The sequence below is a fragment of the Parasteatoda tepidariorum genome, chromosome 7, assembly GCF_982258835.1.
Source record: "Parasteatoda tepidariorum strain Cologne lab strain chromosome 7, Ptep-v5.0, whole genome shotgun sequence".
Taxonomy (NCBI): domain Eukaryota; kingdom Metazoa; phylum Arthropoda; class Arachnida; order Araneae; family Theridiidae; genus Parasteatoda; species Parasteatoda tepidariorum.
Window position 1 is genome coordinate 63,384,308 of NC_141761.1, and position 144,179 is coordinate 63,528,486.

Sequence of the window (144,179 nt, forward strand, 5' to 3'; positions counted from 1 at the left end):
AAAAATGTGTCACAATTATTGATTAGTAAATGTATAGTTTAAATTTTATTTTATGTATCTCAATTCTTCTAAAATGAAATAAAAAGTTTAAAAACTGCATTCTTTGAATAGAATGAAAAGGAGCTGAAAAACTAAATAATTAAGATTAACAAGATACGTTTGACATTACTTTTTTTTGTTGTATGTTTGTGATAATTTATTTTTCTTGGAACAGATTAACTAAAAAATGATTAATGCTTATCAGTGTTAAGTACTAGTATAGTGCTAAGAAAATTGCAATAAGTCCTGTATGAAAATTTTAAAAAAATGGAAATTCTATTAGGGTAAACCAACCAGTGAAGGAACACTACCCAGTGAAGGAACACTTCTTATATATTGATAAAAAATAAGAATTTGAAAGTTTTTCTTTAGATTGATTGGTAACAATAGCTTACTGTCAAACAATAGGAAGTCATCTAGAAATGTTTTGGATTACCTGGTCAAATAGACTTCTCTGGAATAATTTTTGAATTTGTTATTATCTCTGCAACACCTTGTTTCTTTGAAAAAATTATAAGGTGAGTGTTTGCATGCGTATGTTTGAAGTGGAATTAATTGCATGTAATAGTTTTATTTTTCTTACTGTGAAAAAGAGAATTCAAAATATAGTTATTGAAGTTACGTTTTATTTTTTTTCAAGCACCATAGCATAATAAAGTACTGAGATAAGGGGGTGTTTATTCACTGGATCACCAAACGATAAAAAACTAGTGAAGGAACACGTGTTCCTTTACTGGTTTTTTTCTAAGTTAATGAAAATAAAAGATAAACTTTAATTTTCTTGTACCTTTAGTGATGTTCCGCATCAAAAGTATGTTAAAAATACGAAAAACAACTTTTAACCAGTGAGCGAACAGACATGTTCCTTTACTGGTCATATATTTCCCAGTGAATGAACAGTATGTATTAATATGTTGACACTTTAATTTTCAATTCATGATTGCAAAAAAGAAAGTTAACATTTTTCAAGTATTTATATGTTATAATTTCAAGAATAGGCTTGTTTTTAAATATTTGTATGGCTTATAAATTCATAAAGAGCATTAAAAATAACCAAAATTAGGTGTTCCTTTACTGGGTGTTTACTCACTGGTAAAAGCTGTTCCTTCACTGGGTCTTCTTACTACTTGTTATTTGAACCTCCAAAACTTTAAAACAATATTATGTAAGCTCTCTGCAATTTTTTTACATAATTTGCAATTAGTAGCAAATATGTTGACACTGTCATTTAACTAAAATTACAAATTTTGAAATTAATACGATTTTTTAAAAGGCAAGCGAAGCTTAAGTGTTCCTTCACTGGTTAGTTTATCCTAATACATTTTTGAAATCGGAATGGTCTATCTTTTATGAAAAATATTTTGGGAAATTTTCATTAATAATGACTGATTATTTAGTAATTTAAAAAAATACATTGGGACCAGTTTTTTTAAATCATTTTTTAAAAATCTATTCACAAAATAAGTTACTAGAAATAAAAGCGCATTCGATCTGAAGGAAGAGTTGTAAGACTTTTGTTGTTACAATATCCTTTAAGTATCCTTCAAATGTGGGAGCAACGAAAATTATAATATATTTTTCTAAATACACTGGTGGACAAAATTAAGAGATGGTAAGTATTTTCGCACATTCATTCGCACATGTAAGATACCCGCACACCACTCCATGAGTTTGACAATGGTTACGTGAGTGCCCAGAGGTACAGGAAAGAGGTCCTAGAGCCCTATGTGCGTCTTTTCAGGGGCGCTGTTGGCCCTGAGTTCATTTTTATGGACGACAATGCGCGACCACATAGGGCTCTCATGCTTGATGAGCATCTGGAAAGCGAGGATATTCAACGAATGGATTGGCCAGCCAAATCCCCTGATCTGAATCCTATTGAACATGATTGGGATGCTCTTGGGAGAGCTATTGCAATGCGCCAACCTCCCCCCAGAACCATTCTGGAGTTAAAAATTGCTCTGGTGGAAGAATGGGAGGGTATTCCACAAGTCCTCCTTAACTCCCTTATTAACAGCATGCATACTCGTTGTGCATGCTGTCTGTCTGTCAGGGGTGACCATACACCATACTAGAGGCAGCACACACTGTAAAAGCCTCACTTTTATTGTCATCTTTTATTCTTAAGTTCAGACTACATTGGATTTATTGGCAATAGGTCTTGCCAGTGAATGGCACTTTCATTTTTTTTGCATACTTTATTATCATGGAATAAGCTATATCCATACCAAATTATATTTATTTATATTCAGTATTTTTTGAGATATATGGGAAAATGTCTTCCATCTTTTAATTTTGTCCACCTGTGTATGCAGATATCGGATAAATGCTTTCCGTATCATCAATCGAAACTGTTTTATGTACTACATCATTCAATTTCTATTATTTAGGAAAATACACTGTTAAAAAGTCCGGATCAAATTACCGTATGAAGTATCGACATTTTGGGGGCATCACCCGTAGAATCCAACTTACAGTAAATTCCATTTTCCTCAATGAAATCCATTTTTACTGTAAAATATCACACCATAAATCTTGCAATATTATTTATTAAATTAGAGTAATTCAGTGGTTTTATGGTAATTATGACTGTAAAAAATTATGGCATAGCAGATTTTTTGTTCCATAACATGTTCAGGTAAAAATAGATTTTGCGATACAAAGTACTGGCACCCTCAGTTTGTTAACGTGAGTTTTATATGTTTAAAATGCGTCGGCTATAAAGGCAATTATATCGAAATCAAAGAAACTATTGCAAACTTTTTAATAATTTATGTAAATGCATGGAATTTCAAAGAAATAGTATCGATTTATAGATTTTGAAAGTGTTTTCTTCGGAAAATATATAATGGATATTTTTATTCGGAAGATTAGATATAATTTATTTATTGTATTGGAATCTTAAATATAAATTCAGCAGTTTCATGATATAAAAAATACTTGGAAATATGGTTTGACACAGGCTGTAGGAATATTTAATATTTTAGTTTAATCAATTTCAGTAAAATTTACTACATGTCTTGCTATGATATTGATTAAACATATTTTTGCGAAGTGGTAGCAAAAAAAAAGTTGATTTGGGCTAAGAATGAATGAAAATCGTAAAAGAAGTGCGAAGAGTAGAATATTTTTATAGTGAATAGATTTTGCAGAAATTTTTTTTCTGTGTTAAGAAAAAAAATGGATTTAAAGCATTAGTGATGGCTGGGGAACAGCCGGAAACAGTAAGAGTCTCAGTTTCCTCATAAAAATAAAACTTTTACAATTTTTATTTTGATATATTTTTCTCCAGTAACAAAATGATGTCTGTTATCAGCGCCGATTCTTTTGTCCAAGAAAATATCAAGAATAATTGATTATTTCTTTGTAGTTTACCTCCCATTGAAAAGCGGCTATGAATCAATTATGTATTGGAAAAAATAAATAATATGCTTTGATAGGAGAGTCGGCATTTAAAAGTAAATATCGGTAATTGCTTTCATCTTTTAATGAGATACCATGTAAGGTTGCACATATAAAATGAAGTGTGGAGATCGAATACTAACATCTCTTAAGTCGTGTGCCTTCTCGTTCGTAATAGGAGCTTTAAACTTATCAAAATGAAATCCATCTTTGCATTTTGTTTGTTGTTTTTAAGCATAATGGTAAGTTTTTATAAAAGAAAATTTTTATAATATGCTCATCATTAAAAATGCTGCTTTGATTTTGAACATTGATAACTTTTTTCCTTGGATGGAGTCTTTAGTTTTAAAAATAGCTTAGTTCAGGGGTCCCCAACCCTATGCCCGCGGGCACTATGGCGCCCGTCGATCGGTTTAGGTGCGCCCGCTGTTTGTGTCCAACTATAAAATATTTCAGTTTTCCATTTTCCCATAAAAAGTTATGCAAATTTTTTTGATTTTTCAATATTGGTAATAAACACAACCAAAGTAGAAATCGACAGGAAAACACCCTCCATCCCCCAAAATATAATCACGAAGCAAAATATCGCTGTATTTTCCACTCTCGCCAAGTATTCGCCACACTAATTTCCCACACCCGAAATAAAATAAATCGGTCCATTTTTAAGGTTGCCGTACTACGAAGGCGTTTTTTCGAAACTCGTCGATTCATGGTTTCTATGTTCACATTTTTTGTATACAGCGTTAGTTCTTTATTATTTGTAAATACTTCCTTTGTTTACACTAAAATGAGTGGATCAAGCAAAAGACAACGTACCTGTATTTTTAATTCCAAATGGGAGGAATCATATTGCTTCGTCAATTCAAAAGATAAATGTGTGTTGCTTGCTGTGTGGAAATAGAGTTGCGGAGCCGAAAAAACATAATGTTGAACGTTATTTCGAAACAGTTCATTCTACTTTTAATGCGAGCTATCCACTTGTAACTCCCCGTGTAGTGAATGGTGACTGATGCACGTTAAATCTGTCGTGTCGCAAAGTCCTCGATGTTCCCATAACAAATCAATACCTCTGGGGCTACTGATCCAAGAGTTTCCTTGTCTTCTGGATTGGTTCAAAATTACAAGGCTACGGAGTTGAACATTAGTAGTCGTAAACCCAAAATTTGTTCGGCTGTTCAACGACGGATATAAAATAAAAAGTACTAAGATGAAATCTGAAAATGTCACGATTGCTTCTTTAAAAATTTCTCATATGCTCGTAAAGTAGAAAAAGTCCATCCAAGATGAAGAGTTGTTAAAAGAAACATTCCTTACCGGGGCTGATTGCTTATTTGAGGGATTTTCCAACAAACGTGAGATCATGTCAGCAATACAAGACTTACAGTTATCAGATAATACTGTTACAAGAGGAATAGGAGCCATTTCAAAAGATATGCAAACGCAGTTGAAGAGTGATTTGGAATATGTGAGTGGTTCTCACTACAATTTGGGGAGTCTACAGATAAAGTCAATAATAATAAGGTCAATATAAGCAGACGCAGTACTGTATGCAGTTATGGTGAAAATGGTATTTATTGGTTTTACAGTAAAAGAAGAGCTACTAAAATTATTGCCTTTGAAAGGACGGACAATAGGTGAGGATATTTATACCATATGCAAGTTTGATAAATATGCCTCTCCAGAAACTGTCTGGAATAACCACTGATGGGGCACCAGCAATGGTGGAAATCGTGAATGGTTTTATTGCTCTCTGTATAAAAGATGGGTTATTTCCAGATTTTATGTCGTATTACTGTATAATCCATCAGGAAGTTTTGTGTTGTAAAGTACTACCATTTGGACACGTAATGAAAATTGTTACTAAAATAGTTAACTTAATTCGAGCAGCTCCTTTGCAACATCGACTTTTCAAGGCCCTGTTGCAAAATCCTGATGATGCTGGCTCAGTAAAGTCAAAGTACTTGATATATTTATACATTTAATTGAAGAAATAAAAAGTTATCTTACAGCCAAAAATCAAATATTTTTGGAACTAAGAGATCCTCTTTGGCTAGAAGATTTGTCTTTCGTAACAGACATAATGGAAAAACTGAAAATTCAAACTTGGAGCTGCAGGGAAAGGAATAGCAAGAATGATAGGTGCTATAAACTCGTTCAAAAGCTAAGCTAGTCTTGGGGATATCACATTTGAAAATGAAGTCTCTTGTGCATTTTCCAAATATGAAAAAAAGTTATAGGCGACAGTAAAATTGACTTATCAACATAAAAATTTTTTATGCATTATATGTAGTGTGTATTATTACCTATGTTTACCAACTATAAATTTTTTTTGAAAAAATAAATGGTGCCCGCCATTTGACCGATATTCCGGTATTTGCTCTTAGGTACAAAAAGGTTGGGGACCCCTGGCTTAGTTTATGTAATTAAAATGCATTATTTTCCAGTTTTTTTGGTGAAATTTTGGTGCGCAGTTAACTCTTTAATGCATTGGGGCACCGATGTCACTCTTATATATTTCCTTTCTGATGCTTTAATTACGAGTAAAGCTATATTTTGGTATTTTTTAATTATAAAAAAAAGCTAATAGTTTCTAAAATGCTTTTTTTAGATTATCGGAATTATATTTGCACTAAAATATTAAATTCATAAGACGTAGTTTTAAAGTTTTTTCATTCATATTCAAAAATTCATCAATAATTGATCTTGTAAATTAAGGAAATTTAAATGATGAATAACCATTTCTCTTCAATCTAAATAACTGTAAGTAAGTGAAAATTTGAAAAAGTTATTGATTGGAAGTGAGGCATGTTTGGAAGATCTTACCTATAAAGTGGGAAAAGACACCGGTGTTTTATAACCATAAATTATTAAATTTCTAATTATAGTATTTTTCACTTATTTTGATCTAAATTAATACAAAATAGTGAAAAAAGTAAGAAAAGTATGTTTAATAAAAATTCTGCGTCAAATGGTAATAGTTTTGAATAATTTTCATAGCATTATTTATTAAACCATCATCTAATAAAATATTTAATGCTAAAATTTTGGGCATGTGGTAATCGGGTATCATTATTCCATAGAGTATTATACAATGTAAAGCAGAAAAATCCAAATTTATTCGCTAATGGGAAGGAAAAAGCAAATGGAAGTAACCGAGTAGAGAGTATCATACATTCATAGAATATTAATTAATTATGTAATGTAATCTATGAAAAATTTCATAAAAATTTCATTAAAATACTGGGAATCTAAATTTATGATAAAAGAGAATGTAAAAAAAGTGGAATAAAAGCATACCTTAGTAATTAACATTATTTTATTTCATATCAATAAAAATATTTAATGCTTAAATTTCGGGTAAATGGAGATTGAGTACCATTATTTTATAGAACTAGTGGGCTGCGCCCCCTGACTGCTAGCGCTCGCCAACCCCCGAAAATTGCTACGTAATCTTATATGGTTTGCTTCGCAAACCAAACTCGCTTCTCTCGCTATTAACTTAGGTACATTGCAAATGCACAAAATTCTAAGAATTCAAAACAATCATTCAAATCCATATAACAACTTAAAAAAAAAAAATTACATCTTTTTAGTAAATATTAGGTTATTAAAATAAATTTGAATTTAAATAAAGACTCATTGACTGAGACTCATTTTTCAATGAATAACTAATAACAATAATAAAACAAATAAATTCGTGATATAAACCAAAAATCGTCAAATAATTTCGTAATATATAAATTCGTGAAAAAAAGCGCTTTCGACAAAATACTAAAATAGAGATCTATCGACAAAGACTACTCACTTCTGCCTAGCTTAATAGTAAGAAATTTTCGCAGCTGAATTGTTATATCAGTTTCCGTTTTTGAAAGCGCTATATGTTGAGCCACCTCAGCTAGATTTGGTATGTGGCATTTTTAGCGGCAATCATTGGTCGATTTTCTAGCGTTGCCATTCGGGGAGTTGTAATGAGGCTTTTTTTTGCCACCTTGTAAGAGAAATATGTATATAGATATCACAAGCAGAAAATCTGAATTTATGACGAAAAGCGAAAAAAAAAATGAAAATGAAAGTGTCTCTTTTATAAATTATATTTTTTATTAAATATTCATTCAATAAAATTACGTAGCTGCAATAATTGAAAAGGTGAAATTTTACTGAGTTTTGGGTATCATACATTCAAAAGTAAGTTTTTTTTAAAAATTGAATGAATTGTTTGTATTTCCTTTTGAATGTCTTAAATAATCATGTTGATTTAATTTTTAGGTCTATGCAAGTGCGTATCCTAAGTGGGGTGGAAGCAGTTGTTCGACTGACGACGATTGTGGTGAAGCTGAATGTTGTCTCAAGCAATTTGGAGGTGGTTTTGGACATTGCCTAAAAAGACCACAAGAAGGTAAAATGTTTTATATGTGTTGCTTCTAAAAAAACATCTATGTATTATATGAATGGCATGATTTAAAATAGTGATTATTTTTATTGATGAATTTATCATGATTTATAATTCTTAATAGTAATTCTAAATTTTTTTTAGTGAATGAGATAAATTTTGTAATTATTCCAAACTTCCTAAAAATAATGTTAAAACGACGTGAATAAGCACAGATAATTTCACATAATTAAATTTTTTTTTAAAAAATAAATTCATTTCTGCGCAGTCTTTTAAACTTCTCTTTACTTGCTTATAGCAAATAAACTCACCGGACAAACAAATTGTCACCCCTAGAGAAGCCGCCTACTTTATTACAAAGTAAATCGTTCATTGGAAGTGTTTTGGATATTTGGGATCTGCTCAGTGAGTTTTAACATTCTGTGTGATTAGGTGTTGTCTGCTTGTCACCACATTCAGAAAGATCTTGATGTTAGTACCTCTATTTTTCAAGAAAAGAACAGCATAGTTCAACTGACAGAAAGAGTGTGTCAACTCTCAAATATCCTAATACATCCTTATTGGTCAATAAAATCTTTTACCTCTGACCCCATAGCCATATTTTTGTATGTTTGAGAGATCAATGTATTATCTTTTGGATATATCTAAACGAATGCTGTCAGTTATCAAGGCCAAAGAGGACGTTACTCAATATTAAAGGATCTTTTTTTTAGAATTTCCATGGATGTGATTCATTGTTTGTCCGATGAGAGTAATTTTAAAAATAAGAGCACTGATTTTTAAAAAGTATGGAAATGAAACTCGTTTTAAACGTCTTTCATTTAAGTAAAACAATATTTGTTGATATTATTCAGGTGGCTAATTTTTTTAGGGACCAATTCTTAAGAAATTTCATTTCATTTATTTTATTTATTCATGTATGTATTATGAGCCAGATAAATTTTTTATGAGAAAAAAAGTAATCAAAATATTTGAAAATTAATAATTTTGAATAAACGCATTTTAAAAACAGCTATGTAGTTCCTAATATATTTAAATAATATGATAATTATATAACATAATAAGTATGTAAACTGTTTTTTTCTTAATTATTTGCATACCGTTCGTATAATTCATAATTAGTTATTAAATTACTCATTTGTAAAGACTAAAATAATGAAAAAAACTTTGCAGAACCCACGTTTAAAAAATATCACCGTAAAAATATAAATAAATTGTTTAATCATCGAGTGCATATGCTTCTAAACTTACTGTTTAGAGTTTCGGAGAGTTTAAGTAATTAGGGCTAATTTGTGATATTGCTCAAAAATGATATTTCAAAAATGAAATTATTTATTTAAAAGCAATGCCTTTCTTATCACTATATATACATAGTAAAAATGGACTATGACTATAATTAGTTTTTGCACTTTTAAAGTGCTATTTTAGAACTTGAATGAGATGTGTGTTTAAAATACATCAGTGTGTTGTTGTGAAAGCTAAATACATGGTAGGCTATTTAGGCTATTAGGCTATACATCTTAGGCTATTTAGGCTACTTTTTTGGTAAATTTGATTATTAATTTTCATGTCATATGTTCCTTATTTAGTAAAATTTTGGACCATATATTTTAAGTTCGTCTGTGTTTCAAACGTAAATTTATGAACTTGGATAACTTTTTCTGCTTAAATTTGATCGTTAATTTTAATGTCCTCAGTTCCTTATTTAAATGAAATTTGGACCATAAGTCTGTATGTGTTTTAAACATAAGTTCATGAATTTGGAACTTAGTTTTCATGTAATAAGTTCATTATGTTAGTGAAATTTCGGATGACATAGTTAAAATCTATGTGCCTGTGTGTTATTTTTAATGATTTTTAAAATAGTAATAATGTATGCTACATTGTATTTTATTTTAAATGCTACTTGGCAAATCTTTCTGTACAAAATTACTCACTCAATTAAAAATAAATTACGTGATAGAAAAGATAAACTGCATTTATCTTTTGGACAACTTTTTTATTATATATAATGAAAATTTCCTTTTGACACAGTGAATACTTTAAAATATAAAAGTTACAATACTTAACTAAAATGAAGTTTCGAAGACGGCGTTTTAAAAACAGGATTTGCAAAAATCCTTCTTACCATGATGTGCTATGGGAAATAATTCATTTTCAATAACTACTTTTTATGCATGTGGTGTTAACATTAAAAAAACAGCATTAAATTTTGGCTTTGTTTGAAATTTAAATTTAAAAAAATACAAATGAAATTCAAAAAATTACAAGTGCCGTAATTCATTACTTTATTACGTATGCACGCTTACAAATTCAAATTTATTGACGCAATAGTTAACACTACACAATATTTTAAAACTTCGAAAATCAATAAAAGTTTTTCGCACCAAGATTGAGTTGTCCGATTGAAACGAAACTTGGGGGATAGAAGACAATGTACAGAATAGTAAATGATTAAAATTTCAGAAAAATTGAATAATTTATTGCAGAGTTACAGTAAAAAGTACAATAAGGTATTGAACCGCCTCTAGCCTGGATAGAAGCTGCCATATGGCGTGGCATAGACCGATAAAGCTCCCGGATGGTCACTTGCCCCCGGATGGTATTTCCTGCCAAATTCGATCGAATTGTCGAACGAGGTCATCAACATTCCGTGCCAGATGCAACCGCCTTCCCATCATATCCCAGACATGCTCACTGGGAGAGAGATCTGGTGATCTGGCAGGCCAAGGAAGAGTTTGATAAGCTTGCAGTCGGTTCATAGCAACGCGTGCCGTATGTGGTCTGGCATTGTCCTGCTGAAAAGCCAGCCCAGGGCGCTGCAAAAAGAATGGTAGCAAAACAGGTTTTAGGATGTCGTCGACGTACCGCTGTGCAGTAAGTGTACCTCTAATGACGACCATAGGGTTCCGGCTGACAAAGGAAATGACACCCCAGACCATAATGCCTTGTTGAGGACCGGTGTGGCGTGCAATAGTGATGGCAGGATCCCCCCTCCTCAGTCCTGTGCTTCTCCAAACACGTCTTCGATGATCGTCAGGACACAGTTGGAAACGGGATTCGTGGCTAAAGACTGTACGACCCCAGTCGGCATCATTCCAGCCATATCTGTTCAAAACATTCATGCATACGAAATTTCAAAGCAATCGGATGATTTCTTCTTGGTGCGTCGATTTCTTTGTTATAGAGTGTATTTCTAAAGGGTTGTCAAAGAAATGTTTTCATAAGCACTTTTTTATAACATTTTAATCGCGATGTTACAGAAACATGATTATTATCACTTGTCGAATTTTGTTACATTTCTTCTGAATTGTTACGAGTTTGCAATATTACTGTGCTGTACTGGTAAAAGTACTGCCTAAACAGTGCTTACACTCAGTGGCTTACAGTGTATGCTTTTGATTGCAGTTTCTCCTTTTCATTTTAATCAATATTTTATTTATTTTCAATTTTAAAGCACACTTAATTGAAAAAAAAAAACATTTTAATTTTGTGAATTTCCCTTTTAGGAGAAATGTGTATTCCACAGAAATTTGATCAAATGTTTCAGCAAGTTTCATGTCCTTGTGCTGATGGTTTAGTATGCATGAAGGGAGGCAAAGATAAATCTGCTGGGGTAAGCAAATATTTCAAAAATAAGCATAGTGCACAAAAGAAGCGTTACACGCAGTTTAAATAATTATTTACTATGCTGCTAATCGAAGATACACCCGTGGAATAAAATAAGCATTTTTAGCGATTAATTTCCTACTTTTAAATATGTTGTTAACTCGTAACAAATGGCCGGGATAGCCTGGTTTGCAGGGTGCTGGACCCCCGTTCGTGAGAACGGGAGTTTGAATCCAGCCGGCCGAAGACTCCCCGTTAAATGGTGACTCATGCACGTTGTATCTGTCGGGTCACAAAGTCTTCCTTGTTTCCAAATCAAATTATACTTCTGTGGATACTGAATTGGAGATTGATCGTTCTCTGGTTCAGGTCACAATTACGATCTGTGGATGAATGAATGGATATATGAATGGGTTCACCCTATAAACGAGTGTGACGTATGGGTGAGGCAGAAGTCGAAATCCTGGCCATATATGGCGTCACTGGAAAACCAAAAAAATCGCACCCCTTATTTCAATGCCCTATGGTAGCGATAACAACTCGTAACAAATATTCATAACTGTTAGGTCAAGTTTTGTCTATCTGCAGCTAGTTCCCTCTATTCTGAATTATGAAATTGGTGTTGAAAAAAGCCACAGCTTTCTTGAGACTATTTTTTCTTTTAAAAATTTTAACAATGCTGCATTGTTTGGAGTCATAAAAATATGAAATAAACGAGAATTTACTGTTTTTTCTAATTGTTTTCAAACTTAAAAGTCTCACTGAATTATCAACTTAAAAAAAAAATGAAATAAATAATAAACATTTTATTTTATTTCATAACCGTCTTTGAACAACTGGCTCAATTTTTCTGTTTACGGCTACTAATGTTAAACTTCGTTGCCTTGTAATTTTGAACCTAATTCAGAAAACAATAGAACTCCTGGTTTAAGTATTGGGAGAAATTCGTCTTACCGGAGGACTTTTTATGGAACTAACCCGCATTTGCGTTACATGGAGAGGAAAACCACGAAATCCCTTCTCGGAAACTCCAACCCGTGATCCGTCTACCACTGAGAAAATTTTTCGTCTGCACTCTGATCTGTTCGAGCCGGGTGAGGAATTCGTATCAACCAGCCATGGCTGGAATTCGAACTCGGTTAATTGGAATGCAAGTGGTCTATCCACTATGCCACCAGGGCTCATTAATATTAGACATTGAAATTATTTATTTACTTTAAGTTACAGCCAGTTCTTTTTATCAAATTTTTATACATAGTTTAAAATAAAAACTCTGATTTGAGCATAAATCACCTAAATTGTGATTTAAAAAAAAAACAACTTATTTTCCTTTGTGAAAGATCTTATCGGTTTGTTGAACCCACATCAGATATTATTATTAGTAAGAACCAGCTGTTATTCAAAATAATGAAAATGGCACTAAATCTCAGTTTAAGCAAAAAATTCTAATTTGATGTTAATCTTAAAGATAAATTTGTTGCAACTGACATAAATATTATAATAAGAAATTGTTGACTTCAATATTTTCTCCTTTGGATTTAAGAGAGAGTTAATCTCTGAAATTAAGTGTCTGAACTAAGTAAGCACGCAATTATTTAGAAATGTCTTTATTTTAAAACTTATTCATACGGATTAAAGAAAGTAATTATTTTTTTTAATCGTAACAAACTACATATATTAAAAAGGTAGAAGCCAAACGTTGGAACAATGTGGGAGCAATATTAATTTAAAAATAAAATCTTTCATTTGAAATAATAAGCCATTTTAGTTTCTGTGATTTAAAAAGTTGTTATTTAAATTTGCATAGCTTAACATTGCGGACATTTTTGTAGGCCTTAAAATTTCGATTTTTATTTCGTTTTTCGATTTTCATCAAATTAAATGATGAATAATTATTTAAAATTGTTGTTGCATGAAACTAGTTCGAATTATAAAGTTTTATAAAGGTATGAAAAATTTCTTTTTATTTGAGTGAAGGCTACTGATCTAGTAAGTTTAGTAAAACACGTATACACATTCACCATAAAATTGCATTAAAGAACTCAAAATTTCGAACATTATTCTGTCAAACTATGTCTCCTACATTTCTCAGATTGATTGCACCAATCCTTCTTATGTTTGAGATTAAGGATCCAAATCGGTAGGAAAAATCATGTTACCTAATCAAAACCTAATGATAATAATAATTTCCAAGAAAATTAGTTTGAACTGGTTTTAAAATGAAACTCTCCATCGTTGAAATTAAATTTAAATGTTAAAGAAACTCAAAAGTGTTTTGAATTTTGCTCAGAATGCCGTTAAGTTTATGAAAAAAGTAGAAATTCTGGGGAAATTATTTCAGGATTGATTGTAACACAATATATTCCATTCGATGGTGTATTGAATTCAAAATTTTTTCAGATATAATGAAAGTTCAAAGCGGAAAAATACAACACAATACGATTGATGTTAAATACCTATATGTTATTAAATATTTTTTCTTCTGTCACGAAAAATAGTATAAAAATGGAATCAGAACTTTTTGAGGTACTTGTGACGGAAATCAGCTTCCTCTCTACGTCCAACAGTCTAATTTTATTACTCTTTCGTACTGGCATATATTGAAGACAACTAATATATGACAATCAACTAAATGAAATTTTTGTTCGATATTGTGTTAGAAAAGCGATAATTTGTTTGATTTGCTCTCTTTTGTTTTGTCGCGAATTTTAATACTTGCCATTAATATTTATGCATTTTGTTCGAAAAAATGAAAAGAAATAATTAAAATTTACGTGATTGAAATATATTTTAAAGATGCATGGGAAAACTAACAAATTGAATTTCGCGCACTGTGTACCTTATAATGCATTACTCATTGTTATTAATTTTCTGAATTTAACTGCTTTGTTTGCATTTTATTTGGCAAAGACTCTAACACTCATTGCTTAGTAAAATATGTAGGCATGAGTATTGTACAATTAGCCAATTTTTGCTTTTCATTTTTTAAGCAAAAGGTAATTATTTAAAAAGTTTAAAAATTTTGAAGGAATATATTATGCTCTTGTAAATTAATTTAAACGTTTTTCTTAACAAATTCCGTCCTGTACTTTGGATTTTTTTTTCTTGAAAAATGAAGAAAAATTAGTCCGAGAAACTACATGGCGCTGTACTTTAGATCTTTCATGTTCCTACTTGGATATCACTCATTTCGCATTCTTTTCTTTTAAACTTGTTAGTTCCTTGAAATTGGATATTCATGCAATTTAAAATTAGTTTTTAAGTATCATGCATGCATTAGCTAAAAATAAATCAGACTAATTATAAAAGTAATACCAAATCTTGCATTAGATTTTTTTTTTAAAAAAATTTGTAGCTTTCCTAAGAACATCAAATTTTCATATGTTGTGTTTGGTAAAGTCAAGACAGAAAAACATTTGTGCCAATCGGACCTACTGTAGATACTTTTTATCGGTTCACGATGCAATATCAACACTGGTCCAAAATACAACAAGAATACACTATTTTGATATTTTTAAGCCTAACAAAAATAGGCTACTTTTTCTTTAAAAGATTTTGGGCTTTTTATCTTGAAGACTTTTTATTACTTAGCTCCGTTGTCAAACATAATTTATAAATGGTTTAATTTTAAAATCAAACAGATTGCAAGAAATTACTTAGACACTAGAAAATAAAATAAAATCTTCTAGCACATGCTTAAAAACCCATTCTCTCTCTTTAATGCATTACTCCATTGAATTCGGCTTGATGTGTCGTTAGGGAATTTAAACGTCTTAATTTTAGGTAATATATTACTTCTTCGACGCATCGTGCACCCTAAAGCAGAACAACTACCACTACCCGCAAACGAATTTTTTATCATCAAAAATAATTACTTATATTAAAAAATTAGTCGAAAGGTGATGGGAAAAAAAAAACAATGCAAACGAATATTTTGCCGGTTAAAACAGCCTTTGCTGTTACTGCCCCTTTACCTTTGAGAATACGAAACGCGGTTGAGAATGAAGTCAATAAAATTTTGAGATGATGCTAAAATTAATTACAAATAATATCATGATCATACTAACACTCAATTTGCCAACAAAGAAGAAAAACTTCTTGTAAAATTACAGTACTGTATGGTAACGACAATTGTGTTAAATATATATGTGCATAAGTCATTAATAATAATAAGGTATCATGATAAAATTTCCGAATTTTACCACACTTACAAATTTTATCTTAAAATAAAAAAAAAACACATTTTATAGTTAATTTTAACAAAAAACTTAGTTAAAAATTACCATGCTTTTTTGGTGCTCCCATTAACAAACTCTTTTTTTTCCCAGTAAAGAGACAGATATTAAGTATGGAATTTTTTCTGTGCTATAATACATCTAATTATTATTTGTGTTTTTAAAATTTTCTCTGATAAATGTTTTCGGAGTGAAAATTTTTGTAAAATTCAATAAGAAAGTGAGATATGATCTAAGCAATGTATCTTAAACGTGATTGTTCAAGCTGTATTAGTTATCGTGCATTTGTACAAATTTTTTCAATTCGTTAAATTTTATTTCTGCCCAAATTTAATGTAAATAAAAAAATTTTATAACCCGCCAATCAGCCCAATAAATTTATTATACTTTTCAACAACAAAAGCTACACATATCTGCACACACTTACCTATTTATATACATATATGTATTCAGCTTGACACTTTATGTATCATTTTTTATTAGTACTAACAATCACGAATGTCAGTTTAAAAAAAACACTTATTTTTTTTTTATTCGTAGTAATGCTCAGAGTGTGATTCCTTATTTATTTACTTAAAAATAATATAAATTTTCTTATCATGCATACTTGTGTTTTCCCTTTGATAAACAAACATTCTAACACTAATGAGTTCATTCATGTATTATTATACCTATTATATTCGATATTATTTTTTTTCAGATGAAGTATTCTTCACCTCCAAGATGTCAACCGGCTCCAGAATCTTCAGAAGAAAAGTGAATGCAATCATTAGTTAAACTATTTCTCTAGTTATTTGTTAAAATTAGTTAGCATGTTAATAAAATTCAACACTCAATAGTTATGGGTCTTTAATTTTTTTTATCCCAAATCTTGGTAGAAATGGTATTCTTAAGCAGATTAAACAAATGAAATTAACATCATATGAAATATGAACATCTACCTTAAAATAAATTTTTAATACTAAAGGCAACAATTTAGAACTGCTCCAAATTAAATATGCAAATTGGAAAAATGCCATTAAAAAGCAGGAAACAATATCAAGCCTAAAGAATTTTCAATCAGAAATCATTTTATTATTCTTTCAAATTAGTAGCAACACATGTTTTACTTTCCTAAATACTTTATTGAAATCGAAAATTGCACTATACAGAAAAAAAGACATTTTTTTTTAACAGAAGTAAGTTGGTATATTTTGCTTTGAAAATTTAACAGTCACGTCCTTTCCTTTTAAAAAAATTTTTCATCTTCTCTCCAACTTATTCTTATGCCCCATCTCATGACACTTAAGAAAAAAAAATGTCCTAGCCAGTTAAGCGGGCAGAGTGAGGTGCAATATCTCTCTAATAAGAAATAACGTTGGTGTTACGAAACTGATGTCGCTTTCAGCACTCCTGATATCAAATTCTACATTTAATCAGCCATTATGACGCGATAAAAACACTTTTGTAGTCATCACAATATATTTTTACTTCCGAACTGTATTATCAAAATTAGAAATACTCTCTAAATATATTTAAAGGTTTTGAAAAAAAAATATCAGTGATAACGCAAAAATAATTTTCTTTGAAACATTTATAATTTATTTGTGGCTGCGGGATCTAAACAGGCACTGATTTCACGAATCTCGAGCTTTTCTTCAGAAAAAATAAATATTATTTTTTTTAAAAATTTTATTGTGGAATGATACAGGCAGAATATGATCTTAATTTTAAACCCAAGCAAAATCTTTCCAAAATCACGTACAATAAAAAATAAAAATAAACAGCATGATTAGACGAAATCGTTGATAATACTTACTTAAAATCAACGCGTTAAAATAACTCAACTTGCGTGAAATTTCACTCATTTGTCTGGAAAAAAAGAAGCCTTTTCATCTTGAGTTAAATTCAGCGAAGAAGAAAAGTTAACCGAAATAACTCAAGTTTGACTGCATAATTATAGCTCGAACTTGAATGAATTTCAATTAGTTTTGATTGACTATCTATATCACTCGATTGAATCATTTTAACTTGAACTTGAGTGATTTTCAATAATTTTTTCCCAACCAGCACTGAGAGAGGAAATATATATATATATATATATATATATATATATATATATATACAACCTTGATTCCGTTTCAATAAATCCAATCTGGTTTAAAAGAATTCAGAATATATTCCGTATAAAAGTATCACAAAGAAAATGAAAATTAATTCAACAATAAAGGTTTAGAGCAAATTTAAACATAAATGCACTCTTATTGTAATTTCAATATATCGTTTGGTTAAGTACAGGGGTTGGAGGAAATAATGGAATCGCTTCCATGCTAATAAATGTTTTTTAATCTTTTTTAAAATCACTTAGAGAATCATAAGTGTATGTGAGCTATAAGCTAGAAATTTTATCGTTTTGCTTTAAAAAGCAAAAGATGTGAATTTTAGGTTGCTATGACAATATGATGGAACAATTTGCCTAAATAAAAGTGTTACGTTCTCGTTTCTATTTCACGTTTAAATATTTACTTGCGATTATGTCCTTCAGTTTTCTAAATAATGAAGAACTGAAATGTCATTTAATTAATAGTGGTATTTTTAAGGAAGACGGTTTAGGTAAGTAAATTTATTTTGTTGTTTTTATTTTCAAAATACTAATATTTAGAATAGGTTATATATACTTTTCATTTAAATTAGCTTTTTTTCAGCCTTTTAAATAAAGTACTAGTCACTACGATTATTTTTCAAGAGGAATTTATTAAAGTTGAAAGTGTTAAATGTGAATGCTTATGGAACATTAAAAAAAGTCTGATTTCGTGCTAGACTCTGTCAAAATATGCGGTAATATATTAAGTTTGTAAAGATTTTAAGATCTCATATTAAAATTTCAACTTTTTATTTTTATGAAATGGATTTATATCCGTGTTTCAATGGCTTTGGATACATTAACGTATTTTTACACAAGATAAAATTTTTGTCATTTATTTGAAAGCTAGCTTCTTGTTAAAAATCACACGATTTTGTGATAAAATGACTGTTGAAGATAATGAACTACAGCTCAAAGACTGCTAGATCATCAAAAAACGGGGGTACAAAATCTGAGAGAGCATTCAAAGAAGATTTTACCAAACTCTAGTTTGCTGCTCATCAACAGCGAATTGCTTAATAAAATGTTTCGATTATTATAGGTAAGAACTGTACATTTACTATAATTAATAATAGTTATTTAACGGGGATTTATTGCAAAAACATGATGATTTCTAATGTGTGTAGCTAGTATTCGGAAAAGATGTATTTCAGATAATTTTACCTTAAAAGTTAAACTGAGTAATTATTCTTTGCAAATATGAAACTTCAAAGATTAATCAGATGAATAAAATTTTTCTAAAGATTTATGGATAGTTCTTATTCCTTCTTATTCTTTGTTTTTAAATGTGTAACTTCTCAGTATCCAGTGTATATACATTAGTGTTCAGACACGTTACATAACAATAAACAAAGTTAAACCCATATATATCATTTATACAGGTTAGCAGTATTATATTACATGAAAAAATTTGTATGCGAGGATTAAAAATTTACTTTTTTAGATACAAATAATTTTAAAATAAAATGACATAATTTGGAAAGAAAATACGATTTTTTCATGCAATTAAATAAAATATTTTTACATTTTCTAAACAATTATTCTAATTTTATACGAAGAACTGCTACAAGTTTATTTACTTGCTGGTTTTAACATAAGACTTTCTGTGATAGTCCCCTTTACTTACAGTCCCCTTTTTATTATAATAAAGCACAAATGAACATGAAGATTAATGCGCATGTAGATGTTAAAAATTCGATGAAACTTTTTTTCATGTTGTCAAGAAAAAGATCTGAAAACTAAAATATCAAGCGAGTAACCGTACATAGACATGAACGCTGAAACGTACAATGATGCTTATAGTGAAGGAAGTCTTGAGTTAGAGTGCCAATAATGCTAAGATGGAATAGGCAGGTGCTGTAGGAGGGTGTAGGGTATTGACAAGTTGAAGAATTGATGTTGAAAACAGGAGATGATGAAAACAATAGTTTAGCCGGATCATATTTAATAAAAAGGCTTTTATTTTATGTATAGTATTTGTAGAGCTCGAGATACAAAACTAAATATTATCCATAAATTTCAGTTGAATCAGTTTTGCATAGTAATATTAAAATAGGTCAGGCCATGGGAGACAATCCCCACGACCTGCCTAATCAAAAGCCAAATTAAAAAGAACCTGTAGATTGTTCCCAACGGACACAGGAGAAGCATTGGAAGGAGATCCAAAATTGGCGATTTATTAAAATATAGCATAGCCAAAACAAAGCCAACCAGCATATCAATATTGGGTTTAAAATAATACCTTGGCGATCACGAGTCGCCAACAAATTTATGTGAATTATTACAACCATGCAACCGAAACATTTAGCCGTTGGAAAATTAGAATAAAAAGTTATAAATAGATTTTTGTTTTCGATTAAAAGGCGACAGTGAATATATAAGTCTGCATTAGTAATGAAATAAAAAGAAAGTATCCGTTACATTAATCCAGAAGAGAAGAAATAAATATTTTATGTTTGTTTTAAAAAGATTAAGTTTTTGATTTATTTTTAATGTAATTCTATTAATAAAAAAATCAGCTTAAGTAATGAAAGATATTTTAAAAGATAGAACATAAATATGTGTATGCCAATTCTGGCATCACATATATCCCCGCTGAACACAGAAAAAAAATATGTATATATATAGATATTTTTTTTTTTAAATTAATGGATCTCCCCCATGTTACAAAAAAATTTTATGCATTAAAACATAATATATCCATGGAACTTATAATATACACTTACGTAAAGTTAAATATCAAAGCAAAATTACTATTCAAAAAATTTTTGACATACAGTTAGACTTCAAAAAATATATTTTCAATATTCATGTTATCAAATCTTATGTTGATGTAAAATTAGCTGAGCATTGTCCTCACCTGGACAGGATATTCTAATTTCTCTCAAATTTGAGAAAACTATATCAGTAACAAATAACATAATTTGCTAAATCATTTCATTTTACCATATATTTTCCTTATTATCTATACCTTTTCACATTGATATACATATACAATCCAAAATATTTAAACATATAAGTGCAATTTATCATATCATATTCTATATTTCTTATTATAACTTAATAAAATGTTTATTAGTATCAAATATTCAAATAATTATAAGTGTCAATACAATTCTTTAGTTTATTATTAAAAACATACTGAGCAGAGCATATCATTCAAAAAAATATGAGCTTTTATTTTAGCTCTAAACAAACAGTTGATCAGACTGTTATTTTATTTACCTAGGTTTAGTCATCCCTTTTTCATAAGGGGCAAAATTATCATCTCTTATATTTCAAGAGGTAAAATCATCTCTTTTATTTCAGAGGCAAAATTATCTAAAAATGCAGCATATATATATATATTTATTTAATATTTTTTTTTTTAACCTTTGAACTAACTAATATGACCTAGAAAGCATGTGATCAGGATTCCAACCTGAATTTTTGTGACACAATGTATTAACAATTATACTATCACAGCTATCTAGTATTAAATTCAAGGTAAAATAATTTTATAGTTTTTTTTTTTAACCCTATCAACTTCTGAATTAATGTTATAGCATGCCTATGATCAGGATTCTAACCTGAATTTTTGCATACTTGATGCATTGTATTATCATTTATACTATCATGGCTGTATATTATATTCAAGAAGATAAAAGTTATTGTTTTTTTTTTTTTTACTGCATCTAAAAAAATTCACTTCATTTTAATGAAGGAAAATATTATTGTCATATTATATATATATGCTCAATTATTCTTATTTTGAATTTCATGAATTTATTTATTTAGCTCAGTTGGACACTTATTTAAAAAAATTAAAATACCTAGAAAATATTCGACAATTGCATTGTTCAAATCAATAAAATATTTTTTTTTATATATATATATAAAATTGCTGAATTTACTTATGTTTTGATAAAACAAAATATTCGTGAGTAACTATTTGAATTAACCCTGTTGAATATGCACTTGTAATGAATAAAATGGCTTACTTATGTAAGAGAAAAACTATTTGTGATAAATATAATAGCTATTGCAAAATTAAAAAAAATATTAGATGAATTATTTATTACTATGTTCATTTTATTATAAAAATATCTCTATGTCACTTAATGAGTTTTAATTACCTGGGCCCTAGTAAAGAAAATCACCATAAATCATTCTGCACAGATGCCTCCATGCAAAACAACAGCAACAATGAGACAGTTAATGAAATTTTTAATTAAAGAAAAAAATATAGATTCTGAAATCTTTAATTCTCAAATTTGCAAACACTCATACCAACTTAACTTCTAAAGGATTGGAATATCAGACTAATATGGTTTCATAAGATAACAAAAGTGTGTAATTGTGTGTTTATTATTTTACTTCTTAAAATAAATCTGGGTGAAATTATGTTACACTACTATAAGTACTGATTAAGAATCACTTTGGGATAGCTTAATCCTTATAATACATTTTTATAACATGTTATTCCCTATTGTGCTTTTGTGAAGATGTCAATATTCCTTATTTAAGTATTGTTATCTTATTTGAAACATTTCAAAAACATAGTTAATTATTGATATTTATGAGTACTTCAAAGTAACTTAATTAGCTTGAAGCTAATTTAAATTGCAAAATTTAAGTGTGCATAAGGGTTTATAAAATATATCATTATTATTATCAGTATTATTTAAGATACATTTCTGGTTTAGTTTAATAACATTTGTAAAGAAACAACAATAATTTTAAATATGCACTTGAAATTTATATAAATAGTATCAATTTATGGCAAACAGTATAAAATCAATTTCTTTTTATTGTAATATTGCAATTCCTGATAATGATCAACCCAAAATATTAACGGTAACATAAATAATGTTAAAATGACCAATTAAATCATATAAAATTGAAATTCTTTTTATGAACCAATATATGATATGAATATTTTAAGTTCTGTTATTCTTAATTAGATATCAAAATGTGATTGCAGAAATTAATCTTTGAAAATAAATTTATACATAAGTAGAATGTCAAACACCTCACGCTCTGTAAATACAAGATACCAAAAGAAACTTCACATGCAAATTACACCTAACCAACACTATAATCATTTCTTGTTTTGCTTTGAAGAAATTGTCTGTTATAAGAATACAAGAGTTGAAGAAATTTTAACGATAAATTAAATATGAAGGTGAAGGTGAATATGAATCAAAATTAAACGATAAATTAAATATGAAGGTGAATAGAGTAATCTTTGATTAAAATTTATGTAAAAATACGTGTAATTTGAGATTAAGAAACTACTTTGCAGGCACAAAGAATTTTTATTAAAGTAAATTAACATTCATTAGAAATTTCGAGTTTTCAAAAAGTTTGATTAATTATTTTTTACATTTTGCAAACAATTACATTAACTATATATTAAGAACTGTTAGAAGTTTATCAACATGCTCCTTTTTACATAAGTCCTTCGGTGGTAGCAACCTCTGTATTATTATTTCTCCACTACAAAGCTGTAAAAGGAAAAGAACAGTTGAATTTAAACCAATTTTTATGAAAATCTATAGTAGAATTTTAAAAAGTAAATGGGAGGCTATTCTAGCTATTATAATAAAATTTATAAAAAAATATCAGATCATTTATTCTTTACTGTAGAACAAGAGGATTGTGGAACTATTTATGGCCCAAACTTTTATTAGAATTTTACTATATTTCATATTTTGTTTAAACATATTTATTCTGGAGAACAGGTCTTTAAGACAGATCAAACGTGCAAACTTGAAAAATAATATGCATAAAAGTTTGCAATTACATAGTATTTAAATTAGTTATAATTATTTGCTTTCTTTTTTACTTACAATAAACAGCCTATCATTATACTAGAAGTAAAATAATAAGCGTATTGTGGAAGAAAGCGTAAAGAGATATGTTTTTTTTTTAAAAGAAAGACCTGAGATTTTTCACGGAAAATCGTATTTTTGTGGGCTACATTCCCCATTTTCAGATAGCTCAGTGGATGAAGGCGCTAAGTTATGGAGAGGAAGAAGGTTTCTTGTGCATTTGGTAGCACCTTTAGAATTTACCCTCGACTTTCTTTTGGTAACATATAAGTCACCGAAATTTGATTGCTTAAGATCGAACAGTTTAAATAAATGTTAGAGATTCGTAGATTTATTTCCTCTCACATTATGAATTTTTTAATGAAAAAATCAAAAGAGGAAATCGTGAAATGTTTTTTAGACAGTGCAATAGAATGATTTTGATTTGTGCGTGATATAAATTTCAAAATTTGAAGTTTATTTCTCCCATCAAAAACAAGATTTCATATATTGGACTTAAACGACGCTTATCAGAAATAAGAACAGGAGCTAGCTTTGATTCTTAAAGGCAGCAGAGGCTCATTTTTACGGCGACCACGAAAAACCGCAAATCATGTAAAAAAAACAACAAAAAAAAAAAAACAGCCAAAATAGCCAAACTAACAGTAACCATACGTACTTTCACTTTCGGTTCTAGTTAGGTTTTGATTTTAAACCGCGTGATACAATAATTTTTTTTCTCCAATTTAAACATTGAAATGAAAATGTTGATGATTTTTAATTTACCCGAGGAGTGAAGAAGATTCCTTTTAGTTTTTCCGGAAAAAGAGGTACTACCTCGCTATCGAGTATGCATAAATGGACACGAAATGAAACTCTATGTAAAGGAAAGTTTGTGGAGGTGGAATGTGAAAAGTTGTCAACAAAAAATTGTCAGTTGAAAATTTTTTAATTTCGATTTAATTATCTGTTAATCGAAATATCTAGATATGTATGAATTGATCTCAACGGTATTTGAAATCATATAGTTCGTTCATATTTTTAATTAAATTGTGGATAACTGAAAATATAAAAACTTAAAAAACAAGGAAATAGCAAGAAATAGTCTCACCTGGAAGTTTTGCATTCTGATTACAAACGTCAGTATTTTGACTTTTTGTTCATTTAGAACCTAATGCAGATACATAGCTACTGACTACGGGATGTTCAACTTGGCAGAACAAGTCCAATGTGTCCAGACATGATTGAACGCTCTGTGCTCTTACACCAGCAAAAGTTGCGTCGTTATTCATTTGTCGGTGTGCGATCATATCACCGATGACACCCCACTGAATAGCAATTCCTGAAGAAATTTTTTTTTTTTAAACTATGCAATATATTCCTTGACTAATATCACGCAGGAAACCATAAAAAACTATTATTTATTTCTAATATTGCATGCTTCGTATTCATTGGTTAGTATATGAATGATTAATTAAATTTCTATTCGGAATTTTTTTTTTCTTACTGTCTTAAATCAGCATGTTTTACGAGCTATTTTTCGAACATTTCAATTTTTTGAATTATATTTTTACATTTTCATTCCTTTAATAATTACAACTCCTATTCAAAATATTAGAATAATGATAAATAAAGCACATAGTGGTTTGAGATATGCATTTATTTTGGTAAAAATGAATACCTGAGAATTTTGAAGTGTGTTATCACATTCTACATGTTTTGTAGATGAACATAACATAAATAAATTATTATGATATTGCAAAAGTTTTTACAATGAATTTTTTCTAAAAATTCAAAAAATTAGAATAATTTTCACAGTGGTTCAAAAAATTAGAATAACCTGAACAAAAATAGCATAATTCATTTAAATGAAACCTGCATGAATAGTTAATACTTAGTGGCATCTCCCTTGGCTTTAATAACGTCACGCAAACGATTTTGCATACGATGCACTACTTTTTGCAGTCATCTTTGCTGATAGTTGCCCAAACGGATTTCACGCTTTCTATGAGTTCATTTTTGTCCTTTGGAGCTAAATCCTGAAGGCGTTTCTTCATTAAACCCCATATATTCTCGATGGGGTTCAAATCGGGTAAATTGGCCGGCCAAGGAAGTAATTTGACTTTATTGTTAGTAAGCCAAGTAGTGGTGGCGTTTGACCTGTGGTAAGATGCAGAGTCTTGTTGGAAGATAAAGTCATCCTCAAATAGATCTTCCGATGACGGAATCATAAAATGTTTAAGTACCTCTTTGTATACTTCAGAATTTACCCTTCCTTTCAAAATGCACAGCTTTCCTAAGCCCTCAGCACCCATACACCCCCAAATCATTACAGAAGTGCTAAACTTCACTGAGCGTTACAAGCAATCTGTGGTAAAAGCTTCTTGCTTGCAACGCCAAACACGGACTCTCTGATGACCGTGGGAAACGCAAAACATCGATTCATCGCTAAAAAGTACGTTTTTCCAGTCCTGAATACCCCATTGCAATCTGTCTTTGCTCCACCTCACTCTGGCTCGTTTTTGCTTGCGTGTAAGTAGCAGCTTTTTCTTGGGCACACGTGATTGAAAATCAAGTTCATGGAGTCGTCGTAGTGTGGTAGATGTTGAGGCATCCACTCCTTGTTCTCTCCACTTTCTACTTATGAATCTCAAGCTCTTGAAGCGATTTTTAGTGACGACACGTATCAGCATTCTGTCTTGTCTCAGTGTGGTTATTCGTTTACGATCACTATTTGAGCGATTATTTTTAAAACTTTGATTTGTAGAATAATCTTTTAAAATTTTACTTACAGTTCCTTGAGAGCAATTCACTTTTTTGGCAATCATTTGTTGACTAATTCCCTCATTGCGTAGAGTCACAATCGCTGTCTTGGTAGTGTCCGGTATGTCTTTCGTTCGACCCATTTTAATTCCCAACTAACTAAATCTGATTTTCAAACGAGCCTTTATACGCGTACTAGCTCTACAGTGGCGCAACTTATGCAAATTTTATGATTAACGTTGACCAATCACACAATTTTACAGATATTCTAATATTTTGAATCGCGTCTGGAAATATTTTAATATTTTGAAAAATTTCAATATTTTTTTATAAAATCTCTAATACTTCTTTAGGAGCGTGTGAACAATAATATCATACGTCATCTAATTGTGGACAGTTAATAATTTTTCCGTTCGCCACCGTTGTTTATTTTTAAAGATATCACGCATTTTATAAGGTAATACACTGCTGGACAATTGCTAAGGACGGATAACACTATCATCCATAGCAACCACAAAATGAAAGGAAGCAAAAGGTAGAAAATTAGAATAAGTGCGGGATATAGTAAGAAGAGGTATGCGTAAGCAAAAATTTTTTCCCACGTCTTTTCATCACGTGATAGCGCTGATAAGAGTTTTAAAGGTTTTGACCCGTGTGGAGAGTTGTTGTTTCAAGTCAAAGTTCTACAGGAAAGATTTAGTTGACGAACTTGAAATTTTCGGCATGTCTTCCCGATATCACTTGATGATTTTAAGCGTGGTCGAATTATTGGAAAGATCGAAGAAGGGCGAAAAATAACAGATGGTGCCAGGCAGTTCGACATCACTCACGGCGTTGTTTCACGGCTGTGGAAATAATTTAAAACTACTGGAATGTGTAGTAGGCAGCACGGGGGAGGTCGTGTTAGAAGTACGACCCCTTGCAGAAGACAGATACATCGTCCTATCAGCAAAAAGGAACAGGCGCACCACAGCTCAGCTGGTGGCAAATCAGTTTCTTGCTGCCACAGGAAAGCAGATCTCCCGAAAAACTGTTGCCACACGTTTGAGGGGAGGAGGACTATACGCCCCCAGACCTATTATGTGCGTCCCATTGACCAGACAGCACCGTACTGCCTGTTTGCAATGGTGTCGTGAGCATCACAATTGGACTGAACAGGACTGGTCATGCGTACTATTCTCAGATGAGAGTAGGTTCAGTCTGTCATCGGATTGTAGACGCCCACTGATCTGGCGCGAGAGTGGTACTGGTTATCGTCCAGAAAATATCCAGGAAAGGGACCGATATCCGACATGCCGTGTCATGGTGTGGGCAGGCATCATGATCAATGGCCGCACGCGCCTACATGTGGTTGCGAATGGGACTATGACGGGCCAACGATACATTGATGAAATTCTACTTGCTCATGTTCCTCTTTTCCGTGAAGCTGTCGGTGATAAATTTGTTTTTATGGACGACAACGCAACATGTCATCGAACACTCGCTGTTCAGGATTGTCTAGACAGCGAGGGTATTCAACGTCTCGTATGGCCATCACGTTCTCCAGATCTAAACCCCATTGAATATGTTTGGGATGCTTTGGGGAGACAACTTGTTGGTCGAAACTATCCTCCGACAAACAAAAACACCCTCATCCGTGCACTGACAGAGAAATGGGATAAATTGCCTCAACAGCTGTTGGATAATGTTGTGCAAAGTATGATACGACGTGTAGAATGTTGCATCACACTCCACGGTGGACATATCCCGTACTGACATCTTTCTTCAAGTTGCCTGCTGACATTTAGATGCATTGTTCCATTTTTCTGTACGCAGCATCAAGTGAACATTTTTTTTCTTTCAGATGTTTCATAGCTTTTGTACTTTCCAGAACAATGAATATTCCTTATTCTAATGTCTGAACAGTGTGGCAACTATATTTTATCCTACTAGGCCTCATGTCTCGCTTAATGTTATGCTACATTGCAATTTATGATCCGTCCTTAGCAATTGTCCAGCAGTGTACAATGCCTTTTTTGGTTATTCTAATATTTTGAATTGGAGTTGTAATGGATGTTCGTCAGAAAATAATAGCATTTCAGGTATTTTAACCAGTTTTAAATCTTCATTTCATTTACTGGGGAAATCTGAACAACTGCAGGTTCAAGTGCATCAGATTTAAGTTCTGAATAATAATTTTATTTGTCAATTCTGCACAAAAAGTGTTATATACTAATTTATTACTTTTAATTTTAAAAAGTCACCAAATTCAGCTTTAAAAAGCGTCCTTTCATAAAACCATTAAAATTGTTGTTAATAGGTTGTTGTTCCTTTGTTAAAGGTAAATTTTGCTGACAGTGAAAGAAATGCATGTCGCGCGTTTAAATTGTTTAATAGTGTTCAATTTTTTATTGCATGTGAGTAAATTGCGGCAATTTGTTGTTTCTGCTTCATACTGTGATAAGAGTTTCTCCTGTGAGAGACCCTCTTAGTTATGGAAAAAGCTTGTTCTTACCACACTTATGTTGCTGTTGTTGCCTTTCTCCTATCTGGTCTGACGGAGTCAGATCTGATTTACGAATTCGTTGACATTTAAAAAAAAACATTAACAATTAGAGGAGATGCATGAAATCTCCCCCCACCCATATTAGTTCCAAACAGTCCAAAATGTGTTCAGGTGAAGTCTGATGTTCGTGGCACTTGAGGCAAAGTAGGGATGTTCTTATCCCTCACAAAATCGTAAACTCTTTAAGTGGTCACTGGCGAAGAGCTAGATGGTGTTATAGATTTTCATGTTATAGGAAAGGATCAAAGCTTGGCCCGGTCTACTGCAACAGTACCAGTGGTGAGTAGGAGGTATCGACCAATCCTTTTTAATTTGGGATTGTTTTGAGGAGGGGAAGTGCGGAGATTTTGTTAGTCCTAAGACTGGAGCACCAATAGGTAAAAGACTTGTAGCTCCTTCATCTGTAGACATTTAGCTGGGTACACTGGAACGGCTTCACGCCTTGGGTGGCTCTACCAGGAGAATACTCTCCCGACGTATCTCCACCCAGGGGCACCCCCATCGCCATAATGAGGACACCTACAGGACTTAGAGGGCGACCATGCGCCACTTATAGGTTTTGTTATGGGAATTAAGGAAGAGAAAACTTACCATGAAGTCCAGATCTTCTCCTTTCTTCACATATCCTTTCCATTACTGAATTAGCATAACCATAGTTTGCTTGACCAGCATTACCTTTACCACTACAGACTGAGGAAAAACAAACGAAGAAATCCAAATTAGGACACATTTTTCTGGTCAGTCCATCCAATATTTTTGTTGCTGCTGCCTTAGGAGCACACACATCTCTGAAAGTCTCGGGGCTCTGAGACTTCATAAAGGAATACCTCAACACCTATAATTATAAACTATGAAATTAGGAAAGCATAGGTAAAAGGACTTTGACGCTTGATTTCAAATACATGTCACTCTTTCCTTGTATTACTAATCAGATGAATACTCGTTCTTGGTACTGACAAAATAAAAACTAAGTAATTAATGAATCTGTATTAATCAGTTCTTCTATGTCATGCACAAAACTGAAAGTTATATACTGATAAAATTAAATTTTTTATAAGGCAATTTATTTATTTATTATTATTTGGCGCACTTCCTGGTGACTTTACGTTATTAGATTGAGCGAAGTACGCATTTCGAAGTATATACCTCTGAAAATAATGATTACCCATATTCAGCATCTTTAGGTAAGATGTCAAATGATACTTTGATAAGCTCGCGGCTAATTCATGATTAGCAAAATTTACAAAAAAAAAGTAATTTTGTTCCGCTACGCATCTCATAAAGAACCTATTACCAGAGTACTTGTATGAAAACATGTAATAGTATATTTGGAAATCTATTAAGACAGCACAGTACTAGGAGAACTAATTACCAAAATTAAGTATCCATGACGTTAATAACTAATAGTAGTATGATGATTTTTTTGCATTTCCCTAAATGAATAAGTACTTTTTCTTCGGCCTATTGTGTCAGAAAAAAGTTCAAACACAGGCATCATTCTATATTTATGTTTTTTCTATGTTCCTGTAATTTCGTTAATGGGTGAAAAAATGAAATTTTAGCTCCTGATGCTAAACATTTTTCAAATATTTCAATTAGACGTTTTGATATTTGACACTTAAATTTTGATGCAACTGGATATAGTTATTTTGATGAGGAACACGTGATTTGCCTAATCTAATAACGTAGAACAACCGGTAAGGTAACATTAAAAGTTAGAAAAAAAAGTCTGTAATTATACTGGAATCTGAAATTTAAGCCTAATTCGTAAGTGTGAAATATGTGAAATTTCGCTTTAATTTTGGACACTGTATTTCTACTTTTCTTTCGTCGTTAATAAGTATTTTCGCCCGTCCCCTATGCTTATTTTAGATTTCTATCAACTAGTCCCTTATGAAAAAATCGAGGTATAAATGAGGTATAAACAAGGTATATTTTAAAGGTATAAAGGAGGTTGTTATTTAAAGACGTCGTTGAGGTTGAAAAGGGTGCAAATGAATACCTCAAAACCAACCTCAAATATACCTTAATATATACCTCCAGAGGTATATATGTTTCAACTTGAGGTGTTTAATTTTACATCTTGGGAGAGGTAGATATTTACTACTTTAAAGTGTTTCATTTTCAACCTTAGGTTATTACTTATCAGCTTGAAGTATATTTATTTACACTTGTGGAAGTATTTATTCAACAACCTAAAGTGTGTCATTTTACACTTCAGGTTATTATAAATCAACCTCAGGTGTATTTTGTTCCACTTCAGGTAATTATTTTTCAACCTCAGGTATCTAATTTTATGCTTGTAGAGATATATATTTTTCAACGTATGGTGTGTCATTTTACACTTCAGGTTATTTCAAATCAACCTCAGGTGTATTTTGTTCGACCTTAGGTTATTACTTATCAGCTTGAAATATATATTTTTACACTTGTGGAAGTATTTATTCAACAACCTAAGGTGTGTCATTTTACACTTCAGGCTATTATAAATCAACCTCAGGTGTATGTTGTTCGACCTCAGGTAATTATTTTTCAACCTCAGGTATCTAATTTTATGCTTGTAGAGGTATATATTTTTCAACCTGAGGCATGTCATTTTACTCTTCAGGTTATTTCAAATCTACCTCAGGTGTAATTTTTGATAGTTGGAAAGGTGATTTTTTACTAACGTAAGGTGTATTATTTTTCACCTCAAATATAAGTTTTTATGCTTGTAAAGGAAATTTTTTTAATCAAACTAAAATATGCCATTTTTCCCTTCAAGTTATATTTTTTTATGCTAATGCTGGTAATTAAATATAATTAAAATGTTTCTCCTTAGACTGCTAATTTTTAACCTAAAATATATATCTTTTCACTTGTAGAGGTATTTATCACTCTGATGGAGTTTTTAATGTTACACATTAGGTGGTAATTACTTATTAACTTTTTACGGTCTGTCTTAATTTTCACTGCTAATCCTGATGCTAAGAAACTATTTTCTAAACACATAGGCGGAATACGGATGAATCTTTCTTTCGAAAGAATTTTCGACTGATTTCCATGTATTGTGTGAAGAAAAGTAAAATGCAATGCAAAGAATATATCTTCCTTTAATTTTGAAATACAACCCATTGGAATATATTCTTCCTCACACAATTCAAAATAGGAATTTTCACTTAACGCCTTTAATTTATAGTTTGTGAACCTTGTGCTAATTTGCAATTAAATAGTTCATAAAATTTATTAATCTTGAATTAACATGTAGAGTTGAATAATGTTAAGTATGCTGACTCATAAACCTTAAAAGAACATTTCAAATGTTTCTGTAATTTTAATAATTTCAATTAAACTATCGTGAAAAGAGGATACATTTGTTTCAGAAAAATGTGGGAACTCATTTATATAGAACAGATGTTAAAGGCGCTAATTTTTTGTAAAAGCGAAATAACAGCAAATTTAAATAATTTAGCCAGCTTACAAATAAAAACTTTTATTAACAAAAAAAAATTAATTTTTCGTTCAAGAAATCAAAATTCTTGACAATTACTCTGCTTCTTCTGCAAGTTTGCTGTGCTTACGTTATTTGGAGCATTGGAACCTATAAATAAAAAATTTGAATTAGCGAGAGTCATATTTACATTGATAATGACAAATTTTAAAAGATTAGAATAATATTTTAAAGCTTATTTCGTTGCATAAATCACCTTTTATTATTATTTCTATTCAATTTTGAATAAATAAATGGTTTCTTTAGTAACAGCAGATGAATAATAATAATAATAATGACCTGCAAAACTCTCCTCCCAGTATATTTCAATTCTTTATTTTGACTGTTTAAACATATCACTTAAAAAAGCTAATTTTTCTATAAGATGCATATAAAAACTGCTGTAGAAATAGCACGCTTATTGAAATTCTTAATTTTCCAATAATTCAACCGACCATTTTTAATTATGGATTGTTATGCTGATATTTAAATTTTTTTCTCAGCAAATTTTGAATAAATTCAATTACACTGGCCTGCTTGTTTAAATTTTTAGTCCAATTTCACAAAAGAAATTGTACTAAAACCAATTCTCAATGCTGCTGATTCCGAAAATAATTGTCTATAATATTGTAAGGTTTTTAAAAACAAAAGGTCATTTTCAACCTTTTATTTAATGTGATCAAGAATCAATCATCTTTTAATAAAAGAATGTAGAACATCAATGTTTTGTGTTTTTCATGCCCCATCGAAATAAAAGCAACATTAAGTTTATATGTTTACTTGCCTGAGGGAATAATTTAAAATAATGCTATAAAATAATGTTTTCAAAAATCAAAGATCATACAAACTTTATCAGTAATTTTTTAGGTGAAAAGATTTCATTGAATCAAAGGAGAATAATTTACTTGTCTTTTTTCTTTTTGGTGTATATTTAGAGTTACTCCCAGGGGAAGGCTCTCCAGTTACTAGTCTCCACTTCCTCCTAGCTGCAGAGCACGTATTATTGACAGCCTTATTCAAACCTTGAAATTCTGGATGCCATTTACGGAGCAGCTCTGTAAAAGTTGCATGTTCAAGTTGAGTAAAATCAAGTTATATAAAAGTTGCATAGCAAGTTTCATTTGGAAATTTTCAGATGAGATTTTTTTTTAAGAAATTGAAGGAAATTGAAATATATATTTATATAACTTTGATAAGTTACTAATGTTGACAACAAAAATCCAGAGTCAATAATACTTTTAAACTTTTTTAACTACAATATAAGCAGATTAAGTATAGGTTCACCAAAATGATTTTAATATTTAATTGAAATAATAAAATTATTTTTTTGGAATAGCTGTCTCAGTAAATTTGTTTTATACAATATTCTTTGTGGATTAAAGATAAAAACTATTTTATTAGAGCACACTATTTATACGAAAAGTTTTCATGTTCTTTTAGTCTCTTTACGAGTCTTATTAAAAATAAATTGAAAATCATTCCAAAATATTAAACTGCATCATGTTGATCTAGAATAATATTCAAGATTTTGCCTTAGCGGACTAAAAACTAAAATAAAACTAAACACAGTGGCGCGACAGCCCATAGAGGGCCAAAGTCTACTGTGCCCATTTCAGTTTTCTTGACCTTGGTCTCTGGGATGCAGGAGCAGATGTTCCGGTTAGGTGGTCAGCCGAACGCGGAACCCCCAGTGTTTAGTTCCCAAGCATGCTTGGTACTCATTTATCGACCCACTGAAGGGATGAAAGGCTGAGTCAACCTTGCCCGGCCCAAGGATCGAACCCAGGACCTGTGGCACGGAAGAGCGGGGCGTTGCCTTAGTGGACTAAACGGACAAAAAGTTTGAATTTTGCATGAGAATTTTTTAAGTGGATGCCAGTTTTCCTTTACCTATAGTTGCCTTTTTGCTAACTAACTTCAGATATTATTTAATAGGTGATACACATACAAATACTTTTAAGATACTCAACTAAACCAAGCTTATGTATAGAAGGGCAAGTAAACTTAAACTAGGCTGCATTAATTTCTTCGTAAAAATTTTAGTAACTTGTACTTGTCAGAATTCAATATGCTGTTGCTGGAATTATTATGGTGTTATTGAAGAAATGATTTCTGGTGAAAATATGCGTTCTCTTAATCTTAATTTTAATGTTGAACTAAGCCATATTACACAAGTAACTAATTCTGGCAACTTTAACTTAATTCCTGTGACAAATATATCTTCTGTTTGTATTTCCATCCAGTACGATGACACTGGAAAAATTTATTTTGCTAATGTGGTGAACAATCTAGAATTAGAATAACTTTTTTCTCTCTAGAGGCAATGTATATGTAAGTTCAGTAATCCCCGCTTATATATAATGTAATCGCTGCTAATATCAATCACTTATTATTACCGAAATTATTCGGTTCTGATTTTTTTTCATTGATATTATAGTTTTCTGTGATCCTTACATAATTTAATGTTATTAGAATTTAATTTTCAAAATTCTTTATTTATTAGCGTTATATTTTTATTTACTCTGCACATTTAAAAATAAAAAAAATTCTTTTCTTTCTCTGCGATAATGTTAGAATTTCCAATTTCTCATCATTTCTGGAGTTTAAAAACAAAATATTTTTCAGATTATGAAAATTTATGAAGTTTGCTTTATTAATTTGTGAGGGGGGTTAAAAAATTAGTTCACTAAAATTAGCTTGAATCTTATCTCATATTACATATATTTTTATTAAAAAAAATTTTCCGATTTTATTAGGAATTCTCATATATTTTTTAATGAAATTTGTTGATTTGATATGGTAAACTTGTTTCCTACCTTAGAATCACCTGTTAATAGTAAACATTAATTTAAAAAAATGAATATTTACTTCGAAAAACAGGATTGTTTTTTTTCTTCATGTTTGTAAATATATATTTTTATGAAAATGCAACTTTTGAAGAAATATTAAAATTTTTGTGTGATGCATTTACCCTGATTGCAATTTTTATTGTATATGTTTATTTTATTAGTTAAATATGTATGTTAGATTTTTGTTGAAGGCAACAAATATGCATTTCGTTCCTTACAATAGTATTGTTTATTTGTTTTATTACCTGCAATATATAGAAACTGTTAACTTTCAATTTTCAGTGATTTATTTATAAGAGAAATTATGAACCTTTTACTCAATCAGCTTGCATACTGCTACGTTAAAACATATACATTTAAGCAAAACAAAAAGAATAGTTATATTTGAATAAATTACAAACAATAAAATATACTGTGCGTAACCTGCTGTAACGATTCACCAGTAACGTTACCCTAAACAGCGACGAGAAATATTTAGATTGATCTGTCTTATTGCTAAGCCTACAACAATAGCCTCAAAGAATATCCTCCGACTTAAATAATGTAAGATCAGGACGCGTCTTTAAAACAAAAATAATGAAATTTAAGTTTGAAAGTTGAGGCATATTTGATTAAAAGTGACAAAGCTAAATTAATAAATGCCAAGCACACTTACCGAATTTTAAAGAAACTTTCGATTGTAAACACACACGCCATTTGCCGGCTAGCACGGAACTCTGGGAAGTGAGCTAGTTGATATGAAGTGTACTTTAAACAACCTTAAAACAACCTTAGGTATAAATAAAATGACTTCATACATCTCAATAAAGACCTCACTCTCTTTAGTTAAAAAAAATTATATTTTTTATACCTCGTAAATACCTCTTTTGTTACAAGTGTAAAAAAAACAACCTGGTGAACCTTAAAAACTGCCTCATGATTCTGGTTGATATGAAGTGAATTTTAAACAATCTCAAAATAAGCTTAGGTGTAAATAAAAGGACTTCATATACCTCAATAAATATCTCACTCTCGTTAGTTGAAATAAGGTCAATTTTTTTATACCTCAAAAATACCTCTTTTATTACAAGTATCAGAAAATCAACTTGATATACCTTAAAAATCACCTTATCAGTCTGGTTGATTTGAAGTGAATTTAAAACAACCTCAAAATAAGCTTAGGTATAAATAAAATGACTTCATATACCTCAATAAATATCTCACTCTTTTTAGTTGAAATAAGGTAAAAAATTTTACAACTCAAAAATACCTCTTTTGTTACAAATGTAAGAAAATAAACCTGGTATACCTTAAAAATCACCTTATAAGTCTGGATGATTTGAAGTGAATTTTAAACAACCTCAAGACAAGCTGAAGTATATATAAATCAACCTCGTACACCTTAATTACAACCTTTACGAGGTATAATTTTTATTTCTGTTTTCTCTGCAACCTTAAATATACCTCAAATATACCTCAAAACAACCTTAATACCTCAAAAATACCTCAAATCAACCTTAAATATACCTTAAATTTTCATAAGGGAAGGTCTATTAGCTCCGTTGGTTAGAGCGTTTTACTAACAACACAAAGATCATAAGTTTAATCCCTCCACCCAATAAACATCGATCATGGTCTTTAAGCTCTTTGCTATTGTATCAAGCTATTGTATTCACATTGGCGCTATTTTACCGATTACTTATAATTAGCATCAATAAATATATGGATAAGTAGATTTATATAAACCTTCTCTATTATACGAAATACAAATACATTTGACCTTACATCGATGTTTATTGTCCGTACCAAATTTAAGAAGATATTGGGGAAAAATAAAGCGTAATTTATTTAAACAACTTAATGAACCCTAAATCGAAAAAGTTTGAAATAAAAGAGTTTAAAAAAGACAACTTTTTTACAAAAAATTTAAAAATAAAATATCGGGTATATTATAAGAATTGAATTGATATTGAGTTAATTTTAAAGTTTTTATGTTAAGTTTATCTTAAAATGAATTAGTGGAATTTCTTAAAATTTAATAAAACAGATTAAAAGCAGCTGTTTTATATTGTTATTATTAGTTTATTTTTAGATATGTTTACTCTTGATGCCGATAAGAATCAGCTTGCTCATTCAATGACAAGTTGCTTGTTGTTGTTGTAGCTCATTTACGTCACACTAGAGCTGCACAATGGGCTATTGGCGACGGTCTGGGAAACATCCCTAAGGATGATCCGAAGACATGCCTTCACAATTTTGATCTTCTGTAGAGGGGATGCACCCTCCCCTTCGGTAGCCCGACGAACTGCACGCGAGGTCGAGCACTTTACGGTGAAACAGTTTAACGAGGACCAATACCGCACACACTCGGTCCCTACGCAGATAATGACAATTTGCAGTTCCACTGTTGTACTAACACCTAGTTTCGCAGCAAATTGTGTTCTTCTCCCATCCTTGTAGCGCGCAATTTAACTTACATGGGTGAGAAAAAATTTGTTTTCTGTAATTAGTACAAGATATCTGACGAACAATGCGAAGAGCAAATTAACTTATCAAGGCCGAAAATTTCGACAGGGGTTCTGGTTAAACAATTGTGATAATTTCTTTCTATCTCGAGGTTGAAAAACTGAAATGCAATGAAAAACAGAAGGAATGTGTATTTACAGGATATAAGAGAGAGTGGGTGGTGGGGTGAAACCAGGTACCTGGATTCTGGCGAAATTAGTTCTAAAGGACAGACTTTACATTACATTCAGCTGGGTCAGATGAAAGAGCTGTGATATTGTAGTTGAATTCATGGCGTTTGTGGAGTTAAGTTTGTTTTACTTTGTGAACTCTCTAATGTTCCTTTGTTTTCAAACTATCCTTATATATTGTTCAGTACAATTATAAAAAATCTTGTTGGGCAAGCTTATTATACGTTGGCTAAGGATTCATACCCTTACAAATAATAAGGATTCAATCCAGTAGTAGTATGGTTCTGTTTAGTTTCGATAACCTCTATGATTGAGGAAGATCGGGTACGGCAAGTTGGGGTTTGACCGGGTTCTATTCTCGACATATAAAGCCGAATTAGGATATTAAAAAAAAGGGAACATAAAAAAATGTGCGAGGAAGGAGAAGAATATTGCTTTGCAGTGACTAAAAAAACAACCCTCAAAACAAAATGACCAAAAAAAAAGAAGTGTATGAAGAACCAACATAACAAAGCAATTTTGACAAAGCAAAATTCTTGATGTACGTTTCTTCCAATAAGAGCGATAAAAATACGTTAGATGTTGACTGTTTATATTGTAATGATGTATTTTCCAACCAAAAAAAAAGAAGAAAGATGGATTTATAAGAAAGAAAAGTGTTTTTCTCTAGGCCTACAAAAGCTGCAGTGGAGTAGAGGAAGAAGCTAACTACTTGTCACATGTGAATTTCGTGCCTAATATTCTTAAATTGATATGTTAAATAAAAATGTCTGATAACATTCCCTTAAATTCTATCATTTCTAAATTTTCTATAGAGTTTAAGTTTGCTTATCATCTGATTCATCGTCATCCATCTATTATTATCCGATCTTACTTTTCTAGTGGGGTAAGATTGGATGATTTGCCTTTTTCTAGAAAAAAATCATTTATAAAGAAAAAAGAGAGTATTTATGACTTTCAGGATTGATATGTTACCCAAAATTAAACAATGAATCACTTGTTTAAAAGTGACGGATTTTGAGTTGAACAGTTTAGCTCCAACCGGCGAACAGTTCAGTTTGCGTTGAACAGTTTAGCTCTATCGAATCTTGAGTTCTTGGTTTTTTTTTTCATTTTCCTCTACATTTTTATGTTGTATATTGCAAAAATCCAAGTGCTAAGCATGCTTAAAATTTAATTGAAAATTACGTCATTTTTGCATTCTCCCATTTTTTTTATAAAACACAATTTTTTCTGACAGATCATTAGAAAAGTTGGTTTTTGATGAGAGCATGCGTTTCGTGATCAACATTTTGATATTGCCATAATCTTTAAAGTAGATGTTCCATTATTCACTAAAATGTCACTTAGAATATTTTTCCTAAGTTTATCAGTTATCGTCGGCTTTACCTTTTTTTTAACATATAATTTAGATGGGCTCTTTAAGTCTAAAAGATTTCATCTCAGAATGTTAAAATCCTACTATTAATATAAAATTTTATTCAGAATATGAATGTTAACTTAATAATCCCTAGAAATTGAAGAGGAAAGATATACTTGATGATTTAAAAACTCTATTTGCATCAGAAATAAGGAGATGGTAATAAAAGTCAATCTGTTCCGAGAGCTCAAAAGTAGGTGGTCATTCTCAAGACTATCCAGATGGAAATGAGGAAATAAAATTGATTCAAAACAGTAAACGTAAAGTGGCCAATCGAAAAAAGGGAAAATAAGGGTAAAAAACAATACTAGGCACATAAATTCGAAAATGAAAGTTAAAACAAAACTAGAAAAACTAAACCTCGAGTTTCTATTTTTGTATTTTATATTTCCATTCTTATATTTCCTACTACTTATTTTTGAGCTCGTGAATTATGTTGAATTTATTACCATCGCTATAATTTTGAAGTAAATTTTGAAGTAAATGTTAAAAAGTTTTTAAATCATGAAGTATAAAAACTTTTATATGGTATATTTTACAAGAATAAAATCTTACTACAAAGTTTAATACATTCACGTGCATTTGTGGAATTTGTTTTGTAAAAGAAAAAAAAATTTCAAAACAATACGACACCATCTACCTTGGAATTTTTGCTTCTGTTCATAAATGTGAATTAAAAGTAAATTCGCATTGCTTCACGTATGTTCAGATGAAATATGAGGTCATTTTAACCATTGGTTCTTTTTTTTACAGCTACTCAAAAAATCAACTCTAATTATAATCACAAAGTAACTTGTCGTATGAACAAAATTAAATTTACTCACTACTGCGGAATTGAATATCCCACCTACTGAGCCTAGTTCAGAAGCTTCTTTTAGGAGCTGTTCTGCTTCATTCGGTTTTGAAACGTCAAGTGTCAACACTTTAACTATATTTCCTTTACTGTTCCATTTCTTAAGCCAAAGTCTTTGACGGGGAGTTGTGACTCCTTTTCTAGAAGTTATGATGATGTTCTTTCCTCCTTTCATTAATATCCATTTAGTAACTTCTATTCCGAAGCTTCCGAGACCCCCTATTATGATGTAGGACTTCTTGGCATAGAAATAGGTGTGTGGAATAGCTTTCATCATTAAACATTTTGGAGGCGTATCTCTCGGCAACTCTTCGTCTCTTATCTAGAATGATATATCCAATCGTTATGTTCGATGTTTTTTTTATTCGTGTTCAGCAAGTGATATTGTGTTTAAAAACCAATTTTTATTAAAAATTTAATAAGATATAATATCTATTCATTTTTTTTTCAAACACAGAACTTTATTTCGATAATCTAGCTCGCTAGCACTTAACTACTGTATTTTATAATTAAAGATTGCGCTAAGTGACGTAAGATTTTGAATTATTGATTTCTAAGCCTAATTCTTCTGAAAGTTTTCTTTAGTTTTAACTATAATCGACACTACCATTATATCAACTAAAATTGAAGTTAAGAAAAACTAATGAGTGTTTTAAGCAATGAAGTGTCTTTAAGAACCTGCTGGAAGTGCACTTTTAGGAAAGTTTATGTAGGACATGGGTATGACTCAGTATTGCAGCGAAATTATTTTTTCGAAAAGACTACCAAAGTCCATCTCCTTCAAACTTAAGTATCTATAAAAGAAAGTGTTTGTGTGTGTCAGTGTAGCTGTGTGTCAGTCTCATATAACTCCAAAACAATTTGTGGGTCCTGAAATTTGACAGCTGTTGAAAGGCCGATTTTCAGCCCCAATCCTAAAAATCTTTAAAAAAAATCTCAAATGATTTCTTTTTACCGGTTTTGTATTAGCCATTGTCAAATTAAACTGTCGACCATTCTGTTCTTTTTTTAATATTTAAAAGATCATATCGGTTATGTTAGTTAGCTTACGGTTTTATTTAATAAAAAGGATTTTATTGTACGTTCTTTAATATTTAATTATTTTTTATTCGTAAATCAGGCAAGATCTCCTATGAACGTGATAGCATATGTGGGCTACGACATTGAATTATTATTCCTAAAGTTATCAGAAACCACGTGTTTATTCTGCTTGTACTTACGTTTTGAAGAAGTGTTTCTATAAACTAAATAATTTAAAATCAAATCAGTAGCAAATGAAATAAATAAATAAGCTGTGTACTAAAAACAAACTTAGGGGGAAGGAAATAATAATACTTCAGTGGAACAGTTTAAAATCAACAAGCTGTATTGGTGTCAATGATATAAAACTAATTTTGGTAATGGGTACTACTGGTGATTTAGTAGTTTTTTCTGCCTCAACAGATCTCGCTGATTATAATACAAGTATCTATGTACCAATTATAAGTAAGGTCGGAAATTAATGAGTACCAGAGAAAATTTGCATGGTTGTGGTAAATTATGATTATCATAAGGTAAATTTGGGTAGCAGTGTTATGCCAGGTAATCTTTATTTGGATGTAATGAATTTCCAAAAATGGTTTTTCTTAATTTAGTAAAATAAAGCCACCGGAAAAGGCAGCATATAGTAATAAATTAAAAAAAAAAATTATTTCAGTTTTATTGATTGTGCCAGTATACCGCTTTTAGCTTTGTGTGTGATTTCACAATGTTGGATCAAATGTATTAACCGAATTTTGCCTTTTGTACCCCTTTCGAATAATGGATATTGAGATGGTTTAAAAAAGCTCGTATAAAAATATTTCTAATGAATACGCCGTTAAAACAATCTAATGTAGCTTTGCAATTCCGTAAAGTCTCTTAGAGCAAATTGTTATATTAACTTTACGAATTGAGTTTACTGTTAAATTTATCAGGCATGTGATGTTCCTGAACTGATGTAATGTTGATTTGTATCATTAGGTTGCAGGAGGAGAGCTTTTTAGTGGTGATGATGACTGGTTGTTTGGGTTTCATAGAGGTTGGGCTTAATTGCTTAGTCTTCCCGATTCTACTTGAACATAGTTTTTGTTCTTAAGATAGTTTATAGTGGTAGAAAAATTAAATAATGCAGGTCTATAAGGTTTGTTGTGGTTTAACTAGAATTTAGTCTACGAAGTTGATAGTTGGAATTAGTATGCAAAATCATTGTGATATATAGTTTGACGACTAATGTGATTGGTTGGTTTTATCTTGTTTATTTCTTCTGTATCTCTTGCCATTTTATAAATATCTGTAACTAACTCTTTGTTTTTCCTGATGCAAAGCATATTTCCTAGCGTAATCAAAGAAGAGATAGAGGCAAATAGAGTCGCTTGACATATGAGCAGTGGCAAGATTTAGACCATCTAATCTTGATTATCAGATTCACAATTGACGCCGTTTATGTAATCTGATAAGCAATTATCAGATCCAACAGAGATAATTAGAGCCAACATTAAACCGATTTTATTAAAATTAATAATCAATTAGCAACAATTTTGGGGCCAATGTTAAGGAATATGATACTAGTAACATGGGGTTTCATTCAGTGGCCACAGGATGGTTAATGACTCGGGGATGAGTTAGAGTCTAGGCTAGCGTTTTCGCATGTATATATATATATATATATATATATATATATATATATATATATATATATATATATATATATATATATATATATATATATATATATATATATATATATATATATATATATATATATATATATATATATATATATATATATATATATATATATATATATATATATATATATGGTAAACCAACCAGTGAAGGAACATTTCATATATCTTGATTAAAAATAAGAATTTGAAAGTTTTTTTTAGACTGATTGGTAAACAATAGCCTACAGCCAAACAATAGGAAGTCATCTAGCAACGTTTTGTATTACCTGGTCAAATATACTTCACTGGAAAAAATTTTGAATTTGTAATTATCTCTGCAACACCCTGTTTCTTTGAAAAATTTTTAAGGTGAGTGTTTGTATTTATGTGTTTGAAGTGGAATTAATTGCATGTAAAAGTCTTATTTTTCTCACTGTGAAAAAGAGAATTCAAATTATAGTTATTGAAGCTACGTTTTATTTTCTTTTAAGCTTCATAACATAATAAAGTACTGAGATAAGGCGGTGTTTATTCACTGGATCACCATACGATGAAAAACCAGTAAAGGAACAAATGCTCATTTACTGGTTTTTTTTCTAAGTTAATAAAAATAAAAGATAAACTTTAATTTTTTTGTACCTTTAGTGATGTTCCGCATCAAAAGTATGTTAAAAATACGAAAAACAACTTCTAACCAGTGAGGGAACAGTCATGTTCCTTTACTGGGCATAGATTTCCCAGTGAATGAACAGTATGTGTTAATATGTTGACACTTTAATTTTCAATTCATGATTACAAAAAAAAGTTAACATTTTCCAAGTATTTATATGTTATAATTTTAAGAATAGGCTTGTTTTTAAATATTTGTATGGCTTATAAATTCATAAAGAGCATTGAAAAATAATCATTTACTGGGTGTTCATTCACTGGTAAGAGCTGTTCCTTCACTTGGTCTTCTTACTACTTGTTATTTGAATCTCCAAAACTTTAAAACAATATTATGTAAGCTCTCTACAATTTTTTTACATAATTTGCAATTAGTAACAAACATGTTGACATTGTCATTTAACTAAAATTACGAATTTTGAAATTAATATGATTTTTCAAACGGCAAGCGAAGCTTAAGTGTTTCTTCACTGGTTAGTTTACCCTATATATATATATATATATATATATATATATATATATATATATATATATATATATATATATATATATATATATATATATATATATATATATATATATATATATATATATATACAACATGTTTGATATGTATTATTAAAACGTACAAAGTAAAAAGAATATAAAATAATATTAGCTGACCTTTATGAGAACTTTCCCAATCTGTACACCTCGGGACATATATCTAAAAGCAGTTTCGATTTCATCGGTTTTAAACACAGTTTTATCAAGTGGTTTGACTAAACCACTTCTAATGCCTTCTTTCACGAGATCCATGGTTTTAGAAAGCTGTGCAGCGTCTTCGATCAATTGATCAAGCATTACTGAGTCAAAACTAATGTTGTTTAAGAATATCTTCAAACCTAAGATAGAAAATAAGACCAATAACTGAAAAAATAGGTGTGCTATTCAGTTACATAAAAAATAATTTTATAAATTATGTGACAATTTATGTAAAAATTTGATAATGTTAACTAAATAACCTAAAAATAAATAATAAAACTGAATAAAATATTTTAATTATCCTGTAAAAGTTTGAAAGCAATTATGCGTTATTATTAACTGTCCAGAAAATACTTTCGGATAAATAATTGAAGAGCTATCGTATTTTCGCCCATTTGTTTTTTAAATTACGAATTTTTTCATCCTTTAATAAAACATAAAATGGGGAAAAATTTAAAACATTTAATTATTTAGTCTAAGCATTTTTCAAACTTAATCAAACTTCTTTTTTTGAAGAGGCAAGGAGTATAGTAAGTGTAAACCTTCTATTAAAATTAAAATACAATTAAGATTTAAATGTTATTTTTAATTACATAGTAAATTAACTAATTTATTTTTCTATTTAGCATATGTATGTTGCTTGTCACACATTTTCTCTTTCTACCTTTTTTTATTTTACCCATTACTTAATTAAGCACTTTTACTTTCTTTTTTTATAATTAATATCTGTTTTAAACCTTTAATTTAATTCCAAAGCTAATATTCTTCCGTTAATATCTCCTCGTTTTATGCTTTAAATCCTTCCAGAAATTTTGTGATATAAACAAATGGAAATATCAGTTAGTTGAATTTTCAGTTAGTTCTTTTCTGAAAATTTCCTAAGTTTGTCTATAAATAGAGGTATAATTAGTTGAGAAAATATAAGATTATGATGTGAGGCTAGATTATGATGTGAGATTAAATTACGATCGATATCGATGCAATGACAAATACTAATACTTAAAGATTTAAGCACAACATTTTGATGAAAAATAACGGATTTTTAAAGTAATTCAGAAGTGGTTTTCAATTTTCTTCATAAATTTCTAAAACTGAAAGGTGATTTATTTTGTGCTGATTCCAATTATATAATTAGAAGATTAAATAAAAATGCCTTTGAATTCATTGCCGATTGATTTCTAAATTTTTGTCTTTTTGAATGAGCATTCTTCAGCATCCCTTCTGCTTACAGTTTGCAAACTTTTGTTCTTCATTACATACATTGAAATCAGTAACGGTTTTGCTTGCTGTAAAAAAATTGAAATTGTTCTTAAAACTTCTTTAAATACCATTTGTCATAATATGTGTCATAATCATACCGGGGCTTAGCCATAAACATGCATATTTAGCGTTAAGCCCTCCTCCTAAGCATTAAGTGCTAGTATCTGAAAATGCAATGATTAAATGAAAAATCATTAAGAGTGTACCTTTTATTATTTTATGTGGTATACAAACACTTGCACATTGCCCAGATGTTTAGTTGAGTAATTGAAAAGATTAGCCTTTAAGCGGTATTAAATTAAGAGCTTTGTCTCGGATCAAGCTTGATGTAATTCGAATATTTCTTTTCAATCATATTTAAAGCACTTTCATGTTAAGAAATATTTGCGATTTTAGTATAGAGAGTGGTCCTTTAAAAAAGGTGCGCAAGATTATCGTTTACGTTAAATGTATTCGAATCAAAGTTGACAAATGACAAACAAGAAAATAATTTTTTCTTTTTTTGTGTGAACTTAAAAATAATAGATTACTTTTCTATTTCCGTTGAAAACGGCTGCGAATTTTTTAATATCGAATTATTAATCCAATAAATTAACTTCCAAGTATTAGTAATTCCTCGATGCCTAACTGGTTAAAATAACAGCATTGTCATTGTCAAGTAGTGGGGTTTGAGCCTCAGTGGTGGCTTGAAGTCAACTTAGCTTCAGATCGATACGTACCAGCTTGTCTGTGAGTGGCTTAATATAATACTGACCATATTGCCACAATAACTACACATTCGTGAAATTTCGGAGCAATAACCTCCACGTCTTCCCTGGCCTACAACGGGCTGCTGCGGGAATGTATTATTCAATGAAACTGATAAGAGATGCGTTGAAACTCACGAGTGGTTTCTTCTAGAACATTTATTTACATATGTTTGACATGTCGAAGTGGAAAAATTTTAATATAAATACTTTTTCATTATATCCTTATGTAAAAAGACGTGTTTACCTAAGTTTCTATTTTGAGACAAATCATATTGCCCGATATCCAGAAAATGCCCATGTTTAGACAGGCAGCGAAGACTTGCCTGAAATGTACCGTCAGCTACAGAATTCAGAACAAGTTCCACTCCTATAAAAATTATTTAAAGTGAAATCAAGAATTAATCATAATTTTTAAACTGTGCATTCAATTTTTATTCTCAATATCATTAACATGAACACTTGTAGTTTAATTGTAATTTGTCTAAGCTGGAAAAATTTCATCAAAAGTATATAAAATTAGTTTGGAAATTATCACTTAAATTTTTAATTTTCTATATGCATGAGTTTAGAATATTTTGTAGCTGCTGCAATGAAATTACTGGATTTTAACGTTGAAAGTATATATATGAACAAAACATATACGTACCTTTTCCCTTTGTTCTGTTCTTTATCATCATTTCAAAATCGTTTTCTCTGGAGTTTAAAATATTTTCCTCTTTCAGTTGGGGGAAGAGTTTGCGTAAATATTTCCGATTCAGTTCAGTACCTAAAAATAATTAAGCGATTTTTTTAGAATTTTTTTTTAAATGGCAGCGAATTCTTATTTGTAAACTGAAAGAAAAGCAACGAATTATTTGCTCTCTCGATAAATTAAAATACTCAGATTTAAAAAATTCATCAAATATGATTAAAAAAGTTATAAAAACTAACTCGATAAATTTTTTTTTTCTCTAACGGCTGGAACTGAACTTTCGTTTTCACCTGGGAAGATGCCGGAAGTGCTGCTCATTTAACGTTACCCAGTGGGCACCTGTGAACCTAAGTCAAGGAGGCGAGCAACATTACCCACGCCAACCTGTCAGAAGTACCCCTTTAATAAGGTGGGTCGCATTCACATATCACACACAACAGAGAACAACACATAGAATGAAGCATCCATGCCCAGAGCGGGATCCGAACCCGCAGCCATTGGCTTCGCAGTCAGGCGCGCTAACCGTTCGTCCACCTGGCCGGCCACTACAAAATTATACACACATATAAATTTTATTCATATGACCAAGTTTTATAAGTTTTTGCAATTTTTTTTTCAATCTTAGAAAATAAGCCAGAAAAATCAAGCAAGAAAAATGATTCTCCTGGCAATTTTATTTAATTTTATAATTTGATTTAATACTCTCTACTCAGAAAAATAAATTGTGTACAAACTGGAACACAGATTTTTCAAAATCTATTTTTAGTTATTTTATTGCTTGAAAAAACGACACAAAAACAGAAACTGTTACATTTTAAGACTTTTATTTAGGGTGCTTCGTGATGATTATTTTTTATGTATATATTTTAAACAAAGAATAAAAAAAGATACGCATTAGAGGTCACAAGTTTAGATTGAAATGAGAAAAAGCTAAAAAGTTATCAAAATTTGATGAATCACTATTGAGAAAAAATATACTGAAATCCTCAGAAGCAGTTTGATTACCAAATGAATCGCAAAAGCATTTCAAATAGTATTTTTTTATCTCGTGACAGTTTTCCTATTATGTCAGATTTTAAAGAGTTCATTGTAGTATTACAGGGTTGGTTACTCACCCATTACAATAAAACTGTTGGTACCTTTTAAAAGATTTGTATGGGAAAATATTTTTGCACAGAAATCAAAGTTATGATATGCACGTTTGAGAAGTAAATATACTCGTTTGAAGAGTTAAAATAAAAGCACATTTTAATTGCTATTTTTATAAAATTGAATAACTTGAAAGTAAAGTGTATGGTACAATTTTTAACTGTGGACAAGAATTTAAAATTTTCGCAAAAAAATTAATGTTTTGCCATGAATATTTGTGAAATAAATTTAAGAGTTTATTGTATCATTATAGTTCTGTTTCGTTTTTCAGCAGAATAAACTTATATTGTTAAAGTCATTTTTAGAAAAATATTAAACTTAATCACAAAGAGTATAATCCTCCTTTTAAAGACAGATCTAGTTTTGGTTATCCTTGTTCAATGTTCTTCAGGCCACTTTTTCATTTTGCACATCGCCAAATTTAAGAACATTTTTCTTCATAATACGATAATTTTTTTTCCTAACTTAAGCCTGCAGTTGCACTCCGCATTTTCTCGTAAGAGAATTTTCTAAAAAGGGATCAGAATAAAGCGTATTCAGGCGCAATCTTAATTTTCCAGTCAGAGATCCTAAAGCATGCTTATTAATTTAGGTAGACAATATTTTAAATCACAAAATGTGACGCAAAAACATAGTTTATTTGAATAAATGCACCTTTTTTTCATTGAAAATAGTTTATCGACCTTCAAAATATGGGAAATAGATGCAATCTGGAGCATATGGTCCTAATAGTTTAGAACGAAAAGCGGTCAAAAATTTACGTCCTTCAATGTCACTATCACGTACACAGGTTCAAATTTAATGGTTCAGTGGGATAACCCCTAAACTTGCTTATTAATTACAGCAAGCCGTGGTTTCTCAGGGGACAGAGCGCTCACCTTCCAATGAGGTGAACCGGGTTCGAATCCCAGCTATGGATAGTCGATACGAATTCCGAACCTGGCTCTCACAAACAACAGTGCTGACTTAAAATATCCTCATTGGTAGACGGATCATGGGCTGGAGTCCCCTTACCTTCACGCTTACGGTGAGATGTTCTCGTGGTTTTTCTCTCCATATAACGGAAATGCGAGTTAGTTTTATGAAAAAGTTTTCCACGAAGTCATTTTTCTCCAAATATTTAATCAAGGAGTTCCATTGTCTTCTGGAGTGGTTTCAAAATTACAAGGCTACTGAGTTAAATATTGGTAGTCGTAAACCCAAAATTGAGTCGGCTTGTTCTGCGATGGTTATAAAATATAAAATTAATTAGAGCAGAAAAGATTTTATGTTGCGAAATCTGATTCAAAAACGCACAATTCTTCTGAATAAAAATATCTTTTTTAGCGGAATAGGGTTCTTAACCTTCAAATTATAGGGAATAGATGTAATCGGGAAAATATGCTCTTAATAGTTTAATAATTATTGCGGTTGAAAATTCGGGTCATTATGTTAATTACTCCTTTTCCGTTTTTCGTCATATCAACAAAGCAATTTAAGCGAAGGAGAATTTTTTAAACATTTTTGCACACAATTAGAACATTTCTCTTGATTTTTTCAGGAGATTTCCTTCAGAGATAATTTCTTGAGAAATGGAACTTCTTTAAAGTATTAATTATTACTTTTTTAATGACAAAACATAGTTTTGATATTGGTTTTTTTTAATGACAAAACACAAAACATTTTTAATGACCGAACTGTGTTTTTTCAATGCACAGCCGCATTCGTTAAAATAATTTTTTTGACATTAAGCATATAATTTCTTTAATAAATAAAAGTTTAATTAGCATTCATGAAAAAAATTTAATAATAAATAAATTACAATTATATCTAAAATCACAATTGCATTAGTTGAACAGCATCCAAGAAATTAAAATTTGAAGAGAAAACTTGTTTTCAGATCTATTAGATACTTCATGATATATATATATATATACGCACACACACACACACACACACACATTATATATATATATATATATATATAATTATATATATATATATATATATATATATATATATATATATATATATATATATATATATATATATATATATATATATATATATATATATATGTCACGGCGAAAGACCGAAATCGGTGGTTGTTGACTTTCACCGGTGAATGTCAACAAACACCAAATACGTCGTTGAAAGATCGAATATTTCATTACACTCTTGTACATTCGGACCCTCACCGGTGTAGGTCAACAATCACTGATATGCTTTGGTGAATGTCCGAAATATTTATTACATTCGATTTGATATGAATTTATTCGTGGATATAATTACATTTATTCGATATTTTAACCCTACAGTGATGCTTTTTTAAGGTTAAGTGCCACTGTCCGGTATACATTTGCCCGATATACCCTACACTGATGTTTTTTTAAGGTCAGGTGCCATTACTCAGTATATATTTGCCCGATACTCCAAACACTGATGTTTCTTCTAATCTATTGTCAGTAAGTATTAAAATTTAAAATTTAGAATAAATATAAATATATCAAATAAATATAAATATATCAAATAAATATAATAATACTAACGAATAAATTAATATGAAATTGGATAGAACAAATGTTTCGAACTTTCACCAAAGCGACTATGTGATTGTTGACATTCGCCGGTGAGAGTCAGAAATAAGGGTATTTAGCAAATATTTCGGACATACACCTAGCGACTACGTGAATGATGACATTCACCGGTGAATGTCGACATTCTCCAGATATCGGTGTTTTCACCGTAACACATATATATATGTGTGTATATATATATATATATATATATATATATATATATATATATATATATATATATATATATATATATATATATATATATATATATATATATATAATGCAGCAGACACTACTTTGCATCTGACGGTGTAGCGGCGTATCTGCTTTGATTCGTTTGAATATCCGTTGTTGGTTTTTTGTACCAGGAAGCTCGTAATTTAAGCGCATGTAAAACAGCACCAATATGTTCCTTCACTCATGAAATATGTAGTTAAACAAGAAGTTCAGTTTTCCTGTGCTAAAAAATTATTATTTTACTAACCGACGGACACAAATATTTCGCATTCGTAATGGATTGCTATTCTGATTGCAGCCAATCCAACTCCTCCAGTTGCAGAATGTATGAGAATGCTTTGTCCTTTACTGAGACCTCCACGAATTATAAGTGCATAAAAGGCCGTTGCATAAGCAACAGGTACAGTTGCAGCTTGTTCTAGACTCCATTCATCAGGTACATCTATGACAAATGCGGGATTTACGATAGTGGCTGTTGCAATTCCGCAACCTTTTGTAATTCCGGCTATTCGACGTCCGCTCTCATCTCGACCCGAAAATTCAAACCCAAGATATGAATCTGAAAGATTTTTCTTTATTACTTACAACAAAATGCTCAAAGTTATAAAAGCACAAATAATATAAGTTAAACAAAGTTACAGTAATAGTAATAAAGATTCATAATATGTATCTAAACAAAGAACGAATCATACGTACAGAAGAAAATTACAAAAATAAAGAACAACAACTAAAGAGAGACAACAACGGCCAAGTTACAACAATGACCAATAATCTGCACCCCTAAAATGAAAGGATGTGTCCGTTTTCATCATCTGCTAAATTCATTCAACACTGCTCCTCAGACACTGATATAAATTTCTGAGAATCATTTTATATTTAAAAATAAATCAATTTAGATAATGATTTCTTTATTATCTCATGCTTTCCTAATATTTTGTAATACAACAACTGGGTTTTGACGCTTCCCATCACCTGTTTCTGGTCTCCTTTCTTTGTTTATTTAAACTTGCCTAGCTCAAACTTTTTTCAACAATACTGTTGATCAACACCTGGGTACGAAAAAGCTCAACATTCTTATATGTTTTACCGAGTATTGACAAATATAGTTAGTTTTCTCTCTTTTTCTGTACATCATCTGTGGGTTCCGTTTTTCTGCCCCATCTGTGATCTTGTTACTTTAGGTCATTTTATTTGAACATTTACGTGCTCGGTCGGGCACGTCGAGCAATATAATTTTCAAGACCTAGTCCACACCCTTTTTTCCTTGTAACTTCTGTCATTTTGTTGTTCTCTGTGTTTTTCTCTTTCATTCTGTATTTGGAAATTAACGTAGAATTGAAAATAGTATGTTTTTGCTGCATTATTTTTTCGTCTTGAACGTTGTTTATTTTATTAGAGCAAGATCAATTAATGTTCATTCTACTTTATTCTGTGTTTTATACATTTTTAAAGTTAGTTGGTTGGTTGTCGTGCTACGGACATGGAAAATAAATCATTAACAAATCAATAAGATACTATAAGGGACAGAAGGTCCTATATACTGTTTCATCTATACCAAGACAAATGTCCGAATAAAGATCTTCTTGTAAACTGTCACGAATCTTTTGCAAGATGGCCAAAATGGCAGGGCAGAAGAAAAGATGATCAGGTGACAGTTCTGAGTCAATATAAATTTTAATCTCAATTATGTGTGAATCCAAAAACATAAACACGGCATTATCTGGAAACTAAAAGGATATACATTTTATTTTTGCTTTATATCTAAGTTTATCTTCAACTTAAGGCAATATGGCACAAAACTATTACTTTTTAAGTGCTGTTTGCTTAATTTTAGAAATAGTGTTACTAAGTCATTGACGTAAATGTAATGTATGCGATATGTATATTTTTTATTTTAATATTTAGTAAACACTAACGCCATTATTAATGAAATGTTATTGCAAAAAACAAAGTAAAACTCATAGATGAAGAGTTTGAAGTTAGAAGATGGCACTTTACTGTCCCTATGTTAAGAATGTATGGAGATAGAATTCATAGCGTCGCGGTAAACTGGGCACCAATGGGAAAATGACGGATAAAGCGCCTAAAACTTACTTGGCACAAAATGATGAAAAAAGAGAAAGTGAGGTTGGATGAACCAGTGGAAAGGAAGAAAGAGTGGTTGCGACTAACTGGAGAGATTAGAGAGCAAGACTGAGGGTCTTATGTGCCACTGGGCAGGGCGAGAGGTGATGATAAATTATCAAATAATATTTTGAATGAGACGTTTTTTTTAACTGAAGTCATATTTTGGAATATATAGCTATTAATTTTTGATTAATTATTGCGCTTTAGCTATAAAATAGACTTAAAAAAACTACTCAATCAGTACATTTCAAATTTTATTAATAGCCGATCACTGGTTTAGTGGTTACTGTACGAGAATACGGGACCAGTGGTAATGGGTTCGAATCTCAACGTAGGCATGAATGTATCTTTCTGTTTGTGTGTGTTTTATGTTCTTTCTTCTGTGTGATTGTGTGGATGTAACCCGCTCTATAAACGGGTTTTTGGTTGTATGACGCGAGCGGCGCTGCTCCACCGCCGTGACTTAGCCACAGGTGGCCATGGGGTAACGATAAGAGGGTGGCAATACTGGCATTTCTGAGGTTAATGGGAAATAGACCCAAGTATAAAAAATATTAATTCTTATACAACGTGTATAACTTATACATAATATAGCAATACTTATGCATAATTAGCAATAAAATATCATAAGCCGCAACTTAATGTAGTTCTTTTTTTATTTATCATAATTTGTTTGATTGCTACTACATATCTTATATCTTATTGTTATACAATGCAACGGCACTATCAAGTAACTACATATTTATTTATTGATTGATTTTTTTCCTTAACTAATTCAGAAATTTTGGATAACTATTGCAGAGGAATCACAACTTACCTGTTTTGGATGCTCTTATTGAAAGTTTTCCTGTTGCAGCCATAACGTCTTTGAAGTTTATTGCAGAATAATAAATATGAGCTAGAATATTATCCCTTAAATCTTCGTATTTTACTTGTGATTCTATCCACGCGAATGAGGAGAGGTCACCAGGGTTTCTGCATCTTACGAAACTGTGCTCAACATTTTTTAGTTCCATCCCTGCAAAATAAAACTATCAGAAATAATACTAACATTTTAAAATAAGTATTATATCTCTATTACTACGGTCTTAAGGATGTTAACGGTGGTAAATTTTCCTCTGCTTGGGTAGTTAAAGAGTTGAGCATTTGAAAAAGTAAGAACTAATTTAAATTTTTTAAAAAAAATTTCTTTTGAAATTAGAGAGCAATTACGAATCAATAGAGAAAATCTGTTACAATTAGAATGAAATATAATTTAGAGGAAGCGGCTTTTTTCAGGCGCAAAATTTCTAAGAACTTCAAACTAGCTGGCGTGGGGGCCTCATTTCCTAAAGCAGATGTTGTTATTACTAGTTCAGATCGGATTTACTGTGATCTGGATTCTTGGGAAAGGATTATCAGGATTGTTGGGAAGATTATTGGGATTGTTGCCTACTCTGAAGTTGAGAGGTAAGCCATTAAAGAGTCGAATGTAAGTCTGTTACGTAGCACTGGCGGTCTCTAATTCATTCAACTCCATTTCCGTAGGTGCTCTTGGCAGGGCAATTGTAGCTCCTCACTTTTCTCAGAAGCCTCTAAGGGTAGAAAACTGCCTTGAAAAGTGGAAGTATTGTCCTTATACCTTAGATTGACTGTCTCAAAACATTGGTTAACCTTCTAAATAGTATGGAAGTTTGTTTTAGTATCTGCGTTGTAGTTTGCGAGCACCATTTCCTATATTTAACTCACTTCAAAAGCCATTTTCCTACACAAGTTTTGAAATATTTTGTTGTGATGTTCATTTACTTACGATCTTGAACTCGAGCTAGTACTTTTTTGTTATCATCTTTTTTGTTATACTTTGATATATATTCATCTCAATTGGTTTATTATTTATTAACTTATCTGCAAAAATTAATTTTTTCCTCGATTTTTTAATATGAGTGTAATTGCAATAAAATATTCATCTGAAAGCTTTTCGCTCGTAATCTCTTTTAAATACATACCTTTTTATAATCTATAACTAAATCCAAAGAAAGACTGTAATGTTTATTGCATTTAAAATACTAAATTTGAGTAAACCAAATCTAAAACAAAATGTTTTTATATTGTATTAAGAAATGTATAACTAAATTATACTAATAGAATACTTACGTTCAAGAATCTCTAAATGTCTAATTGAGCCCCATGATTCATCTCTCCAAACGTTCATCACCAAGTTTTTGGCTAATATATCTTTGTAGAAAGAATTATTAAGGTCAAAAGACGGAGGCCTTGTTTTATTTTTCTTGGATGAAACAAACACACACCTGATAGACCAAATAATGAAGATTACAAAATTTATATTATTAAAAATTATAAAAATTGAGATCTACCTTCATGTAGTGTGCCTCATGAAACTTATTTTTCGACAAAAATATCTATAAACATAGGTTTAAAATTGGTGTATCCTGTAATGTCCCCCTTTCAAAGAACTCGTCATTATGGATGGTCACCATGTTTCCCATTGCTTAACACTTCGTTGGACTGCATTTGTTGGGAACCGAATGAGACAAATATTATTATTATTATTTTCGTTTAAATAAAACTTATTTCAATTTCCTTATTTTATTTCTCAATACAAAAACAGTTTATTCACTGTAAGAAGACGATAGACCTTCGATGGAGGAAATTCATTGTGTTGAAGAATTTTGAAGGGTCTCAAAGCTTTTCCATCGCTTACTAAAAACTTCATTAAGTGCGTTTCTACGAAATCCTTACTTTAACTTGTGGTTTATTAATACTATGATTTGATCTTCTATCATCTTCTGCAGGTAGACTAACTATGCAGCAACTAACAAGGGAAACTAGGGAAGTGTGACTCGCCAATTTTGAAATAAACTAGTGGGATGTATGCCTTATGAGGAATAATTTTAGGGGGCAACATTCGTTTCGGCCCATAGAAAATCCTGTGAGAGATAAAAAACAATTCAATATGTAGAAAAATCGGTACTTTATTACTTCAATGCAGACTATTAGTTATTGTAATTGTCTCATACTCCAATTAATTTTGTGGAACTTTCACGTACTATATAATACATATTTATTCTCAAAATTGATTTCGAAAATTTTATATGTCTGTAGTTTTTCTGAAAAACGTGTTAGGCTAATTTAAAAAAAAAAAAAAATTTACACCAAATTTTTTTAATATTTTTTCCAAAAAACTTTCCAAATTAATTGGAGTATTTAATTGCAAATCAATTAATTATTAATAATTAATTAACAATTAATTAATAATTAATTTTCTGATTAATTTATTAATTAGCAAAATAATTAATTATCCAATTAATTACAAATTAATTGGATTATGAGACAATTACAATAACTAATAGTCTGCATTGAAGTAATAAAATACCGATTTTCCTATATATTGAATTATTTTATATCTCTCGCAGGACCTTCTATGGGCCAAAACGAATGTTAATTAATTTATTAATTAGTAAATTAATCAATTACCTAATTAATTACAAATTAATTAGATCATGGGACAATTACAATAACTAATAGTCTGCATTGAAGTAATAAAATACCGATTTTTATAGATATTGAATTATTTTTTATTTCTCACAGGACCTTCTATGGGCCGAAACGAATGTTGCCCCCTAAAATTATTCCTCATAAGGCATACATCCCACCAGTTTAGTTCAAAATTGGCGAGTCACACTTCCCTAGTTTCCCTTGTAAGTTTTCGATTAAATTGGAAGTAATCTCCAGTTACTAATTTTCCAATAAAACAAGATTACAGGGCATCAAGATAAACTGATGTGAATGATATGGAAATGGTTGTGGATTGGTTTTGATGACCTGGAATTTTGTTTTATTCATATGAATACTGATTCCCTTGTTAACGACATTAGTTCCTCACCATATCTTGATAGCGCGTGGATATGCATTTTACCCTGATTCATCCCACTCGGCCACTGAGGCTTTTCTTGTTCTGTCTTTTGTTTTTCTCTCATTCGGTTACTACGTTGTTGCAAGTTTTGTTTCTCAGTTTAATTTTTTTTTTTATTGGCAGCCTTATGTTTTACATTTCAAATAACTTTTGTTTCTTCTCATTCACTCTAGTAAGTCTTGAAAATGGCCACTTACTTCTGAGCGTTTGAAACATGTCAACTACTATTTACCACTATTTTCCATTATTATCATGAAGTTTTTAATGAGGTTTTAAAGTTACAAGTAGTTGTCTGTTTGTAATACAGAGTTACAGGTTTTTTGAACATCTTAGGATATACTGCTTGAACAATTTTTCTCGAGTTGAATCGAGTTTTTTGGGAACATTGAAATTAGCTACTTTTAAAATTACTTACTCTTTCATATTTTTCCAGCCATCAAAATAAAATGCTAACACTTTGATTTGCATTGTAATGACGTTTACATATTTTTGGTTGTTGTTGCAGTTTTTTGCTCTCTTTGATCAATTTTCGGGCATTTTTGAAATAATGATATTTTTTTTAAAAATTTAAGTCTTTTTCTTTTTATTTCAAACAGTGTTTGAATTTTTCAAAAGTGCTGGCTCATTTTTTCAGCTTTTACTCATTTTAATTGATGTTCTAAGATTTTTGAATTTCACATACTGATACTGAACGTTGAAGGACTATAGATACAGTAAATCACTCTGTATTTGGCTGTCATTTCACAAATAGTTTAAATATTTTGCATTTGAAAATCATTTGTTTCAAATGATATACAATAAAATGATGTATTTCGATTTTATTTCATCTCGAATGAGCTTTGATAATATTTTAAAGCAAATTACATGTCAATCTTTCTTAGTATACACGTTTTAGGAAAGAAATTATATTAGAGAGGTCAAAATGTTTCTTTGATTGCAATAAATATATTTTTAAAATCACTTTTTAATGTTTTTAACGGGATTATTTTTCACCTATCTGATGATTAATTAGGACTCATGTTGTTGTTGCTTGTCCCCTTTGGCTTAGATAAACTAAACCAAGTCCAGGAAACCTTGTCACACGATTAAATCAAAAACTACACCCCCCTCACAGAGGTACCAATACCCTGCCCAGAGATACCCTGCATAACCATACCCTGAACAGAGGCACCAATACAATATCAGATATGAGAGGGAGAAGCGATGGTAGAACAGCGGCAAACAGCATAAGTCTTTTCATTTATTACTTATATGAAGATTATTTATTACTTTAGGATGTTTTTAAGTGGATTATTAATACTTATACTTTCTTTTGAGAATCTTCTAGGTCATCAAATTCCGGGTTCTGGTATCATGAATGTACTAATTATGTAATTCTCTTTACAGAAATAATTATGTGATAGTAAATTATCAAATTACAAATAATTGATTTTATTTTTCATACATCATTTAAGGTTATAATGGAAAAATAGCAGGATAGCTTTTCGAGTTTACCAAACCTTTCTAGCTGAAAACTAAATGAAGCTAATTTGAGACTGATTACTATGAAATTATTAGTTTCCAAACCTGATTGAATGGAAATTTCAATTTAGCTTCAAATTGAGGGTGCAATAAATTTTTCATGATATCATGATTCTGTGTGCTAATATCGTAGTTCAACGATAAATCAAGATTTATAAAAGTATTTTAATCAATTTCATTTGCAATCGATTAAGCCCAACTTTGCTATTTACGCTGGATTTTTAGTAGTATTCCAGTACCAAAGAATTCTTCCCCTTCAGTGCTTAGTAAAAATCTATTCCAGAACAAAATAAAAAGTACAATATAAAAAGTAGTTATTTATCAATTCTTATAAGCAGATACGAGGAAATATTATTGAAAATTTTAATAATTTAAAAAATGGTACTGGGAAACACAAACCTTATTTTTTCACCTCCTGGTTCTTGTTTCAAGCAATTAACCATTCCGAGCATTCCGCTGCTGGCATCATCCTCTGATATAAGCCAAATGTATTCGTTGTCACTCTGTCTTAAACTTTTTTTAATCTCATCGACCCAGGAAAAAGAATGGTTTGCGGTTATTTTTAAAACCGAATTCTTGTCGGTCGACATAGCAAAGCGGAGTAGGTACAGTGCTGATCCATAAGCATTACGTGCACAGCTAACGATCATTAATTTGTAGTGTTTTAAAATCTGTTCGAGTTTGGAACGCGATTGAATGTGAATGTTTCGTCCACACTGCTTCGATAAGAATTCTTCTAATGATGTTAGTTGTTCTTTGTGATGAAGTAATACAAAGCCACCTCTTGCAAGTATAGAACATGCTGTTCCAATAAGCTTTTTCAATGCGGTGAAAGAGCCACTGTAAAACGAAGACACCACAACATCTTTCTTCTCAAAACCTAATTTAGATATTGATGATGAGGGAAGTAAAGTAATATCAGCCTGTGAGAAGATATCGTTATCTATTGAGTTCTCATCTTCTAATAGAAGTGAGTAGCTTTTAAATCGTAAATGAGGATGCTTCTTTGAAAAAGCTCCAATATGTTGTAGAATTGGAGAGCATTGTGAACCGATTTCAGTTACATTCAGTTTCTGAAATGTATTTTCTGCAATTATGTCCAACATAATCTTTAAAGCATATCCTGTTGTTATAGCAAAATTCACAGGATCCTTTCCGAATTCTTCAAAAGAAAAACCTAGTTCATTTTGCATATTTTTTTGCGATAACCCATTTTGCGATATATGTTTTAGACACGTAAATAGACTTGGGTTTCCGTTCAATACTTCGTCGCATTTGACGATACTTTCTTGTTGTTTTAACTTGAACTTTAACTTGTCTGTTTTCATTTTCAACTTCTCTCCTATTACCAATAGAAGGTTGTTACAATTTTTCATATATCGTTGTAATGATTCGTTGCATTCTTTTTCGAATGTGTGTTGGAACATGTAAGGAACAAAAGTATGAGTTTCCCGCACTGGCATAACTTCTTTTATTCGACGAGTTGTACGATCAGCAGATACGTGTTCAATTTCAATACCAATTGAGCGGCAAATGTTCGTGTTTTTATTTATTTTCATAGGTATCTCTGTAAAAAAGCACAAAAAATAGAGTTATTATACGATGTAAGTCACTGGAAAATATTTTTGATTTATACAAGTAGATTAAAAAGGAATAGATTTTATGAAGAGCATAAAGCATACTGAAGTGAGCTGTTATGTTAGATTACATTAAAATATACAAAGTATTCTGTAATGACAGTTATTGACATTTATTTTCAGAGTTTTTCCTTTAATGTTATAAATTTCTCATTAAGGGAGTGATTTAGGTAAAAGAAACGTATGAAAACTCTTACACAGCAATGATTTAATATCGAATCGATCATAACAATGCTAAGATTAGCACTAATAAAAAAACAACTACAAAATTATTTGTGATGCCATTATAAGCATTACATATTTTCTAGCTTTTAAAATTTCTTTAATATCATAAATTTAATTTTTTTAAATCATTCTTAATCTTGTTATAATTAAATTAAATCAATTTCATAATTTTTTTTATCACATTTAATAAAAGGCGAGTATAAATACCTTTATTCGTTTTTTAACAATCAATGTAACGGCCAGTTTTGATAATTCAATACAACTGTATGACTCATTAATTCAGTGTCACGCCTGACTGAACTCAAAATCTATTTTTTAACCTTACTCTTCTTTCAACAGATTTATTTCTATAAACACAAAAATGCTTCGATTATAGGGTTATATTAAGTTCTAAACGTCCTTTTGGGGATTAAGCTGTGACCAGATTGTTTAAAATTTTATATTAATATAGTGAGGTTGGCCTTATTTTTGGCCATATTATGTATCAATAACTCGCCAAATTTTGGATCTCTTACCATGCTTTAAATGTCTATCAGTCTTGGAATCTCGATGAACCGCCAGTACTAATATTAATAGTTACAAAACATGATATATTAAATGGAAGTGAAAAGAAACTATTTTGGTCTCTTTAAAGGAAATGCTGATTGATATTTAATTTTGTTAATATAAGTATAGCCACATTTGTTAACTTAAAAATGTTCCAAAATAAAGCAAGAGAATTCCCTTAGTTTGATATATCTCTGCAGTATCCCTTATTCAAAATAACATTAATGCACAAAAGAAATTTCCGTTATCACTGATTCTTCCAAAATAAGATTTATTATTGAACTTGTTTCTTTCTTTAATAAGTCTTAATTCGATTTCACGTTTTTGTATTAAATTACTCCTTCTGATTCCCATTGTTAACATTTTTTGTTTTATTAAACTACTAAATTATGGTGGCATTAATAATGGTCATGGTGGGTCATTATACATAATTTTAATTTTTTAATACCATGCAGATTTTTTGATGAATTTAAAATAGCTAGCAAAATGAACAATGTGAAATGTTTTATTAAAAATGTAAAACTTATCTTTGGATGCAATTTGAAATAATATCCATTACATATAATTTTAAAACATACGATGTGATAAATCTTTCAATATTTATGCGTCTTACACAGAATTATAAAAGCTTAAATTTCAGTGGTGTATGTCTCTGTTGTATGAAATAATTTTGAAATAAAATATTGTTGAATACAATGGCGAGAATTTTTAACATAAATGTGGAAAGTTACTTATACACCCTAATCATGAATTAAAACGTGAACTTAAAAGTCACAAAGATGCACAAAAGCGAAATAAAAGTGCTGCCCCTAATAAAAGTTTATGAGAGTTTATTTGGTTTATAGAATTAATATGAAAGCATTTAAATTTCATAGACAAAGGATTGTATTTTTTACTATGTTTTGAAATGCGTTTGAAAGACGAGAAATCAATTTTTAAAATCGTTTAATTCCTCACCGAGAAAGAAAAACAATTGGAATATTTCAAGCTATATGATAACTCCAGGTGATGTCAAGAAACACAGTGTGTCCCAGGATTATTGGGACAAGCTTTAGGGAAGGTTGGGGGTATCACAAGGATTCAGAATTGCATAGCAAGTCATGATTGGAAACGTCATGGAAACGTAGTATTGCAGGTATCAGAAATAAACAGTCGCAAGATTGAGACCATCTGAAATATTTATAGTTCAAAGATATTACATGCGCTGCGGTAGATGGAATGTAAAAATGTCACAAAAGATGATCAATGTTTCCACCTTTGCTAGCATTGTACCTTTGGGCCATGGATTGGTGAACTCGAACGAATAGAAACGCAACAACACAAATGATCATGATGCTTAAATCAGGAGAGCGTGGTGGCCAGGGAACCCATACACCATGCCAAACACAAACTAGCGGTGAACGAAGACAATTCCGACCAAGGGTTGCTGTGCAAATCTGAATCCTAGTGATGTCCCTTACCTCACCTTGAAAATTGTCGCAATAATCATGGGACACCATGTATAGCCGACAACATAAAATCATTTTTATAATCTTCAGTTATTTTTATAACAAAATATTTGATTAAGATAATAAATCTAACTATATATACTATACATACTAACTATATATATGCCGGATAACGTAAAAAAAGAAACCTAAATTGAAAATGTTTCAAAATGTTTGCGTAAAATAAATTTTAATTACATTTGTAAAAATAAATAAATTAGTAAAACATTCATGAAATTGATTGAAAATCAATGTTTTAAGCATAAAAAACTGTATGACAATTTGAAGAATCATTTTCATGAAAGACTCATTGAAAATATTAAAATCAGTTTCATTTTCAAGCATAACTAATTTTGATCAATACAATCAAACCTCAATAATGGTTTTTAGAAATTTCTTTTATATTTTTCTCAGTGAATATTGATTTTTATACCCCATAATAGCTTTAATTACAAATGTATAATAAGTTTTACTTTCGATTTCTTTTGTAAGTTAAGTCATTTAATTCCATATATGCACGCAATCATACTTTTTCCACTCCCACCCGGTTCTTAACTGTGAAACTTAATTATTATTTTATATTCCTCTAGAAGTTTTTATGTGTCCTGATTTCTTTTTATAATTAAACATATGCCTGCCTTGCAGATTGTTACATATTAATGCTTTTGTCATTTGACTCAGTTAACCGTAAATGTTTTTTACAACAAAGATTCTAAAAATATTTGCAGAATGTTAAAAATTTGACTATCGAAATAAGAGAAGCCTCATAAAATAGAACACGAAGATGACTACCTTTAGTGCTTGAAAAAAGATTAAAATCTCAAAATAAGCATGTAGGCTTTGAATCTAGAGAAGTTGAAAGTAGAGGTCAGTTGAGGTTTGTCCTATCTAAATTAGGAGTTTGTACGCTAAAAAATGAGGATCTTCAGAATTCAATCACCTTACACTTCGAAATTCACCAGGTGCAATTCACCAGGCAGTGAATTTCATGACCACCGCATTCGAGAAGAAACAAGCACGCAAAAAGTATTTTCGTTACCTGGTATATATGGTACCGATAGGTTAACCATGTAACACATTGGCAGCAAACAGGTTGTCGCTAAATATTAGTTAAAAATTTGCAGTCACTATATATTTTGTGAAACACATACAGAGAAACATAAATTTAGGAGAAGTTCTGAATATAATTAATATTAAATAAGAATTCCTTTAACTTCCGTTTGAATGAGCTTTTGTCTGGAGATTTTCGCAAATCGGTGGGAATTCTACCAGATACTAATAATCATATATAAATCTCTTACGTGGCTCCCAACTTTTGGCTGTATTTCTTTTCCGCTGGTGGCAACAGTTTTCATTTTTAAAGAAGTACTTTGTACAACTAAATAAGATTCTTTTCACAACACTTAAATATTTACTTTATTTTCTTCATATTATACAGAGAACAGTCGGCAAAGAATTCTGCTAGGTTAAAAAACATTTCGCTAAAAAAAGAACGAATTCTAAAAGAAATAAAAATAAACAACTTAAAAAATATAAATGCTGTTGCCAGCCATAGAAATTTTTGAAAGTTAACTTAGCAATGTAATTCAAAATGACATAGAAGCGCAACTAGATCAAAATTATGATACCTGAGCGCTTGACGTAACAAATCCTTCAATTTTATAAGTGTTGTATCACCAAATGCCCAGATTAACAATTGTGTTTTTAAAAAAATTCTATAAAAAGTTTTAAATAAAAAAACTTTTATCCAGCTACTTCTACAACTGCTTCTTGAGGAACTTGGCTCATTGATTAAAAATATTGTTTTAATTTTACAGTGCTAACTTTACTTCTACTTACATTATTGCTATGACCCTCTTTCATTACATTTTACAACTTCATGCAAAATTTGAGGACTTTAAGTTCATTGTGGTTGAATACTGAAATTTAGAAATGTGTACGTAAAAAAAATAATATTTAGAGGTTAAGAGTTGCCTCAGAAAAATTTGAATTGTTGACACTCAATTTAATAATGGGAACAATCGTTTTTGTGAAGAATTGAATTGTATTGCTGACATCAAAACTAAAATATTGTGCTTCAACTTAACAATACTACCTTAATTTTTACTTCTGAATACTGACATTTAGAACAAAATTAAGGTCTAGAATTGCCTCGGAGAAATTTGAATTGTTAACAATGACTTAAACAAAAAGTTTTATTTTAACTGACAAATACTATATTATAATTTTAACTTTTTCTATGACTATACTCATTTTCTTAACTCTTTTCTTTGTTTTTTATAAATTTTATACTTTTGTGATGAAATAAAAAACTTATAGTTGTTCTGCTTCTGAACACTGATGAATACACAAAATGATGGGCTTCATCAACAATCTAAAATATATACATTTATTTTACAAATTCCATATTATTAGGGTGGCGCCCTTCAGAGAATTAAAAATACAAAATTATCTTCATCGAAGCCGATGCTTTACATCCGGCGTTCAGTGGCAGACTACTATTTCATATTGTTTTACAACACATGGCTTTAGCCCTCTGGTGGAAAGGACTTTAAAACAAAACTTACAACAGTTACTTTTCTCAACAACTGAAATTTAGAATAGTGTGATTAAGCAAAATATGTGAACTGTTTGCAATTTCAAATTAATATTGAAATGTACAGGTTTTGAATTTTCTACAGTGAAAAGTTTTCGGAACTTCAGTATTCAAAAAAGTATACAAAAGCTAGACGTTAAGAACGTATCCAATGAGCGAGCAAAGCGAGCATTGCATTGCGAGGCAATCCGAAATGAACTGCGAAACCAGTTCCGGTGGTTGGCGAGCGCCAGCGAGCAGGGGGCGAAGCCCTCCTAGTACTTAGTATTTTACAAATACTTAATGCTAATAATACTCAGTATTTACCAAATACTTAGTAATTTATGCAATGCGTGCGAACATCAGAGGTCGAAGGATCTTACAGAGAATTGTTGTAGCTTTAGCAGACATCAAAAACACACCTGGCATATATTTAATAACTTCCGGGAATCGTTTTTATGTTTGCAAATTAGGCTATAACGTTTTGATGCTCCATTTCCAACAACCTTTGTAATATATAATCAAATCAATCTTTTCATAGTTAGTTCGCTTGTAGAATCTCTTGTTGTCGTTTTTCAGCTTGACATTAGCACATGCATATTTTTCGTGATTTTTGCTGTATGTGACCCCATGATCTAAGGTTAGTTTTTTAACAATATTGCCGCCTTCTATCTCCCCTCTAAAATTGAATTTTAAAATTCCATGTATGATGGTAACAAGAACATCGAAATATCCTGTTACGTAAGATATACACAATGCGTAAATACGAATTTATATTCACTACGGTTTGAAAACATTAATTTATTTCAGATCAAAACCAGAAAACTAATTGCAAGTTCTGTAAGAAAAATAATAGTTTACCTTTGTTATTTTCATCAGAAGTTAGTCTTTTCTTAATAGCTTTAGGATCTATTTTTATTGATAATATTTCAGTTGGTAAGACAAACTCATCATAAATTGCCATTACGTAAGTCTGTAGACAGTTTTCCAGAAAAGGAATCCATCGTTCTTTCCATCGCACCGTGTACTGAGTGCCTAGATGAAGAAAAAAGAAATTCCAATGAAATTAATTATTGAGGTAATAACATGAAGAAAAATAGCTTTTAATTATAACTTTTTATAATTTTGTTTATAAATTTTTCTTAATTACTATTTTAGATGTATGATTTATTTATTAAAATTTGTTAATTATATTTTAGCTATTTTTTTGTATAAATTGCAAGCAAACGTTTAAGTTTTAGCAATAACGCGTTTAGAAAAGGTAAACATTAATATATTAATTCTCTAATTGAAAAAAAGAACTTAAAAAAATAATAATAAATAAAAAAACGGGAAGATTTGCTATAAAATGTATTTTATCGAAAATAAACTTAAAGATATAATTTTGTCTATAATTATAAGAAGATTCATACGAGAAGATAAAATTTATAAAGATATTATGCGCCTAGATAAAGCATCCATTGATTATCTATTTAATAAATTATATTGTTTTCCTAATTAGCCAAAAACATGGTATGTCATGGCAAAAATTAATCTAAAAATAATTTTTTAATTAATTAATAAAAAAATTATCGAGAAGATATCATTTTTTGAAACATAATGCGTCTAGATTAAATATTTATCGATTAATTATTTGGAAGAATTTACTGAGTTCCTTATTGAGCAAAAAAGGGATTCAGAAATTAATTAATTTTTGAATCTCTTTAATGTTAATTTCTAAATATCTTTAATGCTAATTTCTGAGTTTTATAAATTATGAATTCTTAATCCCCTGAGCGTTAAAATCGTAAATCAAAAGATTATCCCATATAAAAATAATTTTTAAAAATTATTTATCATTTTTAATTGTTTTATTCAAAATTATTGGAAAGTTGTTTTTTTTTATTTGTAAACTACATAAATTTTTAAAACATTTTAAACTACATAATTTTAAATGATAAAATACAAAATTTGAAAGAAATCTGTCAAATGGATATTTTTAGAAATGAAGCATTAAAAATACGGATTTTTTTCAAACTTTATAATTCAAAATTATTTGACCGATTCCAGTTTAAATTTTAGATTTTTTCTCTTAAAATTAAGTAGTTTAACATCTATTAACTAAAATCCATACATCTTACATTTTAAAACTTTTTATACTCATATTAAATCAAATTAGAAAAAATAGCAAGTAAATAAAAAAAACTAAATTTTGCATCGTCTTTATTTTTGAATTGACAAATTTAATGATTGTGTGGTTGAATTTTTGGAGTCGCCTTTATAGTTCCCGAACTATGGCGAAATACCAAAAAGTAAAATGAACTTAAAAATTAATAACTTTAAATATAAAATATCTAATCACTCTCCTGACGAAGGAATTAAGATCATGTTTTCTTGATTGTGGTTGCCCACCCTCTCAATATTTCAATGATCAAGAATCCACCGAATCCGTAATCGGAAGCATGTAAAGTTTAATAGAACTAATTTATTAATTAAGTGGTTGCTTCCCTAACTTAATTAATAAATATTAATAATTACTTAGCAAATGTCATAAGTTTGGACAAACCTTTGAACCCATTACGAATGAACTCAGTTAGTTTGTGAAAGTCCGAACTTCTGAACAAAAGTTATTCAGGGTGATATCTTTATTTCACCATTACATGCGTCTGTTGCTTCATAGAAAATGGATATAGTTCTGTCGTAACTGCTTTGTGTTCCATGTGAAAAATGCCAACATGGAAGTACTTTAAATACATCATTTCATTATGCAAGGAGTGAAATTTTTAAATGAAATAAGCCTCAAATATTAAAATCGCTGTATTGAGTGATTCGTTTTAAAACTTTAAAAGGCTTTTAATTCATCCGTATGCACGCAATTTTCTTTCCATTTGTCTCAGAGCCAATTTATAATTAAAAATCTCCCTTAAGTGCGTATCGTCAGGTAATATGAAAATAAGAAATTGAACATTTTAATACAGGTTTTCCATTATATAAGCAGTCTAATTAAGCGTTCTCAAAATGAATTAATTTTAATACAGAATAAAAACAAATTTGGGCTTAGAAAAATACCAGTAATATCTTCCTTTCATTCATTTAAAAAATCTGCCCTTACCTACATTTAAACTCGGAAAAAGAGATAAAATCTCTGTAAATCCAGTGCATTGCAACAGATTCCGCACGTATGATTTCAATAAATGGTACAAAAAGCAGTTTTGTTAAGAATGTTGATGCTCATATATGCACAACAACCTTCCTTTTCTATTATCTTGTCTGAGTAGAAATAGTAGATTTAATCTCCATTCTTTTTTTCGTCTACTAGGATTCATTTTATTTCAAGGTTCAGAAGAAGTAAAATTTCAATATAAAACTAAAGCACGATTTTATGCTTAATATCTGACATTTTTTTTAAAAAAAAAAAGAAAAGTCCCTAAGTTTGTTATTCCAGTTCAGCCTGGCAAATATTAACCAACAGAAGTTTATTTGTACATGTATTTTTTAAAATATCTGTACCGTCAAGACTCATTTTCTCTAGACCTTGAAATTCAGGTCCATATTCATATCCTCTTATTCTCAAGTCGTTGTAAACATCTTTTCCATCAACAGTTGACTCTTTGTCAACATCATATACTGGCTCTGGCTCGCTGTATGTACGATTCTCCCATTCATTTATTCGTCCACTTGCTACTAAAGAACTTCCTTCAAAAATCTCAAAATTTCTGCTGTCCTTGAGGAGATGAAATCTTAATTCCAGAACATCTGAAAATAAAGCAGATTGTTATTTTTTGGGGGGTGGGGGGTGGGGGTTACAGATCTGCTTGTAAAAGTATTCTGCACTGTGTAGAAAAAGAAGTGCATTAATTGGATAAACGTTTTAAAAGGGAATAAAAATGTATTGAAGTCCATCTTTCACCTCAGAAAATTTTTGATTATTGTTTTAGAATTCTGGGCATTGCTTAACATGCGTAAGAAGGCTTTAAAATTCCCTGAGTTAGAACGCAGACTTTCGAATTAAAATATTACTGCTCAGAACACTGACTATCAAAAGTGATTGATGATTAGAAAATTCAATTAAAGATAGCAGAATGCAATAGATATGTACAAGTTTGCTGCGTTTTGCTTCACGGAACATAGATTTATTCATGTTTTAAAATTCGTCAACTGAGAGCGAATTTAACTGAGAGAAATTTTGATACGAGGTTCTCAAATATTTCAGCAACAGGATGGTTCATTCAGAGGTTGAAATCGCCTGAGCAAACATTTCAGTTCAAATGATCAAACATGGAGAATAAAATATAGTTTCATTTTAGAAAGCAGTGCAAGTGTTTTTAAGTTAGCTACTTGTGAACAATTCGAAAATAAAATAAATTGATCACAAAGCAGAACAAAATAAACTGTTCATTTAATTGATTTTCTAAATCGTCAGACAATTTTGGAACAGCTGGTATGCAGAGATAAGTGGTGAGATTTTGAGAGTGGAAGGACAAGTTATGATGCAACTGCAGCTAGTGCAAGCAACTTGTTAGAGCAAAAATAGTGATTGTTGTTCTCAAGCATTAGCTTGCATTGACTATTTTCAAGCATTAACATGGAATTAAAACACATTTTGCCTATTTCTGCCATTTTGATTAGTAGATGTCTGTTCAGTTATAGCTTGCATAAAAATTTCACATAAATTCTATGATATTATGTGTATTCAAATCCATTCGATTTCAGTGAGCACGCCAACCAAGCCAATGGGTGTCTGATTGAAAGCCTACAGTTTTTGGGCAAACTACTTTTTAAAAAAATAATTATAGATGGAAAGTCATGTGCAAAGTGTTTCAATAAGCATTGTAATTTTTTATTGCCCGGAAATAATTATAGAGCTGCTACATATAATTCCCACACTGAACTCAAGGACACCTTTTTATCTACGAGCTTTTTATTTAAATGTGATGAGAAAGTCTTGAAATGATTTTTAGAGCTATTTTCTTATTATTGATGATGCCTGCGTGCTTGTAGAACTAAAACTCCGTTCTGAAACAGGTTTTGATATTATACATTACATCTTTTTCACGATACAAGTTTTCAACTAAGTTCTCTATCTATCTTTTTGAGCAAATGTGCGTTGTGCTAAACAATAAAATCAATAACGAAATGTTCAATCAACGCGTCATTTGTAATGTTCAATTGGGTGCCAGAACATAATGTCTAGTTATTAAATGGTGCTGCTATATTAATTAGAGTTAGACATTACATCCCAGCCTGCGTAAAAATCGTATTATCGGCTTTGCTGTAGTTTAAATTAGAAAGCACTGATTCTATTTTTGTTTTTGCTCATTTATTTACTTTTGATAATAGTAATTCTTTATTTATGTAACAAAAATTAACAAGAAAATTTGGAAATTTAAATTTTTAAAATTTACTGAATTTCGATGCTAACAACGAATATTAAACTGTAACAAAATGCTCACCATTTCTTCAGCAAGTTTTAAATAGTTTTTTGAAAATCAATTCAGTATTTTCTAGAAATGGTAAATCAAAATTATCTATTTTATAAAGAGTTTAAATATATATATATATATATATATAACTTATCTAACCTTTTTAACAGATCCGCTTTTCCGCTTTTTAATTATTAAATAATCGGAGACTATAATTTTATAGTTTAATAGAAAGCAACTTTTGCGAGAAAAAAAAAATCTTACCCATATTTAAGACTATAGCTCGGTTGATCTTGAAGTTTTCAATGATAATTGGCAAATCTTCACATTTTTTATTTTGGTTTTTAGCTAACATTTCCCAAGCAAATACAATGTATCCCGAGGCTGGGAAGAGTGTTTTTTCATCAATAGAATAATCTAAAAGGTAACTGGCTTCTCTATTTAGATTGTATTTCTGAGTGCTTTCACCCGTCTGTGGCTCCCATTTACGAACTTTGAACGAAAGAGAATGATTCCACTTGATTAAATCAGATATACACGGCGTGTTTCTAGGAACAGGAAACTGCATAGGAGGATAGAGTTTTTCCACTTTCGGATTTAATCCTTGCTGATATAATCTGGAATTAGAAAGTAGTAAGTCATATGTCTTCATTTTTAATTGTTTATGCACTAACTAAATAACCATTTTCCGATCAGGGTGAAAAAAAGTGATTAATCAATTAATCGGTATTAACCATCACTATTAAAGCCGACAAAAAATTGAAAGACAGACACATATACAATTAATAAAGCTCAAATTTACCATTTTTTTTTATTCATTATTTGTTCCCATTCCCGGCGGCTTTACATTATTAGACTAAACGAAACACGTTTTCAGTTGTGCATTTTATCAAAACAAAGATTATCTGTATTCAAAATCATCCGGCATGATGCTATTGCTCGAGGTTCAATTTATGATAGTCAAAATTTCTCATAATCAACAAATTTTCTCCGATAATAGTACCTGCAATATGTATCCTAGAATTTACATTAGTTTATTTAGTAGTTATTAAATCGGCACCGATACCAGTAATATCTATTATCAGAATTAATTAATCATCATTGGCGCAAATAATACCCTTTCCCTAAGTGATGAAGTTACTTTAATTCATTAATTTTACTTTTTTGTAATTTTGTTTCAAAATTCGATTACTGTTGTTTGTTTTAAAATTATTAGTTTTGTAAGAACACGTTTTGAAAGCACAACTATAAACAACATAAACAAGTTTCAGATAACTTTAGAAATACTAATTCGATAAATGGAAGAAACTCCTCTTTTTTTCTTTTTGAAAGAGAGCTGTATATTAGCAAACATCACTGATATGGTTCCAGTGTATGAGACCTTTAAATATTTGAAAAAGCAGAACTATCTTCTGTTATGATCGATGCTAAAAACCAATGAGAAAATTTCGTTACTCAAACATCTCTCCAGAATGGTCTAAAATCTTTTGGAAAAAATTTTAAGATCCGGGGACTCTACGAGCATTTAGGTTTTGTCTCGCTAACGAGTCGCAAGATTCCCTTCTCAAAAAACACTTTGTGTTGCTTCTTCAAAATGTCTGTTACGTCATCGTCCGTCACAAATCTATTTCTCTTGATCAAGTTTTTCAATTGATCAAAAATGTCGAGGTCGATATGGCGACATGTCAGAGCTATATGATGAATGATGCAGATTTTCCTTCCTGAGCGTATTGCCAGTTTTTCTTAACCGTATGAGTGGCAAAAAATTTCTTCGAAGTAATTTCAAAGGGTTCTGGCATGGTCTTGGATAGTCTTTGCAACTTTCACATTCTTCTTTGGCACCGTTTGCTCTAGTGCTTTACAAAGGTCAATGAAATTTACTCTTCTACATACACGGCAAGACGGCGGCGACTAATTTCATGTTGGAAAATATCTTCAGCTGTCAAATACTAAACCTCACCATACTGTTCGTCTTTTAGAGCGTCCATTATGTCATGTAACCGTTTTTGACAGAATCTATGAGATCATGAATGAACTTTTATTCTCAAACCTACGTGTCGTTTTCATAAATGAGAGGCACTGGTATGCTACGCACATGCATCGCAAATAATGGACCGAACTTTTACTGTGATGGGTGGGTTGGCACACTTCCATTTGAGTTGACCTAGTATTCATAAAAAATAAATAAATGAATGAATTAAAAAAAACGAATAATTTAAACTATCATTTATAACAACGATTAACGAATTATACACAATGATAACCTATGAGAAAAAAATATTTCGCAAGAATTGCATTCGAACGAACTAATCGAAAATTTGAAACAATTGTTTTGATCGGGTATCAAAAAAAAAAAAAAAAAAAAAAAAAGGAATTGTCACATCGGTCGTCAACGAAAGCTTTGCCTTGAGTTCCTTATAACTAATTTTGGCGTAACTTTCTAAGTAAAGTTAGATTTTAGAAACTCTATATTTATATGAACTCTCTGTATATGGATTCCTTGATTTTTATTATTCTTTGAAGATAAAAAGTAAGATATTTATGAAGTTCTTTTTATTTGTCAACCCTGATCATCTAATAACCATTCAGTTCAGTCATTGACATTCGAATAATTAGTAACATTTATTGAAAAACATGATATCACTATTCCATGCAGAAACAGTAGCAACTTCAAAATGTGTCAATAATAACTTCCTCACCATGAAACGTATTAAATGTAACAGTTTTAGAATTTTAGAACAATAAAAAAAGTGCATTAATGGCAGATACGTACGTTCCTATCGATCCCAAAAGAAAATTCACTCCATTCTCAGCTTTCTTATTCACCAGACCTATATTTGTTCTTTTAGAGCCAATGCCACGCTTTAAAACCGATTGAAGCAGAGTATGCGATGATATTTCGATCGTAATTGCATTTGAAGGGATTTTCTTTACCACCTCGTTGAACAAGACGGGAGAAACTAGATTATTAACAAAGTAATCGTCCCCAACTATCTGGCATCTAGGTTGTTCCCAATCAGCCTCAGGAACAGAAGAACTAAGCCAACGCTTGGTTCTCCTTTTAGGAACTTTTATGACCTGCAAGACATTTGTATTATGTTTACTGATATTTGTATTTATAATTGATCAGGAACAGAAGAACTAAGCCAACGCTTGGTTCTCCTTTTAGGAACTTTTATGACCTGCAAGACATTTGTATTATGTTTACTGATATTTGTATTTATAATTGATCAGGAACAGAAGAACTAAGCCAACGCTTGGTTCTCCTTTTAGGAACTTTTATGACCTGCAAGACATTTGTATTATGTTTACTGATATTTGTATTTATAATTGATCAGGAACAGAAGAACTAAGCCAACGCTTGGTTCTACTTTTAGGAACTTTTATGACGTGCAAGACATTTGTATTATGTTTACTGATATTTGTATTTATAAGGGGATAGGATAAATACTTAGACATTTAACGTATCAAATTTATCAAAGTTTTGTTTAGTTTTCTTCGCAATCATTAATGATACGAAAGAGTTCTTGAAGTTGTTCGTCCATTCTAAATTTATTTCCAAAAGTATTTATAAGTCACTAGTTATACCATGCAAGCGTTGTAACATAGTGGCATAGTTTTGAAAATGCTTTTCCTTACAAACAGAACGAAATGTTAATGTTGACGATGGTCACAGATTTGCTGAATCGAAAAATTTACTTGTTTATTCTAAATAATAAATAAAAAAATAAAATAAATTATAACTGTAAGAATAATAAATATAAAACGAAAATAGATTTTTAAATAAAAAAGAACAAAGATATATAAATCTAAAAGATTATTAGTAATAAACAATTCAATAATTTTCAAGTAACAACTGTCATTGACGGAATCTCCTGACATTATCTGCATTGATTTAACTTTGCTAACCTTAAATTCAATTAAATATTAATAATCATTGAAACTACGTTTTCTTAATGAAATTCGATTTTGCCTCGATTACAGCTGTAAGCAACTAAACCATGCACAGCATTGTTCGGCAAAGAAAATGATGCTTATGATCGTAACTAACCTATGATAGTCAAGATTTTATCGTATCAGCGAAATTTTCCTTTTGAATTGTCAATAATGTGCAACTTCAGGTTAAATTGCTTCTAAAATTCCTGTTGACTTTCTATTATTTAGGTTTAGAGAAAAACGTTTCTAAAATGTAACTGAACAAAATAAACACGCGATTTCAAATAGTGTTCAAAATACTAATTCTGTGGAACTACAGTTAAGGACAAAACTATTGATTTTATTTGTTCTCCATTGCCATAAGGAACCAAAGATAAATAATTATTCAAAACGTGCTATAAATTCTAGGTAAAACTAAGTTTCTATTTGTTGGTGTTGTAAGCTAAAATAAAGAATTTTCCTGTAATTCACAATTGGGAAATAACAATTGGTATCAAAAGATTTGAGGGTTATTTAATAATTAGAAGAAAGTAATTATGAAAATACTAATTCTGTGGAAATACAATTAACGACAAAAATATTGATTTTATTTGTTCTCCATTGCCATAAGGAATCAAAGATAAATAATTGTTCAAAACGTGCTATCAATTCTAGGTAAAACTAAGTTTCTATTTGTCGGCGCTGTAAGCTAAAATAAGGAATTTTCCTGTAATTCACAATTGGGAAATAACAATTGGTATCAAAAGATTTGAGGGTTATTTAATAATTAGAAAAAAGTAATTATGAATAATTATCAACTCCTTTAAAGTAATGAGTACAAATTAAGCAATAAAATACCGAAATAACTTTTGATCTATCAATCGGATTTTGACGTAAGAAGATCTAATGTAACTGGTTTAAATTTCTAATCTTAAATATTCTAAATATGTCGATGATGTTAATAAATATGTTTGTGAGGTTAATTTATGAAATCTGACGCAAAAATGCACTTTCTTTTTAAAATCATAAATTTCATTAAGCTGATTTTGATCTCTAATCCGCCAAGAAAGAAAGCTAAAATCTGTAATATATAGTCCAAGTAGTTTAGTCAGAAGAGCGTGGAAAGGTTCCGAGATGTTAATTAAACATTTAGCGTATTTAATTATATCTCAGAAACTGCTAAGGAAAATAAAAATAAAAGATATTAGCGTGTCTACCAGCACAATTATTCAATTCCAATTCCTTAGAATATAAGACGTGCTAACTCAACTTCATGTTGAGGTACCTTTTCATAGATGAAGGTGGACATTGTTGATTACATTCACTCCACAAAAATGGTTTCTTACAATCATTAAAATCCTTTGCTCAAAACTAATTCCTCGCGAGAATTTTTTTTTTGTTATTTATAGTGTTTTAATTTTATTTAATAAATTTGGAATTGCGTTACTTTTTAATATTAGAAATTAAATCAGTTCTAATTTTTTTTGATGTATAAGTATGTTTCCTTCATAAGTAAAGTTTCGATGTATAGCTTTTTAGAGAGTAAAGTTCTGTTTTTTAAATTGTAGTGAGTGCAAAAATATATTTAAAGCAGTTTGAAAAACTTTTGTTCATTTCTTGGCAACACTCTGTCAATTTATTGTGCACGTTAAATAATAAAGGTTTCACTGCGATTACATAAGAAAAGATAACCATGTGTATTAAAGCACTCAAACACTGACTCTGACTCTCTCTCTCTCTTTGGCAAATAATCTTCGCAAAATACACTTTATAGTTGTGATGAGTTATAAGACACTCTAATCTTTACTTAATTTTAAATTAAGAAATTTTAATGGTAAAATTTTTAAATCTTGGCTTTATTGGACGAATAGTTATTGTGAATTGAAATTTTATAGCAACATACTTTTTTGGTCTTTAATTTTTCAGCTGCCGGTCTAATGTATTTCGAATGAAAGGAGTAACCATAAGTATTTACAAGGGTTGCAAATATATCTTGCTTTTTCAGTTTCGATACAAAATTTTCTACATCATCTTTCAATCCAGAAATCGTAACTGAGTCATCAGCATTATGGCAAGAGGCGTAAACGTTTTCTGGGCACAGTTCCTGTGCTTGCTTCCAAGATAGACCTACGGAAAGGAGTTAAAATAAAAGATAAATAAAACATCTTTATCAACTTGATTTTATTAATATTATTGATTTTATTATTTTTTCTTAATTTGATTGCCAAATCAGTAAATTATTACAAAAAAGCTATTTTTTGGACTATTTCAGTGCAATTTTGATAACAATATTAGAAAACTTAGGATAATTTTGATAAATAACAGATATTACTGAGTCATCTGTAAGATCGTGTATGCTCTGTTCATATAAATCTAAACACCAGAAGTCCAATTTTTCTGAATTCAATCTGCAGTTTTTCCGAATGGATCTAAAATACACTTCATTTATAACATCAGAAATCTATAAATCTATTTTTCTCGAATTATGCCAAAATTTACATTGGCTTTATTTTATTTGATGCCAGTGAAGACATTTGTTTTCAGAATTTTCTTCAAAACTTGTTCATCTGAGATAGTATTATCTATATTGGTGGAAATATATATGGTGGAAATGCGTTGCTAAGATCATAAGAATTTAACATTGAAATAATTATTGCAAGAAATAATACATTAATACAATGGTGGCGAACCTTTATACAACAACGTGCCATTTTCTCTGAAAAAATTGCTTAATGAGGTCATAGACGTGCCGTCAAATAATTTTGACTTCGTGATTATTGGGGAAATAATAATACTAAATACTATCAACTCAAAACTTTTTATTTACATTGAAAAAAAAATACATTTTGCAATATCTCAGTTACCGTGTAATTCAACTTTCAAGTTACTTCGTTGTTAGGATTTCAAAGAAGGATTAAGGCATTCAGTTGGTATATAAGTTTAATATGTTTGATTTTCTCCAACCCAAATTTGAAATTTAATTCCCATTTTACTAGGTGGTCTTTTATTCAATGTGTTGGAGGAATAACATTCTCAAGACATCAAAAAGAAAAAAAGATTTTTTTATATTTAATAATATTATAGTAAAACAAATGAAATAATAATATTTTAACTAAACTCTTAGAGTAATTAATTTTTAATACAAAAATAATAACATTTCAGGAACAATTGTGCATCTTTAAAATTAACTCCATTTATGTTGTTATTATCCTATACTGATGGCGATAATATCTAGATGAAATCCAAGAGCCTGTGAGTTTTCAAACAATGAATAACTGCATCAGGACTACAGAATAGCTTGCTTTTTTAGTGGAAACCAATTCATTTTGTAAGCAAGGGCACGAGTGGATTGTGTAAAATTGCATTTCAGTGAAAAAGAAAGTCCAACACATGCCGTAGAGTTTAAAGATAATCCGGCAAAAGTTGACTATTTGCCTCAATTATAGCAATTTCAGGAAGAATACAATCACACAAGCACCTTTCTCCAAGGAGAGAGGAAAGAAAAAACACACATACTTAGATTGAACAAATATTTTAGTCTATAAAAGATCTATTTGGAGTGTTTTGAGACTATCCGGTGCTGAATACTTCAAAAGCAGTGCCATACACACAATAATGTTTTGCATTCAAACCAACTTTTTTGTAGTGCAAAGGAATAAAAAAGTTTGAAGAGTAAAATTCAAAAAAAAAAATTAGGTAAAATAAAAATACATATTTTAATTTATGATTAAAGGTATTGACAACTAGCAGTAAATCACGCAATTTTTATGTAACTAATATCAAACACGGATACGAATTTTTCATACCTGTTGCTGCCATTAGTCCTCTAACTAGGTCTTGACTTTCTTCTACACTTAAACCTCTGGCTAAAGCCAACAACATCGTTTCTTCTAAAGTACTGCAACCATCTCCATACGACGCTGCTATCTCACCTGCGCTGTGACCGACTAAGCCATCAGGATGTATGCCGATGTGGTGCAAAAGATCAGTTATGGCAATCTAAAAATATTATTCATTAGAATATTTAAATTTTTTCGACTAAAGGTTTTAACAAATATTTGTTTACTTGAATGGATAATATCTTTCTAAGTATATCGTATTAGTTATCTTATGACTGTTTTTTACCCTTGAACGATCTTTCCTCTTAATTTTCGGTTTGCTATATGAAATTATCACGTCCAGGGTCACTGCCCAATATTCTTCATATTGATGTTTTTAAGGTTAAAGGCCATTTCTAGTTAATTCTAACACCGACGTATTACCTAATTTATTCAAGATGTGAAATTCGCAGCCATTTCTGAAAGGATAAAAAAAAGAACAAGGAAAAACGAATCTAAATTCGCAAAACAAAAATTAAACTCTGTCTGTTCTGTCTGTTTTGGAGAAAATTATCCCCCCTTACAAAAGAAATATAAAAATCAACTGGTGTATGGAAGTATCTCAGAATTGAAAGGCTAGTTTAAAAACTTCAAAGACTAGAAACCTCTCTATATGCTAACGCATATTTTCTTCGACCGAACCTTGTTTTGGGATCAGTTGATTCGCTGGCCGATGGAATCGGTTTATATGCATTAAGTAATGACAACCGTGATACTTAACAAAGAAAAGAGTGTATTACTATCTATTTATGTTGTGATTGGTTTTGTGAGAAGCTATTTTATACCAAAAGGAAACGTAAGCCTTTATCCCTCCATGTACTTCTTTTCTAAATGAAATGCAAAATACATAAAAGGATCGTGTTTATGAGTACTTCATGAGTAGCATTACGTAAAAAAATTAAGAACCTTTTTGCTATGATTAGATATTGTTTAGATTATCATACACACTGAAAGAAACAGTTCAGAAAGGAGCTTGTTCCCGCAGATAAAGATTTGATTGTGTATACACCGAAGAGCCATTACATTATGACCACCCTGATAATAACATGTAGGACCACCTTTAGCCCTCAAAATTGCTAGCATCCGCAGTGGCATTTATTCCACAAGGTGTTGATAGGTAGTCTGAGGTATCTGGTACCAAGCGTTCACCAACTGCTCCTGCAATTCCCTCACATTGCGAGGAGGTAGCGTGGCAGCACGAATTTGGTTTTCCAAGTAGGACCACTAATGCTCTATTGTATTAATGTCAGGTGAATTTGGGGTCCAAGACAAGACTTGAAAGTCACTGGAATGTTCCTCGAACCAATCCATGACGAATGGACCCTTATGACATGGTGCATTATCCTGTTGGTAAACACCATTCCCCGCAGGAAAAACTGTTGCCATGAATGGGTGAACCTGGTCTGCAACTATGTTCAAGTAGCTTACAGACGTCAGGGATTGTTCTATGAGGATTATGGGTCTTAACGTGCCCCATGAAAACATTGTTCCTGGGCGAGAAACCATGAAAACCTCGGCGAGCCCATTGTTATAGATGGAGGGTGATCATAATATAATGGCTCTTCGGTGTATATACGTTATCAAAACTCGTTTTTTAAAACTTGACGAGTGGAGTCGAAATTCGCAGCATACATTTATTGTTGTCATAAAATACTCGTTTTACAATTTTCTAAGGTTAGTACGCATTTCGCTTTTTTACAGTTTTATCCCCAAAATATAAACTATTTTTACATAAAATGTTCTTTCTTGGAAAGGATATTAATTCACAGTTTTTTTCTTATCTAGAGCTTTTGCGTATCTATATATTTCTCTGTAGAATATTTTTACGTTTCAAAAACGCTGAAGCGGTAAAATTTTAAAAACTTTTTGAGAAGACTCTTCTTTAATTAAGTTGCTTAACTCGAAACCCTTAAATTCTTTTTTATTTAAATCGAAATGCTCATTAATTTGGATGGTGTATAGAGGAATTGATAAATGAAATATGCAAAGTGTTGAAAACAAGTTTATATTTGTAAATGATTTTTTTGATATTATATTTACTAAAAGGAACTTTTAAGTTTTGATAAAATAAGAAAAACAACTAAAATTGAAAATTTTTAAAATCTGATAATGTTAAACTGTGTATTTAATTTATTGGCATACGTATTTCTACAATTAATGATATAACTATTTGAGTACTATCTTAACCTGTATTGCAGTAATGGATACAAATGCCGGCATAATATGTCTGTCTTGCTCCAGTAAGTCACTATCTGAGCTCACTATTTTGAATAGGTCTATTCCATGCTGCATTAACACTTCTGCACATTTCCTCATGGTTGACGCAAAAATATCAATTTCCATTAGCTGCAACGCCATTCCTTTCCATTGGCATCCCATGCCGGTGTATATAAACCATACTGGCCTTTCTACTTCAGTGCAATTCTGTAATGCAAACGTACATTGAAAATTTATAAATAAAAATGTTAAAAATTAGTTAAACAATATATTAAACATAATCGGGTCAGAATCTCATACTTGTAACACTTTTAAAGTTCAGATCCAAAAAAAAAAACCTTAATAGATTTGAGAAGTGCATATGGTGACAGCATAGTGTAGACTTTTTAATTCGCTGATCCCAACAGCAATACCATATGTTTCTCAGCTAAAAGTAAATTATAGATTAGAAATTATTGGTTCAGAATCGGATACTTTCAGAATTCAAAATCATTTGTTAAAAAAGCAGTACGTTATTTTCTCAGTTGAAAGAAATCGACTGACTTCGGAATGCCTTGTTGAGCATCGCCGTCGTAATTCATTTCTCCTATAATAAAAATAGTGAGTGAAATTTTAACTTGAGAGATTGTGAATATTTCACAAAGCAACGAGTAAGAAAGTCACCATTCCAAAGCAATTATTTTGATTGGTGGGAAATGCAAATGTTTGTCAGAAAGAACTGTTTGGCTGTTAAAAGAAAGCGCTGCCATCTAGTAAGTCAAATATTGATATGCTATTGCTCATAAATGGCAGGCTCCTTCACCAATAATTTGTATGACAGTTTTGAACACCATAGCTCAGTTTATGTATAAAATTTCTACAGACATTTTAGAAAGGATTAAAAGTGAAACTAAATAATTACTTCGAAACTAAAATTTTATTTCAATGAAAATACAAAATTATTCGAAATAAATACTTTACGTATAACTAACTATTCAAAACTACTTAAATTATTAATTAAAACACCCTAACAAATTGAATAATAACTATAGTGCTGCAAATAAATAAAGAAATAATCAGATTTATGATGCAACACGAAAGAAATATATTGAGAAATAAATAAGCAGAGCAAAATGGTCATAAATGAAAAAGAAATGCTGTAATTTAGGAATTGGAAGTAAAACTACACTCAGTTTTTTCACTATATCTTCTGATAGATATGAATAAATTTGGATCGTAAAATTATTTTCGTAACAAAATAGTAACAAGAATCGTTTTTATAACCGAATAATCTTACCTAATTACTTTATTTTCTTTGAAACCAGACTTTTTTATTTTCTTGAAAAACTCAATTCTCAAAAGTTTTTCAAAACTTGTAAATATGAACAGCGCTATATCAAGCATATTCTTAGAATCTTAAGCGTTTAGGAAACACTGACTATTCATATCTATAAAAAATTGAACTGAATGTAATGTTAAATTGCAAATCCTTCCAAAAAAGGGTCACATTTGTCAGAATATTTCACTTGCTATCTCCTCTTTTTCACAAAATGATATTAGATAAACCATTTTGTTCCTCTGGAAAATGTGCAAATATCGTGTTGTTTTCTGCATGCTTTTACCATCATAAAAGTGAATAATTGTCAGTTATAATATGAAGAAAAAGGAAACTGTTTACCTTAATGTTTTCTATATCACTTGGATCCTTTTGACACAAAATATAACCTCTGTAAGGCTTGAGTTGTGGATGGCAAAAAGATAATTTGTGCAAAAGAGCAAAGAACTCGTCTGGCAAGTTTGGATTGTCTTTAACGTAATCTATAAGGAATTTTACAGCATTCTCGCAAGTTCCGGAGACGAGTGCAAGTCTTGGAATTGTTGCTCTTGTAGAGTATTTTCTTGGGTATGTTTTGTTATTTTGTTTCAAGACAGTTGATATTATTGTTCCTCCCAATCCATAACAACTTATCGGAACATAAGGACTTGAAAGTGGTGTTACTTCTGAAACTACTTTCACGGAGCCATTCATTAGTCCTTTTGAATTAGGATTGGGCTTCTTAAAATAATAATTTGGAGCTATGTTTCCTGTCTCGAATGCCAATAACACTTTTATAATTCCAGCAAGACCTGCAAGAATTATTTATTTTGTAATAGCTTATTTTAAAACGTAAAAAAATAGAATCGGGAAAATGAATGATCGGTGGACTACATAAGCCCACCGAAAAGTTCTCGAATTCAATTACGTATTTCTCTTTATTAGAACCGTTTTTTCCCCCTCAATATAAAGTATCACAATAATCTCTTATTATTTAAGGAGTATTATGACATTGTCTTTAATTAAAAATTAACCGTTTAATATCGTAATACAAAGCTTTTTTCAGCTTCAAAGTGAAATCTTATTAAAATAAAGAGATCGAATTGCAGCTTTTTGTCAATATAACGAATGAAAAACGTGTTTTGATTTAAGTTTTGTATATATTTTTTTTCTTTTTTTGGCAAGATGAACTTGAATCTAAAAATGTTTTGCAAAATATTTTCTAGTTTACAGAAAAACAAAAATTATGTCCTTTTTTTTTAAATTATTGCTTTTATTATTTTTTTATTGAAATTATTGTTTTTGTTTCATTAAATTATTCATTTTGTTTCATTATTTTAAGTAGAAAAAAAATCGTCATTAAAAGTTATTGCATTAATAGTATATGCTTAGAGTTTTTCAGCACTGGGAATTTACCTATATACAAAAAATTTAATATGTGATGCTGTAGGTTTCTTTGTTGTCGGTGCAATTTTTTCGAAATATATATATATATATATATATATATATATATATATATATATATATATATATATATACTGGTTCTAGATTATCTCTAGAACTTCTGGACCAATTTTAATGAAATTTGATATGTATATACATTGATACAATACAAAACAAATTACCATTCCACAATTGTAATACACACGCATGATCGTGTGTAACACTAGTTGGAGTCAGAAGGTAAGAAACAGCGGTTGCAGAAAAAACAATAAAAGGGTCAACAGGGGGTATGGTCTCCTCTTAGAGATATACAGGCCTTGCAGCGTGATTTCATACTTGAAATAAGACATTTTATCATTTCCTATTGCAATTGGCCTGATTTGTCGTGAGGCAATTTCATAACGAGTGTTACGCACGATCATGCGTGAATATTACAATTGTTTTGTTTTATTTGTTTTGTATTGTATCAATGTATGTACATATCAAGTAATAAAATCAATCCAGTAGTTCTAGAGATAATTGACTAAGTTTGCAAATTATCTTAATTTCTTACACCAGTGTATATATATATATATATATATATATATATATATATATATATATATATATATATATATATATATATACAGGGTGATTCTAAAAAGATGGGCAAAATTTTAGGAAGTGGTAGTACAAACCCAAGCAAACAATTTTTATCAAAGAGTGCATAGTCGAAAACCGCTATAGGGCGTCAAAGTTTATGTTCTTATATGAGGCAAAATTACACAAAGAACGATGAAGTTAAGTTAAAAAAGCAAATTTAATGGTATGTGATTACAATAAGTGTTCAAAACAGTGACCGGTAGCGGATATGCTGGCAGTACATCAGCGAAGAAAAGATAGGCGAACATTCTGAAGCACACCAGGCATTTCACGAACTTTCCCTGCAGCGGCCGGAAGCTTGGCGACAAGTTTTTCTTCAGATTTGAAGGGAGTCTCATACATAAGAGCCTTCAGCTGTCCCCACTAAAAACCAATTATTTTTTAAATATATTTAGACATTATAGCACTCGAATCAGCAGCTTTTATGTATGAATCGTCACGGAAAATTTATCTTCGTCCCATAACAAGCAAATAATAACTCGCAGCGCAGTAACTGGCAACAGGAATGGAGCTTTCACGTTTGCATCAAACAACTTTCCAAATGCGCCATCACCTTTGCGTTTTGTTTTCGACCATGCAGTCTTTGATAAAAATTGTTTGCGTGTGCGTGTACTATCAATTCCTAAAATTTTGCCCATCTCTTTCGAATGACCCTGTATATATATATATATATATATATATATATATATATATATATATATATATATATATATATATATATATATATATATATATATATATATATATATATATATATATATATATATATATATATATATATATATATATATATATATATATATATATATATATATATATATATATATATATATATATATATATATATATATATATATATATATATATATATATATATATATATATATATATACATAAATAAATAAGTAAAGTATTGTAGCATCTTTTCTCACTCGAATAGCAACTTGCGGCGTACCTGAGAACTTCCCTTACATCCTAGATTTGATTTTCTTTTACAAAAATATTTACCGTCCCTTTCATAAGTTACGGAATGAACTTTAAGACAAATATTTCTGTCATTGCTTTAATGGCTAGGTTTAAAAAATGCATGTTGTTTGATAAATATGTCAAATTGATTTTAATAAAATACAAAACTAGTAACAAAATATTTTTTTTTTGGATTTATGAAAGTCAAGACAGGTAATGAATTTTTTACTGTCTTATTAAAAGTTAGATACTTACCAGCGGTTGCTTCAGTGTGCCCAATATTACTCTTCACTGATCCTACATGGATAGGCTTCTTTCTAGTACTTGTACAATAAACTGTTTCTATGGACTTTAGTTCTTTTTCATCTCCGACCACTGAACCAGTACCATTGGCTTCAATGTAGTCAACTTGATCAGGATGTAATCCACTTTTTTCTAAAACAAGCTTGTTCATATTTTCCTGCATCGTCAGAGAAGGCACGGACAACCCTAAAAGATTACCAACTTTAATATATTTCACCTAAAGTTTGTTTTTTAATCACCACAATCAATATTTAGTGTCAATCAATATTTAAAAACCGCTCTTATTTAGTATTTAGAATCTTCGCCTCGAATGAAGTCAAAAATTTCTACACTATCAGTCGCGTCGCAAATTATTATTAAAGAATTATTCGTATGATTAATATTAATTGAATTAATATTAATCATACGAATTTTTCAAAAACGAAGAAAGACTGGACCAAAAGGAATTTAGTTGCCCGATAGAATTTGAAAGAGTTTCTGATTATATTTATGTCTCTTAAATAAACCTTTTGTTACTTTTGGCAATCAATCAGGTTTTTATTTTATTTTTTCAGTGTGAATCTTTTTGTTGTGTTCACCTTGATTCACTGAGTGTTGTCAGGTGCATCAAATAATCATGACTATCATTTGTCACTTAAGCTTGAAATACTAAAACGGCTCACTAATCAGGCTTATGGTAATCCCTACAGAAATTTAATGTATTTTTGAGGTTTATTTGAAGTTGTTTTGAGGTGTCATGGTTGATTCGAAGTTGATTTCAGAAACAACCATAGGATATCAACCTCCCAAGGTATATAATCCAGGTGTATGAAGTTGCTTCATTCACACTTAAGGTTGTTTTGTGGTTAATGGAAATCTACTTTAGAGCAACCCGGCTTAGGGATGTTGTTTTCGAGGTATACGGATTATTTTTCCTACACTTCAAGCAAATACGCATATTTGAGGTGTGAATAATTGCACTCGATCTAAACTAAAATTACTTTTGCGTTACATATGAAGGTATATTTTGTGATGTGTAAATGAGGTTGAATTTGAGGTTTATTAGTGAAGTAATTTTTGGTCCAAAACATAACCTTATTTTCTACCTGAAGTGTATTTTACATCTGTCAACCACAAAACAACCTTAAAAACACCTCATTCTTTCTCAAGGGACGCGCCTGAAAAAATAATTTACTTCGAATTATAAGACATTGTTTATTAACATCAAATAATAGTAAGCTTAAATAGAGTTAATCAGAGCATTAGAGAAGAGAAGTCACGCAAGTTCAGAGCTTCAACATTCATATATTGAATATATTGTTCACATTGAAAGCGAACATTCAATATTCCACCAGGAATTACTACAGGTTTTGGTTGATCGCAAAAATTGCCTGAAACGACTTATTTGTAAACATTTATTCCTTGCAAGAACCATTCAACCAAATTGTCAAAGAGAATTTTAATTGACGATTAACTCTGTTGAGAGAAAAAAATGCAATAGATGCCTTTTGCAGCGTTCAGGAGTACCTTGTATCATTGACATTATGGTTAAGAGTTCAGGCTGCTCTTTAACTACTCGGTATTTTGATTGATAATAAATTCAGTTCGGCGATAATATGAAAGAATTCTTATTGTTACTGTTGGAAAACAATTCAAACTTTTATTGTAAAAAGATTAAAAGCTTCAATTAAACTTTTATCACTTTATTCGCAATGTAATCAAAATTTCTCAACGAACTGAACCTGAAAATTTAAAATTTCCAATTAGTGGATAGTGGCCTGGAAACTCTAATTATTTAGAACCCACTTTTTCTCAAATGAGTCAGTGACAGATAACGATAGGTCTTTTTCCTTTATTAGCCTTTTTTTGCAAACTTTTTTTCGCTTGAATTAAATTATGTTTTTAATAAAAATTAATATTAGAAATGATCTATGGCTATAAAAAGTTCATTCATCAATAAAAATAATATAAATATGTGACAAAATTTAGTTAAACATACTATATTTAAAGAAATGTTTTTAAAAATATTTGGGAGGGCAAAATACATTTAATGTATACATTACAACCTTGATATATATGAATTGTTAAGAAATTCTCCTTCCACATGAATCTTTTCGCAGCAAATTGATGGATTCTGAATAATCGAAATTTTAAATGGAAACATTGGACATTTAAAAAAAAAATTTGTTTTCCAGAGTCTTTTTCTGCATTGTTGTACTATTATCGTTAAACGATTTCCAAAAAAAATTATGGCCAAAAGTGGCGGGTTGTTTGTTTAGTTTAAGCCGCCACATTTTTTGCTGAATCACCACGCGATGAGTGGCTTTTTCATATCTACAATGATAGTATTGATGTGGCGATATAACGATAAATTCCGTTTTCTGCGATAAAAAAAGACTGTCAATTGCTCTTTCACCACTCGAAAATAGGAAATGAGTTGTTAGAAAAATGCTCGATATTTTGACAGGTGATCAACTTCATTTGAACATATTATAGCAATAAATTTTGTGGGGGGATAGAAAACCATTGAAACGTGCATTGTTATCAGAAATAGAGCTCCAGCTGAAAAGTGATCTTTCGGGCTAATTGAATTGTGGCCAAAATTTATTTGCTCGATAATTTCTATTCGATGATAATGTAACGATAATTACTGCTTCTTATTATAAAAAAAACTTGAAATTGGCCTTATTGTCAAGCACTAAAATGCAGCTACATTTTGAGCTTCTTACCAAGTCGGAAATTGGTCAGAATTTTGATTGACGTTTGCTTCTCAATAGCAAAAACAAACGAAAATAGGCTAAAACTTATATATCTTTAACTAATTTTAAATAGTTCGCGTTTTTATTGATGATAAGTTCTCTTTGGCAATAATACGGGAGAAATTTTACTTGTAACTATCAAAAAATGGAGAGGACTTGTATAATAATTTATCATTGAAGTAAAGTCAATAAAGTATTCTAACTAGTGTCAAATTGTTTTAAAGTTTGAGGAATAAATTCTGCCTTCATTGATAAGGAAATGATAAAGAATGTATTGCAAATTTTGCCAGTTAAATTTTGATTACTCTAGCCAGTAAAAAGTAGCCATAACTGCAATTGCAAGATTCCATCATTAAAGACAGAAGGAAAAGAAAATATACTTAATACCTTATAGACGGAAAATGTTCTTAAAGTTCCTTTTGAAAGTTACTTTTCTTATTAAATGCAGTGGAGGAGTTTTTGTTACCTTCACTAACGAATCCGGATGCGAAATATTCAGTGCCGAGAACAGTTGCGTAAGCCCGTCTAGCCATAGAAGCCCTTTGCAAAAAAATAGCAGCTACACCATCACTTCTTATCGTGCCATCAGCTAAGTAAACAATAATTATATTAGAATGTTTATACTCCTTATATCACAACTCATACCATATAAGAATCTCGTTATAAGAGCCAAAACGATAAAACCAAACGAATTAGAAAAAAATCATAGTTTTCTAATGACTTATCAATTGTTATAAATAATGATTATTTTCAGGTTTAAGTGTTAAAGGCTTCAAGCGCACAAACGCTATCGTTTCGACCTGACGTAGAGGAAACAGAGACCGTTTATCCACACTGAAGAAGGTTCTGAACGCAATTTTTATATGATGCATGCTTGTTTACTACATATGATGCATGCTTGTTTAAGGCATTCGCTGTGTCACATGGTTAATGCTTATAGTCAACAATAATATATCAAAGCGGTCATTAGTTTTCTGCACAAATGGGTGGTCCTTACGATCTTGGAAATGTTCAATTTCGAATGTTCTTCATTACTAGAATCTTCATTATTAGAGCGTTCTTTATTTTGAACGTTTTTCACAATTAGAATTGACGATAAAACATGTCTGTTCAGAACCACTTTATTTTTTTTCACTTTTCATGTTGTATAGCTTTATTTAAGGTCTATTTCCCTTGCATAGTTTTCCTCGTAAATTAGTAGATAACCAACCAGTTTATTAAAGACGAATAAAGTTTTATATTTGTAAGCTAACTAGCGTCATGCCAAAACATAAAAAGCTGGTAGTTAAGTTTTCACACGAGAGTCTAAATACTCACTTTTTACCGCTCCAATTATTTTAAGTATATATTTCTGTTAGAGAACCTCTGCTAGGGATTTCTGTTCTCAGAATATTAACTTGGAGCAAAGATTTTTCAAATATCCTCTTAGAAATTTTAATACTAGTCTTTTAGTTTTGGGAGAGCGTTTGTCAGCTTAATAGTTAATTAAAAATCCTTAATTTTCTATTTGTTTACATATTTTTTTGTAATAAAAACTTTGTTTTAAAATTATTAAAAACAGCATAAACGATTTCAAAATTAATTAAATAAATTGAAAAAGCGAAGGAAAAATATAAATAAAGTGAATAAATACAGTGTAAGGACTCTATCTACAACTAAGCCTAAATTATTTGTAAATATAAATTGTTGATTTTTATGACCAACCTATCCCAAAATTTACTAATACCACAGAAGTATAAATTTGCAGCTTACACAACCATAGAAAAAAGTCTTTCCGTACATATAAGTTAAAAGTTAATAAAAGTGAAAATTTAAGAATCCCTGGTTTGACATAAACCATGCAAATAAAGAAATAAGTTCTTACCATCCTCATCAAATGGAGCGCAAATACCTGAAGTGGAAATTATGCCAGCCTTTATCATAAGATGAAGATTTTGCGGAAGCAAATTAATTTGACAGCTGTTAACAATTGCTCCATCTATTTTACCATCTTTTAAATCGGTGTAAGCTGCATAGAATGCTGCTAATGAAGAAGAACAGGATGTATCTATCACCATGCTTGGACCTAAAATATATTTTAAAAATAGGTACTTCAGCTCAAGTGACCTAACTGAGAACCTATGATATATATAGTAATTATATATTACTTCCATCTAAAACTTCGTTGCAGTCAATTTTATTACTATTTCTGTAGAGTGGCCAAGGAACAACATCAAGAATAACCAAAGGAAAAAGAGAAAAAAATGACAAGCAGAAAAAGAACAAAAGAATGAAACTGTTTACAAAATGTACATGGAGCGAAAGCTTCTTGCGACGATAAGTTCACAATTTCATTTTCAGAAGACGAGTGCGCACTTTTTTCACATACATCATATAGTTATTCTCTTTCATGACATATGATCCACATATACTTATCCAGACTTTATTGTTAAGGTTGAGGTCGTAAGAAGGAATCATAAGATCGGATGAAGATGCTTTAAATTCTCAAAATATTTATTAAATTGAATGGTAATTCAGTTCCTAAAAGACATTCAAACACGAGAGTGGGTCGTTAAAGGTCCCTGGATTTGGAAATCGCCTTCTGTTAATTAGAGAAATGGCTATAATTTTATGAAGGTTTAAAAATTTCCTTCGCATTGCTTTGCAATCGCAATTCATTCAATCCTAAGACACGTTTAAAATAGCAAGGAAATGTGCTATACTTTTTTTTTCAAATAGAAATTTTATTCTCTTAATCTTATTCTTTATTTGAGAAATCTACTATGATCCAGTATTATTAGAATGAATTCTTAGTTATTACTATGAGCTTGAAAGACAAAAATAGTATAGTTTTTTGAATCATTTTTATTACAGATTTAAAAATTTTTTTTTCTTTATTAGATAAGAGTTCTTTCTTTCAGTTTAAAAATTTATTTCTAATGAAAAAAATGATCTATGAAAATAAAAGAAATTCGTCCCTCTTTTGACTCCTTAACTGCTTGTGCTAGGGTCAAAAAATTTAGACACCAGTTGAGAGAGGATTGAGAGAGGAAAGTATTTCTACAGATCCCAAAAATTGTTTAGAAAAATCAACTAGACTGTTTAGGAGAGGCATTTGAAATATGACATTTTTCCTCATTGTTTTTTTCATCCGCCATTGTTTTAAATTGAACTTCAAGTGATTTTGCTAATTTAAATGTTTATAAGAAAAGATCAGTGATGCTTGTTAGCTTAAAGCTCTAATTTATCAAGAAAAGAGTTAATTTCACGCACTTTAATGCTTAATTATTATTTATTCATTTTGTGATATAAACTCAATTTTCAAAACGAAGGTTTGATTGCAGACTACGTCAGTCACTAAATTAGTATTCCCAATGTTACATAAGTAATTCTGCTTTATTTATCTATTGTTACGCAATCGAAACATATTTCAAAACTAAGCAATTTAAAATCAACTATAATACTATTAAAAACAGAAAAAAGTTTTTACTAAGAAGTGAAATCAATAGAGAAAGGGTACTTTCAGAAAACCGAAAAAATTCGCCGTGGTATCTCGATGCCAATGGTGCTTAAATAATTTTGGTAATACGTACTATTTGAATTGTGGTATTAAGTACTATTTTTAATAGGTACCAATTGTACTTATAAAAGGTACTTAGTTTTAATATCAAGATACCAAATATAGGTACTGTGGCAATACATTTTTTATGGTCACCAAAAAGTAAAGTACCTGAAAAAATTTCAAAAAACGTGCTTTGCTTAGCTACTAATTTAAAGTCACTTTAAAGAATAACAAACAACACCAAGGGAAAAAAAGTTGGACTTACTTCTGTGGGGGAATTAATCTTAGACTATGTCAACCTTCATCTATCAAAAGGTACCTCGTGATGGATTCAAGTTAACATGTCTTATATATTATTGATTTGGTATTTAATATTTGTAGTGGTAGTTACGCCACATTACTCCCCTTCCAGAATTTTATCTGGGATAGAATTCGATGAACAATTACCACTAGTTGATTAATGCTGTTTATTTATTAACTTCAATTTTTGCTCATTATAATTTTTTTTTTCTTCCAAGCATTTAGCTCGTTATTTTTTTATATATAGCTTTTCGCTATTTTTTCCCATACTTTTTTTAATAGCTTTTCGCTATTTTTTTTTCTAGCATTTCGCTCATTATTATTTATTAACCGGGAGACTTTATTTTCTTCACCAGATTTCTTTTTTTGTTTTTTTTTTCTTCTTTTTTTTAGCAATATTTTTTTAAGCAAATCAACTGTTTAATGTGGATTCATCCATCATTATTGACAATTTCTTATCACGTCCGTAGGTCACCAATGTGGGGAATTACAAATCGACTATGTCAACCTTCATCTATCAAAAGGTACCTCGTGATGGATTCAAGTTAACATGTCTTATATATTATTGGTTTGGTATTTAATATTTGTAGTGGTAGTTACGCCACACTTCCCCCTAATCTATTATTTGTGAAGCAGTGAGGGAGCAAAAGCAAGCCCTTTTCGCAAAAAGTAGCCCGCAAAGGTTTTTTTTTTTTGTTTATTTTAATTGATTTGGTGATGTTGCTGCTGAATTTTCCCTCTACAAATAGGTGAGTGGTGCCCTCTAGGTCAAAAACTCTGACCTGAAATAAGGTGTATTGTGATTTCTTTCCAGATATTTCACAAAGTTACATATTATAAGAGTGTAAATACAAAAGTTGTTGATCGGTGAATTTCACGTAAGATGAGTATCCAATATGATACATTTTGTTTAAGTTTTTGTTTGCTTCCTCAGCTAATAAGTAAAAAAAAAAGAAAAAAGTAAAAAAAAATGTCTTACAAATAGTGTATTTTTTTCTCAAGTTATTTAGCAGACAACGCTTTGTATTGAAAAAGTGTAAAGACGAAAGCTGTCGCCTAATCGCCTAAAGTGAATAGCTAAATGATATATTTTAGTTAAATGCTCCCTTGACCTATTGTAAGATTTGGCTAAAATTATCACCTTTTCAAAAAAATTTCTTTTTTACCGAAGTTATTACTGAAATGCAGTAAAACACATTTTGTCAATCCTATTTTTTACGGCTGTTTTCCTGATGCTTTGAAAACACTTTTTTCCCCTAATAAAATATATCCTGATATAACAATTCTCAGTACACCCTATGCCGAGGTCAGCGTAGGTCAAAAGACGCGACGTGAGGAATTTTTTTTCAAAAAAAAAAAAAAAAAAAAAGATTTCTTCATCCTCACCAAAAAATGGTACTTTTAATAGGGTTCTTTGATGTCTCTTTGACAATTTTTATTATCAACCTGATATTCTACTCAGTTAAATATCGTTATTTCAAACAAAACTTAAGTGAAGACAGATTACGATTAAAAGAAAATGATTTTTCATTTTAAATATCAAAACTACCAGTTGTGGAATATTAATATAGTAAAAGCTCGACATAACAACCCGATTACTCCAAACTGATATTATAACATAAGATGTGTGTACAAAAATATGGTAAATATCTCCTATATAACTAATAAGTACTGAACTCATTTTGACAAATTATGCAAAACTTAAAAAATAAATAGGAAGCTACAAGATTGTTGGCCATATATGTATGATTTTAATGATGATTTTTAAATATAAATATAATTTCAAAAAAATACATTATAAGAGATGTGCAAAATAAATTATAAGATAAGAAAACGTGGGGTGTGATAGCCCAGAGGTTAGAGAATCGAACTCCGATCCGGAGGAGCTAGGGTTCGATTCTCGACTCCGCTTAAACCCATCGAGTACTACATGCTATATACATGCTCGTAAAATCTGTGGAATCGAAAGTCCTCTGTTCGGTCGCTGAGCATTTCCATGGATAAAACCTCTTTCAGATCTATGTCTGAATTGAAGATGTGACCTAAAGAATGTGTGGTTCTGTCAATTTTTTTCTCTCCAACATTTAGTGTGGTAGCAAATTTTATGATTTAGCATTTGAGTTAAACTGATATTGATTACCTCTTTTATTAAATAATTCAATGATCTATATAAAGCAGGGTTTCCTAACCTGTGGTTTATGAATCCCTAAGGGGTCCATGAGTCATATTTTGGGGGTCCGCTAACTACTCCTAATTTTTAAAACGTTTGGAAGCCTACCCATTGCTTGTAAAGCGATCTATGGCAGCTATAATTCCGTTTGCTACGGTGTATCTTTGCGAAGTGGTATTTTCCACACTCGTGACAATAAAAACAAAACATCGAAATCGATTGAATGTTGAACAAGATATGCGCGTTGCTTTGTTGAAAACTATCCCCCAATTCAATTTGTTGATTAAGGAAAAGCAGCAGCAACCTTCACATTAAAAATTTTAATTATAAAAATTTTGTATACTATTAAAATAATAAAATAAAATTTTTTCTAATAATGGATGGTTTTTGCAATTAATTTTTTCACAGGAGAGTGGTCCGTGACTTCTTAAAAAATTTTAAAGGGGGTCCATTATACCAAAAAGGTTAAGAAACACTGATATAAAGGGACTGATTAATATTTGGTGATGATTTTAAGTGCTGACGAAATTTCTGGCATATATAGGTACTTGCATGTCATTTTAATGAACATTTATACAATGTGTAGAGTTAAAATTTTCTGGTTTGCAGCAATCCAATTGAGTCAACTTCAGAGTAGGATATGAAAGAGCTGATTAATATTTGGTGATGATTTTAACTGCTGATGAAATTTTGAATATATTTAGGTACTTGCATGTCATTTTACTAAAAATTTATACAATGCGTAGAGCTAAAACTTTCTGGTTTGCAGCAATCCAGTTAAGTCAACTTCAGAGTACCTAATGCAGCAGAAACTATAAATTTTCAGCTTTTGTATATAATCTGTGATGATGTAGTTCGTTATTTTCTAGAAAGTTTCATCAATCTACAAAGGCATATTTTCAGGTCAAGCTTTAAGATCAATGGTTATTTTAATGTGGGGGGGGGGGGGAATAATCGCAAAAAATATGCTAACCTCGAGCGCCATAGAGGACCACGATGGTAACGCTGACGTTCATTTTTCTTATGTTTGGGGCCATAAGGGTGATCTCGGTAATGATGAAGCGGACCAGTTTACCAGGAGGACAAGGCGCGACTTGTTTTGATATTGATCTTCCGATGTCTGTCTCGTTGTCACACTGAAAACATGTAACGTGGGAATAAACTGTTTTGGACTGAAATACTTAATTCTTAGCTTCACCGAGAGCAGCGTGGACAAAAAAAAATTTACAGCTATTTTTCAGCTGTCGGAGCGTAGGAAATAGTTTACTGAAATTAACACAGATTCTTACAGGACATGGAAATTTTAACAGCTGCTTGTTTAGGGTTAATTTAATGAATTTTATTTTACTACTGCCGTTGAACAGCCAACCTAATTTTGGGCTTACGACTAAGAATGTTCAACTCCGTATAATTGTAATTTTAAATTCAATCCAGAAGGCAAGGGAACTTTTAGACCAAGTATTGGGGGAGATTTGCCTTCGTGGAGGACTTTTTGATGGAACTTACTCGCATTTGCATTACATGAAGAGGACAACCCCGAAAACCTTCCTCGGTTAGCCTGATAGCAAGGGGATTCTAACCCATGATCCATCTACCACCGTATCACTGCACCTTCTGCCACGTCAGCACTATTGTCAGTACGAGCCGGGTGAGGGATTCCAATCGCAGGGATTCGAACCCGGTTAACGTCATTGGGAAGTGAGCTCTCTATCCCCTGAGCTATCACGGCTCTAATTTAGGGAACTGTAATCTTTGCTCCTGTGGTCAGGATGTTGAAACTCTAGAACACATTATCTTTTATTGAATTTATATTCAAATCAAAGAAAAAACTTAAAATACAAAATTGAGACAATCAGTTTTTTCTTCTTCTTTTTTTGTGACTACCTGTTTAGTTCTTGATTGTTAAATGCATTTAAAACTTAAATATTTTACGCAATTTTGTTTCCAATTTAAACTTCAAATTTTCTTCTATTTCTTTTTAATTTAAAATTGTACTTTGTCCACTCACATCTGTAAGTCTCATGTTGTACTTTGTGAAACATGAGGAGTTGAGAAATAAATTTAAATAATAAAAAACATAGATTAAGTAGCCTTTATCCAAACGATAGTTTTAACGAAATGTTTTTTTTAACTTCATTTTCAGCTTTAAGTCTAGCAAAAAATGATATATACTTAAAAAGTTGTCAATTTAGGTTAACTTTCACAATAGGTCAAGTAAGCATATTTGAATTAAAATATATCATTTTGGGAAAGTTTGCAAAATTTACCGATCTAAAATTTATACTTCTTCAATACAGAGCTTTGTTTGTGAGATAACTGGGAAAAACAAACAAACACAAATATGCTCTATTTAAGGCCACGTTTTTTGACCTTAGAGAAAACGCCCAGCTCTCCCTAGGAGGAAACTTAGGTATGTCATGTTGAAGCCTTACTAAAGCATTTAAAACAAAATCCTTTGACTGCAATTTTTTTCCGTATTGAAACCCCGAACTATCGACCAATTAGTTTTGTGCATGATTTCTCATTGTTGGTTAGCACCGATTAATTAATTAATTATTTATTTTTACCTCATACTAAGAACGGATATCCATTTAGTTGTAAATAAATTGGTATACTTACCGTGCAAATTAAAGAAATATGTAATGCGATTGGCATTTACAAATTTTGTCCAAGAGTATCCCTCATGCTGTAAATCTGACTGGCAATAACCCAAAATAAAGAAATCGGTCGAACTGTTTGCATTGTAAACACCTATATTTGCACCATATACACCCGGAAGGTCATAACCTGAAATTATAGATGGAGAGTCAATAATCGGATAATAGTTTCATTTGTTGGCTATAGGCAAATATTTAAAATTGAATGTGATTTTTTCTCTCTAGACAATCATATTTAAATGTCTTATTCAACATAAAAATAAAATTTTTAAACTTGTTGGTGTGTGAAAACATATGTAATTTTTTTTCTCAATAAAATCTGCATTAATGTATTAACATAAATAAAAAAAATTAAAAAGTTACTATCACTACTTTTTGAATTTTTCTTACAACTTGAAAAAATACTTTTTTCGTGCAAAATTGTAAAAGTGAAGAATACTTGCGTAAAACACATTTTTTGATTTATCAAAACGTTTATGTGACTTTCTATCAAAACGTTTAGTAGGAAACATATTAAACTTCTGGAAAATAATCTTCTGAGTTTTCTTTCATTATTAGCAGCAATAATTCTAAAAATAATAAGCAAAGCAACGCAATATGTATTAGTTTAGGAAAGACAAAAATATTATTGGATCACTGAAAATAACTATAAAATTTTAAAAACATAAAATATTAATCTGTCTGCCATCTAGTCATCTGCATTGTCGTTCTTACATGCTACCTGGTTGTGGAATAAAAAATTATGATATACTAGCATATTAATACTCTTTCAAATCCACCGTATTAGTACAAATAGTTTAAATAATTGAAAACAAAAGACTGTTTAATATTAACCACATTCAAGCCTTGAAAAAAAAAGGAAAAACTTTTAACGATCATTGTTCAAAAAATAAATCAAAGTTCGCATTAAAGCAATACTGTATTTAAAAAAAAAAAAGAAAAAAAATTTTTTTTTAGCTGTGAAATAAGTAAATATTTTAAATTTAAATAAAAGATTTCTTTAACAATGACATGCTGAACAATTAGCGTTGAAAAATCAATGCGGCAAGAAGTTTCAATATAATCCATTATTTCATTAATAAAATTCCTCTGAAACAGAACACAAATAACTTGAAATTTCAATTTTTCCAAGTTTTTAACGTCTTTTTTCCTGATGTTTAGTTTAGGTTTTTATATTCCATGTGTGTTAACTGAGTTTAAGCTCTTTTAAATGCGATGCATATGAACCATGAGTAAAGATTTTTGTTTTAATTTGTTGTTTTTTTAAAAAACATTTTTTTTTTAAATTTCTCTTTATAAAATATGTTCCAATCTTATATAAGTTATTATCTTTATAAAATATTGTACAATTAAATTCGAATACGTTTGCGTATATTTTTTACCTTGATTAAACCTCTGCGAATGCGATTGAATGACACGAAATACACATTGCGGTATAGGATTTTAGTAATCATCCGCAACCTGCATAGAGTTCCGTTTTATTTCATTTTCAAATTATACAAATATGCTTTTAAAATTATGTAAAAGCTTTTAAAAGTTAAACACGTCAGACAGAGACTTAATCCGTGCTATCTTTTACGATGTATATCATAGAATTACTAAAAAAATGGGGTTATAGTTTCTTAGTCTTACTGGAATTCTGGACTTGGCAACATTATTTCGATAAATAAGGCGAACATTCGTTCGTGAAAAAGAAGCATCTATATGTTTGAAAAGCACTGGATTTGATCGGACCACTAAAAAAGACGTGTCTTATGCTGACATGCCCTTAACAAATCAAATGCGAGATAAAATTTTTTTATTTTTGCTTCTTTGTAGAAGAGCACCTTCTGCAAGAAAAGATGTTTATTATTCGTTCATCAGTTTCTTCGGAAAGGCGTACACTTGCATCGACGCATATTTACGGAAGCAAAACAATAGTCTTTATTCAATCAGTATTGTTTTCCTCATTTCACACGATGTAAGAAAGCAAGCAAAAAGAAGACTGTGCTGTTGCAAAAGTTGATATGCTTTCGCGCTCGAAGCTTGGTATCCATTTGGCGCGCACTTAGAGGCAAACAGGCTCACTCCATATCTATAATGGTTTTTTCTTAATTTGCAACATGGTAAAACTCTCATTGATTTTAAAAAAAGCTGGCAATTCATCAAAAATCTCCTTTTTATTTGGTAAAGATGTTTCTTTTATTTTTTTTTTTATTTCCAATGGCAGACATGAATGACAAATTTGTAGCTGAGAACAATGCAAAGAAAGAACAAAAGACGGAAGCAAGAGCAACAAAGAAAGAAAGAGTCTTTAGGTCTCTAATAATGTATCTCGCCCGTCAATAACGTTCCCACAAGGGCCCAGGAGGAAGTGCAGGACAACGTCTCAGATTGTTAGCGTCCCTTTCTTCTTGCAGATTACATAATGGACAAAAGGGGCTTGAAAAGATTTTGATTCTGTACAGGTGTTTTGATAAACAGTCATGGCCAGTGGCAAGGCGATAAAGGGCCACAGATTTTTCTCTTGGCCATGACGGAATATCTTTAATTCCTTCCAGCCAGTCCTTATCTTTGTTTGCTTCTTGAAGTATTGCCTCAAATGTTGTTCGAAGAGTGATTTTTATTAGCCTTTTTGCGGTGTTGAAAGGAACTGGCTTAAGAGATATTTGTAGAATTTTGGCGGCTTCTTTGGCCAAGAAATCTGCAGTTTCGTTACCTTGAAGTCTACAGTGCGCTGGTACCCATTGCATGGCGACATAAAGTAAGGCATTGGGGAAAGATTTTGGTGGTTTAAAATTGTTTTCCTCATCTCTGTCAGATTCTGCGTTTTACAAAAAATTCTTCTTGAAAATAAACATAGATGTATCAACAGTATGCCCCGTTCAATGTTTACTGTAGCAGCATCTTCTGTTAATTGTTACAGTTCCCATCCATAATTTCACACTAAACAATGTATCATTATGGCTTCAACGAGTCTTCAAACGATCATCATATTGAGACCGATGAAAAAAGAAAGGAAATCCGTTCAAAGTTTGGAGATGGTTTACATCTAAGAGCTACGTAGGATCCTGCTAGATTTATTTAATTAAATTATTATTAATATTATTAATCCAAACAGATAACCACGTTAGGCTAAATGTGATTTTACCTGCATCGGCAAATGCCTCATAAGTCACTTCAAGCAGTTTTCTGCACCCTGGGTTCATAGAATTTATTAATGTGTGTGGCATACTAAAGAAGTCCACTTCAAATTTATCCAAGTTCCTTATACATCCAGATGATCCAACAGGATTATCATATACACCTTAAAATAGTATGGAATACATAAATTTAGGTTTAAAATATTTTTTCCATTACCCTATTTTCATTCTCACCTTAAATTTAAAACTTTAAGAAACTAATTAACTTTAAGAACAACATTTGCAAGGCCCTGCAATTTTCTCTCTGGCGCCATAGTTTCATCTAACACTGTATTTCCTTAAGTTTTATTCACTGAGTAAAGATTTTATTTGCGAATTACAGAGAAAATATTTTGTTTAAAAAAATTTATTAACTGTTAAAATGAAAATACCTGTAGGAAGCTGAGTAATAGTGTTTGTAAATACTTACATTTTTTTGAAAACATGAGTTGAAAAAAAAGTATTTATACAAATAAATTTTGATTAAATAAAGAATATTTTATTTTATTCTGAATTGAAAAAAAATTAATAACTGCAAAGGTATTGTTTAAGTGTTAAACGTATTGTGTTTTTTAAATATGAAATTCAAGTTAATGTTCTGATACAGGGCTAAAAGGGATCTCTCCAATTGAAGAAACTTGTTCTGTCCCGAGCATCTGATTTCAGTCAGTGACGTCATGGCGGCGCCGCATCAACTTCTCGCTTTAAAAATAAATTATTCATCATTTAACTAGCATTCTTTTTTTGAAACTTATTTCAATGCATTCATTATTTTTCATATTCTTTTTATTTTGAGGTAATGTTCTTCTCATCTGATAGGAAAAAATTTAACAGTAGTAGTCAAATATTAGCTTGCGCGATAGCGACTAGTAAGAATTATAAAGCACAAAATGAGAAAACGTAATTTTCCATGTTTTACCTCGGAAAATATAAAGGAGACATCAAATGAATTAGGAAATGTATTATAAGAATTTATGCTGCTGTGAATAAAAAGCATTATGTTTTTTGTTTTTCGCTTAGACTTTTAAGAACTTTTATTAGAATTTTGCTATTGATAACGAAAAGAAGAAAAAGCAGTAAGTTTTCATATCATTTACTTACGATTTTCGAGATCTCTGTGCTGCGTGACGTCATGAGGTGAGGAATCATAGCTTCCGTTTTGAGCTAGGACTGAACCAGCCCTTCTCTAACTTCTCTTCAGCCCTGGTACTGATATGGATATTTTTGGTTTTTTCAGCGCTACTCATTCATTTGAGTTAATTTTAGTACCATCTTCATTGTAAAAGCCAATTTAACCCTTCTAGGAATTTTATATTTCTTTATTTTTTTTAAAATTTCTTAAAAATCCTAATTTATTTAATTCTATTTAAATCCTAAATTTATATATCTTTATTTTTTCATAACTATTATTATGGTACTGGGACATGCTACAGTTTAAAGCCCAGTTAATATCACTCTGAAATATGAATTGAGAGTTTGATTTATTATTTGATTGGTAATTAATATTTCTTTCTCCTTATTTATATTTTGTGGTTTATTCAATTTCTCACCAAGTGACTTTACTTACTTTATTGTTGCATTGTGTTGGATAAATTTGCCCCATTTTGATATTTTATCATTATCTACGCCATTAAAAATCGTTATACATGCAGGTTTCATGACTCTACGTTGATTTAGTAAAATACTCGAATCAGAAGATGCGAAGTTGCAATCATTATCAGTATTTTTTATGCAGTCCGCAATAATTACTGCAATCAGTATCAGCTTTTGTTGCAGAGAATCATACATCCAAGCTAGTTTTAATAAAATAAAGCTGAAGGAAATTCCTCTGAATTACTAATAGATACCATGAGCTTATCATCATAGTATTCGTCACTGCTTTTTATTCAAATGCCAGAGGATACCTAATAACATGAACTAATGTGAAATGCAAGCTTTACATAATTTATTTTCACATAAAATAGTACAATTCAAATTAAGCATATAGAGAACATAGTATAAGTTGTTGAAAAAAATTAAGATTTCGATAAAAATGAAAGTACGATTTCATGTGCAATAAAGCATTGCTTACAACTTATCGTTGCTTTGAAACTAAACCGTGGTAACTCAAAAAAGCAAGTTTCTCAGGAGAGCGATTTCTAACTTTTCAGGAATTTCCACCGCAGGTTGACTCGAAGATATGGCGACTATTGCAAAATAGTTTACATTTAAAAAAAACCTGTTTTTTTTTTTTGCATTTTTCAATGAACTAGGCTTGATTCCTGTAGCATTTATAATTTTGTGGTAATTTCGGAATAAGTTAAGGTACTTTGAGTTGCAACACTTTTCTCTAAAACTTTTATTAAAAGTGGAGAGTTATTTCAAAATACAACGATGTTCTTCAAAATGTCCTCCCCAATATTACGTATTTCATTTCAAATTTTAACATACAATAGTGCAGGAAAAAAATCGCTCTCCTGAAAGATTTGCTTTTTTGAGTTACTACGATTTAGTTTCAAAGCGACGTTATGACTAAAATTAAGAGTTATTCGTAAAATGTAAGCAATACATTATGAGTTGAAATTAAAAAAGACACTAATTTTCCTTGCTTTTACTTTAGCAGAATAAAATTAATTTTTGTAATCGAAGAATATTTAGTACTTGTATATTCGATAGGAGGAATTTTTTTTTAATATTAAAATTTCTTGCCCTTTTTCTCAGGCTCTCGTTGACTGTTGCCTAGCTTCACCTTCTATCCACTTTGTCGCGACTATTTCTTTAAGCAACCTTTTAAGATCACCAATTAGAAAAATATCAATTATCGTTTAAATCTATGTAATATTTACTCTATATTGCATTTATTTTGGCATAATTTTATCTAGAAATACCGTTTTGAGTAAGATTATAAATAAATTTGCACAACTCAAGGGCATACCTTTTGGAAATCTTTTGTTATCATAAAATACAAGTTTCTTTTTTGCATAGATACCCTCTTTGAGTTCTTTTATGTTATCACAGCTTGGAAAACGGCCTGCCATTCCACTGATGACAATGTCATCAGGTTTAAGATCTCCCACACAATAATCATGGTAATCCTGTTCACACTCCTCAACTGCAAGAGGAAAAAAAACCATACATAATTTAAAAAAATTATTATATTTCCCCCCAAAACCTGATAATAACATCTCAAAGAATCAATTAAAGTTCAAGATTATTTTTGAAGCGAATGAAAGTTCATTATAACGACAATTCATAACAGCAGATTAAATTATCGTTATAACGAGCTCGTCGCTATAAGCAATTACACGTATTTAATGTTAAGACCGGTAGTAAAATTACTATTTTGATTTAGAGTACATAGTTGGAGATGACTGATTTTGGAGAATTATGCTTTGTACATTGTGACATTATCTTTGAAGAAGTTTCGAAATCGTAATAAATTATAACAAGAAAAAAAAATGAAATGAAATGCAATAACTTATCACGTTATTGGTAACAGTGAATGTTGATTTTTATAGTAAGTTGTCAAAAGGGAAATAAGGGGGCATGTCTTTCTTAGCATAGCTCTATTGCTAGTTAGTATTTTGATTGAAGTAAGTCAATATTTATTCACCAATAAGGTAAAGATTAAAATTGATTTCATTTTGGCTTTATAAATATACCTTTCTGGGTTGTAATAAATGGTTATTTAATAATTTATTAAGTTTGTCCACAGTACCACCGTAGTTTGTACACATGCTAGTACACATAGTGTGTACACATGTTTGTGCACATAGTGTGTATTCATATTTTTACACATAGTTTGTACACATGTTGTGAGACTAGAGTTAACAAAAATCGTTTTTTTTAATAAAATATATTAATTATGGAAAAATGAAAATATTTCGTTCTACCAGATATAATCTACCAGATATAAACCGGAAAGCAGATAATCGTACAAATTATTGCTAAAAATACTTCATGAATAAAAAATTATATAAATTTTTTTTCTTTGCAAATTTTTAATTAATGTTCACACTAGCCCACCTCTCCCTTATCTGTTATTGCCAACAATTAAACCGGTTTTCATGCTTTTAGTTTCAACATCTTTTGCAGTACGATTTTTTACGATTTTTTATCGAGTTTTTGATTTTTCTCTATTTGAATGTTAATTTTATTCACCTATTGTACATACTTTTTTGACTTCATTTTTTAATTGAATATACCTTAAGAGCGTATAATGTATATTCTAAAAATATCTATTAAGGGAGGTCATATCAGAATACTTTGCAATTACGAAAGTATAATTGATTAAAATTAAAAAATATACGTCAGCAAATATATTCGGCTTAAACTAGTGCTAAACATTTTCTGTGATTCTTCAAACGCCATAATTGTGAATCCTATTGTGGATATTTTAAAATTAACTATTGCAAAAGTTTCAACACTTGAAATGAATGCAAATAAATACACTCAAAACTGAAGAATTATTTAAAAGATATTCTGGAAAAATTTTGTTTGTCTAAGAGATTTAAATTTTATATTTTGGTGTGGATAGTATTCTTATACATGGGAAAGTGGAGTACAATATTTGAAATAGATCCCTTCTTAACCCCCACGTAGAATTTTCATTTTATTTTAAACTGTCACCCAATTAAAAATTTATTTAACATTAGCTGATAACCGGTTCTCAGTACAGGGCGAAAAATCAATAAATCGGTACTGAATAAAACTACGGATTTATGCACAAAATTGAAAGACATAATCAACACAATTAATGATTGAAGCTTAAATAATTCCAATATGTTTTATTAATTATTATATTTTGTCCTCCCCGGTGATTTCATGTTTTTAGATTATGCAAAATGAGTTCTTAGTAGTCAAAACTTCAAACAAAACTTCAAAAAGTCAAAGCGTCATAAGTCAAACTTCGGAAGTTTTTGACTTCCCTTAAGAAAAGATTTACTGGTTTCATTATCATTGGAAACATTTGTATTGAAGCGTTTGCTGAGGTCCACCCATTGTAGGCAAACTTTACCCCAAACAAACAATTTTCACAGCTGCTCACTACCCTTGAAGAGCGGTTAAAATCTCTTTCCACGTTATCTATATTAAAACTGAACAGTAGTGATTCAGTTTCAATTGGTACTAAATAAACCAATGTAACACATTGTGCTTATATAAATGTACTTAAACTTATTAAAACTGCACCGATTACACTAATACCAGCACAAAGTACCGACAATCAGGGTGCTGGTTCTTTTTACCTGAATATGTTACAGGACATAAAGTTTCGTATATGGTAATTTTAACTGTAAATTCACTGAATCACTCGAATTAAATAAATATTGCTGTAAAAATTGAGGTATAAAATTTAACGGTAAAAATGGGTTTCACGGTAAAATGAATTTTACAGATGACGCACCCAAACTGCTGGTACTTTATATGGTAATTTGATCCGGAATTTTTTACAGTGTAGTGACTAATACCAAAATTAATTAAGCATTATTAGCTCCAATTTTTTATGTTTCTTTTGAAGGAATTAGTAGTATTACTGCTGCCCTGCTACGGTTGGGTATAAAAAAATGAAAAAAAGTAGCATATATAAAAATAACAACTGAACTTAGAAGAAATATGGCCGAATCATAAAAAGACAATTAATACAATTACGCATAGTGTCCGAATAACCCATATCTAAAAGAGAAAAACAGGAAAAACAAAGTATTTACCTGGCGTTATCTTCTATAAAATCTATAGGAATAAATCACTCAAAGAAAGATAGTCACTTATAAAAAACCAATAGTTCTTTTATTTAGGTGAATCCATATTGAGAGACAGGAAAATAGTGTCCAATGGTGGAGTAGTGGGAGAAGGTCAGGAGCTTCCGTGCAAAGGAAATTTTTAGATGAGATTTAGACGACTGTTGGTTGGTGATGGATCATTTTAGTAGTTTACTGGAAACACCGGTCTTTCCGCACAAAAAAATCGGTTGGAGCATTTCCCAGAATTTCGGATTCTTCTCGGCTTTGATTTTTGAAAAGTTAAAAGCAGCATGACGACAAGCTCAGTCACAGACTACTCCAGAAAAATGCATTCCTTTTCATCATAAGTTATCCAATACATCGACAATCCAACTCTTTGAAATTTTTGGAGTAGCTTCTACGGTGAGGACAGCAATTAAAAAATGCTAACATGGCAGCTGATGAGTTAGTTACAGAGAACAAAACAACAAATAAAGATGGCGCAAGGAAGCCATTCTTCCAAAAAGCTTCTCCACCTCAGGGGGGTGGGAGCAAAAAAATATCAAAAACTCCGTTAAGCGGAGGGCAGCAAATTATTTGACCATCAAAATATCGAAAGCATCTCGTCTTTCGCGCTCCTCCTTTTTATAAGATACAAAAACTTAAAGTTGAAGTTGTATTACATGTTGTGCAAGTTAAAGTTAAATTATCTAAAAATTACGAGTTGAGACGAAAAATTGATTATACGTTAACAGTTACGGTTGAGAAACACAACATACACGCGGAGATGAAAGATGCCGACAACCAGTGCGAATTCTCAGAAACGAAAAAAAGGGTGGAATGTTCTCGAAAGAAAGGGGCTCTTCAAGGAGCTGGTAAGGAATTTTAGGGGCAAAATGTCCAAATTGCACCTAAAGCTTAAGGGGCTAAAGAAAGATGATGAAATAAAAAAATGTATTACAAAATTATAAATTAAGTCGACAGAATTAGTATTATTGATTAAAAAAAACAGGATCTTTAGAAAATTAGGCTGTGACCTAATGTCACAACTGCAATATTTTACTTCATAGTACATAATTTTTTTGTTCCAATTAGTATCTTTTTTGATGCAATGAGTACCTTAATTTAGCAATGAGGGCTTCAGTAATTGAATTGTGATTTTCATGATTTTCCTGAATATATTAGTACTAGATTTCATTAATTTAGTATATAATTTATTTTTTAATTTCAAATACCGTTGGAGCTGAAATTTAGAAACAAAAATATATTTTTCTATTTTTGAATTCGAAAAAACAGTCTAACAGTTACAAAAAATATCTGTTTGATTATGGGAATAGTATTTGTTCTAAAATATAAAATCCAAAAGAAGTAGTTTTAATTTTTTTTAATTTAATCATTTCGTAAAAATTTATCAATAATTGATTTCGTAAATTAAAGAAATTTTAATGACGAATAACTGTAATTAATTCTTGAAGATTTTACTTTAAACGCAGAAAAAGACAGCGGTGTTGCATGTTGTATTTGATCATTGAGTTTATCTGATACAAAGGCTAAAAGTGGTTTCGTGGTTTCACGTGATTTCAGATAGCTTTAGAAATTTCATTTCGCTGAAGTATTCTACGTATGCTACCACATTCACGTTGATCAATGAGTCTAACTGATATAAAGGGTAAAAAACATCTAAATATCAAAGAACATGCAATAACATTCTTTTTTTAATGAGAGCTATAAGCTAAAAAAACATCACTGATATTTACTTAAAATTATATGAAAAAAATGAAGAATGGTGCAGTTAAATTTTTATAAATAACTGGTTTTAAATCCATGAAAAAAGTAAATTTTTCTAACATATCTCCCGGATGATTTAAATAAAAGTTTTAAATGATTTTTAGAATCGGGTACAAAAATTACCCCCTTTCAACCACTCTTTAAATTTCAATATAATGAAACAAATGGTTTCCAACCCAAGTACATTTTTCGAACATATCTCCCGGATGATTTAAATAAAATTTTTAAATGATTTTTAGAATCAGGAACTAAAATTACCACCTTTCAACCACTATTTAAATTTCAATATGAAAAAATAAAATATGAAAAGATAACTGGGTTTAAACCCATGAATAAAGTACATTTTTTAAACTTATCTCCCCGATGAATTTAGCAAAAGTTTTGAATGATTTTTAGGATCGGGAACTAAAATTATCCCCTTTGAGCTGCTCTTCAATATGATAAAACAAATGGTTTCCAACCCATGAAAAAAGTAAATTTTTCGAACACATCTCCCGGATGATTTAAATAAAAGTTTTAAATGATTTTTAGAATCAGGATTTAAAATTAACACCTTTCAACCACTCTGTAAATTTCAATATGAAAAAATAAAATATGTTCTAAGATAACTGGGTTTAAACCCATGAATAAAGTACATTTTTTAAACTTATCTCCCCGATGAGTTTAGCAAAAGCTTTGAATGATTTTTAGGATCGGGAACTAAAATTATCCCCTTTGAACCGCTCTTCAATATGATAAAACAAATGGTTTCCAACCCATGAAAAAAGTAAATTTTTCGAACACATCTCCCGGATGATTTAAATAAAAGTTTTAAATGATTTTTAGAATCAGGATTTAAAATTAACACCTTTCAACCACTCTTTAAATTTCAATATGAAAAAATAAAATATGTTCTAAGATAACTGGGTTTAAACCCATGAATAAAGTACATTTTTTAAACTTATCTCCCCGATGAGTTTAGCAAAAGTTTTGAATGATTTTTAGGATCGGGAACTAAAATTACCCCCTTTGAACCACTCTTCAATATGATAAAGCAAATGGTTCTGAAGTTAACAGAGACACACAAACTACTCATTTTATTATTAGAGAATTAAATCCATAGTGTAAAAAATTTTAAATTTGAAGTTGAAGAGTTTATAATCCTTAATTTTTAAAATTTACAATAAAAAGTGACTTACCTAAGTTCCGAAACATATTAAAATAGTTAATTTCTTCCTGTCTTTGTCTCAAAGTTTGTAAAAATATTTATAGGAGAAAAGTCTGACGTAATTTCAGTGTTAAATTAGGTTTTGTTAACGTAAATCTCCAGAGGAAATTAAAGCGTTGCATAACTACAGTCATTAAGAAAGTGTTGTATTTCTATTTTCTTCAATGATTATTTGACGCTATTATTTATACAAATTATATATTTTTCCAAAAAGAATTGAGTCAATGGGTGTAACATTCTTATAACGTGCGTAATAATGCGTCAAAGATGAATGGTTATGGATATTAATGACTAACTACCATAAAAATATGCTTATTTTCTTTAATTAGACGGAAGCAATTCAAGAGGTATAGATTAAAGTTCTATTTTCAGCAGTCTGGCTTAGTATATATTTATTAGGGCAATTAATGTCTATTTTAGTTTAATTTTGGCATGTATTAACCTTAATAGGTTTTTGTAACGTATTTGAACTTTTCTTACATTTTTTAAAATTCTTAATATAGTCCCAGTGATCGGATTTAGCACACTACAAGTAGTGAAACTACTGTAGTCGCTACGTTTTTTTGTAGTTTGTAGTGTAGTGCGCTACTTTTTTTTAAAAACATTGTAGTGAATAGTGGCGATACAAAAAAAGTAGTTTGTAGTGATTCCTGACAACTACTTTTAACATTAGTTTTGAAAAAAAAACACGGTTCTAAAGCAAATAATTTTTCGAATTTGATGTGTACAAATCTTCACGAGTAAGTTAATGGATGCACAGTGGGCCAGCATCCAAGGTTTCGTGGCCAAAATTAGTATTTCGATAAAATTTGTTTCAAAATTTGGGGGTTTTTATGTGCAGGTAAATTGAATTCATAGTTGAAATTTTGAAATACCAAAAAAAAAAAAGCAAAAAAAAAAAGAATGGCGGCTCAAATATGTCGAGTAAAAAAAAATTATATAGTACGTTTAAATAATTAAATATAGCAATGAAAATATAATAGTTTTCGTAATTTTATATTAAAAATTAAAAGCAAATTATATTTCCAAAATAATATTACAAAATAAAGCGAATTAATTACGAAATAACGCGATAGCATGAAAAAAAAATATAATTTTTGTTTTTCGGTATATTTAGTCCACCTTTGCAATATGGGCAAAATGGGGCAGGTTTTTTTCGAAAGAAGAAACATCAAAGAAGACAACAAAAAAAAGTTTAGCTAATTACCTTGTGGAACTTTTTGTAGATAAGTTTCGAAAGTGATTCAAACACTGCAAAATGTCAAATGATAAGATATAAACTATAAGTTTATCAAGAGTATTAACTGATCCAACAAATTGAAAAATTGTACTATAATTTCAGACTAATTACTCTGATAAAAATGCAACAGTAAGGTGAAATTCCTATATAGATTTCTGAAATACAAATTTAAAAGTTACATTAAAAAAAATTTCTTTAACATATTTTTCACTACATTGTACTCTCGTTGGTCTAAAAAGTAAATTATAATGTTAGGAATGATTATGAATACTTAATTTGGGCTATATTAAAACTGCCTACACATATTTTAGTTGAAAATTTAATTTTGATTTTTGGCCAATGATCATGGTCTTCTAGCCCAGTGTGGGATGCAGTGAAAATGACCCTGTAGCCGCGGCACAGCTTTAACAGAAATTTCGTATTTAAAATCACGTGTAAATAATATTGAAACAAGCCATTACGAAAAATAGATAATTAATCACCTTAGTCGCACTTTCCCACGCGAATGAATGCTCGCGAAACACTGATCTTATTTAAAAGGAAGGGAACGCATTTTCGATGTACCTAATTTCTTAGAGGAAAAAAAAGAGCATTAAACAATTAAAAAATTGCAATTATTTGATAATTTTGCGTTTCTTTAATTACATATTCGTTGTCGAAAAAGGCATAAATGTTAAAGGTTAAATGAAAAATTTCGAAAAAAAAATGTTTTGGAATAAGAAACTGGCTCATGTAAGCATGAATAAATATTTCTTAATTATTCCGTTACATTTAATGTTGACCAATTTCTTATTCAAAACCATTTTGAACATAGGTGTAAATTAAGTTCTCCAACAAAGTTCGTTTCCTTAAAATACTGAAGTTTGCATTGTTTGTAGTAACTATATTTTAAAAAAGTAGTTGTAATAAATTACAGAAATAATGTAGTTTTTTCGACCACTGTATAATCCATTTAAAATAATAAATATTACGGAAAATATTTTCAGAGCTTATATGAGTAAATATTATTTGTATTAACATATTTTTCTTAGAACTGAAATAAATTCAGTGTTGACTACCTAATTTCATACTTATCCAAATTCGTTTTCATTTAAACACAATCTGTTAATTTACAGGGCACATCAAACAATTCAATATGTGAACGTATTTTATTTCTACGACATTAGAAATTTAACTTCTTAGTGTTCAAAGGAAAAATTTTATTTCAGAAACGTTAAAATATTTGTAAGTCTATGATCAGTGCTTTCAATGATTACATTATCTAAGCAACGTTATTAAGGCCCAAATAGTGATTCAGATGTTTATTCAGAAAACGAAGTAAATTTAATTTTATCAGAAAAATATTACCCATTTAAAAGCTCTTACAAGATTTAAATGCCGTAATATTATCATTCTTCACTTTTATAAATATGGTTTAATGAATAATATTGATATTAGAGTCTCTTATTTCTTTCCTTTATGTGGAGTAATATCTCTCTGAATATGGTGTTAAATAACCCCCCCCCAAAAAAAAAATGGTGTGAAGAAGCACTTTATTTTAAGTTCGTACCATATCGAATTTTTACATACAATTTAAGGGTGTAATTTAAATTTAGACACCTAAAGTAGTGAAAGTTAGCACCAATCTCATCGAATTAATTTCACTCCCGAAAACACTAATGTTGGCGCACTTTGAATACTGTCAGTAAAGTTTTTACAATGTAATACGAGTTGGCGTGAATTTATTGTTATCTTCTATGCCACTGTACAAAAGGAGACAAAAGTTCGCTTTAAAAATATGCATCCATGTTTATAGTTGTGTATTAAAGAAAATTGTATTTTAAATATTTATTCTCCGCCAACTGTTTTAAATGATTTTAGAACGTATAATTTCTATCCATTTCCGTTCCGTTAAGCTTAATTCCAGTTCCTCTTAATATTCTCTCTGTGCTATGGGTATGCCTAATTAACAAACTGATTTTATTTTAAAATCATATATTTATGTGTTATAGTCAATGTGAACAGTCGGTTATTATTAATACCAACCGGACAGTATTAATAATAACCAAATAAGCCGGTTAAGGTGAATAATTTAAGCGAATTTATCACATAAACCGGTTATTATTAATAATAACCAATGAAGTTTGGTCTATGTCATTGTTTCGCGTTTTTATTGGGGATATTTCCGTGTCGTTATCTGCCCCGCCAACTGCAATCACCAAGGCACCAAATTGATTTTAAACTGGAAAAATAAAAAAAAAAAAAACAAAAAAAAAAAAAAAACATGTGGATATTTGACCGGGGTGGCTACGAGTTATACCCTTCGAGTTGGTACCTTTCTGTGATTTATTTTTAGTTTCTCGAAGGTCGCTGCCCGGAAGTTGCCAATACTTGGCCATTATTCTGCCACTGGTCATGATACGGAAATCTTCCTTTTGACAAAAAGAAGCGGTTATTATTAACTTTGACCGGTTAGCATCAAGGATAACCAGATTTATCACTTCAACCGTAACACATGAACAAACAGGCACACCCAAATCCCAATGCTATATAAACTGTTTGATGACATTGATCAAACATCATTGGTTATTATTAATAATAGCCGGTTAAAATAAATAATTTGCGATATTTCTCACTTTGACCAAACGAAGCGGTTATTATTAATATTGACCAGTTAGTATTATTAATAATCGGATTTATTACTTTAACCGTAACATATACATCCTAAATTGATGATTCTTACTTAATAATGTATCGTAAAAATAATTTTATTTAATCTTTTTTTTTTCCTTCTTTTTTTTTCCAACTCGCACCTGGAGAATGACCTAGGTTATACAGGTATCTGAAGGGCAGATTTGTTAATAATTTGCTTATTTTTTTTTGTTAATCGGATTTGATCGCCGACATTGAACAAAAGGTCCAAATAGTGGAGTCGGAATTTTTATGTTTAACTTCACAAAATTATAATTTTGGATCCAATCCAGAAAATTAAGAAATTCCTTAATCAATCTCAGGGGAAAATTTACCTTCACTAGAAACTTGGAATTACCTGGAAATGAAAAGCACAAAAAATTTTACGACTTCTAACCGGGCCGATTGAAAATCGAATTTATTAAAACAGAACGTGAGAGTCACGCTTTCCGGATAAAATGTAATTAAAAGTTAACGATTGATAATTTTTCATTCGTGCAAAAACAGAAAAATTCAAGATTGGTATATATATATTTCAATTTTATGGTACATATATAGATTTATTCCCTGTTTCAAAATATTTTTTCGTTCATTCAAACATCAGTAAGAAGAATTTATCCGGTATACATCCCATAATATCTTTGTCATATTTTAAATAAAAGTTTTCGAATTTGCCTGACAGTTCGTGAAGTTTTCTTATAAAAAAGCTGGCTGATATTTATACCTGTACCAAATACCTTTATTCCCCTTTCCCAGATATATTTTTTTAATAACTCATATTGCATCAAATTCTTGAACTTCCTTAATAGCTGCTTTTCCCTTTTATATATTCTCAACACATGGTGCTGCCATCTTGCGCAAAATAAATCAAGTAATATAAGTAATAAGAAGTCAATTTCGAAAATTTAATCAATACAAATGTATATTTCTTAAATAAAATCTTCTAGTGACATTCTACTAATGTTGACAAATTTCCCCAACCAATATCCCTTCCTCTAATATAGTTTTACCGTTATGCAACGTCAACCTTAATGATATTGCGTCAAGCTTAATTCTTTTTCAATAATGAAGGTCATTAATTGACGTTAAAGTAATGGACGGATTTTTTCATCGGTATCCTATCATTACTCAATATTTAAATGATATTCAAATGATATAGATCAGATATTTTATAGACATGTTTAATATTTTTTTTTTCAGTTTCATACCCGTATTCCGAATATTTTACTGACATTTTCAATAATGTTCAGACATTTTACAGGTATTTAATCTGATTTACATTGAATATTTTTCTGGAAAGCAAGATGCGACTGATAATTATGATGACATATGACAACATATTTCAGTATTACTTTGCAAAAATAAATAAATAAATAAATGGATGGAAAAGAAAGAAGTTTTGTAAAGTTGTTTAATTACACCAACAGCTATTTCACTTTTAAATAGTTGCCTAAGTATTTCTTTTCGAAAATGTTGATACTTTAGAATGAGTATTTGAGAAATATTTATTTTTCTCCTAAACAGCGTTGTTGATTTTCTGTTTTTCTCAATAAACTTAACAAGACTCAGTCTGATGTAATTTTATAGGTAGTTTACATTGCAATTTAATAAATTAAAATGATTTTATAGCATAAAAATATTATTATTGTAACAATTGAAATAAAACTTTTAACTGGTTTAAAAAGATAGTTATGGAATATTTAATATAAAAAAGAAACATTTATTGTTTTCATTTATTGTTTAAATATTCAAGATCGCTCTAAGCTTAACTTGGGAGCAATAAAATAAACCAAGGAAACCAGTAGAGCGATTCTCTACCAAAATTCTAACAAAGATATTAAATATATATTTGATGTAAAAAATCGATAATTTTTTTAAAATTAGTGTTTTGTTTTCTGGTGCAATACTTTAAAATATTACCATGCAACTCTTTTAAGTAAGCAACGTTATTTTCTTTCTATACAAAAAGTTTATTTTCTTCTTTCTTTTATGTTCATTTTTTCAAGTAAAACTGTGTTTATCAATTGTTCTATATTAAAGCGCACAGTTATCACTGTCGGCAAAGTAGTCGTTCACATTTCTGGCAAAGAGCTGAGATTTGGAGAGTTGTGAGTTTGATCCCGGTTACCTACGAAGCAAGAGTCGTGATGGCTCAGGGGGTAGAACTCTCGCATTCTCCTGAGGTGAACCGGGTTCGAATTCCAGCAATGGCTGGTTGATACGAATTCCGTGTCCGGCCTGAGGTTTGGGTGATGCTGTATGCCTCCGCGACGTAGGTTCAAAATTGTCTACCGGGTAACGTTAAAAGAACAACATTTCTGGCATCCATCGAGATGAAGAAAGAGTGTTCAGTGCCTGGCATTAAAAAAATATATATATTAAAAAAATAGATATGAAAAAAATATATGTTCGAAATAAACATATTTATTAAAAACAATATTATATTTATTGCCAAGAACCACAAACATAGATTTTGATTTCTAAAGACAAACACTTTCTTTCCATAAAATTTATGCAAATGGGGTCCATCAATCCCTGCTCGCTAATACTCACCAACTCCGGAACAATTTCGCCATTTTTTTTTTTTTTCAAAATCACTTCGCTTGCTAATCTGATACTGAAATATAGTTGTCGACTATTCTTGTTATAATAAGTGATATGCTCTTACATAAACCGAAACCTATCTGGATTTTCCACATTATTCAGACAACAATTGTTTACATCCTAAGCTATAGAAGACAGTAATAAGCACAATAGTTAAGGTAAATATCGGTATTTTTTTTAAATTTAGTACACTGTTAAACATTTTGTTGCATCTCAATGACAAAAATGGTGGCAACTACTCTACACCAATGTGATGTTTCACAAAGTAGTCGTGACCAGTTTTGTTATTCTTTAACAATAAAATCTGCAATTACTGTAAGATATGATACACGTAAGACTCATAATGTTAATTTTACTATACAAACAAAGTTAGATTCATTAACTTGGGATGTATGACAATGTTTCTAGAAACAAAATAAGTTAGTCTATGAAACACACAAAGCACAGACAGAATATTAAGATAAATTCGAACGAAACCGAAGTGAATGGAAGTTAATATTTCTAGTCTTGACGTTTAATTTTGATTATATTTATTGTTGTGGAGGAAAAAAAATCTTATGAATTGTAAGAATTTTTAAATAATTTGCACATTATACTCTATATATAATATGGATATAATGTGCAAATTATTATACTATACTATATTATATATATATTATAGTATATACTATACTATAATATGGATTCAGATATTTGAGATTAGGGCAGCGAAATGGCATGACGATTCAGTAACAGTTCCAAACATATATTAAAACAAAATGATCATGATTATCTACAGATGACTACATTATATGATTAAACAAACAAACATGCTGTAGCACACTGTTAAAAAATACGGGCACTCAGAGTGCTGGAACATTTTACCAGTAAAAACAGTAAAATCGATTTTTACTGATACATGTTACGGAACAAAAAAAAATGATGCACTGTTATTTTGAGAGTAATAATTACCGTAAAATCACTGAATTACTCGAATTAACATATATTACTGTAAAAATTATGGTCTGATATTTTACGGTAAAACGGATACTTTATTTATTAACTGCCAGCACTGAACTTGTTGTTCGTCGTTTTACCGGAAGTGTTGCTTATTTTGCGTTGCCTGGTGAGCAACTTGTGATCAAAGTTAAGGAAGCAGTCATCATTACCTACGCCACACTGCCACAGATTCATAGGGTGGGTCACATACCCCCATCACACACAACAGAGGACAACACACAAAGAGAAACTTCCATGCCCTGAGCGGATTCGAACCCGCACACATTAGCTCTGCTGTCAGGAATGTTAACATCTCGGCCATCTGGCCTGCAGAAAAATAAATGTTATGGATGATGCAATCAAACTCACATTGCACTTGTTCCCCTAGAAAATATAATTCATGATAACAAGAATGAATCAAGCAATGATTTCCAGAAATCCTCAGCTTTTTATACAAAACGAAAGGGTGTCATAAAACAGTATACAATTTACTGAACATCTTGCATATCATTATAGAAACAGTTAAGAAAAAAAATTTAGCTTTTAACATTTCTTTCATATGACGAAAATGTACTAAATTATAAACAGGGTTAATTATAATAAATAAGGTAAATTATAAACAGCAATTGATTAGGTATGATTATCGATATTTCAAAGATATTGCTTTACTTATACCTTCTATTTCTTATTTTATTTTATATTTTATAACCGTCGTTGAAAAGCCGACTAAATTTTGGGCTTACGATTACTGATGTTCAACTCCGTAGCCTTGTAATTTTGAACCCAATCCAGAAGACAGAGTAAACTGCGATAAATTTTACCCCCGTGGAGGACTTATTGATGGAACTAACAAACTTGCATTTGCGTTACATGGAGAGGGAGACCACGAGAACCTCCCACCGTTTGGCTGACATCAAGGGGACTAACCCATGATTCGTTTGCCACTGAAGATGTTTTACGTCGGCACTGTGGTGGGTGCGAACCGGGTTAGGAATTATTATTGACAGACCATCGCTGGGATTCGAACCGAGTTCATCTCATTGGAAGGCGAACGCTCTATTCCCTGAGCCACCACGGCTCTTTCTTATTTTATATATTAAAGCCTCCATTTAAAAAAAAAACGGAACTGAACTCATACATTTATGAGATAAAAATAATAATTATATAAATTAATGTAATAGCAGCACCGTTTCTCAATGAAAGAGAATACTTAAGAAGATAAATAAAATAAATGAGTAAATATAAGCATCAATATAAGATATCAGTTAGATCAATAAGAGTTTTCTATATAAAGTTAAATCTTTTCGATAAAAGTGGTTTATAAAAAAATAATAATAACTACACCCCTTTCAATTACAGTTTCTTTCAAATATTGCGGATAGTTTTAAAAGAAACAATATAGCATCCCAGAAACTAATTAATTCCTTGAAGAAGAAGTAACTGAAACATTTTTCATTACAAATAGATATGTTTGTTTTGTCTGTTCATAGGTTTATTCTTTGCTATAAAACTAAGGTACAGAAATTTATAACAAGATTTATCCTGAAAATTCTTTAATTATTTATATATTTTCTCGATTTTTTCTTCCTAATACATTATTTATTTCTAAAACATGCATAATCTTGCATATAATATGGTTTAACTTAATTTGTAATAAATGTCAAACGTTGGGCGAAAATATATAATTTTATCTATGTTTGGAATTAAAATACTGAATCTAATCTAGATGTTCAATTCGAATATTACTAAGACGCTCATACCCTCCCTGCTCGCTGCGCTCGCCAACTGGATACTTTTGCATTGTAATCTGTCTAAAAATATGCAACCCGTACTTCTTAAAATACAATTGTTGTATAAATATTTAATTAAATTTATATATATATTACGAATTTACGTACTCAAAAGTGTAAATTTCAGCGTTTGGATGCACATTAATCTTAATCTTATATCTCCTTATATAATCTTATATAATCTGAACTTATGGCATCTTTATTCTATAATTTAATTTATAAAATGAATAAAACCGAAAGAACATGTAAGAAAATGAAAAAAGGAAAACATTTTTCGGATCTTTGTTAATAAAACTCATTATCATTACTCTCCCAGTAATTATTGGATATCATAAAAATTAATCTTCATTATTTTTGATTGAAGAGTGCTAAATATAATTAAAACAATAACATAGAACAATTTGTTTGTTTGCTATTTTTTTTCCTAACTCAAAGCTCACTGTAGTTTATCTTTTTGTTTTTCATGAGAGGAAAATTTTCATTTCGAAATTTTTTAACATATACGTTTAAATGTACATGGTTATGACTATTCATTTGCCAGATATTGTATGAAAATGAAATAATGTTTTTTTCGACCCCGTGAGTAGGATATATATATTTGTCATAAAATGAAATAATCTTTTATGCAATATAAGTTAAATTTGAATAATTTGTAAAGTCTAAAGGATCGAGAAAAAAATTGGTAGCAAAAAAAAAAAAAAAAAAAAAAAAAAAAAGCATTTCAATAATGAAAAAATCAAAATAGAGTTTAATTCTACAGTAAAATATTTATATATACATAAAGATCAAATAAAAACGATGACCTGTCTGTATATTCTTATTATTTAGAAAAACCAAATGAATTTTCTCTTATTTCTTCTATTGTCATCATCATAGAATTAATAACGGTTATAGAGATATTATTTACCTGTAAAATACTTTTTTTTTATCCTTAGTAGAAAGACATTTACATGTAATATTTTCTTATTGACAAACCTGAGCATTCGTTGTTATTATTACGCTTTATTTTGATTTTGATGATAATTTCAAACAATGGACTAAAAACTAAAAGAGGTGCTTCTTTACTATAAAGTAATTCTGAGCTTTGGTAGCTCAGAAGCAAGAGCGTTCGCCACCCAATGAGGTGAACCGACTGCGAATCCCAGCGATAGTTGGTCGATACTATTTCCGCACCCGGCTAGCACCAACCACAATGCTGTCGTAAAATATCCTCAGTGGTAGAAGGATCATGAGCTAGAGTACCCTGGTTAAACGCTGAAGGTTTCGTGGTTTTCCACTCTATGTAACGCAAATGCGGATTAGTTCCATCACAAAATCCTCTACAAAAGCTAAAATTTCTCCTAATATTTCATCCCGGAGTTCCCTTGTCTTCTGGATCAAGTTCAAAAATATTAGGCAGCAAAGTTGAACATTGATAGTCGCAAATTCAATATTTTGGTCGACTGTTCAATGACGGTTATAAAGTAAAATAAAATAATCCTATAATATTATACCTTTTGCAGATCTTTTTATGACAAAAAGATTTAAATTAGAGTTATTAATCGATTTAATATTATTAAAAAGTTACAAAAGTTATGAGTAAAAAAGTTATGTATAATTAATTTTATTATGTACCTAGTGTTAAATTGCGCCCAGTCAACAAAGCAATTAAAATGATCAATCTAAAATTGTAAAATTTTATTATGAATTGAATTTTTGCATTATTCTCAACCTTTAAGATTGAGTCATAGAAAGTGCAATTGTTAGATCAAGAATTATTACGGGTGTTTTTTTTTGGCACCCTGCCAGTCACTTATATATACATTTCTCTTACACGGAGACAAAAAAAAGCCTCATTACAACTCCCCGAATGGCAACGCTAGAAAATCAACCAATGATTGCCACTAAAAATGTCACATGCCAAATCTAGATGAGATGGCTCAACATATAGCGCTTTTAAAAACAGACACTGAAATAACCAGAGAGAGCATAAGCTAGGCAGAAGTGAGTAGTCTTTGTAGATAGATCTCTATTTTAGTATTTTGTCGAAAGCGCGAATTTATTTGACGATTTTTGATTTATATCACGAATTTATTTGTTTTACCAGAATTTATTTGTTTATGCAGGTTTTTCCATTGCAATTCACTTATTTCAATTTTTAATAGACTTAATTATAGCCGGAATTTTAACCTTTTTAAAGAGATATCAGTTTTAGAAATTTTATCTTAAGATTTTATACTATAGCACATTTCTAATACGTTTAACGAATTACATGTCATTTATTTGAATTCAAATTTATTTTAATGACTTAGTATTTACTAAAAAGATGTAATTTTTTTAAAAAAAAAATTTGTTATATGGATTTGAATTCTTAGAATTTTGTGCATTTGCAATGTACCTAAGTTAGTAGCGAGAGAAGCGAGCTTGGTTTGCGAAGCAAACCATATAAGATTGCGTAGCAATTTTTGGGGGGTTGGAGAGTGTTAGCGAGCAGGGGGCGCAGCCCACTAGCATCAATACATTATACGTTAGCTGTAAATATACGTTATGTTAATTTGAAATATGTTATTTACCTGAAAACTTGATTCGATGCAGAAAATAAGAAAGCTCAGGTATTTCTATGTCACCATTTCTGCAAAACTCTAGATGGTTCCCGGAAGGGAATTGCTATTTGCAATCACCTTCCTTTGAGTATCTCAGGCGTGTTTTAATGAAATGGGGTCTAAAGACTAAACTGGCATTTCCATATAGCGAATATCTTCCTTTTCAGAAAATCGAGGACAAAAATGACCACGCGTTGTCATCCGTTAAAATGAAATCGAGGCTGTCTGGCAATATAGGGTCTCACAGTGTTTCTTATAAAGGCATATGATGCCTGTCCAGGTATAGGTGTCCTGGTACAGGAAATGTATTTGCTTTCCTAGGTCCTTATTGGCGCAGGTGACCATAATTTCACTTTAAAAGAAAACAATGAGCGGCAACCTAGGACTCATCTTAACATCAATTTTCTCGACTAAACACGTTTTGGTTCATTGGGTTTACCAGACAGACTGTCCTTCTTCAATCTTATCTACTATGTCTGGGACACTGTGATGAAGTTCAACTATTCAGAACCTTAAAGTAGCGCAACTGCATGAAATGGAGATTTTGTCCCAATTTTTTTTTAAATGTCTTTATTTTTCATTCACAAAATTAAATCGCAGTGAGAAGGCAGGACAAAATCTCTTAGTAAACCAATTTTTTGTTCGATTTCGCTGTCTCTGTTTTTGACTGTTGATACGTCTGATTAGGAATTAAAACTGGTAAAAAAATTTTCTTCTTCGTATTATAGCTTTATGCCGTCCTATATTTCTACCACATGTAATTAGAATCAGTCCCCTAATCCTGGAGTTTAGGACAAAATATATGAAATTTTTCTGAATTTTAAACACAGTGAAACAATTTTAAGCAATATATATATATATATATATATATATATATATATATATATATATATATATATATATATATATATATATATAATATTGTTATATAATTGTAGATAATTAAAAGGTAAATTAAACAATTGTCATTTACATGAGAATTTGGTAACAGAAACTTTTTCAAGTTTTAAAGTTCATAAAATATTTTATTTTTCATATATTGAGAATTTCGATTTTCTCATTTGAAAAAATATATATATATAGTTTACAATTTTGTAAAAATTTGTATATTTTGCAGCCAAAACAATTTTAAAATGGAAATAAAGTTACGACTACACTCTTGACTGAAGTTTTTGGATAATTTTTTTTCAGATTACGAATACTCTTCTTCCATTTCTGAGGGTCATAATATTGAATATAACATAAAAAATCGGAGGTTTACTCAAGGAAAATGCGTTTTTGTATCTGATTTCGCAATTTAAATTACAGTTTGCGTAAATGATTTAAGCTTAACCCTTCATGTATCGACAGGATATTTAAGTCCCACCAATATATTAAATTTCATTTAGCATACGTACTATTGAAATGGAATTGCATGGCATTTACATTACGTAGCATTTTTGTACACTAAGCGTTGAAACGGAACAAAATGCCCCATCTGTCCAAGTACTGCACAGAAAGTCATATCATTGGGGCATGCCTGCCAGTAATGTGACATTCTGTTTATCATTAATAGTGAACAACTTACAATTATTTGAATTTGAAAATCACACCGATGGAACTATTTAGTTGTTGATATTTCGTTCGATGACACCATTTTAATACTAAATTTTGCTTTTTAATTCTAAGCTTTCAATCACGATTTATTTTGTAAATAAGTCTTTCATATTTTTTATTGATAGTTTATTTTAATTCTTAGCATTTTTAACAGTTATAAAATAAAGTAATGAATGTTTAATTTTAATTAAAATTTCATAGTGCGGTGTAAGTCCCAAATCAAAAATTTTATGAAAAATTTGAAGAAAAATATTGATTATTATGAAAGAAAATGTTTGTTAGAGTGTTAAATTGTGATTATTTAATGGGATAAAATTATCCACAGTTTTGATAATTGTTTATTAATTTGACAAATTAAGGGTTAAGATCAAAACAACCATTTGTAACTAATAATTTATTTTAAAATCTCGATTAAATAATATGACTGCTTAAGGTGATAATTTTTGTCTAAATATTCTAAAGTTTTATTGAATAAATTTAATTAAGTAAACACTAGTGAAAGTTAAGTTTTTTGAAACTAAGTAAAATCAATATTTACAATATAAGGTATTTTCAAATTAAAAGTAAAGTTTTCCCAATAATTTTAATTAAGAAACTCACTAATCACCCGATTGCACTTCAATGGAAGTTTTTCACTTGCGCAAATAATATTGGATTTTCATTTTGTCTTCAGAAAGTCTGTCTCGAAGAAGACAAATTACATTAACAGACATTATCACAGTTGCCGAAACTTAAACAGAAGTTTTAGTCTCTGTCTTCATTACTATGTAAATTAAACGCACGGATCATAATTGGAAAGCAAATCAACTTCAAGAAGTTAAGATCCCGAAGAATAGAGTTGAAAAAAATAAAGATTAATTTATTTTTATCAAAAGTAAAATGTATAATTTTAAAAGAACGCAATGACAGAGTTTAAAGGAATTGACTATTTTTTTCCTAATCATTTGCCTGCTTTTGAGTGAAAATAATTATAATTTTGCGTGATAAAGGAGAGTAAAAATTTTAATGAAAAACATTTCTATAAGTACAGTGTGGAAAATTTCATGTAAATTTCTTGTACTGTATGATAATGACATTTCTGGTAAAAAAAAACATAATTCTGGTATTAACAACTAAAACGTACAGTGTTTAAACCATTCATTTGATAATCATTTCATTTTCGTAAAATTGCAGAGCTGTTTGGTATTCCCATAGAGCCATAAGCACTGTAAAGTTTGAAATGTTCTGGTAATTTTGAGCATTTTTTCAGCGTATAGTTAGAGAGACAGGGAATGTTTTACTTGTACCAAAAATTAGGGGAAAATTCTTAACGCTTTTGCTATTTCATAAGTCTTCACTGCTTTAAGCTTTTAAAATATTGCAAATATTGTATTGTGTTGCATGGGAGGAAACAACAAGACCCTCCCACTGTGAGTCTGACAGCAAAGGGACTCTAACCCATAATCCGTCTAGGACAGAGGATATTTTACGTCAACACTGCAGTCAATGTGAAGCAAGTGCGGAGTTCCTTTCGATCTGCCATCGGTGGAATTTGAACCCGGGTCCCCTCATTGGGATTAACCTGGATTTATGTTACTTAGGGAGGAAAACCACGAAAACCACCCACGGATAGCCTAATGGCTAGGGGACTCTAACTAATTTTCCGTCTACCACTGAGGGAATTTTACGTCACCGCTGTGGTCATTGCGTGCTGGATGCGGAATTCGTGTCGAGCAGCTATCGCTAGGATTCGAACCTGGTACACCTCATTAGAAGGCGAATGATCTATCTTTTGAGCCACCACGGCTCAATTTCTATTATTAAATATTTTGAAAATAAATTAGTACTTTTCATTTATTTTTTTTCTAATGCGTTCACAATTATCTTTATAGACTTTGTTTATATCGACAAACTTCCACCGAAAGATGCTTTGCTAATTAAGTTAGGCCAAAAATTTAATAACCATTGCCTTAATCCATATTCTCTTATGATATTCCAATGATTAGGTTTTAGGATTTTAAGGTTTAAATTGGCACCGTATAAAGGGTTTAGCCTATTAAAAAATTATTATTTACTTACACTTTTCAAACCCTCAATTTCTTCATTAGTACAGTATTCATCTTGAATATATCAATTCATTAAATACGATGTATTAAATAGTCCAATAAACATTAAATACATAACATTTAATTTTTATAATACAAATCAGTAGCTTAGTCTGTTTAAGCAAACATATATTTTTTTAATGGATGGATGTTAATTTACAGCATAATTTATAAATGTACGATAATAATTTCATTTCTGTTTGTTTCACAAATGAAAATCCTGCCACAAGTTCTTGAATAATGTTTTGCCACTAATTTATATTTTATTAACCTTTCAGAAAGACTTCTATTAACTTGATTATTCTGTTCTTATTAGATTTATTTTATCTGTCATGAGGAAATGGATGTAAAGCTAAACAGTTATGGCAAGAAAAATAGACTTTCTACAAGCACATAATTAGCCCACTTAAAATTAATAACATTTTCGAAACATTCGTAATTGTTTGAAAGTTTCGCAAACTTATAACTAATTAACTTGATTATAGAATAGGTTTATTAATAATAAAAGCCATGAAGCTTGGATGAAATGTTGGAATGAAATGTCAATGGGATCGCAAGGAAAATTAAGCTATTATTAATTTTCTCGAATAGAATTTTTTTTTCTGCGTAAGGATATATAATGTGGAATGTTTTATCGCATGTTACAGTTGTTACGATACATAACCTAATATCTGTTTCAAAATAACAGACTGTTGGAGTATCTTATAATAGAAGAAACATCTATATTATAAAGTTTTTATTATACAAAAATAGCAAAGAATACCAAAATATATAATAACAAAATAACGGGGAAACTTGTTGAATGAACTGATCGAATAAAGGTATTCTACAAGATCTTTTTAAAAAATATTTCGTTGATTGAACTATACGGAGATCTATTCTGATAAATTTGCAGTGCTGTATACTAATAATATTTCTGGCAAAAAAGTAAAATATTTTTGGTTAATAGAAAAAAATATACAGCATTTAAACCATTCATTTGAAATTTTTCTATTAATATGGTAACGGTATATCGGAAATTCAGTTTTCTTGAAATTATTGTTCTTATTACCATATATTTAGTAAGAGATATGAAACTGAAAAGAAAATTCAACCTCATAAAAGGTTTTTATGCCATGCTCTAAGATATCATGATAAGATAACCCCATTTAATAAAATGTTTGACATATACTATTCATTCGTGCGATCACTTTTAAATTTAAGACTTACAATTCCCTTTTGCAGCTTTCACAATTTAGAAGATATAAACCTGTACCTATTGTACTTCTCAGCAACGGACCACATGACTTTCGATCCCACAGATTTTAGTAGCACACATATCATATGAGGATTGAAACGCGGCAACTTTTGAAAGTAGCCTGATGTTTTAACCAATGCGCTATCACGATTCTAATGTGAAACCTAATAAAATGCAGAATACTTAAACAAGAGCAAATATTTTTTCTTCAGTTATGCGGTCATCATCATTTTCTAGAACTGCTCCCTACGTTGGGCATTTTATATATTTATTGTTTGCAAAAATATTACATGTTTCTTTTAAACAAATAAACTTGTGTGGACGATTTTGATTATTTTCACTAAAAGAGTTTTTTAACAATTAAAATTATTTTTCAGAATTCAAAAAATTTAAAATCGTGCAGTGAAAAGTTTGGCTGAATTAGGTGGATATTTCTTCTTTACTATCTTCCTTTCTAGTTTTGTCTGTTGAGTGATATGAGGTGGGAATTGTGTGAAGAGATGTTCCTTATCAAATCTTGACACGTTAAAGTAGTTGCACTCACCACTTTTCTACAAATTTGTTGTTCACATTATTCTGCAAGCTCACCAACTCGCATAACAATACCTAATTAATATCCTTCTGCGATTCAGGTCGTGGGCGACGTCCTACAATCAGACGGAGGATAAGTGGATAGAGTTCTCTCAACAGGGTGACCCGGGTTCGAATAACAGCGACGGCTGGTAAATACAATTTCCGCACCCGGTTCGCACAGACTACAATGCTGAAGTAAAATATCCACAGTGGTAGACGGATCATGGATCTTCTTGCCTAAATCCTAACCGTCGGAGGTTTTCGTGGTTTTCCTCTCCACGTAACGTAAATATGGATTAGTTATATCAAAACGTCCTCCATGGAAGCAAATTTCTCCTAATACTTGAAGTTCATTTTTGTTTCGGATCAGATTGGTGTTAAACATTGGTAGTCGTAAACTCAAAATCGGGACAGCTGTTAAACGACGGTTATAAAATCAAGTCAAATCACATAAATGAAACCATGTTTACGAACAGGGAAAAAGTAATCTTTCTTTACTGAAATAATAAAAAAAAAGTAATACTGGTAAAAGACAACCACATGAGAATTATACTCTGCAGAAAAAAAATCAGTTCCAATATTTTATATTTGATTCTTAGATATTCCAACAAGTTTTTGTAATTTATTTGCCGCAAATCACCTTACTACTGGGATGGAAGGAAACTATAGTCATTTCTTATTTTAAAGCTTATCATTGTTAGAAGAGCTTATAAGACAGAGGAACAAAATCTAATCTTCTATTTGGTCAGAGACTTGTTAAAATGACTGAAAAATAGTAAGTTGAAACAAAGCTTTCGTATTTTAAAAGCTTCTATTTCTTTGCGTAGGAATCATAACATGGGATTCATTTTGGTAATGATACTGCTACTGCCCATTGAAAAATGAAAAGAGAATTTTTATTTTTTATCGACAAAGGAAAGATTAGGTGTAGAGGTATTGCAGGAGGGTTTTAAAATTCCGAAGTTACTTATTATTTGAAGTCTAATAAAATTGAACTCTTTTAAATGTTATAAATCTTAAACGTGGCTCTGAATATAACTTCCATGAAAAGAATTAACTTTTGCTTATATTTGAGAATAACAAAATAAGTTACCAATTCTTAGTAGTATTACATTATTCAATTTATATTCATGAACTGTCATTCCAGTCTATCCATCTAGATTAGTCCTAAGCACAGCTGTGGAAGGTTTCATAAGCATTCCTTTACTAAGGTTTATTTTTTACTATTATTTTTTCGCATCCCTTATTTGTAATGGCTATAGAACATTGAAAACAATTACAGAATGAAAGTAAATAGCCGTGGTGGCTCAGAGGATAAAGAGTTCGCCTTCCAATGAGGTGAACCTGGTTCGAATCCCACCAATGGCTGGCAGCTAGAAATTCCGCATCCGGCTTAAACCGACCACAGTGTTGATGTGAAATATACTCAGTGGTAGACGGATCATGGGTTGGAGTCCCTTGACCGTCAGGCTAACCGTGGGAGGTTTTTGTGGTCTTTCTCTTCATGTAACGCAAATACGGGTTAGTTCCATAAAAAAATCCTTCACGAATGCAAATTTCTCCCAATATTAGATCCAGAAATTCCCTTGTGTTATGGATTGGGTTCAAAATTACAAGGCTACGGAGTTGAACATTAGTAGTCGTAAACCCAAAAATTTGATCGGCTGTTCAATGACGGTTATAAAATATAAAATGAAAGTAAAAATTCTAACTTGAACTTCAATTTTTACTAAGTACCTTTTTCAAATAAGCATGCAATGTAGAGAAACATTAAGAAATAAATTTGTGAAAGTCATAAGCATGTAGAAAACTCAATTGCAACTCAATACAAACATGTCGGCCTCACTCTATACCAAATCCAAGGATATTCTTTGAATCGTAGAAGACCTAAAATGTTCTTTTACATTACTTGGTGTAAAGCAGCCGCCATCATGTTTGTTATTCATTAACACTAAAATTCAAAATTACAGTAGGCTATGATAAATGATAAACTTCAGTAAAGTTATCAGTTAGAATCAGTAAAGTTACTTTAACAATAAAATTTCAAGCAAGAATCATACATTTTGGATGAATGTTTTAAATTTAGTCTCGAAATAAGATTAGTTTTTTAATAAAACATGCGCACAACGCAGATGGAATATTAAGAGGAACTCGAACAAAACCGAATTGAACAAAAGAGAAATATTATTAAGTTATTACATACAATTCACATATTTATGCAAATCTTATGAGAACATAAATATATTTATTATACATCTGAAAATAAACATGCGGACAAATAATTGACAACAAGCAATATTTTTTATCAATCAGTAAAGGAGATTAAAATTTACTTGGTATTTAATATTTTATGACCACTTTGCCAATTCAATCCTACAAGAAAAACTCACATTTCACCAGTTAATTTCTTGAAAGCCAAGCGCCATCTTGGCAGACATATTGTCCTTTTCTTGAAATAGCACAATTATTCGCCTTTAAACTTTTGATAATGGTCCAAAAGCATTTGTTATATATTGAAGACATGCCCTATAATTATTTCCCTCAAGAATTTGAGAATTTAGTTAAATAGTTTAAATGCACAATAATTATTCACCAAATTTGTGAAACTCCGAAAAACACAACCTTTTTCTTAAACGAGATGCAGATTGGTGCATCCTTTATCATCTATTGGAGTTAAGATTTAACTATACACTATATAACTATAGCTGTACACAATATAAGATTAAGGTATGTAAAAACATTCGCTTCGGAACTAAAGTAATCCTTCACACAATTTCCAAATTTTTTCAACACCAAGATCGAATAGGTGTTGCACTATAGTTTTTGCAGTGTAATGTGTCTTTCAAAACTCACACACGTTTAGAAAATTGAACTTTTTGTGCTAGTAAATGTTGCCCCCAAAAAGAAAAATAGTAATAGCTCAGAGCTGAGAATTTTAAAAAAAATGTAGCGCCATTATGAAGAACATCATATTTCATTGTTAAACAACGCTTAGATGGTTGTTCCGTCTTACCTGGAAAGTTACGATGCTTTATGATGCCGTAATGATCCTTAAAAACATGACTTTGTTTTGTTTATCAACAAAGTTCATCTACATTCATGAAAAACAAATCTTAAAAATTTCAACAAAATCTGTAAAAGCAAAACTCTTCCTATCTAACCCGATGATCTCATCTTTATATAACTATATACCGCATAATTTATGAATAAATGAAAACACAATTTCTAATAGAAAAAAAAACTTCTTTACTATCAAAATTACCTTTTGCATGACTTCCACTACATTTACTTTCGAAAGTAATCCAAACTGTTCCAAAACTGTTTCAAAAAATGGATATATTTTTATAAATATAAGAGCTATAAAAAATACAAAAATAAGTATTTTAAAATGAAAATTGGCCACGAGATGCCTAATAAATAAAAATACAGACAAGAGAAAAGTATTTGAAATAAAAATTTGCCAAGCTGATTTTCGCATGAATTTGAAAATTTCAAAATTGATTTTATTTTGAGCAAACACCAAGTTTATTTTCAACTGTAAATATTTAATTTCATAAAAGCCATAAACTTAATACAAATAAATTAGTCTGTGCTTATTAAATGTTTTCAAGTGCAATTTAGTTATGGAGTTTTGAAGTAGTTGTACTTTATATCCGTCGCACTTCTTCGACGGTTCGGGAAATATTCCTGAGGGGGATCCGAAGATATGACATCGCAATTTTGAAGAGAGGGTGACACTCCTGCTTTGGTTACACGATGACCTATGAGTAAAGACGAGCACTATTCGGTAGAGCAGTTTGATAAGGACGGATGCATCTTGTACTCGATCCATACGCAGGCTGATCAAAGTGACCACCCACCCGATCATTCACTGCTGCCAGTCATGCTTGATCTACTAGATAGAGTGACCGAATCTTGAAGTATTAGGAATGTTTAAAGAACATAGAGGGTATTTCTTGCAATAAATTTTAATCTGTTTCATACTATTTAGTTTGTAGACACGGAAGTCCTCCCTACTTACGAAATTAAGTTATAAAGTTATTTCTTTGCAATCGAAATGAATAAATTACTGAGCAAGTGAAATATTAGTTTGTATTTTTAAAGCTGTTTTTTATGTCACTAGATCAAAAAGAATTTAATCATGTTAAAATTCCATACTACTCATTATCATATAAATTATATTATAATTTCGTGAATAGAAATAAAATGTGATAATTAATTCAGGCGGCTCTGTTAAGAGAGATACCCTCGTGTTGCTAGATTCACAGCTGCCGAAACTTGCAGTCGACTGTCTGCTTACATTGAGAAATTGTAGATAGAAACGCTATGCAAATAAGAAGGAAAGATTATGTTGCTTTGCGCGACAATGTATAATCAAGATTTTCCCTTAAAGAATATTTCCTCCGACGTAAGCTTAGTTACTTATTTTCCGTATTTTGTCCTTTTACTTTTAAGCTTTCATTATAAACATTTTATCGTATGACTAGTAAATACTAAGCAATAAGGAATTGCTCTTGCAAGGAAATTAGTATCGTAATAACTGAATAAGGATACTTTCAGACGCCCCCACACACCTTATCCTTGATTTGTTTTTATTTTGTAACTCATTGGGGTTTTCTGGGGTATTTAATTTTTATCTTGTGAAAAAAAAAACGTTATTCCTAAAATATGATTTTAATACATGCAGGGTAACAAATAAGGAGGATATATAACTACAGCTACTGTTTTACTTAAAATAACAAAAAATGTAGTTGATTGTGAACAAAACAAAATTTTAAGATTTTTTAACTTAAAACTGATTCTGGTATGGGTGTAAAGTTTATCCATCCGAATAAAATTCAGGGAATTATGAAATGTAGCTTTAAAATTGTTTAGAAGATGGCTTCGAAAAATAACTGAAACTCTTGCTTGTTTCCACACTTTTTATTATATTTTATTACCGTCGTTGAACACCCGACCCAATTTTTAGGGTTTATGACTACTGTTGATGTTCTATGACTACTGTTGATGTTCTATGACTACCATGATGTTAAATTCCGTAGCTTTGTAATTTTGAACCCAATCCATAGGACGAGGGAACTCCTAGATCGACTATTGGGACACATTTGCTTTGTGGAGGACTTTTTGATAGAGCTAACCCGCATTTGCGTTACATGGAGAGGAAAACCACGAGAAACTCCCACGGTTAGCCTGACGGCAAGGGGACTCTAACCCATGATCTGTCTATCACTGAGGATATTCCACGTCAGCACTGTGGTCGGTGCAAGCCGGATGCAGAATTCGTATCGGCTGGGATTCGAACCTTGTTCGCGTCTTTGAAAGGCGAACGCTCTATTCCCTGAGATAACATATAACGGCTCTGTTTCCACACTTTGTAATGTTTCTCAATACTTTAACTTTCTTTTTTGAGTTAAATTCGAGTTAAAAGCTGTTTACATGCTGCACTTCTTTTTATTTTTGACTGAATATTTGTCTTTCGTACGGGATAAAAAAAGTAAATAAGGAAACGCACCTCTCGATCCATAACTTGAGTACCGTTAAAATGTATATATTATTGTAAAAGCCCGAAGTGTGAGGAATCCTATGAAACCATCAAAATTTGAGATTTATCAAATATTATTTTATATATTTATCAAATATTACATTATATATATATATATATATATATATATATATATATATATATATATATATATATATATATATATATATATATATATATATATATATATATATATATATTATATTATATATATATTATATATATATATTATATATATATATATTATATATATATATATATATATATATATATATATATATATATATATTATATATATATATATTATATTATATATATATTATATATATATATTATATATATATATATTATATATATATATATTATATATATATATATATATATATATATATATATATATATATATATATATATATATATATATATATTATATATATAACAGTTATATATTATATATATATAAATTTTTTTAAAATTTAAGTTACAGATACAATACGAATGAAAATTCATAAAATGGAAAATATATATATAAAATGTATGACAAGATATCTAAAAAAGTTCATGTATTCAAATTCTGAAAGCTTAGAAAATCATAAATAATTTATAAACTGATTCAAATTTTCTTTTCAAAGAAGACAAAAAAGAAAAAACAAGTGTGAGACAAGCTCCTTATTATGATCACTGGTTACCCATTGGTCAAATGCTTTTTCTTTTTGGATTGACTCCGTTATACGCCGCAACATTTCAAACCATCATGGGTAACAAAAACTGTCTCAATTGATGTTAGTCATCGGACTGGCCTATGTACGTGTCTCAAGACGTCACAAAATAATTTTCCTTCTTCAGCATTCATATTTATATTGAAATCATCGTCAAGCTAGTAATTATTCGTTAATAATAAAATTGATGCAAAAATATTTTATTATTATGCAAATGCATTAAAAATGCCTGCTAGTGAAACCAAAAAGGAAAAACAGCAGCGGTCGCCATAGCAACGCATGCAATGACGACGTTTACTGTTACTCTTGAACTCAGTTGAAAAGTGCGTGGACGCCATCAAATCAAAAACAAGACCCATTTTGCCAATGGGAAAAAATATATATAAAATGTATAATAAAATATATATGATAATTAAAATATGAAACCAAAAATGAAAAGATAAATATTTCATAAAAACGTGCAATCAAACTTGCTTTGAATAAAAAGACCTTTTAGCTAACAAATTGCTCGTATTATAAATCGGTTCAGAACACAAGAATTCATATGCCTAGAACCATTCAGCTTTATTTATATAGAGGCAATGTGTGAATAAAGGATTAATAACAACGAAACTTATTAAGATAATTTGTAGATACTTAAAGGAAATACATTTTATGAAAATTTCAAATATTTTTACAGAGAGAAGCATAAAATATTTAAAATTACAATTTTATCCCTGTATTTTATCACAAAGTAAATAAATTTAATCTATTAAATAAGTAAAACATTAATATTGAAAATTAACTAAAATAAGACATTGTAAATAATAAAAAAAAAACTAACAAGGTAGAAAATACTGAGAACTTTTAATATTGACATAATAACTGTAATCTAACTAATTATTTTTAGAAAAAAGAAATGCTCCAAATTAGTGTGAATTATCAATCAACTGAATCACATATTTTAAAAAGCAATATAAATATATTATTAGTATTTAAGAAATTTAATATATTAATAAATTTTAATGTTTTATCAAAATGATAAATACTTACTTTTTATATCCCAAATTGACCAAGCAAAAATTACAACTGAAACTATCAAAGCTGATCAAGCATTGTGAGCCAATGTTAAAATAAAAATTAAACAAAAATAAAAGTTTGAATGATTAAGATTATTTTAAAGCCCATGGAAAATAAATATACTATTTAGTTCTGAGGTTTCACTGAACAGATGCATAGTTGCTGCTTACCATGTTGAGCCGGAAAAAAAATTACATTTCTCTTTGGTAAATTTTTGTTTTTAGCCTATCACAGACTACGCCACAGTTCTTTAATTTTTTAGAATATAAGAACTCTATTCTAATTCATTGAATACTAGAAATAGCGAAAGGATCGAGGAGGAAAGAAATTTAACTAAAAATTTAAAAATGCAATTCATATTTCCAACAAAGTTTCGATATCATATTATTTTCACAGAATAAAAACCACATTTTTATTTATTATTATTTTTTTTATAGCAGATCTTTTCATATATTTTCTCTTTTTTAACTTTAGAATCTTGTTTTTTGCGAAATCTTCAACAAAAAAAATCAAATAGTGTCGTATAATATATACGTGTGTCTGCCAAAATATTTCTTTTCCACTACAGAAGATCTCATATTTATTGTTATGTTGTTACTTGCCGAACATTTGATTCGTATTTGCTGTTCTGAAATTCCTCTCTCGAGATTTCTTGCAAAGGTATCCAAGCTAAAGGTATCCACCAAGGCTCTTGAGTGCAAAGGTATCCAAGTCTTATTTTTCTGTTCGGTTAAAACATAAATTTTCTTCAAATACAAGAACTAGGAGTTTTCCCAATCTCAAAGTATCCCTATAAACTTTTAAGAAAGGTATACTTATGCAATTATTTTATTTTCTATAAATAATAAACTAATCTACGAATTAGTAAAAAAATAAGTATGACATAGAAATGTATTTAGAACTAATTTTTAAATTTTTCATTTACTTTTTTTTTTTTTTTTTTTTTTTTTTTTGATCTTCTGCACTGAGAAAAAAAAATACAGACCAAACTACCAGAATATGGTAAAATTGACCATGCTTCTGACTCTATGGGAACACTAAAAATATCAATAATTTTTACAGAAGCCTTTTGGTAGTGGTTTTGGTAAAATTAACAATGAAATATAAATTTCTAATATGTGATAAATTGGCAAATGTAGTGAAATTTGGTAATTGCGTCATTAGCTAAGTTTATTACCGCAGCGTGGCACTGTGCATATTCTGTTGGAAAGTATTGCACTTTTGCTTGACTAGTGAGGAAACACTTTATTTCTTACACTTCTCTATGATAGCATCTCTTAATTATTGCTCTGTTTTATTTGCGATCAAAAGAATGGTGAAAGATGAGATTTTGTTATTTCGTCTTATAGAAGTAATCAGACAAGTAGAAAACAAAACGAGAAACTAACCTCCAATGACCTTTATCAACTGTTCTATGTTTTACTCATTTAACTCACTAGCATTTAAAAACATCAAATCTAAAACTTTTTTTCATCGTGATCAATGTTATTTATCCTAAAATTTCTAGGCTATCGATCATGATGTTTGTTTTGAGGTGATTAGAGATTTATATAAGTCTAGATATTTTTAAATTTATAGGAAACAGCTAAATCCATCATCGAATAAGAAGCACGAAGAAAATTTATGCCAGCTTTAATTCACGAAGTACTTTTAATCGATACAAATACATCGATCGACTATTTAATCGATACAAATCGATTAAATAGTCGCTTATGTCATATCCCTTGGTATCTTATCCAGTTCTATTCGAAAACTATTAGTGATAAAAATAGTAAATAAAGGTAATAGGCTTCGGATAAATTTTTAAAATTCTTCGTTAAGGTCATTTAGTAAATTATATTGAGAATTCCCTGCCTCGACCATAAGATGTTCATGACTCAAGATTTTATTTATTATTATTTTTTTACAAATTTTATTAAAAATCAAGAATACTTTGCACAGAATTTCTGACAAAATCAAAACGCTCATGTTAAACGGTAATATTTGTTGTAGGTATAAAATGAGGTCAACACCTGGGAAATGTGCAAAGCAATAAAGAAAGATATTGTAGAAGTAAATTTCTTTAAAAAATCCAACATACCAAAATATATTCGGAAATTAAATAAAATGTATTCATATGATTAAAATAACGAACTTAATTTCTTAAAATTAAAACCTTTGATTTTTTTACAGTCTCTTAAAATATATATCACAATTCTTTTCATATATAACTATTTTTTAGAATTTTTTATTTCTACTAGATTTTTTCCCTGTTGTAGGCAGGTAGTTTTTTCATGACTAATAAATATTTTTTCTTTTAAATATTTTAAGAGCAAAAATTACAGCTCAATCCCTCATTTTATTTGCATCACAAGTTTCTACTTTACATAAATCATAAAGAGACTTTTCTTATTACTTAACAAAACATAAATAACATATTTGTTCTGCTCCTTGTGATTAAAAAAATAATTTGTTTCACAGAGATTTTATTTCTTTATAGGTGATTAAACTGTCAACGAAGAACTTAACTATAACTAATTAATTTTTCAGATAAGATAACTACGACAAGTTAATAGCCGGAAACAATAACTAATTTCAAAATATCTTAATGTTATTATTAAGTTTGTCACAAATTTTTGACTTTACAGACCGTTAAATGTAGTTTGTGATATTTTATTTTGAACGAAAGAAATCAAGGCGTTATGCTTTTTGTTCATTTCAAAAACTTAAAACAATAATGAAAGAACTTTACTTTAAGCTTTTAGCATATTTTAAAAGCGGTTATTTTCCTCTTTGCTTTATTTTAAAAAAAATTCAAACCAATATTTTTAAAAATAAAGAAAAATTATTTGTCTAGTGTTAGCGCTTTTCCCACCACTGGTTTCTCCAGTTTCAAAAAAGATTTACATACTTTCAAAGTTTTGTAAAAATTGATATTTAATTTTCTCTACTTTCAGGGTGTTTACTAAATTTAACCTATAATAATAAAATAATTAATAATAATAATAACCTATAATAATAATGTGTTTCTCTATTTCTCTTATAACTTCAGAACCGGTAATGCTAGAGCTCAGAAATTTGATTAATGGGTAAAAGGGATAACTTTAGACCCCTATCTCAAAAACGCCTTAAACAGTTCATCTAAATTGTTCGGGAAATACGTTTAATATACTTTTTTCGTTACGCCAGATAAAATTAAGTAGAGGTATAGGTGTACTACGCCCTTCTATTAGTATTCCTAAGTCATAAAAAACCCACTTATTTATTTTGTTTACAGTTATGCACTAAAAAAGTGTTTTTATAAAATTATATATTATACATAAAATTATATACGGTATTTGAAATAAAACAAAATAAGTTGTGTACTTGAAAGCAAATGTAATCGAGAAAGAGTACACTGTGAAAAATAATATGGTCTAAGCTTACCGAATGTAGCAAAATTAACCACGTTTCTGGTCCATTGGAAATACAAAAAAGCTCGGTAATTCTTACTTAAACGCTTTGGTAATGATTGTTGTAAAATTAACAACAAAATATGTTTTTATAATGTGTGAATGTATTATAAAGGTAATTATATCATGAAACCTTAAAGCAAAGAATGGTTTAGGTATAGAATCGGGAGCTCTCTTGGTTTGGTGATAATTTCAGCTCATTTTTGCTAAAACTCATTTTCTGGTAACCATGATATTGTTTGCTGTCCTTACTGTCAATCCGTATTTTTTGTTTACCTACATGTGATTGGTTCTTTGTTTATTTTCATATATATGAATTTATTTTTATATAATATAAGATGCGCCCCCGATTTTAAACTATTACAGAATGAAATAACAAATCACTCATTTAGTTAAATTTATTTTCAATTTTTTATTTTTTACTGAATGTGTGGTAAAAAGAGCTATAATTTTGAAAGCCAGAATTTTCATATGAACAGAAAAATTATCAAATGAATCGTTTAACCCCTTTCTTCTCGCTCCCGTGAAATTTCCGGGCTGGAGTGTTCTGTAGTAACGCGCCAATGAGAATAAAACTTATTCACTCCTTTTGAACGGAAAGCATTTTATTTCTCATTTTACACACAAGATGGCAGTACCAGGACATCTTTAAAGTAATTGTAGATAGTTAGCTTGCTTTAAACTAGATGTCAGCACTAATTAAATACCTGTATTTAGCTAAAATAGGCAGTTTTATGACCGTTTTCTAGAAAATTAACCGATCGTTATGGGGTTAAATGCCTTATATTTTGGTTTTATTAACCAGAGTTATGTTTTTTTTCCACCAAAAATGTCATTGCCATACAATACTGTAATTTAAACAGAATTTTTCCTCCGTGCACTTGTTTAGACGAATCGTTAAAATTTGCCATACATTTATTGACACCCATAATGCTTGATTATTTTCGGCAACATGCAATAATTGAAATTAAAAAAAAAAAAAAAGCTATCGACTAATAACGAAAATTAACGAAGAAATGAAATCATGTTATTTAAGAAAAGCGTTAAAAATTGACATTCTATGATTGAGGCCAAAGATGCTTAGTTACTTTTGATTATAAGATCTAATTAAGGTAAAAAATAAGCTAAATCTAAATTATCAGAAAAAATTGCATTAATTCGCTTAAGAGAAGCGAAATACCCTAAAATATTAAAGCTAATGAAATTTACTTAAAGTTATGAAATATACTTCTTGAATCGAAAAATAGGCTTTGTGTTAAAAATCGAAATTAATGAGAAATGGCGAGAATTCATTTAGAAGAAAAGTAAAAAAAAAACGCCATGACATATTGTATCGCCCTACTATTATTGATGCCGATGATGCTCAATTAAATTGGTAATAGACACCATTGGTATTATGGTAAATGGGGCAGTTTAACCCCTTCCTTCTTGCTCCAGTGAAAATGACGGGGTGAGCTTTCGCCTTCTATTTCTAGCTCTCGTGATATTGGCGGGCTGGAGTGTTCAATAGTAACGCGCCAATAAGAATAAAACTAATTCCTTTCTTTTGCCCGGAAAAAAATTTATTTCTCATTTCACTCACCAGATGGTAGCAACAGGATATTTTTAACGTATTTGTAGACAGTTTATTTTAAACTAGATTTCAACACTAATCAAATACGTAATACAAATACAAAAGGCAAAAAATAGGCACTTTTATGACAGTTTTCTTGAAAATTAACCGATCATTAAGGGATCAAATAGGTACCAAATATACTAATGTAAGTATAATGTATTATATTAATACATTAGGTATCTGCTTACTTCCTAAACTGTATAAATACTCTGCATTTTTATTATAGATACCGTCGAAATAGTTTTGTAAATTCATTCGCATGGAATAAATAGTGGAGATTATTACTTGAATGTAGTTAATTTTCATTATCATGAGTGCACCTTTAGCAACTGTATCCTGCCAGATTATACTGATATACAGTCAATCTTTATTTTAGGATGAACTACTAAAATCGTGTTTTACTTAATCTAATAACATAAAGCAACCAGGAAGGACAAAATATAATATTAAATAAAAGAAATTGGAAAAAATTGAGCCTTTTTGTGTTGTTATGTGCATTTTAGTTTTGTGTATGATTTTTAGATTTTTTCAGTATTTACATATTGGTTATTTTTTCTTTATCACCCAGCACGAATAAGCTGTATTACGCTAGTATACACCGAAGAGTCACTAAAATATGACCACCCAGCTAATAACATGTAGGACCACCTTTAGCCCTCAAAACTGCTAGCACCCGCCGTGGCATTGATTCCACAAGGTGCTGATAGGTAGTCTGAGGTTTCTGGTACCTAGCGCTCACCAACTGGTCCAGCAATTCCCTCACATTGCGAGGGGGTAGCGTGGCAGCACGAATTTGGTTTTCCAAGTACGACCACAAATGCTCTATTGGATTAAGGTCAGATGAATTCGGGGGCCAAGACATGACTTGAAAGTCACTGGAATGTTCCTCGACGATTCGACCCTTATGACATGGTGCAGTATCCTGTTGGTAACCACCATTCCCCAAGAGAAGCTGTTGCCATGAATGGGTGAACCTGGTCTGCAACTATGTTCAAGTAGCTTACAGACGTCAGAGATTGTTCTATGAGGATTATGGGTCCTAATGTGCCCCACGAAAGCATTGTTCCTGGGCAAGAAATCTTGAAAACCTGGGTGAACCCATTGTTATAGATGGAGAGTGGTCATAATGTAATGGCTCTTCGGTGTATATGTATTTTCTAAATTGTATAAATTTTATTGTCACAAATTATTTCTTAAAGGTGGAGGAAGCAAAACCGTTCTCAAAATTTGACTTTTAGGAAAGGAGAGAACCTCATTTTACTTCTTTTAAATTTTCTCCGGCAATCAGACATATTTAAATGTATTTATTCCTCTTTTGCTCAATAATGATTCATTAGATTCAGAAATAGTTTTGAATTTTCCTTTTCTGAATAGTATTATTTGAATTATTAAACTATATATATATTTCTCTTACACGGCACCAAAAAAAAATGCCTCATTGCAACTCCCCGAATGGCAACGTTAGAAAATCGACCAATGATTGCTGCAAAAATGTCACATGGCAAATGTCATATGAGGTGGCTCAACATATAGCGCTTTCAAAAACGAAAACAATAACCAGAGTGAGCATTATCAGGTTGTTCAATTCAGATTCATGCCCTAAAAACATGATAATATTTAATTGGGTATAATATGAAAAAAGCTCAACTACTTCCACTTACTAGGAATAACATTTACCTTTTAGTTTAATTAATAAACTGAGTTTTAAATATGCTTACTAAATTCATAAAATTCGGTAAAACAACAATATAAATTATTTCCAAAGGAACTAGACTAATACAATTCCAACCTGGCGAGTAGCGACTTATAACAAGACACTTGGTTTGATGCTTTTACTTGTTGCTAGAAATCAGGTTCGCAGAAAATGCTGTTTACTAGTTAAATTTAATAGGAATAACACGATCTGTGACGTAGGCTATAGTATACCCAATTTAAACTCAATTAGGAATTAATTAGGCTGGATCAGACTTTTGAGAAAATCAGTTTAGTATTGACTAAACAAGTTTTTAGTCATGGACAACTTTATGTTGGCCTGTCAAGAGTTAAGTCATTTAACAGCCTTTCAGTAATTGCTCCAAGATGCCAATTCTGTAATTGTGTTTTCAAAGAAATTCTAAATGCTTAGTGTTAATTTCTGAGAGCTTTGTAGAAAAAAAATGTTTTTTGGAAAAAATTTAATTGAAACTTCTATTGGCAGTAGGCAAGGGGAACTGCCAAAATCAAAATTCCCCGATTAGAAATGCAGCATGGCGACCTCCACGTGGTATTTCTCGGGTAATGCTAACAGCCATGCATTTTAATTTATTGTATATAAAACATCCTTATTTTGTTCTAAAATGCTGTGTACTTTATCACAAATGTTAATTAATATAGAAATTGATATCAATAATGCTGATCACCAAAAAATATTTCATTTGGCGATAAAACAAGTTTTTGTGTTCTTGAAAATGAAAAACTTTTTGAGGGTTATTATCTCACAAGGAAAAGTTAGGGTTTAAAGTTTATATTTTTAAATAATAAAATTTTTTTCTAAAACTTTCAGAATTTCTAGTATTAACTAATTTATTATACACATTTAGTTGAATTTAGGTGAGTAACTGCAATATTTGATAATTTATTTTGCTAATATGTTTCTCATTTAGCTAATGTTTTGATTTTTTCACCATGTACAATGTAAATAGCTAATATACCTTTTTAATGCCAATAAGAACATTAATAGAATTCTTCTACATAAGTACAATACTATGTCTTTGATGATAAAATACTATGTCTTTGATGATAATATACTATGTCTTTGTGCTGGAACATTGTGTTCATTGGCAAGCGAGCGCAGCGAGCCATGGTTCACGGCGTGAACCACATAGGATTGCGTAGCAATTCTCAGGGGTTGGCGAGCGTTAGCGAGAAGGGAGCGGAGCCTCCTAGTATTTACTAAAATTTGACTGCAAATTTGAAAATGTATAAAAAATATATTAAGGAAATATACTGTAAAGGAGAAATATTCAATCCCTTATGAAAGCTAGAAATTAAAAATATCGACATTCTCCTATTTCTTTTCATTGATTTAATTTTGATGAATTTTAAATTATTAAGGTATTAAATTATTATTATAATAGATAAATTTTAAATACATTTTTAATCGAGTTAATTTTTAATACCTGCTGATAGCAATGAACTGCATATGAACAATTAATTTTCATTTATGTTTTCTCAAAGATATTCCATCAACTATGAACTGTTTTGTTTAAAAAATGGCAGGATACCCATGAGTAAAAAAGGTAAAGCACCATTGAATATCCAGATATAAATTAAATACATGTCTTAACGATATCAAATATCAACGAGTATATCAAATAAGAATATGTCTTAACGTAATATTTTAATTATTTTTAAATTTTTCTCAATTTTTGAAATACTTATTTATTCTACTGTTGTAAAGAAAATCCTCATTTCTTTTTCGCGTTGCAACAAAGAATTGAAGTATCAAGCATGTGTCCTATCATTAGCGTGAAAGAGTAAACGTTCAAGCTTACAAATTTCTGAATAAAAATTCCTTTTTCATGAATAACCAAAAGCTGAAACAAACTGAGCAATAAGTTGGGAAGAATTGAGAGGTTAGTAAAGAAATAAAATGTTCCATATTAAGGTTCAATTATACTTATGCAGGTTTATGCATTTTCTATTGTTATTCATTGAAAAATGAGTATAAGTGACTCAAAATTCTGAAATTTATAACTGCGTTTTTAACAAATTTGTGGATCGTTAGTATAATTAGTGTTTTATTTCTGCAAGTTTTTCCATTACATGTATTTACTTCAATTTAATATTTTTATATCAATAATTTATTATGTTTTTAAAAAGAAATTAGTATTAAAAAAATTTTAATAATTGATTAAGATTTACGCTAGAAATCATTTGTTTAATGCAAGTAAACAAAGTTTACAAAGTTGGGGATGGATGTCGTCAGCCAACATGGGGTGAAGTCCAGTAGTTTATTTTATTTATTATTACAAGTAGCTCAAAGACAAATTGTTTAGCCATATATTCGTAATAAAAGTAGAAAAATAGGATAATAATAGATAGATAGTAGAAAGATATATAGGAAAGCAGGATGTTTCTTTTTCTTCAGAATAAAACTACTCGACTGGAGATCGAGGCCAATTGCTTCACTTTGATATACAATATAGTGATTCATTATGCTGCCTTTACTTGTGCAGAAAAGTTAATAAAAAAGGGCCTTATACGCTTGCCTACCTACCTCTTTCAGACTTACCTGCATGCTTGCTCTACCTCTATTAGAGCTCTATAATTTGACGACATGCAAAAAAATGGAATACACCCGAAATAAATGAGAAAGTATGAGGAATGTTTTATGAAAACTGCATCCGAGACCAAAATATCTTGAAGACGAATTCTGAGTTCTAGCAAAATTTTAAGTTCCTGAATTTTATAATTTTTCATTTACAATTTATTCAGATAATTTTTAGTTTTAGATTTATGTGTGAAAGAAATTTAAAAGTGTTTTTAAGGCGTGGTTTAATTTGCATTTTAAATACGAAAAATATGGATTTTTCAAAAAATTGTTCAAAATATTTTAACTATCTGTCTATTTTGTCTATTTCTCTCTCGCTCTCTCATCTATAATGAACAATAATAAATATTAACTGCATGAAAAACAATTATCTAATGTAAATACATAAATATTCTTCCAAAATGAATATAATATGATCTTCAGAAATATTGTTCTAAATTTTTTATAGAGATAAAAATATAAAATACTAAACTTTATTTAAAGAAACTGTGATATTGCTTACGTAAGTTTGTTTGTTTGAAAAGCAAATACGGTTAAAAGTACTTAAAATATACATATCTGCCTTTCACTCCTAAGTTATTTTTTTAAAGAATCGTTATTTTCTCCAAATGATGCATTTTATAATAATAGTAGAAGATGGGAAACTGTTATTCCTCAGGCAATGTTTAAAAAACTATGTCTTCTTTGACGGAATATTCGACTTTTTGCTTCATTTAACATTTAAAAAAAACTTTATTCATCTTTTGTTTTTAACTTGAGGGTATAAATTTAATCGAAGCTTGTATTTCTTTATTTCAGAAAATACATAAGAGTTCTTTTGACTAATCTGATATATATTTGATGACTTTGAATTAAACACTAAAAAAATAATTTATTTTAAAAAATTAAAAAAATGGCTTTAAATTATAATACCTAAATTTGCACTATTAAAAAGGTTAATTTGGAAATGAACCACAATATAGACCAAATGTGATATAACTTTAATGAGATGTTTAATTAAACCATATTTCAATTCAAACCATAATGTCATGTAACCAAGTTTAAGATGTTTATTTTGTTCGATACAACTCTGTTAGAATTTTTATTATAAAATTATGGTAAAATAATCGGCAGCAGTCTGTCCATCCAATTAAATGTAAAGAAATTTTTCACATTCATAGTTTTGAAATTAATTGCAACTATTATGGTTGAAAAGCCATGAATAGAAAACTATACGGTTTTTTAACCACTTACAACTAGTATAGTTTCAAAATCGTAAAAAATAATTTTAACTGGATATTGAAGATATAGTTTAGCAACTTTATAATGCTGTTTTCTATGCGTGAATGAGTTTATCATATTCTATTCGTTCAGTGAATAAGAGTATCGTACTCTCTTCGTGTGTTAAAGGGAATGGAGGAAAAATTGTGGTGGCAAAACTGGGACTAGAACCCGCTCTCTGTCGGTCATGAGTTTGACAGATAAGCCCTCTAGGCTATAATAAACACCACTAGAACAATGTGGCTTCATTATGTAGGCCTAGTTGGTGCTATTAAATTCTGGTTGTTTTACCGTATTAGGTGAAAGCAGTTAATAAACGAATTTTCTCACAATTAATAGTTTGAATACCATCTTATTTATGATTATTTGACTGTTTTGTTTGAATGAGGTAAAATAGCAATTAAATAAATTGATACTTAACCATTTTTTACAAAAACTTTTTAATAGTGTAGTAGTGCATTATGATTGCAAAAAATCTGCACGATGTCACTCTTCTCACTCCAAAATTTCTAACAGTCTATTTATCGAAAAACAATTTCATAAAAGGGGAAAAAATTGGATTAAAATTTATCTATGCGTATCAGGGAACAGAGTTGAAGTTTAAATTAATTAATTGTTGATTAAAAAATAG

The 144,179-nt window shown here is 30.2% G+C and overlaps 2 protein-coding genes and 1 long non-coding RNA gene across 4 annotated transcripts; 1 reads left to right on the plus strand and 2 right to left on the minus strand.

Moving 5' to 3' along the window:
* Positions 1-3,528: 3,528 nt before the first annotated feature.
* LOC107451269 (uncharacterized) lies at positions 3,529-16,513 on the plus strand. The gene is made up of 4 exons (XM_016067315.3): positions 3,529-3,683; positions 7,708-7,837; positions 11,341-11,447; positions 16,376-16,513. The coding sequence occupies exons 1-4, from the start codon at positions 3,639-3,641 to the stop codon at positions 16,433-16,435; spliced, it is 342 nt and encodes a 113-aa protein (XP_015922801.2). The 5' UTR covers positions 3,529-3,638; the 3' UTR covers positions 16,436-16,513.
* Positions 16,514-23,074: 6,561 nt separating this feature from the next.
* On the minus strand, positions 23,075-108,345 carry LOC107451272 (fatty acid synthase). 2 transcript variants are annotated; one of them, XM_071183367.2, is made up of 26 exons: positions 108,228-108,345; positions 102,477-102,653; positions 99,532-99,687; positions 96,364-96,531; positions 89,598-89,798; positions 88,200-88,322; positions 84,948-85,181; positions 82,005-82,453; positions 80,318-80,554; positions 78,059-78,251; positions 76,156-76,379; positions 73,111-73,415; positions 70,602-70,954; positions 68,425-68,670; positions 65,797-65,970; positions 58,865-60,032; positions 55,165-55,319; positions 53,849-54,049; positions 51,152-51,463; positions 46,916-47,035; positions 46,514-46,636; positions 44,180-44,400; positions 40,135-40,485; positions 29,489-29,732; positions 24,701-24,931; positions 23,075-23,283 (listed from the first exon to the last, which is right to left on the minus strand). In XM_071183367.2, exons 1-25 carry the CDS (start codon positions 108,241-108,243, stop codon positions 24,750-24,752), a joined length of 6,333 nt encoding a protein of 2,110 aa, XP_071039468.2. In that variant the 5' UTR covers positions 108,244-108,345; the 3' UTR covers positions 23,075-23,283; positions 24,701-24,749. The 2 variants fall into 2 exon arrangements, with proteins under 2 accessions (XP_071039468.2, XP_087024071.1); XM_087167945.1 differs by lacking the exon at positions 99,532-99,687.
* On the minus strand, positions 32,354-36,021 carry LOC147807192 (uncharacterized). Its single transcript, XR_015435544.1, has 3 exons — positions 35,871-36,021; positions 33,272-33,421; positions 32,354-32,477 (listed from the first exon to the last, which is right to left on the minus strand). It is a non-coding gene; the product is annotated as an uncharacterized LOC147807192 (long non-coding RNA).
* Positions 108,346-144,179: the final 35,834 nt, after the last annotated feature.

What these genes read in the sequence shown, in the direction of transcription:
- LOC107451272 (XM_071183367.2), bottom strand. An exon ending in ATATTTCTTTAATTTGCACG is followed by an intron (nt 89,799 to 96,363) that starts GTAAGTATACCA and finishes AATATATTTTAG; the next exon opens with GTCCAAGCATGGTGATAGAT. An exon ending in GCACACTGAAGCAACCGCTG is followed by an intron (nt 82,454 to 84,947) that starts GTAAGTATCTAA and finishes TAATTCTTGCAG; the next exon opens with GTCTTGCTGGAATTATAAAA.
- LOC107451269 (XM_016067315.3), top strand. Translation starts at nt 3,639, where the DNA reads ATGAAATCCATCTTTGCATTTTGTTTGTTGTTTTTAAGCATAATG. An exon ending in TGTTGTTTTTAAGCATAATG is followed by an intron (nt 3,684 to 7,707) that starts GTAAGTTTTTAT and finishes TTTAATTTTTAG; the next exon opens with GTCTATGCAAGTGCGTATCC. An exon ending in CCTAAAAAGACCACAAGAAG is followed by an intron (nt 7,838 to 11,340) that starts GTAAAATGTTTT and finishes TTTCCCTTTTAG; the next exon opens with GAGAAATGTGTATTCCACAG.